Source organism: Mya arenaria, chromosome 3 (genome assembly GCF_026914265.1).
Source record: "Mya arenaria isolate MELC-2E11 chromosome 3, ASM2691426v1".
Lineage (NCBI taxonomy): Eukaryota > Metazoa > Mollusca > Bivalvia > Myida > Myidae > Mya > Mya arenaria.
Genome location: NC_069124.1, coordinates 50065894 through 50188962, shown reverse-complemented (window position 1 = coordinate 50188962; position 123069 = coordinate 50065894). Strand labels below are relative to the sequence as shown.

The 123069-nt window shown below is 35.0% G+C and overlaps 4 protein-coding genes across 9 annotated transcripts; 3 read left to right on the top strand and 1 right to left on the bottom strand.

Moving 5' to 3' along the window:
• Window positions 1–9000: 9000 nt before the first annotated feature.
• LOC128229066 (high mobility group protein B2-like) lies at window positions 9001–13906 on the bottom strand. The gene is made up of 5 exons (XM_052940716.1): window positions 13774–13906; window positions 11619–11784; window positions 11133–11293; window positions 10498–10666; window positions 9001–10189 (listed from the first exon to the last, which is right to left on the bottom strand). Exons 2-5 carry the CDS (start codon window positions 11763–11765, stop codon window positions 10058–10060), a joined length of 609 nt encoding a protein of 202 aa, XP_052796676.1. The 5' UTR covers window positions 11766–11784; window positions 13774–13906; the 3' UTR covers window positions 9001–10057.
• Window positions 13907–14167: 261 nt separating this feature from the next.
• LOC128229213 (histone deacetylase complex subunit SAP30L-like) lies at window positions 14168–21649 on the top strand. The gene is made up of 5 exons (XM_052940963.1): window positions 14168–14322; window positions 16638–16815; window positions 17312–17434; window positions 18678–18776; window positions 20483–21649. The coding sequence occupies exons 2-5, from the start codon at window positions 16645–16647 to the stop codon at window positions 20606–20608; spliced, it is 519 nt and encodes a 172-aa protein (XP_052796923.1). The 5' UTR covers window positions 14168–14322; window positions 16638–16644; the 3' UTR covers window positions 20609–21649.
• A 4104-nt stretch (window positions 21650–25753) lies between these two features.
• Window positions 25754–31447, top strand: LOC128226885 (protein adenylyltransferase SelO-like). 3 transcript variants are annotated; one of them, XM_052936988.1, is made up of 3 exons: window positions 25754–26207; window positions 29315–29526; window positions 30161–31447. In XM_052936988.1, exons 1-3 carry the CDS (start codon window positions 25762–25764, stop codon window positions 31261–31263), a joined length of 1761 nt encoding a protein of 586 aa, XP_052792948.1. In that variant the 5' UTR covers window positions 25754–25761; the 3' UTR covers window positions 31264–31447. The 3 variants fall into 3 exon arrangements, with proteins under 3 accessions (XP_052792948.1, XP_052792949.1, XP_052792950.1); XM_052936989.1 differs by having other exon boundaries at window positions 26050–26178; XM_052936990.1 differs by lacking the exon at window positions 25754–26207 and adding an exon at window positions 28266–28648.
• Window positions 31448–38853: 7406 nt separating this feature from the next.
• Window positions 38854–122238, top strand: LOC128227439 (protocadherin beta-2-like). 4 transcript variants are annotated; one of them, XM_052937981.1, is made up of 12 exons: window positions 38854–38958; window positions 43458–43506; window positions 46524–46579; window positions 47009–47114; window positions 51883–51985; window positions 61963–62041; window positions 94755–94860; window positions 97629–97718; window positions 106816–109657; window positions 115238–115372; window positions 117385–117499; window positions 118609–122238. In XM_052937981.1, the coding sequence occupies exons 9-12, from the start codon at window positions 106910–106912 to the stop codon at window positions 118938–118940; spliced, it is 3330 nt and encodes a 1109-aa protein (XP_052793941.1). In that variant the 5' UTR covers window positions 38854–38958; window positions 43458–43506; window positions 46524–46579; window positions 47009–47114; window positions 51883–51985; window positions 61963–62041; window positions 94755–94860; window positions 97629–97718; window positions 106816–106909; the 3' UTR covers window positions 118941–122238. The 4 variants fall into 4 exon arrangements, with proteins under 4 accessions (XP_052793941.1, XP_052793942.1, XP_052793943.1 ...); XM_052937982.1 differs by lacking the exons at window positions 38854–38958; window positions 43458–43506; window positions 46524–46579; window positions 47009–47114; window positions 51883–51985 and adding an exon at window positions 61152–61479; XM_052937983.1 differs by lacking the exons at window positions 38854–38958; window positions 43458–43506; window positions 46524–46579; ... (1 more) ...; window positions 51883–51985; window positions 61963–62041 and adding an exon at window positions 78269–78284.
• Window positions 122239–123069: the final 831 nt, after the last annotated feature.

The following is a 123069-nucleotide window of genomic DNA, read 5'->3' as shown; positions in this document are numbered from 1 at the left end:
ACAACAGAAGTGACCTGGTCCGCCCGGGAATCCAACCCGGGTTGTCCGAGTCACAGTCCAACGCTCTACCGACTGAGCTAACCGGGCGGACTAGCCAGTTATTGTAAACTTACGGGGACTTTTTATAGTACCCTACGATATATCCCTAAATGACATATGACGCGTGTATAGTGTATTGTGATCACATTCACACCTCTGGTATTATGGGACAATCGTTTTAAAAACAAGAACAACGAATTTAAAACACAACAACAGAGTTGTAGGCAAAATATTTATTCTTATATTTATTCAACAACAAAACATCGAATGTTCGAATACCGATTTTGACATTCGAATACCAAACGTTTGATCGAATATTCGAATATTCGAATATTCGTTTGCATCCCTAATAAAAACGCAAACTACATGATAAAAAATATGACGTCATTCTTGGTATGACAAATGGAGCTTTGTATTAAGTTTTGGAATGCCTTTACCCACCACCACCACCCCAAAAAAACCATACCTTGGACAATCATTATGCTTATAATGATGATGATGATGGTGTTGAAGATGATGGTGATGATGATGATGATGATGATGATGATGGTGTTGTTGTTGATGATGATGATGATGATGATGATGATGATGATGATGATGATGATGATATATTGTTGTGGTGGTGGTGGTTGTGGTGATGTTAATAATGATGGTGCTACTGAAACTACTGTTGTTGCTGCTTCTGTTGCTGATGATGATTATTGTAGTTATTGTTGTTGTTGTTGTATTGTTGTTGTTGTTGTTGTCATTAATACTGATTTTCATACAATGTACACATATCAACCTAGTTTTGGTAGTGAAATACCAAAATTCGAAGTAACAGGGCTTGAAACCCCATTTCTTTTAATTCGTATTATGGGTAACGCACATTAAGAAAGCTTTGCCCGAAAATGTAATGTTTCGGTTCAAGGGTAATAAAAATATTACGCGTAAGGGGAAGTAAGCCCTAGAGCAGTATAAATGTGCTGAATATTCTATAAATGCATTCACATATATAATATTTCTTGGCTTTAACGTTCAAGGAAATTCCCATCTACTAATGTTGGCATAGTGCAACAACAAAACTAGAATGACCCTTCATTCACTTTCATTCCTTAATCTCTTTTAAGATATCTAGCAGTAAGAATCGTAATAGACGTTTGAAATGCATGTCTTATAAAAAAGTATCTCACTTATATGTTGTTCAATTGATTATTGTAGTTATCTGTAGAGATACTTCTATGCTTTAAAGAAAATCTTATAATACATAACTTCAGATTATGAAACTACTGTATGTCTAGTACAATCAAATATTCAACCATATTGTTTAAGTATAACTTGAAACAAAATATATAATCAAACATTGCTATATATTCTAAATCAATTACTACTGGCTGTACTACTTAACTGCTTATTAAGTGGCCACCATGTCAAAATGGCTGCTTAAGACAGGTGGCCACTTATTGCAGGTTGGAAAGTGCTAATGTTTAGAACATACAGTTTTAAATGAAAAAAAAATTGCATAACGCCCTGTCACCGAAAAGTAACCATTATTCAGTTTCGAGTAAATTTTAACCTGGATTTCTAGAGCAAACACGCATGACAGTGTACGTCTAGTGGTGTACGTGTCCGCATCTCATACAAGAGGTTGTGGGTTCGATCCCATCTAGGACTTCTTTCTTATGGCCTTTCAAAATGAAAGCGCTGAAAGCATTGAAAAGCTGTATGCGCGACAACCGTGATTTTACTTTTTTTATTATTCTATTCACAGGCATGAACAATCAATTTCAAAATATATTTTGAGTGGCCTCAAACTGTAACCGATAAGTGCCTGTCATTACCTAAGAATAGGGAATGTAAACTGATGATTTTTTAATACAATAAGCAACTTTCATAACAGTATGTACAAGGATATATGAGCATTGCTTTCATCTCGCAAGTTTATTTCTATGGTAAAGTTAATTAAATGGAATCCGATATTGGCTGAGGACGTTTTGACTATTCGTAGTAACTAAAATAAGGTAGGGTCTTCTAGTCAACACATTTCCATGTACTGCTGAAGTATTTATAATTATCTATTGCCCTCCGTTCCTCACCAAAATTTATTGAATATTCTTGGCTTGCTTTTTCGTTTATTTACATTAACTATGCAATCTTAGTGAAAGTTATTAAATAAATTGGTATTTTAAGTTGCACTATTTTGAGTCGCATTACACAATACATACCATTTTGAAACCCCGGCGCAATGTTTTAACATGTCATGTCAAACATTAGGTTTGACGATACCTGATTCCGATTTGCGGTACTAAAGTCTGTATGTTTGTGACCTCAAACCGCCTGTACTGATTTCTGCCCAGGAAACTGACGCAAGCGATTATTTTATGAGCGATTGGATTTCGTCATAATCGAGTCCTAGCGGTGTTCATCCGGTACTGAAGGTGTGCACTCGGTAATGGTGGCGTGCGCTTAGTGCTAGGACCCACGTGCTGAAGCTGTTCGCGTGGAGCTGGAGATGTTCGCTCGTTGTTGAAGGTGTTCCCACTGTGATGTAAGCGGGCAGCCGTTACTAACGGTTTAAGAAAAATGTATAAAACATTTATTTTTGAATACAAAAATTTGCGATCTAATTTTTTGTCAGCAGTCTTATATAACTGGTTTCAAAGGATTTTCGCAAAAATTGGCTCGTTCCAAGACAAAAAATAAAAAAAAGTTGTCAAAACGTTCAATCTGTTAGAGCTTTAATTAATATATCTGTTATATGTCTTTATTGTACTTTCAACTACTTGTTCCTGTAAACAGAGTAACTGTTAAAATGTTAGATACTGGGCTTATACCTGCAGTCCCCATTGTATAATTGCAGTACACAATAGCGCTGCAGAGCTAACGCCAACGTATGGTTTTGTTCCATTCCAATGAGTTATGGGCCTTGCTAAACATATGCGTTTTATCTCTGGCAACATGTGTACTAAATTTGATTGAAGGCCGTAACAAGAGTCAATGAGAATATTTTTTTATAAAAGCGCACATATCCACACAGGGCGCACGCTTCCAACACAGGGCGCACACCTCCGGTACAGAGCGCACACCTCCAGCACAGGGCGCACACCTCCAGCACAGCGCGAACATCTCCAGCACAGGGCGCACACCTCCAGTACAGGGCGCACACCTCCAGTACAGAGCGCACACCTCCAGCACAGCGCGCACATCTCAAGCACAGGGCGCACACCTCCAGCACAGGGCGCACACCTCCAGTACAGAGCGCACACCTCCAGCACAGAGCGCACACCTCCAGCACAGGGCACACACCTCCAGTACAGAGCCCACACCTCCAGCACCGGGCGCACACCTCCATTACAGGGCGCTCATCTCCTGCACAGAGCGCACACCTCCAGCACAGTGCGCACATATCCAGCACAGTGCGCACATCTCCAGCACAGGGCGCACACCTCCAGCACAAGGTGCACACCTCCAGTACAGAGCGCACATCTCCAGCACAGGGCGCACACCTCCAGTACAGAGCGCACACCTCCAGCACCGGGCGCACACCTCCATTACAGGGCGCACATCTCCAGTACAGAGCGCACACCTCCAGCACAGAGCGCACACCTCCAGCACAGTGCGCACTACTCCAGCACGGTGCGCACACCTACAGCACAGGGCGCACACCTCCAGTACAGAGCGCACACCTCCAGCACAGGGCGCACACCTCCATTACAGAACGCATACCTCCAGCACCGGGCGCACACCTCCACTACAGGGCGCACATCTCCAGTACAGAGCGCACACATCCAGCACAGTGCGCACTACTCCAGCACAGTGCGCACATCTCCAGCACAGTGCGCATATATCCAGCACAGGGCGAACACCTCCAGCACAGGGCGCACACCTCCATTACAGGGCGCACATCTCCAGTACAGAGCGCACACCTCCAGCACAGAGCGCACACCTCCAGCACAGGGCGCACACCTCCAGCACAGGGCGAACACCTCCAGCACAGGGCGCACATCTCCAGCACAGGGCGCACACCTCCAGCGCAGTGCGCATATATCCAGCATGGCGAACACCTCCAGCACAGGGCGCACATCTCCAGTACAGAGCGCACACCTCCAGTACAGAGCGCACACCTCCAGCACAGTGCGCACACCTCCATTACAGGGCGCACATCTCCAGTATAGAGCGCACACCTCCAGCACAGGGCGCACATCTCCAGCACAGGGCGCACACCTCCAGCGCAGTGCGCATATATCCAGCACAGTGCGCATTATTCCAGCACAGGGCGCACACCTCCAGCACAGGGCGCACATCTCCAGCACAGGGCGAACACCTCCAGCACAGGGCGCACATCTCCAGCACAGGGCGAACACCTCCAGCACAGGGCGCACATCTCCAGCACAGGGCGCACATCTCCAGCACAGTGCGCATATATCCAGCACAGTGCGCATAATTCCAGCACAGGGCGCACACCTCCAGCACAGGGCGCACATCTCCAGTACAGGTCGCACATCTCCAGCACAGGGCGCACTTCTCCAGCACAGTGCGCACACCTCCAGCACAGGGCGCACACCTCTTACACAGGGCGCACACCTCCATTACAGGGCGCACATCTCCAGTATAGAGCGCATACCTCCAGCACAGTGCACACTACTCCAGCACAGTGCGCACATCTCCAGCACAGGGCGCACATATCCAGCACAGTGCGCATATATCCAGCACAGGGCGCACACCTCCAGCACAGGGCGCACATCTCCAGCACAGTGCGCACACCTACAGCACAGTGCGCACACCTCCAGCACAGGGCGCACACCTCTAACACAGGGCGCACATCTGCAGCACAGGGCGCACATATCCAGCACAGGGCGCACACCTCCACCACAGGCAGGACGCACACCTCTAGCACAGGGCGCACATCTGCAGCACAGGGCGCACATATCCAGCACAGGGCGCACACCTCCAGCACATGGCGCACATCTCCAGCACAGGGCGCACATATCCAGCACAGGGCGCACATCTCAAGCACATGGCGCACATCTCCAGCACAGGGAGCACATATCCAGCACAGGGCGCACACCTCCACCACAGGGCGCACATCTCCAGCACAGGGCGCACACCTCCAGCACAGGGCGCACATATCCAGCACAGGGCGCACACCTCCAGCACATGGCGCACATCTCCAGCACAGGGCGCACATATCCAGCACAGGGCGCACACCTCCACCACAGGGCGCACATCTCCAGCACAGGGCGCACATATCCAGCACAGGGCGCACACCTCCACCACAGGGCGCACATCTCCAGCACAGGGCGCACATATCCAGCACAGGGCGCACACCTCCAGCACAAGGCGCACATCTCCAGCACAGGGCGCACACCTACAGCATAGGGTGCACATCTCCAGCACAGGGCGCACACTCCCAGCACAGGGCGCACACCTTCAGTACATACCGCACACCTCCATTTCAAGGCGCACACCTCCAGCACAGGGCGCACACCTCCAGCACAGAGCGTACACCTCCAGCACAGGGCGCACACCTTCAGTACAGACCGCACACCTCCATTTCAAGGCGCACACCTCCAGCACAGAGCGCACGCTCCCAGCACAGGGCGCACGCTTTTAGCACAGAGCGTGAACCTTCAGCACTGGGCGCATGCTTCCAGCACAGGGCGCCCACCTCCATTACAGGGCGCACATTTCCAGCACAGGACGCACACCTCCAGCACAAGGCGTACACCTCCAGTACAGAGCGTACACCTCCAGTACAGGGCCCACACGTCAAGCACAGTGCGCACACGTCAAGCACAGGGCGCACACCTCCAGCACAGGGCGTACACCTCCAGCACAGGGCGCACATCTCCATTACAGGGCGCATACGTCCAGCAGCTGGCGGACAGGCAAATCGACCAAAAAATAATTCTTAGTACATAAGTAATAAGTATATAAATGCAAATGTTTACAATATAATGTATCTATTCAAACATGAGTTAGAAACGTTCCTTGATACAGATATCGTATACATTTGCAACATTTCTGAGCAATTCCAACACAAATCGAGCACAATTTATGGGAACAAGAGCTGTCCTTAAGCAGCGTGAACGACTAATCTTTGACGGAGACTGATGACTAATGAAATTAAACAAGAGGGCAAAGATAAATCGGTCTCCTGAGTATAACTTTTATATAACTACATGTATCACATTTTAGGAGAGGTCAATCTCTCATGAACATTTCTGTAAAGTTTCATGATTTTTGGCCAAACGGTTTCAGAGATATATTTTAGAGAAAAAAAACTTTTGGTGTAAGTCAATGTCAGGAAACTTCCATAATTTCATGGAAGAGTTACCGAACCTGCGTAATTCATTATGTTGAAGGTGACGCTTTATATTATGTTTCTCTCAAACGGATCTAGCGGTTAAGTCCAATCTAGGGTTGTCTTACTTAGTTATTTTAGTCGGTGTTAGATCCTATATAAAGTATCGATCCAATAATACAAATGGTTTCTCAGATATGGCTTTGATGGTAACTTTCCTGCAAAACTTCGTCGACGCCTGGCTGATTAGCTTTTTGTTTAAAGTGCCAAGATAAAAATGCAATATTCCTTTTACCCAAAATTATCATTTAGAAAATTTAGAAACCGATTTATCAATATTAACGATGATATTTGTTAACCATGTAGGCTTGAGGTCGAATTTTGCTTAATATTAAGTCTTATATTTATTACGCGCCTGAAATGACTCCTATTCAGGTGTATTCAATACGATTGATCCATATGTATTGATGTATTCATAAGTTATTAAACAAGAGCTGTCACAGAGACAGCGCGCTCGACTATTCCGCCGCTTTTCAGTGCAAGGATTGAAAAGTTTTGGCGAAACATGCATGGATCACTGTTAGATTAGATTTCAATGCAATACATGATGTGCTGAGATATTAACATAAATGTGGTTACATGCAAAATTTTAACCAGATTTTTTAAGTGTAATAATAGAGGGCCATTATATGCAAAATACAGTTATCTAACTTGGTTATTCAATTAGGTTGGGTGGTTGAATACCATTGTATAAAGTCTCAATGCAATACATCAAGTAGTTGCTGAGATATTATCGTATGTGTGCTAACATGCAAGACCTTAACCAGAATTTTAAGTCGCATAATAAAGGGGCAAAAATGATATCATATGAAAGATAAGAGTTATCTTACTTGATAAAATAAGATGGTTAAATGGTTGGGAGCCTGTGTGTAAAGTTTTAATGCAATACATGATGTATTCGCCGAGGTATTGACTTAAAATTGGTTACATGCAAAACCTTAACCAGAATTTCTAAGTCTAATAATAAAGGGCAATTATTTTGCATTAATGCAAACTAGAGTTATCTAACTGGATCAATTTAGTAGGTTGGATGGCTGAGTACCCGTTGTATAAAGTCTCAATGCAATACCTCAAGTAGTTGCTGAGATATTAACCTATGTGTGCTTACACACAAAACCTTAACCAGAATTTCTAAGTCGAATAATAAAGGGCAATTTTTTTGCATTAAATGCAAACTAGAGTTATCTAACTTGGTTGATTAAGTAGGTTGAATGGTTGAGTACCATTGTATCAAGTCTCAATGTAATACCTCAAGTAGTAACTGAGATACTAACCAATGTGTGCTTGCACGCAAAACTTTAACCAGAATTTCTAAGTCAAATAATAAAGGCCTATTATTTGCATTAAATGCAAACTAGAGTTATCTTACTTGGCTAATTAAGTAGGTTGGATGGTTGAGTACCATTGTATAAAGTCCCAAGGCAATACCTCAAGTAGTTGCTGAGATATTTACCTAAGTGTGCTTGCACGCAAAACCTTAACCAAGGGGTGACGCCGACGCTTGGGCAAGCAGTATAGCTCTCCTTATTCTTCGAATAGTCGAGCTAAAAATCAATTCTAATATCAGAAATCGGGAAAGTTTCCATTATTCAACGTCCATTTCATCGCATTAATTTGCGAAAATTATTCCCCCCCCCCCCGTCTTGTTTAGCGCCGCGTTCAAATATTAGCGCCTGCATTTTTAACTTCGCGCTTTCACAATTCATTATTTCAGTTTCAAATTTTAATTATAACCTTTCAACATTTATCGTGGAAACCTTCAGTAGAGTACATGTATATGCAAGTTGTGATTTTGTTACTGAGATCGCGCCTGCTAACAATAACGCAATTGTGAGCACTTACAACAAAGGGGCCGAAATGTCTCGATGATATTCGGGATAAGGAGGTCAAGTCGTGCCACTGCGCATGCCTGGAGCATTATCCCGATTCTGGATGTTACCGGGCGCAATACATATGTACCATTTCGTTTTTTGTTAGCATGTTAGCCACAAACACGGTCACAAAGTTTCATCAGATCTCGTTTCGGGAGTAATACATGTCCAGGATTCAGGCAACACAATCAACACAGATAATTTTAACAACTCTCATTTCTTTCTTTGAAAATGTTAACTATATCCCAATATACTAAAGTATACGAGCAACAAGTAACACTAGTTTGAATGTATTAACCCACCAGACCTGGTTGTTGAACAGAACATATTGGACCGATTGCTCATAACAGTTGTCTCAAATTATGTTAAGGAATACAGTAAATCAGAAGTGTATCCCTGCAACTTCCAGGGCAATACATATGATATCTGAAAGTTAACATCAATGAAGTCCAAAACGTTTGTAACTTAAACAAAGTTCTGTATAATCCCCCCAGTTTCTTATTCTCAAGGATGCAAATGCAAATTTGTAAAAGGAACCAATACAAAATAGGAGTATCCCTATCACACTTATAGAGAAAATGGCCGCTATTGAAATTTTAGTTATGTGGCAAAAAAGGAGAAAATCAGCTAAATAGAGGAAAATTGGCATCACTTCTAATTGTTGTTAACATTTGTGCAAAAATATATCAACATTGGAAGACAAGCTCATAACAATTGAAGAAATTTAAAGAAAGCTAATAACACAAATTTTAACTGTAAAATAGGTTTATTTCACAGACATTTATTTTTTTACAAGACATTATTACACATATTTTTTATGTATTTACAGTCATACAATTGAGCACTTATACTTTCTAACATCTTAAACAATAAACTGAGTTTGCGAAATATTTCAATAAATAAATACATAAATAGATCAGCAATCTTGCAGCATGAAGATAATCATTTCTAATTATTTAACTGTATCATCAGATGTACAGTCATATTCTCATTTATTGTACATTTCATTTGTGGCAATCACTTTAAACAGTTACATAAACCAATTAACCAATTTTGGGAATAATTGTACTCAGTTTAATGGTTAAAATAGACAAAACTAAGACGATGGATATTTACAGATGAAATATGAGATATGTCGAACATGCCACAAGTTTGATGAAAATATGAGAAATGTCAAACTTGCCACTAGCTTGAGATTTCAAGACAAAGCGTTTCCTTTATTCTACACTGGCTACAGTATAATCTTACGCCAGAAAACTAGTGTGTTGAAAACATCTACATTATTATTTAAAGCATTATTTCGTTACAGCTTTGTATTCATATAAACAAGTATAACTGCAGTAACAGATCTTTCAAACGATTAAACAGTAATTTGAACACATACCTCTCGACAGCTAAAATCAGTTCAACATTGAACAAAATCATTAATACATTATTGTAGAACTGGAGACACGTAACAATGATACACCTTAGAGGTTAGGCTTACGTTATGACAATTGCATTTGTACATGAAATGAATAACAACTAAATGTTGGGACATTTGTTCAAGAGTTAAAGAATGGCCACCAGTGGTCAGTTTGAGTACTTAAAACCTTCACAAATTTACTAACGGCCATTACAACTATCCTCATTCAATTCCTTATCATACCGGATTAAAACAACAATAATGCATTTTCATAACAAAGCCACCATACTTGTATTAGTGGTCAACTTTATCTTTAAAAGTCCGAATTGACAAAAGGGATAAGAGAAATCAGATCCGGTGACCAGTCTAAAAAATCTGGAGCGATGTGTGTGGACCAGTCTACTCATCATCATCTTCATCATCCTCATCTTCTTCCTCTTCCTCCTCCTCTTCCTCACTTTCAACTTTCTTAGGAGCAGGTTTGCTCTTCTTTGCTGGACTGGCTCCACCACCACGGTAAATTGCCATTTCCTGAACAAAATAACACAGGAACAATATTACTTTCAGCTCTCAGAGCAATTCATATCTTGTGATGTTGGAATGCCTTTATAACCATATACTGTTTTAACAAACTGAACTTTCAAACACTAGTAAAAGACCAAGGACGGGGATTTGTGACTGTCCTTTTGTTTCATTAAAAATGGTGAATAAATAGTAAAATTATATTTGTATTAAGTCTTCATTTGAAGCAAAATATTGCCTTCAGACGTAAAATTTATGACTTAATTTATCACGTTGTATTCACACACTGAACTATCACAATTAAAGTGCACCCTAACCTTCTCATATCTGGCCTTTTCCACAAGAGCGAGTTTGTCGAACTTGCTCCTGTCAGTAACACCCTCCCAGCGTTTCCCAAGCTCCTTCGCAACATCACCGACAGACAGCTCAGGGCTAACCGCCCTCACCTTCGGCCTTTCCTCAGCACAGAAGAGGAAGAAAGCTGACCTGTAACAATACAGAATGGACCAGGTCAGAATTATGAAACAGATTGTAGTGTAAGGGAAGGAACTCTTTTAAGATGTCAGAATTATGATACACAGATTGTAGTGTAAGGGAAGTAACTCTTACAAGATATCAATTTGCTTATGAATAATTTGAAATGGAAGGGAAGAAACTCTTTTAATGAATTTATATTGTGCAACAATGTGTTCAAGAATGAAATATATAAATACTGACTTTGACAGTAAATTTTAAAAAAGATCATAAAGGTGCGTTTGTCATTTAATAAACATAAAGGTATGATGGTAGAGAATATGAATACTTTGATGATACTATATGTTAGCCTTTATGGCATCAAAATTTCCTAGCTAACCCATAAAGATGTCAGACAAATGCTCATAAGGTTTCCCTGTATAATGTTAATTACTGGTATAACAGCATTCAATTAAATAAAATGATGAAAAAGTCATACAGGGCCCTCTTGGGAGCATTTGGGTCCTTCGTCCTCTTCTTGCCCCTCCCGACCGGGGCGGCTCCAGAAGTTGGCACATAGTTTGCCATTTCCTTCTCGTAGCGAGACTTGTCCTTGTCAGCCATATCCTCAAAACGCTTCTTCTCCTTGGGAGTCATTTCCTGAAAAATGGGTGAGAACTTGGAATATTAATCAGACGTAAGCATAAGGTCAATATTTGAATTCGTTTCTAAACACTCGTTGCATAAACGATTAACATTGCTGCTGAAATAGAGGTTTTGTAAAATAAAAAACTAAAGCTCTGCAAATGTAATGTCTCCTGTTAAGAGCTCCAAATTCTATCAATTATGTCGTTCAAAATTTATTCAACGGAAATAGAAGTGTAAAAAGGTCACTGCCGGTGCCAGATAAAATAATCCCATTGGCAATGATTGCATAAGCCAGCTTCTAAAAATCAACATTTTTAAACCAATAAGCTGGACAAACCTTCCATTTTGAAGCACATTTCTTGGTGAACTCTGCAAACACCACATTCTCTCCTGGGTGTTTCTTCTTGTGTTCTTCACGACAGCACTGTACAAAGAATGCATATGAGGACATGCGACCCTTTGGCTTCCCGTCCTTCTTCGGCATCTTGGATTCTTTACTGCACCTGAAACAATGAGAAGACTTAATGTTGTGGTTTTTCATGTTATATATTCAACAGTAAAGCTACAGACAAATAAGTCTGTGGTACGACCAGGAACTTACTTGTAAAATAGCTTAAATGTTTGGGACAGGTTATTTACACTTACAAGTACATTAGTACCTAGGGTTTGAGCTAAAGTTATGTGGGGATAATGCACCCTGCCCTAATGGAGACCATGCTGGACCATGCACCCTTCTGCCTTTTTTTAAAAATGTATAATTCAGATACTAGTAATCAAATTTACTTTCTTTGTTTTATTATAACTTATAATATTACAAAATGAAATACATACAAACTTAATACATCTGGCGGATGAAACTTATACCTATTTTAACTAGTAACATTTTTTGTCAAATTTAACTGAGTCCCACACAGCCTGATACAATGTCCCATTTCTACCCTGTCCCTGTTGTGCAGCACACTACACCATTTCAAGCCTGACTGAAACCCTTTAGTATCTCAATAAAACTTGTAGTTGAGTTAGTCATATCTGCCCCCTAATCCAATTAAGGATGTCCTTTAAGCATTTTATGAACCAATTATGTGGATTAGTCTTCTATGGTTAGCTGCAGGAGGCCATAAACTGTGCAATGCAGGTGACAAAATATGAACTGATGCCTTTATTGTAACCTGTAGCTACTAACTACCATATGGTGTCTTTGTAATCAACTTTGAGTATCAAGATAATGAGTTAATTGGATTGGTTGACTGTTTTAAGTAACCAGACTGTTAGACACAGGGACTGCCCTTCAAGAGCCTTTAATAATGTTACAGAAGTATAATTTGTTCCAAAATGTATTCTATGTTCAATTCTATGTTCTTCCTTTTTCCATATGAGAGTTGAGTGCAATATAACAGCACCTGAGGACTTTTTCAACATATATATACATACAAACATTATTTTATAACAATTATGTAGGTAAATATAATTATCATAATATAAAATTTATTTATAAAAAAATAGTTTCAAATGATTTTCACCAACAGTAAAACAGCATTAAGCATCACTCAAATGTGAAAACAAGCAAAAATTACATCAATCTACACATTCAATTCATGCTTTATATATCATTTTAGTTGATTTTTAAAAAACATGTACTTCGCATTAATGTACACAAAAACCGCCATTTTGTTCTTATTGACACATTGTCAGACAAAGAAAACTCTATTTTCACCCAATAAAACCAGATTCCAATTTCCATTGCTCCATTCAAATTACTTAACTTTTAGTACATGTCCCATATCACCGTTTACTATGTGTTTCATATAGCAGTATACAAGATATAGCAACAGTGAAGAAGAAATCCGCCATGAATTTTCAACAAGAAAGATTGACCTCAAAAAGCTTTTCAAAATGTCTGCAATGACAACTCATGAATGAAAGTCCCAATAAAAATCACCTTTCAACATAACTGGATACGATTTTTTACAAAATCCATACCAAATTTGGATATTTTTTCAATTTGTCACAACCATCATAGTTCAGTATGGTATATAGGGTTTGCATAGGACCCATAGCCTTCTACATTGAACCACATAGCAAGGCGTTCACAATGGCCGTCTATGGGGAATGAACGACGGAGAAGACGGTTTTTCAAAGATGAATTTCAATACAATAAAAAGACAGATCGCCTTTGAAAATATTCAATACACATGGTAGACATGTCAATATATATATTCAAAGTATTTCATAACAAAATCATAACTTTGTTATGTATAAAAATACGAACGCCATTTCGGTGTTATATCGCCGGGTTCGCAATACACAGTAATGGCTGACACTGCATTGCAATCGTATGCCGGCGCAATGAAAAAATGAAATTGCATCGTGAAAATGAGCATGATTCGTTATAAATACGATTCAAATCGATTGAATATTGAACCATTGAATGCAAAAATGATTTCCGTATGTTTTTTCTACTTTTAACATAAGGAAAATAAGAAATTACTTACGGCGTATGACAGCTGAATTATCTTCTACTCTGCAAACCAACGCTAGTACTCAAACGACTATCGGTGAGAATGTAAAAGAAATTACAGCATCTGATTGGTCAATCAACAGTAAGATAGATGTGCGCGATCCAATGATATTCAATTCTTTAGTCTGACGTCATTGAATAATTTAAACTGGGCATGCGCAGTTGTGTATCACGTGTATTTGTTGTCAGTGCCCGCGCGTTAATAAATCAATCATTCATTATTTAAAACATGCCCCCGTTTATGTAAATTAAACAAAATATCAATAAAATATTTCGTTTAACTGATGCTTCTTTGGCGACCATTATTGCTGTTTTTTCATAAAAAAATAATACACGTCATAGGTCAGATTGTTTACAGCCGGTTGTGGGCGGGACTTAATTTCCTTATTTGGAAACGGTGAACTTTGACCCTAACAGTCGCCATTTTTGAGATTTTCGTGTATGTTCAATTCTCAGTAGTTTTCGCCGATTATTGCATATTCCCGTCATAAGAACAGGGAAAGGTTACAGCCGGAAATAAGGGGTATGTTCCTTTAAATATGGTTACACCATTCAACGTGTCATATGCTTTCATTGTACCAGTTACACATTGACACATTTTCCTTGTTTTCTTTTCATCGTCGTGACATTTTTCTTGCTCTGTATTTCAAACTGTCACTAGCATATATTCGTTATGTGTAGATGTTCAAACCCTAACGCACAACTTAATGATAGAAATGATTTGCAAGGATTCTTCATAATTCTTGTTTTGAGGATAGGTGAGTAAATATTTAGCCTCCTAATAATGGACATCGTATCTGTACCACAGGTACTTGACACAAACTTTTTTAATGTTCTATATGGGCTATATTCTATAATAAGATCTTAATAAACATATATATAGGCCGATTTTTTATTATGTGACTTGCGCCTGTGATCTGTACTAGAAAATTTGTGTGCAGGTGCCAGTGCTGGAATTATAGTAGGTACAATGTTTGATAAAGACTCTATGAGATTACAACCCTGGTACCTGCACATGGTTTTCCAAAATATGCTTTTTAAAATGTGGAAAAAAAGAATTTTAAACAGGAGGGCTAGGGGGCATATCCTAGCCACAATAATGCACGTATAGTGAACTTTTTAACAATTGGATATTCATTTTGTTCCCTAAACGCCACAAGTCGACTGATTCATCCCAATGTAAAATATATTCTTCTACTGTAAATCCACAATATTTAACACTGCATTGTTAAATGGAACCACAAAAGTTAAACATGAATTCTTTTAACCTGATACCTTTCTCATAAATACACTTAAGTGTTTAATGAAACTCAAATTCAGATCGATCTGTCAACAAAGCATAGCCAATTTTTTATAGATATCTAGCAGGTCCCCATTATCTTTCCGCTCAATATACTTAGCGCTGGGATCTGTCATTCTTGGAAATCAACAAGTGGGATATGGACACATAGAGGCGCCAAAACAAAAGTCGTCAAAGATTCTGAAGCGGCTGTTTATATGGACTAGGGCATATCACAGCCAGCAATCCCATATCGGATAGATATCGGCATCTGATACTATAGTTCAGATAACTGCACATGAACTGATCTTTTAAGATTTTTTTTCAATATGGCAAATCCTTCATCAGGTATAAGAAAAATTCCGTATTCAACATCAATGATTTTAGACTTCTGATCTAAATTTCATCAGATCAGCCCAATTATGGCCTGATAATGTTCAGATGTTTATGTGAATATCTCCGAATATGATTGTATTGTTTTATTGTAGCTATGGTCTTAGTTATATATTGTGAATAACTAATATACTTTTAATATATATATTGAATTTTTATGTAATTTATAATAAACAAAGTTTCTTAAAACTTCAATTGTAAGCACTGTAAGTACACTGTAATAACAGTGAAGGGAAATGCGTTAAGGAAAAAAAGTAGATTTTAATTATACGTTTAAGTGAAGCCACAAGATATCTGAAAAAATTTCTAGCCAATGACGGACAGATGATTACAGCTTTATATAGGCCTGATATCGGCCCAATTGGTTACCAACAAGATATTGGTCTGACTTGTATCTGATGGGTCAAGGGATATAGGGATAAATATTGTTAACGATATATGTCTGATATATTAAAAAATATCAGTCCGATGTTTAAGATCTTAGGGTAGAGAAGCGTACATTTAAAATGTCCTAGGAAAAGGCCAAAATGATTATTACTTGCTACTTGACCAAGGTTGATGGATTTTTCAGCGGTGTTTAAAGTAATCCATTAATTATGTGAACATTTATTTATTGAATGAATAAAATCTGTTAATCTGTCAAAGTGAAGAGCTGAGTGACTACCAGCATCATGGTACATGTAATTATACTTATGTTTCAGCACAATGCATCTTGTTAACTGACTCTGATTTGATTTATTGAGTAGGTTTTGCTAGAGACCTCCTCATGATTATGAACCATTATTATCATGATGGTCACAACTTAAAGGACCAATTCCCCAAAATCTCAGTCTGGAAAATGTTATTTATTCAATATTTTGACTGATAATTGGCCTTGAAAGTTTTATGTTTGTGATAACAAATAAAGGTACATGAATACTGTATGATAATCCACATCAAAAAAGGCTCTTGAATTAACTGGTTCAGATAAGTATGATGATGTAATGTTAATTTTTTTCCCAAATTCCTTATATATTGTCTCTTTAATCATAGATTATCTGGTTTTGCTGGTCAATACTAGGCCATCAAACTTAACAACCCCAGGCATCAGGCTTGTAAATAGATAAAACATTTTGATTGTGTAATCATTAATACTAATACATCTTTGTTTGTTTACTTTCTTGCAGGTTTGATATGAATGGGGTTGGATCTCCTGAAGAAAGAAGAAGCTCTGGTCACTCGCAGATCTGTTGTTTAATTGACTGCTCCTATCGTTGTAATAGACCTGCTGGCAACGCTAGTTACAGCAAGCGGATACAGAAGACTGTCCAACAACGTAGACTTAAGCTTACCAGAGACGATAGTGTACATTTTCACCTTTTTCTTGCATAGTATCATTGTATAAGAACTTAAATATGTTTATCTAACTTTATTTATGGTGTTAGTCATGTTTTCATATTATCAATTAATTCTAGAAAAGGAAACAAAAATAATTCAGAATGAATCTTTCATTCTCATTCATCAGAGGTTTGAATTGATAAATTAACTGTTGTACACATAGCATCAATTCATTGATCTGGTGTACGAGCATGGAATCTGCATAAGTAACTATTCTCTTATACTTAAATTTTGAATTTGTGTTGGTCTTCGATGTTCATGTTTTTAAAAACACACTGTCAGTAAGTGACTTAAAGTTTGACTTAAGAAGTTATCAGGGCTTCTGTTAAAGGAAGTTAAAAAGTATATTGCTCCTTAAAAATAGGATAAAACTTTTTTTCCAAAATTGAGTCTGAAAACCTTAGTATACAACATGATCAATAAAATAGTCAGGGAGCTAAATTTAGATGTTGATTATTTAAAGGTGAACCACATCTACATTTGTGACTACCACAAGAACATGATACAGAACGCGAGAATGAAGAGGAAGAGGCGGGACAGCGATGATAATGATGGATCGCCAGATGCAGATGAGGATATTCCTGAGGTAGGGTGAGATAACGAGGAAATTTGGTTTACCGTTAATAATCAACTAGCATAATTGCACAACATTTTAAGCTCAGTGGCTGTATCAATAATGAGGGCTCTTGAGCCCTCATATCTTGGGAAAAGTTTTCCTTGCAAGCCTATTTCATATGTTCTCTTTAACTTAATTTTCAGTGATTTAACATAAAGTAAATTAAAGAAACAAGATATCTAATACAATAAATATTGTTTATTAATAGTAGGTACTGGTTCAAATATACATTACTAACATAAATGATATATGTGTATGATTATTGAAGATAAGATATACAGATTATTGATTATGAATTACAATACTCAAATCAAATCGTTCAAATTGTTGCCTACAATAATATACAAGCATGCACACTCGCTTTTTATCTGTAATATAACCAAGAGCCATATATATATATATATATATATATAATATCCACTTAAGTAATTAGTTAAACACCCGAGAGGCAGAGGTTCAGAAAATGTCTGCTTTTCAGTGTAAACTGCCTTAATGTATGTTTAAAGCTCTACTGCTGCTTTTCCAGAACTAAAGACTTCATCAGTGTTCTGAGAATCATTAGACAAACAGTTCCATTACACATGGTTATACATGATGATCATTTTAACTTCACTATTCAAAGGGTAAAACCATTATCACTTCCTTGGATGTGTTGGCAGCAGCATTGTTTGCATGCAAGCTACTGTCACCATAATTGACAATAACGCCTTGATTTTCTAAAATTTTACCAAAACTAGTATTACTTTTTGCTCAGACAAATTCAATAACCAGCAAAATCAACAGTCACTTTTAATTTATGGCATTTGAATACCGGTAGTCATATTTGACCAAAAATGACATCCTCTCTCCCGCCCTTGCCCTCTCTTACTCTCTTCAAAGTTGTGGCTTTTGAAATGCCACATAAACTATTTATACGGCTGAACTTGGCCAAGTCAGTGTTGAACAAAAAAATTGTATAATGACCTTTACTTATAAACCGTTGAACATATTTTCATAAAAGTGATTTAACTTGGCACACATGTTTAATACACTCGCACTTGTAGGGCTTGAGCATTGGTATTTATTTGTTGTGCTGTTATTTAGAAGAATTATGGTAACATAATAGATTTTGCTAGAAGTTATCTCACATATAATAACTCTGAAAAACTCCTTTTACTGTCTGCATATCCAGAGAAGTTAGGGCCTGATGTAAGAATTGTTGGCACTATTTCAGATTGACTTTTTCCAAATGCCGGTGAACACTTTGCGGAGATACAAGCGACATTACAAGTTGCCAGCAAGACCAGGAATGAATAAAGCACAATTGTCAGATGTAAGTCAACCTCAACTTACTTTCAGCCCATAATCATGTCTCCTAATCCAATGACCACATTATTCAATTTATTGTCGTAGAGTTATATGGGTCAATTACATTAGGAATATCATTTGGAACACATAGGCCATTTTCCATAAAAACAACCTCGTATGTATGCTGGTACATCAGAAGAAGTTGTTTGTTAAATTTTAAATAAAAGTGTAAATTAATTGTAGTGTTTTAACATGTTTTTTGTGTATATAAGTTTAAATTGATTGTCAGTAAAGCATAGTATTGCATAAATTATTAAGATTCCCAAGGGTAAAGTCATTAAGTTTCAATGCTAAATTGAAATTACTACACAATCTTCTTGAAGTGTAGTTAAATGTGAATATTTCTGACTAGGTAAACTCTCCAGGCTAGCTGCAGTGGGTTGGCATTGGGTTGGGGAGGGGAGGGTTTAGCATAGATATATTGCACTGTCTTGCATGCTAGCAGGCTACTGTATGCTTTAATGTTGAGGTGATTTGAAATACTTTTATAGTTGGTCATTGCGAAATAGTATTGGGTGTCTTGGTTTATTCGTATGTAGGGAAAATGCTTGCTCCTTTGGTAATCAATATAATTTTACTAAATCAATTTATACAAACTTGTCAAGCATCTATGAATAATTCATTTAAAGGATTAATTTACAAACTTTATAACTATACCGGTAATATGAAACCTTACCTTATAAAACTTGCAAGGATTGCAATGACAAAAAATCAGCACATCAAATTATAACTTTCCAGTTAACTTTCCAGTTGAAACAGGAATATACATGAATATTGACTTTCGTTAAAGGAAATGTAATTACCGTAAGAGAGATATCGGTGATGAATTTCATTATATAATGTCATGCCCAGAATTCATTAATACAAGAAAGTAATTCATCCCTATGTTCTACTAAAAACCCTTCAATGTTATTATGTATGAAGAGTTGATGCAGACAAACAATTTTGAACTTCTACAAAAACTTGCTATTTATGTTAAAATGTACTATATTTACGAGATGTTTATCTTTTGATAACCATTGAAAAACACACTGTTTAAACATGTATAGAAAACCCTCACAATCCATTTTGCGGTAATGTATGCTTTTTTGGCAATGTTTGACTATTTAAACTCCAATAAACCTGATGTTACTTGAATACCTTCATTATGTTGCAATAACCAAATAATCAAATATACACTGTGTTCTACAATTTCTAAAAGTAATAAATGCTATGTGCTTTTCCAACTACCTAAGCAAATGGAAATATGCTATGATTATTTAAACATAGTTGCAAACTTTTTGATTCTATAAAGTGTTCTTATACTTGTTTCTATACATGGTTAAATTGTCCATGGATTCTTTGTTGGATGTTAAAAATCATATGCATGAATGTATGACAGTTAAATAGGGCTTATTAATAAAAAAAATACATGTAATAAACATAATCAAAAGGCTAAAATATGCCAACCAGGCTCTAAAATATACAAGGCTGAGATATGCTCAGCAGTGATTTAACCACAGACCTATAAACTGGTTTATAGGTCCGTGATTTAACTAAACAATGCTGAAATATGCCAACCAGAGTTTGAAATAAAACAAAGATCTGCCATATATATCAACAGTTAAGAATTCTCATATTTTTCCAGTTATTATCACTTGCTAATCAATGCTTACCATTTGTGTATTTCAGACTGTTGCCCGGCACTTCAAGTCCATACCAGTGGTGGAAAAGGAGGCCCTTACATACTTTATTTATATGGCTAAGAACTTTAAAAGCAGATTTGACCAAAAATACAGCCTTGACATTAACAATTAGCAGGCCACTGACTCGTAAAATGCTTGATATCATTGCTTACTTCTTTCTTGTGCAATTGAAGGGAATCATGTGATGTAATTGTGAAGTTGAAAGTCCAGTGAATTTTATTGGATATTGAAGTGATATGTTTTGTAATGATATTTCTGTTGGTTCTTGATTGACCTTATTGAAGTAAGCATTATATTATTAATCAGAATCTTTGCATTCCTGTAAGAACAGTTGATTGAATGAACATGATTTTTGTTCAGCACAATTTGTAAATGTTTGGAATTGTTTGGGGTTTTTTAAACCGTGTAACGTGTATATTTTTATTTAATTTATTAAAACAACTTGACAATGAGGTATTAATATTTGATTTTTCAAGTCCTGATCCATCATCGTAAGTTGAACTTAATGATGATGATAATGATTTTTTAAATGGATTATAAAATTCTTCAGTATCACCAAACATTTTTTCAATAAATGTCAAGAACTGTATCGTTAAAATCACCTTAGGGGCCGACTCAAAGATTTTGTTAGGGAACATTATTTTAAATTTTTGTTCAAAGTGAGTAATATTTTTAACTTTTAGGAACGAAAACAAACAGCAACTGGCAAACACCCAGTCAAACAGAATTTTGTTAATCCGAGTTTTATCAATAGCGCTACATAGGCTTAAAAGCACATTTTTTTATAATAATTATTAACTAGAAAGTTTTCATTTGAACGTTTGGCGATGTAATACCATTGTAACGACCATTTTGTTACATTTTACAGAAATCATATGTTTTATGTCTAACCCTATCAAACTTGAAAAAGCTTTTTTAATATGCTTCATGTTTAAAACATTAACAAGCATGTTATGTATTGAATATACATGTAAGAAGGGGTTTTCAAAAGTTTGAAAGTGATCATTAGCCCAAAATGTTAAACATTTGCACAAACATTCATGTAAGACGTGTAGAATGGTTTAGAAGTTTTGTTGCAAGTATTGATATGGTTGCTTATATTGTAATTATGGTATTGTTTAATGCTGGCATAAAATAAAGTGTTTTTTCCATTGAGAGTGTTCCCATTATTATAGTAAGGCAGTTAATCCAAGATTGTACTTAGCCCAACTGTTGAAGCTCTTCAAGCCATTTATGAACTTGGAAACACTTTAAATTTTATTACGTCAAAGTTGGAAAAAAGGGTTAAGCTTGGCTGTTTTTTTTTTAAGATAAAGTTCAGATGGTTTCAATTTGGTTTTGTGTTGTCGACAGAGGCAGAGTTATGCAAAATCATTAAAGATGCACTTTTACTCCTAAATAACATCTAATATTTGATTTAACATTTAATACAATTGTGTTAATATACCAAAAAGGATGAACAAATGTTAAAAAAAAAAAATGGCGCTGATGAAGGTTACCAAGTTTAATTTGAGAGAAATGTGCAGAAAACACGGTATTGCTACCTTATGAGACGATAGTAGATCACAGTAAATCTTTTGGCATTCACCAATCATTTAATATTTTTGTGTTTTTAGCTATTAAAACACGGTTATAATATTGTTATCAGTAATTAATATTTTCCATAAATGCATTATTTAGTAAGGTGCTGAAGGTTTATCGCTCAAAATTCATGTTTGTTATACATGTGTATGTTTTGAATAAGAATGTCACTTTAACAAACATTGATGATATTCACATACAACTATATTCATTATGAATGTTAGACCACCACTCTTGGCTATAATGCTGGTTAACATTTGTCAGCTAAGAAAAATAGACAACCATTGACATCCATTTCAATGCTCTTATTTAGTTGTGTGTTCTTTTTATTTCAAAATTGTTATCAGTTATGCAACCTTCCACCAGTGTGTTTTGTTTGACACACTTCGCTAAGATCTAAGAAAAACATGGCTCGACTGTTCCATTGTGCAAATCCCATCACTCATTTGTAAAACTGTTAAGATGGGAGCGTGGTGTGCTTGTGGTGTTTTTACTTTGTGTGACTCGTTCAGATACGTTTTGGTTCATACATGGTTACAATAAACAGGGTTTATAGGCTGGGCTTGTCCCTGCAGTTTTCTTTATATTATTGATATGCATTTGCCAGAAGGTTAGGGTAAGTTCAAACTTCATTATTCAGTTCAATGAAATACATAAATAAATGCATGAAGTTCAAAACAAATGTCTAATTTTGGATTGAAAGACAAGCATTTTAAATAAATGCATACGTGAGTTCATTTCCATTTCTTCCATTTGTGAGTTTAATTGTTCAGGAAACATGTTCAATATCCATCTTAATATTAACTTAATTTCAAGGGTATAATTTGGGTGTGATTGGGCAGTAAATTTAGTTGACCAATAGACTGAATGAAATCACTGAGGCGTGTCTAAGGATAGTGATTGGTATTATATAAAATACGACCCATTGATTGTAAAAATAACTAAATAATATGGCTTATAACAGTAACAAGGATTTGGAATAGATTCAATTTAGGTTTATTTACTAGAAAAGGTGTAGCACATTTGGAACGAAATTGTAATTAGAATTTTAAAAACATAAAAAGTTGATAGAATAATATACTGAACTGAGAGAGCATTATCAAATGTCCAAATATGAAATAAAGGTGTCCAACAGATTGCCCAGCATTTGGTTTACAACTACTCATCCGATCGTGCTCTCAACACTAGGCTTCAAACCATTTACTTAGTATTTGAAGCAATGAAGTACACAACTCTTTGTCTTCGAAGATGTTCGTTGTTGCACAGGGCAGATTTAAAAAAGAGATGATGGATCAGGTAAACAGTGGTTGCCCCACGTAACGCAAGTGTGATGATACTTAAAGACTACAACGATGAAGCTAAAATGACAATGTGCTGCATCCTTTCGTTTCATATGTGCATTTGCATTCTTCTGCTTCTGAGTTTTAGGGGAGGAGCTGATCGTGGTTTCGGTCTGTTTGAAGATTTCTTTTAAATGTTAGAAGTGTGATTATATTTTCTACACTGAGAGCTTTCTATCTCGAATGGTAATGGGTAAAAATTGTTTTTAATGATTACACCTCAACTTACGAAAATCTTCATAGAGTTCAATTGCCAACATTACATTTGAGCAGGGTAAGATACATGTACAACGCTATTGAAACTTACAAATGTCTGTATGGTATCTCACCAGAATATGTTCAAAACCTTGTAACTTTAAAGACATGTAATTTTAATCTGAGATATGAAAACTGTGTAGACGTTCCATCGGTAAGAACTACTAAATATGGGAAAATCTCTCCGCTTTGAGACCAGTCAGGTATGGAAAAGCCTCCCAAAGGAAATAAGGGTCTCCCAAAACTACCTGGAATATAGAAGGCTGATCCGCACCTGGACAGGTCCCTCTTGTAAATGTTCAATGTGTTAATAATACCCTTTTGCTTTAAAAAATACAAGGAACTGAGAACTATAAGATGTTTCACTGAATTTCTTTTATCCTTTGTCTTAACGGAAAAGGAGTTTTGTTTTCAGTGGGATGGCTTACACCCACTGAACAATATATGACATTCAAATACCAGAAAAGATTTCAGCGGACTTCTTTGACTAAAATAACAACTTATTAAATTTAACTACATTGGCTAATATCTAATTATGATTGTTCAAATTTACATAACATCTGTCGAACACTTACAACTACTTGTGTTTTTCTTTCGGCATGTATTTTGTTTAGGTGTTACGACTTTACATTTTCAATTAACATTCTTTTATAGTGATAGGTGTAATATCAAAATAACATCATACATATCATACCTCCTCTAAGCAATACTTTCAAAGGATATGCATGTCTGTTATTCATGTCGGAAAATGGCTCATTGAGCTAATGTTTCTTGTTAACACATACCCGACTTTAAATAAAGATTCTTAATTGTATCTTGTATCTTGGTAAGAAAGAAGAACCGAAGGATTGGGTAAGAGCATGTTTGGGTGAGAGCATGATGTGTTGGAATGACAAAAGCAGTACGGAGCTAGCATGCTTGGTAGTTGTGAGCGGGAATAAAATCAGAGAGGTATGATGGATATGGTGGTGCCTTCTTTTAGCCATAGACATCCAGTTTAGTTTAGTCCAGCCTTGTTATAAAATGTGATATAGCCTTGTTTTGGACGGATTCGATTTTATTCTGAGGGATCGTACCAGCAGGTATCCCCTGTCACGTCACAATGATCAAGATGCGACCTGACGAAGGATATGTTCATGCATCCGATACTTGGGCGAGATAAACTTTCATGAACCGTAGGTTATATATTCGCTGCCAAGCTTTATTTACCGAACCTGTTCTATTTCAATCAAAGAATGTTTATAACACATTTTATGACAAGTTAAATAAATGCCCCCTTTTAATTCAAGGTAATGTTTGACATGGCCCATGACTTACCAACCTTGACCTTTGACAATACATGACGAGGATGGCTATCTTACGTCGTACGACATGAGTTGACTTACAGGTACTTGATCCATGATACTATCCGGGCGAGTATCCCGTTTTATTTTCGAAATGCATAGATTCTGTTTTGCGTTGTATTGAAGAAGACAGCCATGAATTTGAGCATCTTAGAAGTGATGCCACATCCTTGTTAGAAATGCGGCTATCTTCGACCGGGTCTTCCACGACAATGCATAAGCCTGTGTCATCAGCAAAAAGGTGGGCGCTACGGACCTGGATATCGGCGACAATGCCGTTGATGTAGGCAATAAACAACAGTGACATGTTGTACACCCACGTTGATAGATTTCCAGCTGAAAGAAAAAAAAATGAAATAACATGTTGTCTGCGATCTGACAGATAAGGGGAAACCTATTGGGAATTGGGTTACCGATACCCACTGTCAAGCGTATAACTTTGCACCCCCTCCCCCTCCCCTCACTTAAAATTATCTGTTCAGTTACAACGGTGTGATATAATCGGTTTATGGCAGTTCGGTCTGTTTATGACCCTAAATATATGTCCGGTGTGCACTTAGACTCCCAGCATGTGTTATGGTCAGTTACACAAATATCAGTGAATACACGAATATGAATAAGAGTAGTATCCCTTTCAAGCCCTTCCCAGTTTCGTATACCGTTTTATGTTGGGACGTTTTGTCTTTTTATTCTAGTAGTCTTTAACCTATATTAAAGGGAAGTAATTATGGAGAAAAATTGACAACATGGTGGATAAAAATTGCAGTCTGCTCTTTTTCTTGCTAACACACTTTTTGACAATAGTTTTATTGTTTGGTCATGAAAAAACGCATAATTATTGCATGAATTATTCTAATGCATCTGTGTTTATGACTGTCAACAATGTGTGCTTGAATAAACCTCAGTGGCATCTGTTTGACATTAGTCAATGGATATTTTCAACAAGCATTTTAAAAACACACTTTCCTATTGACACAGACAAAAAGAACTTTGTTCGTGAAGTCAGGAATGTCCTATTTTCAGAAATCAAACCAGAACCACTGAAAAGAAATCCCAAACTTGCAGCTGTCAGTGATCAAGTATTGTCGGACATTCTTAATTTGGACCCAGACAGGGCACTCGCACAAACTGACTTTCTTAAGTTTGCAAATGGAGATTTAAATGTACGCAACCAGATATTATTTGCACATAGGTATGTTTGATGATATGAAAATCATTAGCAAATTTTGATGCACTCTAATACAATAGGTTCAGTGCAAGTGGTTTGCAGTTGAGAGCCTTGAAAATTTTATTCTTTTAGACAAATCACTAAAACTATATTATCAGTGTTCGACACTAACGGGGTCCCGGGATCCCAAGGACACCAATTTTTCAGGAGGGACACCTGAACTTCGAAGTCCGGTATTCCGTCGGGACACTTAAATTTTTGACTGATAAACGCTAAATATCAATAAATAAGTAGCATTTAATTAATTAATTACCTAAATTCGGGCTCCCCTAAATTTCTTGACAGCACATGTCAAAACGATCTTATTAATTATCATTATCAGACTCATCAAAGCGAAAGTATACGTGACTATTTGACTATAGTTACGTCATGAATCTATAAATAAACAGGTCATTTCACAAGGTTAACGCTTCCGTTTTGTTGTTTCCATTTTAAACAAGGTCAGAGCTGACAGAGATTTATTATCGGTAAAATACTTATGTGGAATTGTTTTGCTCATGTGTCAGAACCGCCCAAAAAGATGCCAACTCTTGTGATACCTTTTATATAATAGGATACGACCTTTGAGTATTTACAGTAACATTTACGACACAAAAGAACAGCATCCTACATTCAGCATTCAACTTATCAATATTTTTTGTTAATGTTAAAGACATATATTTTACGCTTTGATAAAAAAAATAATGAAATAAAATTTGCAGGGTTTTATTCATTAATTTATAAAATTTTATGGCTTTTTGGCGCGAAAATTAACATGTATACACAATTTTTGGTCGTCTGCTCTTCCAGTATGCACTACGTCTGTTGGGCAGTCTGATTGATTTATCAACAGCTCTACTAAATATTGATTGGAGTTTTCACAAGCAAGATGTAATATTCCTACAGTTTCTTAATGAAAAGCACGGACATTTGACAAGACTCTGAACCATGATGTATTTTATGCGTATTTTCCAAAAATCTAAAAATAGTAACAACATCAAGTTTTTGTTTACATTGTATCCATCTCTGTTTTTGACTGAAAAAAAGGGACTTAGACATTCTCCCGCTTTTGAACCCAATCTACCAACTTAGAGACCAAAATATACCTCACTGCCATTCAGTGCTACTAACCTGTCATTACATGCTGCTGAAAACATGTATAATATGGTGGTGTATACTTGCATTACAAATCGAAAAGTAAAAGGATGTTGAATTTAATATTAAAACAGGCTCAACAATGAAAAAAATGTAAAAAGTGGAAGGGACTCCTAATTTCAGGAAGGGACACCTGATTTCAAATGTTGGTGTCCCTTCGGGATCCCTTGGAAAAATGGTTAGTGTCGACCCCTGATTATGTACCCTGACAATTAAATCGTAACTTAAATGCATTCTTTTTGACAAGGCATGTTATTTTCATAAGCATTAAATAACCAGTAACTAACATACCTATTTTTCTGTGATTTGGTATGTATTGTCAACGATAATGCAAAATTTGTAGGTTATATTTATGTGTCAGGAAATACAGAATGATAAATACAGAATTTTAGGCTCTACTGGTTGAGTTTGTAAATCCAAACTGTATTGACAGCTTTTTAACAATGTCTTAGCAAGTTTTGGTTGTAGTATCTTTAAACTCGGCATGAACCATGTTTGGTTAAAACCTCAGCATCTGCCAAAGTACATACAGTAAAATTGAGATTGCTCGGGGACGCTGGGGTCCGAGCTGAAACCTCTAGGTAACCGATGTTTTGAATGACCCGAGTTTAAATTTTCCTGTCTGTTATGAAATATCTTTCAGAGTATTAAAGTTTGAAGTCGTCTATATTTACTATGGTTCTATAGCCGGTTCTCGAACGACAGCCTGTTCGAACGAGCGCTGTTTTACTGTACTCACAAAATATTTTGATTTATGATTGACAAACCTTCATTTAATACACAGTAATTCATCCCTTACTTGGTGGCATTGTGTATGTAAATCTGGATAACTTTAAAAGTTATATTTATCTAAGAATAAATTGATATTCTGCAACTGTTTTACTGTGAATGGGAATCAACTCAATCAAAATTGGCAAGGAAATTGATAGAGTTGCGTCCCTTGCTTCAAAAAATCCAATAATATTCCTTACCCATGGCAATAATAACGATTAAAATTATATTGAGCAATTACATGATAATTAACCAAAACACTTCAGAAACCAAATAAAACAAATACATGATGTTTGCATAAGAGGGAAGAAAAATAACAATGAATACCGTACTTGGCAACATTGATGCGTCTACATGTATAACAGTTACAGTTATTTCTTTGTAACAAAAGACTGGCCTCAAAAATGTGCAAGTGGTGTGTGACGTCATTTTCCCGGGTGCTACATATTTACCTGTAAACTGCTTGGGACTTTGACAGGGATTTTTAAGGATTTACCTACGTAAATTTGACGAAACTTTGTTGTTGTTGCTAGTGGTATTTATAAACTGATTGGTTAGTACAACTCAACCAGTATGCATTGACTGGGAGTAGGATGTGTTATTTGTTTCAGGCATTGAGTACCATTAAGGACATAGGTGACTCACCTATCCCTAAACCATTGTGAATTGGTATTTCATTTCTTACAAAGAGGTCCAGGTTAACTTTACTTTTAAATTAGTATTTTGAATTAAGACACAAACTTGCTTAACGTTTTGATTTATTATTGGCCTGTCTCAACTGATTTACCATGTTAAAAATTAATAGCATGTCTGTGTAACAAATTCACATTTATTTGTTTGCCAAAATAAATGTACTGGTAACAAAAGTTTTAAATGCTTTATTTCTTATAATACCATATTTACATACAGACAGATATTTATGTGGCAGGCCATGTAAACCCTAGCCTGAACTTGGAAGAAAACTCCATGAAATGGTCTATGCATGGAACTTCAAGACTAAAATTATATGACTATTATGTGTTTTAAATTTATTTTCATGAAGTATTGATGATCATTAAAATTCGAAACAATGCTTCACGTTAACCAATAATGGGCTTTTCCAGATTTTCCCTGTGTTTATTCATGAAAAAGTAACAAAGATCAATATATATTTATGTCTTTTGCAGGTATGGTGGACACCAGTTTAGCCACTGGGCTGGTCAGCTTGGTGATGGACGAGCAATTATGCTGGGGGAGTATGTGAACCATCTAGGGGAGAGATGGGAGCTCCAGCTGAAAGGCTCAGGAAAAACACCATACTCACGGAGGGGGGATGGGAAGGCTGTGATACGTTCCTCTGTTCGGGAGTTCCTCTGCAGCGAAGCAATGTTTGCGCTGGGTTTGTTACATATTTATTGTTTTGTTCTTCATATTTTTGTGTCTATTTATATGGTATTGTTAATATCGATCTTTCAATACCTCCTCATCCTCCTTCTCTTCCTCATCATCATCATCCTCATCATCATCAACATCATCATCATTATCATCATAATCATCATCATCATTAACAACAACAACAGCAACAACAACAGTGATTGCCTCATCTATGAACTCTAAACTCAACTTGTGTTTTATTGTTGTTCAAAATGGAGGGGTTAATACTGGTTCTTGGTGTTTCTGTTCTATACTTTACATACATGCCCTATTTTTCAAAGGCTCCCCAGGGGATTTTGTACAGAATTTTAGGGGATTTGGGTCACATACCAGGGGATTTTCATGATCGCCATGTAGCGCTTTGGCGTGTGTGCCAATTCACTTTGTTTACCCCTTTTTCCAACACTTAATTTTGATTTAAATGAGACACTGTCATATTGCATAATAAAAGCACTCACTTGTCTTTAAGGGCCCTAATTACCAGAATGCCATTTTAATAAGAAATGAAAAATTTAAAAGTACAAAGTCATGAACTAATGCAATATAGTAATATGGTGTGTGTATAATCACTGTATCCCAATTAAATATGAATATTTCAGGAATTCCAACAACAAGAGCTGCCAGTCTTGTTGTCAGTGATGACCCAGTAATACGTGACCAGTTCTATAATGGCAACATAAAAAAGGAGCGGGCTGCTGTGGTTCTTCGACTGGCACCCTCCTGGTTCAGAATCGGCTCCTTGGAAATCCTGGCTACTCATAATGAGATAGACAACTTGCGCTCTCTTGTCGACTTTATCATTGTGAATTACTTCCCTTTCATTAATGCATCGGATCCTGATCGGGTGTTAGCCTTCTACCAAGAAATTGTAGAAAAAACTGCAAGGATGATAGCGCTCTGGCAGAGTGTGGGTTTTACTCATGGGGTGTGCAATACGGACAATTTTAGTATTTTGTCCCTGACAATTGACTATGGCCCTTTTGGTTTTATGGACAACTATGATCCACAGTTTGTGCCTAACACCTCAGATGATGAGGGCTTGTACAAGTATGAGAGACAGCCTGATGTTGGATGGTTTAATTTGAATAAATTAAGAATAGCACTGCTACCTTTAATGAACAAGAAGCAGAAGAAACAAGCGGACATTATACTAGATGGTTATTCGGGAATCTTTAAATCAAAATATATGGAAATATTCCTGAAAAAGTTAGGATTTGTTGGAATGACCACATATACAGAAGATGATGAACAGTTTTTGGCTGTTCTATTGAAGATAATGGAAGATACAAAAGCAGATTTCACAATGACATTCAGAGAATTGTCGGAGATTAGTTTAAAAGATCTGAACAAATATATCAAAGACACTTCACTCTTCCCGGAATATTGGACACTGCCAGACCTGGTAAACCATTCATGGTTTGAAAGTTGGCTGAATCTTTACAAACAGAAGCTTGAGGATGCAAACATCTCCGAGATACAGCGGCAGAGCATAATGAAGAAAACCAACCCTCGATATATCCTGAGAAACTGGATAGCACAGGCTGTCATAGAACAGACACAGAAAAACAATTTTGAAGATATCCATAGTGTGTTAAACATTCTTACTAACCCATTTACCTACAATAAGGTGGCTGAGCAAAGGGGTCTAGCAGGGCCTCCTCCTGATTGGGCAGGAAAATTAAGGGTCAGCTGCTCCTCATAGTTTGTTTAACATTCTAACTGACCCATTTATGTACAATTTGGATTCTTTGTGAAGGGGCCTCTGCCGGATTAGTCGAGAAATTTTAGGGTCAGCTGCTCTTCGTAGTGAATGTTGGAGGTAGAAGTAAGATATATTGTTTGTGCATGTCTTGTTTCTTGCATGATATTAAATTATTAAAACAGTTTATTATATTACTTTGTTTTCTTGTCACAAGACGAAGTTCTGCATTGTTCCCAGCAAATAATTTTATGTTATTTGATTTAATTTCCATTTTAAGTGAAAATTGCCACATATTTACAGTCATCGAAATTTTTCTTTTGGATGAACAAGCCTGAATTCATATATTAATGCTTGCCATTACATTTTTGAACAAGCCCTGCTGTATAAAACCCAGAATTTGAGCAAGCCCGAAAAGCATTTTACCAGTTAAGGGCTTGCAGGCTTGTGCTAATTTCGACCACTGTATTTAAAGGTTCCTTTAGAAAGCAAGGACTTTATAATTTTAACTTCCTGGTACAATTAAGTGCAATACACTAAGCAAATGTATAATTGTGAAGAGTTTTTACAGTTGCGTAAAAAGTTTCCTTTCAAAGAGTGTTAATAAAAATTGAATGAAAATGAATAAAGGAAAGAATGAAAAAAGCGCTTCTAAAAGACATGTTTTCTAATTACACCAAACAAAAAAATCATGGTATTTCAAAGCAGTGAAGCTGTATAAGTATCAATTTCCTAGCCTGTCCACTGCTGTCTTGGACTCGGAGTCTTGAGTGGACTACCACTATGAAAGGTAAGAGTGTTAACATAGGGGAATAACTCTTATAGGTCATTTTCTTCATTCTGTAATGGTTACTTCCCTTTAACTTTCTTTTTAACCGACTACGTTGAAATGTTATATTATCCTTAATTAAATAGCTTACTTTTTTAGATGTACAGAAACCATAAAGTATAGCAGAAATGCAGGGAATTACTGTATAACTACCATGATTAATTGGATGGTTCAGACGGTACTTGCCTGGCACTATAGAATCTTTATTTGTAATCATCTGAATGTATTTTTTATATGCTCTCAATTTAGTAAGCAGTTGTGCAATGTCGGGGATCTGAAGTGTGCTTGCAGTAACTGTTGTTTGCTTTCAATAAAGAATAAGCAACTGTTGGGTAACTATACCTACATTGTAATGTATCACATTCCTTTATTAAATATTAACTCATCAAAAGAAAGAAAAGTTCTTGTGTACTCTTTTGTGATGCATAATATTGATACTTCTGATAATACTTATGATGAACTTGTGCTTGTGAATGATACTGTTTATTGATAAAGATGAATCTTTCAATGATAGTTTGTCTGAAAACAGTAAACAATAGTTCACAATAGAGTTGGTCAATTTTGGCAGCACACAGACTTTTATTTATATATAAAACATAAACATATTTACAGCTTGTTGTACATGTATTAATATATATGTATTTGATAAGTCTATAGAGAAAAGGTCACAGTTTCAGTATCTAGTTCAGCTAATAAGGCAATAGAACAAGTGAATAAGGTATACCAGTATAATAAATGATGGTATATATTTTATAGAAATGTTTAAGAAATTTTAAAAACTCTACTTTTCAGTTGACAGCTGTGCTCTTTGCTGAAGAACTTGATCAAGAACAGCCACTCCTGTAGTAAGTAACATTAATATTTATCATTCAAGATGACCTTGATAATGTAAAAGTCCTTTAAAGTAATTATATTTTATTAGCAATATAATACTACACACATCTCCTGGGCAATGGCCATGCTCTTTATCATAATGAGACAAATGTAAGATGGCCTTCAGCATCTAGCTGTGTGCTCCATTGACCGTGTAACTCTTCTTTATAGCGTGTATTATTCCGCACATGCCTGACCGGACTTTATAAGCAACTTAAATTAATCACACTGCATCATATTTCCTTCAAATGTCATTTGTAATAACATTCGCGGTTGCATACATGTTGTATTGCAGCTTACCAATATGACCTTATGGAAACTTCTCAATAGTGAAACCTAGGTCAAATACAGCTCTTCTGTCAGAGCACATGTCTTGTTCTGTGCTCAAGATAGTGGAAGTAACAAAATATGTCATTTGGACGGTTTTGTATTAGGTTAGACAAACATGTAGTTAACAAAGTGGAAAGATTGTCTCAAGTCTTGTGTGAAATTTCCCTGTATTAAACTATGAACATTACTAAAAAAAAAATTCTTGTGGGCAAACCCATTTTATAAAAAGATGACATTTTCTTTTACTTTTCTTGCTCAAAACTCTTACACTTAGATATTGGAAATAAAAAGCTGGCGCTGTATTCATAAAGCATCTTAAGTCTTTTCCTAACTTAAATCTTATTTTTTTCAGTCAACTTAAGAGAATTGTAAAAAAATAAAATTATGATTTTTTCAACAAGGTCTATGAAAGTAATGTATTTAAGAAATTATTAAGTTATGACCAATGAGACTCTTAAAGTAGGAAAGTAAATTAAGTTAGGAAATGACTTAAGATGCATAATGAATACAAGCACAGAGGTATTTCCTTAGTCTTTATCATGTTTGTGTTTGTAGTCTGGGGAGTCGTGCAACAATTGTAAAGTTATACCTTTTGAGGAATGGCTCAAAATTCATTAAAAAAACCCACATGAAACTTAGTATATATGTTTCTAATGAAATAATGTATTGTCACTATTGTGTGCCTATGACAAAAATAATGGTGGAGTTTGCCTCATGGGCAATTGGGATCAATGAACGAAAATAATGGTGGGTTTTGCATAATGGGCACTTGGGAACAATAAACTATAAGAACGTGGTCTTTTTGTATATCTTTATATAAATCAACAATGAACACAGTCTGAATATACATGAATGAGACATACTCAGATATTTACCAAATAATATGTTGTCCCGATAATTAACATTGTAAACGATACTAAAGAATAATTGGCACAGTACATTAATGAATACAATAAGTAACATAATGAACTTAGTATCGATGATAACTGACAATAATAATATGCCAGAAACATGTTAGATTTGGTGTTTCCTAAATGACTCCTTTTAAATTACAAATGGTCATTTTACATCAAAGGGGAGTAACTCTGACATGTCTAAGTATCAGTCTCAATAAAAAGGGAAGTTACTATGCAAATACCAGTGTCAATAAACAATAATCATATATAAACAAATGCTGGGATTCCTTAAGCATTTATTTGATTCATTCTGATTTTGTTTTTCCATTTCAATACTTTTTTATTTGCAAAGAATATGACATCTTCTTTTGATGGGTGGCCTCGTAAAATAGCTTTATGACAAACACTGCATTAAAGAAAAGTCAAGTTTTATAATGTTCCGTGGTAAAATGAGTTATTGCCTGTTGTTTTATTGACAGGCGCATCATTGAGGAATTTATTTGATTGTCTTGGTGATAATGATAATAAAAGTAACATTATCTGGCCCCCTGGTGGTTGCATGTAGATAAATTATTTATTATGTGAGGGCTTTAAAAGAGTTTCAGTATGGTTGGCATGCATGTGGATTGCTAAATGACATGTTTTAAAGCTTCATAATCTGTCAGGAATTAAGCAGCTTGTTTTGGAAGTAGCCTGTTTTAACTGTCCAGAATATTGTGAATTTGTATTTTCTTAAATGTTCTGTTTCATTGCTTTTCCTGAAAAGTGTTTGTTTAATTGGTTTAACCAGTCTGCTGCTGAATTTGTTCTTTATCCAGGTTATTTGATTTGTCAGCAGGTAGGCAGTGTCAACATTTTGTGTTCAGGCTGTCCTTTTTGCCATGCAAAAAAGAATTAAAAAAAACACCAAATGTTCTACATGACAAGACTGTTTATCGAGAACAAGACCCAGGTCTGTACATCAAAAGTCAAGGTTACACTTAAAGGTCATTGGCTAAAATGCCTTTTAAGCATCTTTGCCATGCATAGAGGGATTTTGAAAGAACTATGTACAAATGTTCTCGATGACAAAACTGTTTGTCGCTTATCCAGGCCTGTACATTAAAGGTTAAGGTCGCACTTCAAGGTCATTTGTCACAATGGGTATTACAATTTGTTCTGGCTGTAACTTTACCATGGGTAAGAGGGACCTTAAAAAAACTTGGCAACTTTCTCCATGGTAAGGTGGTGTGTTGCAAACTAGAGCCAGGTCTCTGTGTCAAAGGTCGGGTCACACTTAAGTTATTGGTCAAAAGCGTATTTTGGCTTGTATAGGTTGTAACTTTTTCATGCAGTGTGGGATTTTAAAATATATAGTGAACAAACTCACACCATTATTAGACAAGGTGTCTTGCGCATGATCTGTATATGTAGGTCATAGGTCAAGGTTACATTTTTAGGGTCATTGTAGAGAATCTTGTCCATGCATAAGCAGATTTTGAAATAATTTTGCACAAATGTTCATCATGACTAGACAATGTGTCCTGCACTTATCTGTAGGTAAAAGGTTAAGGTTGTGAAATAACTTGGCAAACATTTCCACCATGACAAGGCAATATGTCACCAGCTACACTTATGTCTGTTGGTTTAAGAACAAGGTCACACTTAAGGGTCTTTGGTCAAAATGGGTGCTGGTGTATTAACTTACCGAAGCATATAAACCTTTTAGAGTTTCCTTTATCTTCATTATTATTGATCACTTACTTAATTTTGTTTACACCCTCTCTTCGCACAAATATTGGAAACCTGGTTTTTGTCACATTGTGGCATTTCTTGTTGACTCTCCTGTATTGACACTCTTAATGTTTTATTTGAAATATTTAGTTTATAATATCTGCTTGCTCTCTGCATTATTATGTGTCACGACCAGTTATGGAATTAAAATGTTGGAGCAACAGGATGGGATATAAAACACAGCTTTATTCTCTGATTATTTCACTGTTGCATTAAACTACCTGCTGCTACTGCTTCCTGTCTGGAGCCGGTTTGTGTCGATTCCAATCACTGTTCAATTAGAGTTAAGCAAATCAAGCATACCTGTGTGAAAGTGTAAAACCAGGCTCCTTTTGTCAACACCCCACCTCACTTACCATTTCCGATCCAACGTAATCGATTCAGTCGCGTATGACGACTTTTGTATGATGGTTGATAGAATGGAACTGAAAAAAAGGCCGGCATAGTGCACTTGGATGGCTCTATAGGTGACAATAAAATGGCAAGGCCTACATTATTTCTTCAATTAAACAACATTATCATCCATTGAATGCCCACTTGGGAGGCATATGATAAATTGACAACCCTGCTTTTATGTAACCAGGGCAAGAATAAATGAAACTGAGAGAATATGGGGGATACAAGGGAGGCATTTTTCAATACATGGTCTGCTGGAGACTGAGAGGATCCAAAACATGATATTTGCAGAACAATTGTCTTTTAGGATAAATATGGCTAATATTGTCATGATAATATGTATTGAATATTACTATCATGGTTTTTAAATAGGAACTCTGATTTTAAAATGAATATGGTTAATGTTATCATGAAAATATGTGAACTGTGATTTTAGGAGAAATATGGTAATTATCGAAAATATTCAATGAATATGACTTCCATGGTTTATAATATGAACTGTTATTGTTTAATGAGTGGCAATTCAGATTTCTTCATTAAATTTCTCAGTATACAGTCCATAGTTCTAGTAGAGTCACAAACCTATGAACTTTATATTCAAGTGTCACATTAACTGCTGCCTGACAATTATTTAAATCACTTGTCTCTTAAAAAAAGGCCAATTGTTCTCATTTATTCATTCCAGCATAAATCCAAGGCAATAACATTGGATCATAATATCATGAATTTTATGACAAAGAAATTGGTTGAAAGTTACTGATATCAATTATTTGAAGGCTTCTCTTCTCATTGATATTCATGATATTGCATTCCTGTAGACCGATTTCTTCTCCTCTATTTCTTCTATTTCCGCTATCACTTACGCCTAAAAAAATACATTTCATTCGAGTTACTCGACCCTACCTATGATATAGGTGCCGACCCTACCGTTTTTATAATCAGTTGGTAAAAAAAAAGTGTGTGTTTTATTATGTAGTTTCAAACCTTTAAAGCTTTATACAGAAAAATACTTGAACACTATTCTCCAATGATAACAATAACGCCTTATAAAAAAGCCTACCTACCCGACCTTAGACTACCTGTTTTCAAAAGGGATGTAACCCTAACCAAACCATTTTTATTTTGGCCTAAGGGCGTATTAAGTAATCTATTAAAATTTCAGAAAAAATGCTTAGTAAATTAGTTTTTTTACAAAACACATTTGATTTCATATTTTATCTTGCAACATGGAAAATATTGAAAGCATTGTTCTGCAATTTATGAACTGGTCCCTGAGTTGGAGCAATGCCCTTCTGGGCGCCGACTAATAAATTTGTGAATTCATTACCCAATTGACTCATGTAAAAAAAAAATAAAAAAAAATAAAAGAATATAAATATGAGTTTTTTTAGCCTCTTTTTTTGGTCATATATTTTTATCATTTTTCATAACAAAATATCGAGGATAGGAAGTAAATTAAAACAAATCTACCTATCTTTCTCTTCCCTTCCCTCAGAGATGGGTCATAGAAGGCCAAACAAACCCCTCTACTTCCCAATGCTCCAAATTTGGGTCGTATAGACCAAACAAAATATTTCTTAATTGTGGCCTAACAGTTTAGAGATGTAAGGGATGTTGTCATCCTTCTCATTTGTTCGTCCCACTCAAATTAAAAGACCAGCATGGATTAAGGACAATTAAAAGCAGGGATGCAGCCCTAACATGCAATGGTCTCATCAGTTTCTACAGTTATTGCTAGAAAGATGGATGGTAAAACCGTTAAATACTTAAAATAACTATATTAATGCTACATGAAGCATGATTTAAAACTCATTAGTGTTCGAAGCAGTGAGAAGAATTAGTGTTTGCACAAGGTACACTGTACTATTACATTTATTTTATAATAGATGACTTCCTAGAAAAAATTATAGCAAGAAGTCAGTTCATTGGGTATTACTATGCCGTGGACTCAGCTTGGCTTAGGCCATACCAAATTGTTTCTATGTTTAGACAGATAACTATTGGGCTTCTTGATAAATACCCCACTCCAACCAATTGGGGAACAACGGTTTTGACCAAATTTATATCGCTAATGGCGTGAGACCACATTTATTTTTATTATATGTTTCATATAGACACTAACCTGGCTTTTCACTTCAAACCAGTCCCAATTGAAAAACAAGTAACTTGCTGCTGTAGAACAATCCAAGACACAAAATTTAATCACAAGAAAACATAGGGTTGACCATTGCATTTTCTCACAAAATTGAGTAGTAATACATGACCCTGAGGTCAAGACGGAATAAGGTTACAAACAACCAATTTACATAGTTCCACAGGTAATGATTTTTCCAATTTTTACACTGAAAACTATCAGTTTTTGCCATACAGTGTCAAATTATGTTAAGCTCTATGCAAAAAGGCCACCTGTTTCTTCTCTTTCATTCAACTTTAATAAAATATTGATACTTGAACACAAGCACTCTTTTTTCTGTTTTCACATCCGGATCTTGGTCAACGGGGGGCAGATAACGGTCTTGAGCCTAATCGGTGTAGAATAACTTCAACTGCTACGGAGTGATGTCCCTTGACAAGTGTTCTGTTATATAATGCAAGGGAAAGGTATTTTTAATCAAGTTCTGCTTTTCAAGCCTATTGTGTATGTAAAATAAATGCTTGTTTGCACTTCAATGTCCAGTAGAACTTAATAATCACCATAACACTTTCTTGACTGAAACTAAGGTGAACGTTGCACTTTACAAAATTATATAAGGGCGTACAATGTACTTTAAGTAAAAAGTTATCTGTAGCTCTGGAAACATTTAGATTAATTGGTGATATTACTTTGTTTGTAGTCTCCTAATTGCAAAAGAAAAAAAACACTTACTTGAAGTATACCTGATCTTTATAAGTATAAGAAAAATAATCAACACCTTATTTCTAATTAAAATGTTGCCGGTTTCTAAGTAATTAAATACATCATGATATAAACTGGTTACTTCTATGACTAAGTAACACAAAATCCTGTTTGCAAACTAGTTACCATTGCTACCATAAGAAAACGTGCACATTGTAGGTAAGATGACTTGGTTAAAAAAATCTTCATTCTTAGCCTGACTTTGAAGGAATAACTTATATACATTGACTGACATGTCTTGTCATCCAATGGTCACCAAATGTTTTCATGAAGTTTGTCAGCAGATTCATGAATATTAAAAACTTCACAGTAAATAAAACCATGTTCTCCAGGTTGTTAATTTTATTGAAGGAAACCAGGCATGAAATGTCATGATTAAAAGTAAACAGTAATATGAGAGGTCAATGAGTATCTGTTACAAGCCACGCTGCTGGTCAGTTTGACAGTTTGATGAGAAGACAACAAAAATCTGTTACCACAGTAACAAATGTGAGCATTTCCTTGATTTGAATTTGTGTCACATTTAAATCGGTATATGGAGATAGAATCACTGTAAGGATAAATATCTGCAATTTGAATTATATCCAAAAAGTTTGAGGGAGATTGAAATGGTTTCTGTTTTTTTAAAGAAAAAATAGAAAAAAATGTCAAGGCTTGGTGTGTTTGTTGGCAGCATTTTTTTTACCTTTGCCATTCTTCATTTGAAGGCTTCAAAGCAATAATTCCATCCATATCTTTCGTCTCTATTTTCTATGTGAATGTAAAGTCATTGTTCTGCAGTGAAACTGTCTGGTTGTAATGGATGGTAGTGCTTGACTCTGGTGGACTTGTCACATCTCCGTCACCCAACAGCAGATTTACAACCCCACATTTATTGTTTTATGTCAAACTTCTGAAAAAGAGTGAATGTTTAAAATATAACGGTTTTGTAGTTCTTGATAACCATTTTGATGAAGTTGTTCCATTTTTCTAATAACAAATCTCTGGCTATATATGTCAAAATGCTTTTTGGAATGATGATGGAACACATCCGACACGGCTAACGGTACATAAGGTTGCCTCGTTGACATTAATAGGCAATATGACAGAAATGGCATTATGCTGTTAGAGAATATGTTTGGGGCTCAATGACCTGTACCATTTTAGCATGTCAGAACTTGAAGGATTTGTCAATTTCTTAAGGTGTTGACGTTGCTGTGAAAATATGTTAAACTTGGCCATGACTTTGAAAAAAGTTCAAGATATTCAAATGAAACTTGGTACACATGTTGCCAAAGACAATGAGCACATGTAGAGCAAGTCTCATAACTCTGACTAAAATCATTATTGAGTTATACCTCTTGTTGTGCATACAGCAATTTGAATTATATCCAAATAGTTTTAAGGAGATTGAAAAAAAAATCTGTTTTTTAAAGAAAAAAGTCCAGGCTTGGTGTATTGGTTGGTAGCGCTTTCCATTTTTTTTTTAACCTTTGCCAACTTTCATTTGAAGGCTGCAAAGCAATAATTCCATCCATATCTTTCGTCTCTATTTTCTATGTGAATGTAAAGTCATTGTTCTGCAGTGAAACTGTCTGGCAGTAATGGATGGTAGTGATTGACTCTGGTAGAATTGTCACATCTCCGTCACCCAACAGCAGATTTACAACCCCACATTTATTGTTTTATGTGAAGCTTCTGAAAAGGGTGTATGTTTAAAATGTACCGGTAACGGTTTTGTAGTTCTTGATGACCATTTTGATGAAGTTGTTTCATTTTTCTAATAACGAATCTCTGGCTATATATGTCAAAATGCTTTAGGGAATGCTGATCGAATACATCCGACACAACCACCGGTACTTTAGGCTGCCTTGTTGACATTAATAGGCAATATTATGACAAAAATTGCAAAATGTTGTTTAAAAAAATTTTGGGTACTAAATGCCCTGTACACTATTTAGTTTGTCCAAATTTGAAGGATTTTTCAATTTCTCAAGATGTTGATTTTGCTGTGAAAAAGCGTTAACCTTGGCCATAACTTAAAACCTGTTCAAGATATTCTAATGTTACTTGGTACACAGTCATGTTGCCAAAGACAATGCGCACATGTGGAGCAAGGCCCAATTATTAACTCTTAACTTAAATCATTTTTGAGTTATACCCGTTGTTGACTGAAACAAAAACAGACGATCATCGATGTTTGCTCCAAAGTGCGCATGTTGGCTTATAGTACACTCAAGCTAAGGTAACATTCATACTGTTCATTTCACACTTTATCCAAATGTTCAAGGAGGATTTCTTTTTTTTCTAGTAGTGAGTTTTGAATTAGAAAAATGAGTTTTGAGTTTGAAAAGCAAATTTCGAGTCAAAAAAGAGTTTCCAGCAAAATGTGAGTAATAAGTTTGATAAGCGAGTTTGGAGTTAAAAAAACTTAAAAGTGAGTTTTGATCAAAAAAGGAAATACGCGATACTCGCTTTATATAACTCAAAACTCACTCTTATCAACTTGAAACTCACTACTCGCCAATTAATGAATCTCTTGTTCTCTATGTTTTATGTTGTTTTTTGGTTCAAATTATGTATAATAAGATGACCTCTAACAATGCTAACCTGCAGCTCTCTTGTTCTGTTTGATGTGAAAATAACTCACTAAATATTCATGTTAAATGTCAACATAGAAAAGTCTGATATTGAACAGAGGTGCCATTGTGCATGCATGGGGCTTAATCACCTTCTAGGTGTAATTGCCCCATCTAGATACCCATCTTTTAATGAGCTTTAGGGCTACTAATCATGCCACTTTTGTTTTCTAATCTTGCTTAAGTGCAGGCAAATATACAAACAGTATTTTGTTTAATTCTTTTTTATGCTCTTTTTTTAAAAGCTGCTTTAATATGGACAGTGACATTTTTCAGTTGCTTGGTTAAAAACTCATTTCCTATTCTCAGAGTACAATTTTAAACTAAGTCCTCTTATAAGCTTTAAAAAAAACAATTTAAGATATTTAACAGAAATATCATGGTAAATATAGCAATTTGAAGAGGCTTTTCCAAGAATGTTTTGCAAAATAAAATGATTTGCCGATCCTTATTTGCGGCTGTTTGCAGGTCCCCTATCTCCTATTGGAGATTTTAATTGCTTGTGTTTACAGAGAATCTATAAATAGAATTAAACGTTTCCTACTTATTGGCAGTTCAGTAATGTCAGCAGTCACAGGTATAAGGGCTTGGATTGTCTGTTATTTTTTAGGTATCTGCTGAGCTGTGCAAGGTGGTTCTCTGTAAATAGACTCTTTTAATGGAATTAAATGTTGCACTCCCACATTTGGAACTCCACGAAAACAACCTTGGATGTATGTGGAGGGTTTGCAATGTCAGAAAACTTTACAATTTAGCTATGCTTCAAGTAGTAATTTCAATTCAGCTGTTAAACTTAATGACTTAGCTCTTGGGAATCTTAATTATGTTTGCAATAATACACTTCACTGGCAATCAATTTAAACTTAGATATACAAATACATGTTAAAACACCACATTTAATTCATAATATTATTCAAATTTTACGAAGTACTTCTATTGATGTACAGGCATACATCCGAGGTTGTTTTTGAAAGAAAATGGCCAAGGAGTTCCAAATGGCACTCTCTCAGCTGAAGCCTAATCATGTCAAGGAACGAGGGTGTGAGGCACGAAAGCTTGTGCACATTTTTGGGAGCAGCAATCTCATATCATTATGCTGTCATTCAACTTAATTACAAGAAATATTTCACTCCCTTGTTAACTATTAAGATTTCTTGTTCATCAGTCATTTGTAGAGATAAAATACCCAGATTTTGACACTATCTTAGTGAGATTTTAATTACTCCATTGTCTTGATATTGGGGGTTCTTTCAATGTCATGGTCCTGTGATAGCCAAGGATCTTGGCTTGACAGCTATACCATACACTGATAAGCCACAGTCTGGCTGGGCTCACATTTCAGGGCTTATTAATGGGAAATTTCAGTAAAACCACAGTTTAGTGTCAATTTCATGGCCGCTTATCTGTAATGGAACTGGTAACATGATTTCTTGGAGATATGGTATACTTAATAAAGATTACATTAAATTGAAAAATGGCAATGACTCTAATTGTTTGTTACAGATATTCATGAAATGACAAATAACCGATGTTTACCCTTTTTACCTGTGTCAAATGTAATGTTTGAAATATTCTGTTCATTTCAGGGTATGGGGAAATTATGACAGCATCATTGAGGATGACCAACCAGGGCTGGTATTCTGAAAACATTTTCTTAAAGCTGCACTCTAACAGATTGAGCGGTTTGAGAAATTCTCTTTATCTTTTTTTGTCTGAGAATGAACTGATTTTTGCATCAATGCTGGCAATTCAGTCATTTAAGTAAACTTACAATGGAGTGGCTTTCAATTGTTTGGAAAATTGCTGTAACGTTGTTTTACAGTGTTTGTAATGCTTTTAGCCATTAATTTTCAAACATTATTATTAAAAAACTGTGATCTGGTCTTTTATTAACATTATTATATAACTGGTTTTCAGACGTTTTATGCAAAATTTGGCCCATTCCTTAATTTTTTTTTGTCAATACAGTCAATGTTATAGAGTGAAGCAATTACCATATGGTATAATCACTCCATAACATCTAAAAAAAAATTTCATTGATTTGATTCCAAATACATACTTATATGTTAAAAAAAACCTGTTAAACTTCTCTTTTAATTAATTTGACTACATTTTTTTTAGAAATTGACTTCCAATTAATGTACTGCCTCAGAGCCATTAAGGTAAACAAACATGATTTAAGTAGGTGTTTGGTTGTTTGTCCTTTAAAGTTCCACCCTCAGAAATTGACTGTTTGGACATTATTTATTTTTTTGTCTCAAAATCAGCTGAAGGCATCTATGCCTTCAATTCAGTTATATATATAAGATATATCAAAATAGAACAGGTGCCAATTTATTTACAAAACTGCTGAAATTTCAGCAATACAACATCAATTTTGGAAGGTAAATATGAAAAACTGTAATGTGATCTTTTGTCAGCAGTTTTATATTGCTGGTTTCCAGACATATGCGCAAAAATTTGCTCATTTCAAGACAAAAAATAGATAATTTGTCAAAATGGTCAATCTGTGAGAATGCAGCTTTAATTGGTAACTTTCCATGGAAAGAACAACCTTTAATTCAAGGGGACAAATGGACCCAGTCATTTCCTTCCTTGGTAAAATAAGTAATGGTATTAGCACCATATGCATCATTTCAGACAGTCTTTTTGCTGATTGATAATCAAACATAAAAATTCCTTGCAGTGTTTATTGAGCTCTGATGGACATCGCAGCACCCCACCCAGCGGGCAGTCTGTGAGGTGGACATGAAATTGTCAGTGTTGTTTTTATGATGTTAGCCTTGCTGTGTCCGGCTAATCTGGCCGCCATCTGTCACTTGGTATGGGGAGGTGGCAAGTTTGCTTTGTGAGGCCAAATAAAAACATTTTGTGTCGGGTAACAATATCGTCTGCAGTGAATAATTTTTTAGACAAATCTGAATTATACGGTTTGATCAAAAGATTTACCATACTTGGAGCTAATTAAGATCTTGTACAATGTAAAATGTAAAACATTGTTTCTATGCTACCATTTATAGAAACAATTTTGTCAGGCAATGCAGTGCAGCTGAGACTGAGTACATGTATAGTTATATAAATTGCTTGGCCTTTTTCTTGTAGTGTTTCAGTGCTGGTCACTTGGTGTTGCTTGTCATGTTTTGATGCACTCTTCATATTCATTATGATTAATTGGCATGAAGAAATACAAATTACATGAGATCACTCTAATGCCTTGTCCTGCATTAGTCCTTTTGTCATTTGCACATAGGGTGTGATTCATCATTTGGATATTGTTTTTATTGTGTTTTGACATTGAAAATAAAAAGAACATGTTACTGAAAGGTTGTGAATCCTTATTGCCGAATATAGCACAAAGGACTGGGTATATCTTTGAATTGGTCACATTCATACATATAACTGAGGTTTTAATCTTGATTGATGTTGCTTTGCTGTTTTTGTTCAGCTAACATTTGCACATAACTCTTATCTGTCTTGTCTCATTCTTCAATATGATTGAATTTTTGAATTCTGAAGTTTTTATGTTGTGTGTATTCTGAAGGAAGTCCCATAACTCTAAAATAGTTGTCTAGTTATTTCCCTTGACTGAGAGTAACAGACAAGCCTGCAGTGTTTATAATTAAGGCAAGTTCTTTGTCAATGTTTCTTGACTTTGTATTAAAATTGGAAAAATAACCAGGCGTTAAATGTCCATATAATGTTTGGCCTAAATTGAAGCATAAATTTTTAATAACGTGATAGCCAAATAAGGATTCTGCACCAATAAAATGTTCTCAATTTGATGTTCAGACTCTTTGTTTGTAATACTTGCATCTGGTGTTTCTGGGATGAGCAGATAAATGAAGTCATAAACCATGGTGCCCAACTGGCCGTACATTTCTGTGGTCAATTCCTGAAAGGTCAGTCTGTCCCCTAGGTCAACTGACCACTACTGACTGCAGTTACCATGACAAATTGCTTGTCCTTGCCCAGAGCATGTTCACACTGGTAAATGTCAGAGCCCCAGTGTTTTATGGGCTCCTGGGCTTCCTGTAATGGTTCCAGTGCTGATATAAGTGGTGTGGGTCTGACCCTAGGGTCAACAGAAAGAGGAAGTAAGCCCATAACTGGTATCTGGAAAATGGGGCAATAAGCCTTTGATGTAGGCTCTGGGTGGTAAAGGTTACACAAGCCCAATATTTTTATGAGCTAAAACACATGCTTTGGCATTAAATTGGTGATTTTGCTGGAATTTCTTATTACTGGTTCAAATAATGTTACTGTACTTTAATGATCAGAAACTTCAAAGTATCTAACAAAACACCACCCAAAAGTCAAGAAAATAAGAAGAATAAATAAGAAAAAATAATTGAAATTCTAAGCTGTCCTGAAACTGATATTTTAATATGGTGCAAAAGTAAAAAACAACAAAAAACAACAATAACAAGACAGTCATAGCTTAAAAGAAGAAATAGTCTTCAGATGCCGTGCTACAAATATAATTGCTTTCTCTATGGTTGTTGAAAAGTATTTTGTTAAAAAGGATACTTTTTGTAGAAATAATTAGCAGAGACATGTTATGTTAAATAGAGCTATCAGGAGTTGCCAGGCATCTCAAAGCGCTAATCTCCACAGGTGAAATCGGATTTTTATGAAAGTTTTTGCTTTCCAAGGAATGGGAGCTGTCAAAGGATGATTCCGCAACCCATCAGCCCCTGACAGTGATATGGTAAGTATTGAAACACCGGGAATATTTTGGCGTCAGTGGCTTATTAGTCTAATTAATAGCTGATTTATAGCGAAGTTTCTGTTTTCTGATGGTTCCCATAACTTCATGATGCAACCCATGGTTTTACTCCTATATAATTATGTATCCTGGTTTTATATTGTGTTGAGGGATGTTTTCATTTCTTCCCATTCTTCTTTCTCCAAATCAGTAAAGTTGAAACCCGTTAGCTCGATATTACTTGGCTTGATTTCCTGGTTGGTTTAAACTTGATGTAAAGGACAAAGTATTTTTGTAATTAATGTAAGCATTCCAGCTTGGCTCAATATTTGCGAGGCTCTCAATATTTTGGCCAGTCCCCGGAATAACGAGCCAACGGGTTTCAACTGTATTCTGAAATTGTTTTTTTATTTAACACCCCATACGTTTCAGGCCCCACCAACCACTAACAGTGCAGCTGAATGCAGAAACATGTAGAGTGTGTAAGATGTTAACCGGAGGCAGATGGTTAGCGCCAAGGTACACCTTACCCAAAATGGTACGACTTTGACCCAGAAATCAACATTTTTAGCTTTTCTGTGTTTTGAAGGAAACAAGTTGAGGTATTATGATAACTTTGGTATTGTTTAGTTTATAGGGTTTTAAAGGTAGTTTGTTTATCTTGATTGTGATGAAAGCTGACTGATTATAGAATCACTCTCTTGTCCATTTCCTAGGAAGAAACCAGTACTGGTTGTCATTTTGAGAGGTAATGAGAAAGTACCCCTGGTGGGGATCCAACACACAACCTCTTTGATGAGAGGGGAACACCTATACCACTAGACAACTTTCACTCTTCTTTGGTGTTGTTGTCGGCATCATTGGCGTAGTTGTACAAAACCGTTAACTCTTCTTCATTATTTTTTTCAAGATATTAAAATGAAACTTTTAATGCCTTTGCTCGAGGAAACATGTAAAGCAAAGCCCATCACTCTTGCATTAATAATTGTTGAGTTATTCCCCTTGTTTGGCTAAATAATATACAAGAGCATTGGCATTTGCTCCACATGTATGAAATCGAACCTGAAATCATGAATCAGATATGCAAACATCTCAACCATCATTTATCATTCTTTGCTGAATTTTATATTGCCCTCAATAGCTTGACAGACATTTTGGGAACACTTTCAGGAGTCTATCCAGGATTTGACTTTAGAATGGGCGCACTTTAGGGGCACCACCATTCTAAGGAATCCTCAAAATGGCACTAAACATGGAAAGTCCTTACGAAAAAAAGACTAAAACGGTGCGTTTTTTGTAACTTCTGTACAATAGATCTTCGATATTGACATAAAATGTTCACTTGGATTGAAGGGGGGCGAATGTGTGCCTGTGTGATTCATTGTGAGCCCTTATACATCACCTTATGCAAGTTATACAAGTTTATGGTGTCCCTCGGAATACCTTTCTTGGCAAGTTAAGGTAAGAATATTCATGATGCTTTGTTACAACTATTTCTTCAAGTCAGTATTCATTCAGGTCAAAGTATTATGAAGATTCTGCCAATTTTACACACAATAATAGTAATAATAATGGTCCTATTCAGACATATTGTGGTTTGTTTACATTTTGTCTTCAGAAAAAAATCAGGCCTGGAATTAAATCTGTGATTTATCTATTTCATTCTCTGTGATGGATTCAGGACAATTATTTTCTCCCCTGTCAGACATAATCAGATTTGTGACTCTTCAAAACCCAGCCAAGTGTTATGTTTCCAGTGAGTATGGGAGACCAAGTGTCGCAGAAGCCTACCAAATATGTCTCAAAGCCACTAGTTTATAGACTTTCAAAGAACATTTTCCTTTCAATATACTGTATGTGTTTGTATGTGGCCCACTGTAGCATTGTCTGAGCTTAGGGGTACACTTTATAGGTAATGACATTAACTTCTACATGTAGCTGTCTCATCAATTCTTGTGATGATTTATGTATATAATGTGTGTTGTTTCAAAGAACTTTCATTAAGTGATAAAGTTAAATTAATTGATCTAAAATCATTTATATTTGGTCTATATTCAATAAATGGATTATTTTTCTTTGATAGAAAAATGCAATTCTTGGAAATCTTTTTTAATTTTTGTACACACAAGATTATGTTTAAGGTTGACTATTTGAAGAATGAGGAGAGCTATACTACTCACCCGCACTTTTAAGTCAGTATCTCAGCAAATACTTCATCTATTGCAAAGAAACTTAACACAAGTGTTCCAACCCTTCCAACCTACTTAATTTATCATGTGACATAACTCTTTCTTTAATATAATGCAAATTATGGACCTTCATCATTTATCTTGTAAATTCTGTTTGAGGTTTTGCCGGTATGAAAGCACAGAAAAGTTAGTTTTATCTCAGCAAGATACAAGATACAAGAAACATTAGCGCAATGGGCTATTTACAGACAACTACTTGATGTATTGTATTGAGACATTATACAACTGAACTAAACCATCCATGCATTAAGGCCAGAGTTTTTTTATTTTTCGTTTAAGGGGAAAATTTTAAAAAATAAGCGCCAGGAGGAGGGAATAAAATTAAGAAAAAGATGTCCAAAAATGAGCGTCGAGAAAAAAAAAGAAGATGGATTCTCCGTATTTTTTTATTTCTTTCGGAAAAAATTATAGAATGTATGTATTGAAGTTGTGCACACTTGTTTTGTACTCCATACTGCCTGTTATATAATAGATCTGTATAATAAAGTCAAAACAAGATGTCATTTTCACAAGTAGCCACAATAATGCACCAGTCAATTGTAACCACGCGCCCTCCTCCCAGGTCCGGAGAATAGCGGGGACTTTGACTTTCAGTCCAGCCAATCCTTGGTAAAATCCCCGCCCTGCGAAGAGAAAGTACTGGTCAAATCCCAGCCAAATTCCCCCGTACCTTGAGGTAAGGCTCTTTCCCCACTATTTTCGGCGCAAAAACAAAACCACCGCATTCACTAGGCACTGCGGGGCCACCTGGAAGGTAAAAACACGTCCCATTTCTCTCATTATCCCCTATATACCCAAGGACCTCGGGGCCATGGTTACAATTGACTGGTGCATAATCTGGTGCATAATGCACATTTAAGGAACTTTTTTTAACATTTGGATATTCATTTTACTCCCTAAACGCCACAAGTCAACTGATTCACCATTAATGAAAATATATTCTTCAACTGTAACTCCACAGTATTTAACACTGCACGGTTAAATAAAAATTACACATACATTATTATATATGAATGATTTTAATATGAGCATCTATACTTTTGTAGTGCTTTTGATAGTCACTGAAACTCTCACTAGCAAAACATAAAGCATCTGGCATATTGTTTGTGTCTAAAATGTTGATTTATATCATTTTTGGTTCATATATTGAGATAAACACACATATGAAGAAATTTAATGTCTTTGAGATACAAGAAAAGAAACAAGGTATGTAACTCAAACTTACCAGATTTCACAGTAGAGTCCATTTTTTATAGATTCTTAATGACAAACGCACTTATTTTATGAACAACAGTGTATCAGTCTTTAAACTAAATCCACTTTCGTAAAAGGCGGCCATTTTCCTTACAAGCGCTTAGATGATGATAATAAGCAAGTTTCAAGTTTTGTTTTCATCATGGCATATAATATGCATGTGATATCACAAAACAATGTAACATATTTCAGTTGACATCATAAGCACGAACCACCGGCTCCGCCATCTTGGAAATTGTGCGCGATAATTTTTGTTGTTGTGAAATTAGCATTAGGTTAAATAACACTAAATTTTATTTTCGTTCAAAATAAAGTTAGGAATTTAAATCTTTTTCTTATTTGGGTTTTGCAATATTCAGGTACGGCGCTCCCGTAAAACGAAAAATAAAAAAACTCTGGCCTAAATGAAAATTATGGCCCTTTATTATTCCAAATTTTGAGTAAGGTTTTACAGCCATATTTAAGTCAATATCTCAGCGCAAACAATATTGCATTGCATTGAAACTTAGGACCTATGTTCTTAACTATTTTAAATTAATAAAGTGTAAAAACTGTATCGTTTATAGAATTATGGCCTGTGATTATTCAGGTTTTGCATGTATAAGTCAATACCTAAGCAACTACTTGATGTATTGCATTGAAACTAAATACAAGAGCTCCCAATCATCCAACCTACTTAACTTAGCATGGCAGATAATTGTCTTTCATATGCCCCTTTACTAGTTGATTTGGGAATTATTTGACTAGGGAATTTTTAGCTCTACTGGCCAAAGGCCAGAAGAGCTTATGCGATGGTAATGTGTACGTAATATGTGCATCCGTGCGGTCGTGCGTCCATGCGGTTGTGCGTCTGTAAACAATTGGTTGTAAACACGATACAGTCTTTAGTTTTGATTGTATCTCTATGAAACTTGTACAGTATCTAGATATCCATTAGAGCTCGGTTCCTTTCGAAAACCTAGATAAATGCCTAGATTATGGGCCATGAAAGTTTTAAAGAAATGCTTTCTATTTTTAGCCAGGTCTGCATGAGCGAATTCTATTTTTAGCCAAGTTTACATGTACATGTAAATTCAAGTCTAGAGTTAAGGGAGACAATTTGCAAGTCTAGGATTTTGAGAGACAATTTGCTTTTTGCTTCTGCAGTTGATTTTGTGAATTACTCTGCCTTGTTCTTGTTGAAAGCCCAAAGGCCATTTTTTAGCTTTAAGTTCTGTAGTTTGCGCATTCATCTTAACAAAATTGGTTGTGAATGTTTAAGTTATGCACCTGGTGTCATTACCGGCCACACCCAGGGTTCACAGGTTTGGTAAACATAAATCTGGAAAGGTTTGAAAATCTTTTTGTGTGTTCGTGCATCCATCTCAGCACAATTGATTGTGAATGTTTGTTCAAATTGATCAATGTTGTCTTAGGATGCCATTGACTTTGACCAACTTTTTTTAACTTTTAAAACTACAGAAATTTTTACTATGAGTATGAGTACAGTTTTGAAAGCATTTTTTTTTGTCAGATGACTTTTACTTGGCACATATTAAAATAGTTCATGCAACTAATCTGCTTACAATACTTTCTGGGCTCAGATGTTGAACGTGCTACGTTTTCAGGTAACCCAAACACAAAACATAAACTATATGTCTGTTGCCTTTTACCCATACATACATGCTGTAGATTGATATGACCACAAAAGCCATGCCAGTAGAGCATAGGCCCTTTTGGGCCTCTTGTTGTTAAAAGCGGGGAAATAGTCGAGCATACTTTTTCTGTGCTAATTGTTGTCACCAGCAATCTTTCTATTATCAGAGATGGTTGAGGGAACATTTGCAGTCAGTAAAGAGCAGATTGAGGAGGAAATTGAGGACACACTAGCCACAGTCCTGGAAAGGGCCTAGGACAATGTGAGGAGGTATTCTTTCTTGGGTAATGAATGAGGCAATCAAAAACATTAAAACCATGAATGGAAACTTCCTTCCATGTCTATATGGATGATTATGAATGATCGCAAGCAGCGGGATTTCATCTGAGATCATATCTGTGATAATAAGTGGTGAATTTCTTCGGTACTTACCCTACGTTTTTTTATGAGGCAAATGAGCAGGACGGATGCGTAATGGATTAAGATTATATTCATTTACTTAAGCTGGATTGTGAATACAACCGTAAATTGATATGAATCACTGTGTAGACCACCTTCCTGGCAGAAACTAGTACCAGACAAATTATAGTTTCCTTTTTGTGAGACCAGGAGAACATGCTCCTGGTCACTGGTGGGGTTCAAGCAGATGAGTTCTTTGGTTAGAAGCGGACACCTTCGATTCTTTTTTTTGCAACCGGTTGTATGGCGAATAGAATCTCAACTATACTGTTTTTGTTGATGATATGTGGTTGTGGGCCGATTATCGGCGGTTGTTGATTAATCGTTACTGGCGGCTGAAGGTCGACAATTAGCGACAACATTTGGCAGAAATCAATTAATCGAATGATGTTGTTTGTAATTGTTTTGTTGACATTCTTGTGCGCGTTGTTTGTTCGAACAAGTTACAAAAGCTACAAACTACATAAATAATTCACTTTTTTGTTTTATTTCATTCTTGAGCCATGCAACAAGTGTGGTTTAATTTATCAGTACTTAATCACTGGATGTGAAATCTCACAAAATGTGTTCTTTTAAATTATCTGATAATTATCGGTTTATCCGATTGATTAGTCGGTCTGTCTATCTGCATAATTGATAATGCAAATCCAGCTTATTGCCAATCACTAATGATATGTCTGTCATAATGTGGGTAAATATATTTCAGAAAAAGAAGGCAATTATATTACGGCATAAATATGCTACAAGGAATAATTTAACTTTTCAAAAGTGCAAACAAACTTGCCTCTGTAAATGTTGCGGAATCATTGTTTGCATTTTCTAATTAAGTTCATTAATTTGATGCACGAGGTTAAAATAATTATCTATTGCAAACAAAGTGCAGCTGCCTTCATGTTTTACTGTATAAAAACCTCAAATGTGTGAATTTTAAAGCATAATCGCGAGTACTTGCATTATTTTCTAAGCTTAATGATAACAATAGCAGTTGTGAAATGAAGAGTTTACTTAGATGAAATGCTATTAGTATTATTTTAATTGAGATCAAAGACCATTCCAACCTTTAGCTCCTTATTAAACGATCTTCATTTTAACATGGAATTTGAGGCCATAAGTGTGGGGTTGAAGATAAACACCAATTGTACCCCTTTAAACATAATAGACAGACAGAATTATATGCATTCAGTTCACACAAAATTGATTCCTTTTTGAAAACATTCTTCAAATTAAGAATAACAGGTTCAATGTTACAAGATAAACATTCTACTATTTACAAATCTGTGAAGAACAAATTTCTGACAATTTTATTGTAAAGATACACAGATGTTGGGCTTTCACTGCAGTTAATAGTTTGCTTAAGATCCATTAAGATGTTTTCAATTTTATTGAAATCACTTGCTTCCATTGTAATTTAAAGAGTTTCCAAATTTAGGTAAGTGTTTTGTAAACTTGAAATTTATTTGATGCAGTATTGACGTAAAAAATGTAATAGTTACCCACACCTGAACCATCAGTTTACAAAGTTCAGAAACAACCTATTCCGTAATTGTCATTTTTTGTTGTTCAAACATTTATAACAAAATTTGTAACAACAACACTTGATCTGAGTTAAGAATAAATCAATCAATCAATCAACAAAAAAATGAACGATTTATTCAACCATCAAAGAAACAAGTAACAAATCATACAAAATGATAAATGGATGAATGAACAAATAAGTAAACGATTAAATGGAAAAATAGATAAGTACCAATAAATAAATTAATAGATAATTAAAAACAAAAAAGGTAAGATAATGAACAACATGATCGAAAACCATTGGGGTTTTTCTTTTAATTGTTCTTGTTGATACTCTTTCAAATTTTCTTTATTTAAATGACATTCATTTAAAGTAACTCCTATTTTTGTAATTGTATAAGTGAATAAGTGAACATAACCTGATCGAATACCATTTATGTTATGATATGTATGTAGTGGTTTTATCCAATACCAGTATATCTTTGAAAAAAGATTATATTTAAATAAAAAATAAAAAATCACAATTGTTAATAAATCTTAAAAAAGAAAAAAAATGGAAATAATCTATCTTTTCTTGTTTTTTCCATAATTTTGTTTTTGATACTTCAAGCTTTGAAGTGACTGATCAGTGTTAACATTCTCCATGTTTTGAAACCTGACGACATACCTTATGTCAGGTGGATGTCACAAACGTTCTCTGTAATAGCCATTATCTTGTCATCTCGATGTTTTCCGTCCACGGCACAATACCATGCTTTGATTGGTCAACACCACAGTTGTAATGATTTAATTTAATTTAATAATGACTTCTTTGTTGATAAAAAAAAAAACACTCGATGAAATGTTAAGCTATGGTGGTGGTTTGTAAGGTCATTTATACTCGCAATCGGGCCTTGCACATTCTGCAAGTGCTCCCACAAGATTTTTAGTCATTTTAGGTTTTTGGAGCAAAGTGCAAAGCCAGAATATGTAATCCTGGTTTGAGCTACCCTCACAGGTTCTTTAACGTGCACCAGCTTATAGCACTCTGACACGGGACCCCCATTTAATATCCCTCCCGGAAGACGATTATCGGAGCATGTTTTTTAGTGGTTCTGCGGGAATCTTATGTGCGACTCCTTGATTGACAGTCAAATGTGTTACCATCAGACCAGGGATCTGCCACGAAGAGCTATATCATGGCCCTATATACTTATATGTATAGTTTATACGTTGTAGGTCTGTGCCTATATATTGTTAAAAACGGATACCCGTTGTTTATGCTTGAAATAACTAATTACTTATAATGTTTGAAACAGTGTTGAATATCTATTTTCTTTCACTGAAAATAGCTATAAACCACCAGAAAGCATGTAATATATATATTAATTTAGATGATGTGGGAGTAAGAAAAATAATATAACGACTTAATAATTGTGGAAAAATTTTAGAATAACAAACTATTATGTTAAGGGCTGTACGAAACTAATATACGTGGGCATCTCTAGATTGATTTAAGGAGGGATTTATTTGTTGGCCATTAAATTCCTAAAAGCATATATAAATCTTTATATGGAAATATAATGATACTGCAGCATGTTTATTGTTTTATAATGATCATGAACATCTCATGCTCATCAAAGGTATCATGACATTTACTCTGGAGATAACAAGTTGACATTTTAAAAGCATGACTATTTTCTAAACACTGATCAACTTTATCTGCTGTTAAGGCTTGAAATTGTTATCATCATTTGATGGAACAGAAGAAAAAAAATTTACTAGATTTTCATCCCCGCCCGCCCCCACTTTTTTTCCGCAGCCCCTTAAATTTTATTGACTCCAATAAAATGTCTGGGAATTGGGTTTATTCATAACTACGGTGTCTATGTATAACATTCACATGTAAGAACGGAGAATTGTTACGTTTGTGGTTTGTCTAGAAACACACTTATAACTATGGTCCCTCATGCAATAAAAAAGAGCATGAACACATATTAAAAGGTGAAACAGTCATCTAAATAATAAAATGTCTCTCCCCTTCCCCATTTAAAAATAAAGATGAAAATTTAGCAATTAATTTAAATTGGCTTAAATCATTATCAATTATACCTTTGTCATTTATAGTTTGCAATAATATGCGGTATATACGGTAGTTTTCTGTGTAGTGGCAATTTAAGTGCATTGAGAGTATTCTCTTTGGCTAATGCAATATATGGGAAAATCTTAGCTTAGAAATTCCATTTTTAAATTCTAAAATGTCTCTGACCCTGTCTGACCTTGATAAAAGAAGTTATATCTATGCTTGTCGCATGGTCCCTTTCTTGTCTGAACAATTCCCTCTTTACATGGAAATCTTCTGCATTTAAACTTGCAGGTTACAACCCCCCACCCCCTGTGGAATTCTTTTTCTGATCTAAGAAAGTATGTGTGTCAAGAAATTCGCAATCAATTTGGTTGAATATGGAATGAACTGTGAAACATTTACTGGGGGTGTTTCTTTCAATGTCAGACATTGTCTTTAGGTCTCTGAATAAGGGATTCAGGAGAAGTGATTATTTAATCCAAAGATGTAGATTGAACAAGTTGAGTTCTGTTTAATTGCTTTGTCTGAGAAAATTAATTAAACTTTGTAACTTGCAGATTTGCTAAGTACATTTAGCAGTAATGAAATGAAAGAGAACTTCATTTGTGCTCAAGATATCTCTTATTTATTGAAAGATCTCCTTACATTAAATTCATAACAATTCAATAACCTGTATGTATTACTTGTAATAGGTATATAAAGCAAGATCTACTACTGCCATAAATGTCCTCTAATACCATTTTGCCATACTAAACGACTGAACAGTATGGATATGAATGACAGCTGCTGCGTTCATCCATCCCATGTTTCAACGTGTTTGAACGCGGTCCAGTGGAAAGTCACAGGGTTGAGTGCCCAGGGACAGGCTGTTTTCTGCCACTGGCTCTCGTAAAACATGACAATGACAATGTTTTCTGACAGTTTTAAACATGAGTTCCTTTGTAACTTATGATCAGCTCCAGGTTTATTTGTCCTCATAGTAGTTTTTGTAGTAACACAGTGTCCTCCCTCAGTTTTTGTTTGACCTGCCGCTGACAAAATGTTTTTTCTATAAATTTATGATGCTGTTTTGACAGTACACACTTTTGCTGCGATTGCAACGGTGCAACCGTTGACTGTCATTTAAAAAGCATGTCGGGACTATTGCAACAGTTGACTGTCAGTCAGAAAGCTTGTCAGGACTATTATGGCATTTGTATAAGTCTTATTATATGCGTGAATGTTCTCAAAATGTCAAGACTTATATCATTGTAGTGTACGCTAAATTACCGAAATACGACGATAATTATCGAAATTCACAAGACAGTTATCGAAATATGCCTTATATACAATTTTTTGTTTGTTTTTTACTTCAATATATGTTATAAATACTTTACCAACCTCAATTTTTCGGCTCTGATTTTGAAATTCTACCGCTGCGTGCTATCTTATATATTAAGGGTTTTTACCCCCGTTTTTCCAACTATTTTTTGCCTGCGTCCTATCTATGCTAGCATCCTATACATGATATAATACGGTATTTGTTTGGTAGGAAAGAACAAAAAGTTAAGGTGGGAGTTTTTACCCCCTTTCATTATGTAAAAATATGTATTTTTCTGGCATAACCATTCATTTGATTTAACGTTGTATTGGGTTGAGAGTGACCTAATGGTATGTCAGCCTTTCACCCACAGGTTGTGAGTTCAATCTATAATCAATCAATAACTTTTCATAGCCTCTTAAAAAGGACATAGTACTGGTTTCTGCCAAGGAAATGGATTGGAGTGGGATGATATAAGCTATGGGCTTTCTTTACAATCAAGCTAAAATAATTTAGTATATAGTAAAGTTTTCTTGCATCAATTCACCTTATTTCCTGGCAATACCATTCATTCGATTTGATATGTTTTCTTGTCCAACTTTATAATGGCCAATAGTCTCAACTAACATAACCAATACAGATTTATATCAATAAGGCTCACAATTTCCTCGTCAAGACTGTCTTGCAGATTTTTTTTGGACATGGCGTAGTGACCGCAAACGCAATATACTCACACCTACGTCCGTATTTGGCGGGGCAGGATTTGTCACCATCCTGTAATGAGATAAAAGAGACGAGCATGGGATCCTAGGCGTTAAAACTTATGAGAAACCCAGCCACTGAAACTTATTCCTAGGACACAATTTAATAAGCTGGCCACTTGATATGTTTTGTGAGACAGCAAATCATTTGAGCATGATCTGTTTTGAGATTTTTTCAACAATCTATCAAAACATTGGTTGTATACATTTCAATGGACTCAATGAAGTGGCATGTTTCAGGTATCAAAATGTTATTATTTTCTGTGTTTTCACTATTTTGTTTCCCAGTTTTGCACTAAAATGTGATTATCAGAAAATAATATAGAGAACTATGTCAAAACATGGTGTCGGAGTTATCTTGGTATTATTGTAAGAAGTGATATGATAAAGACTGAATTGTGAATTTTAATTGTATAATTAAGGGTTTCAGGAACACCCACATTCAAGCTGAACAGATTAAGCAAACCTCAATAGCCAACGCCAATAGCGACATTTGACCATTTGGGTTTTGTATAACTCTCGCCTGGTATTTACCTATTTATCTTCTGGCCCATTAGTAAACCATTTATCATTTTGTGAAATATCACATTGAGAAAGAGTTAATAATTGATGAAAATTAAGACAAATTTGCCCCATAAGTCATAATATTGGCCATAAACTGCATATGAGTAGTAGCTCAAAGTACAATAATAGCCCATGAAATGATGGATATATATCATTACAGTATATAGTGTAGGCATTTTCCAGCTTTTTAAAAAAATGGTAAATAAACTCCATAATATTATCAAACTTACTAGAGTGACATGTATTTGACATTGCAGTTTGAACCTTTTGTAAAAATACAACGAAAACTACAGGGACAAGTCCAGTAATTGAAAATCCAAGAAGAAGCCCTGTTCTGAGGTACAAGACACTGGCATAAATCAACAATGAACTAGAGAAAAGCCTTGATACTGTTGTCTTCATTGACCATTTATCAGCTTTTACTAGGGAATTCATGTTTAAGTTACTTACACATGTTTACAATGGTGACAGGCATAAATGTAATTTTGTAGTTAGTCCTATTACTCTGACTGAAATTTATTGAAGTTATCCCCCTTGATTTGTGGGGATCAGCATAATTTGTACAGTTTGGATCAAAAGAAATGCTTCTACTAGTTGTTATGTATAAAATAGAGGTGCACCTCTATCTAAGTTTGAGGTGCACCACTGTCCAATTGACATGCCCCTTCATCTATATTATTTAGCCATGCACCAATATCTATATAATTTAAAGGTGCACCTCTATCTAATTTAGACATGCATGTCAAATTATGGCGGTGCATATATATTTTCAAATAATAAAATAGAGGCTGCATCTCTTTTTTTAAACCTACACCTCTATCTCATAAAAAGAGGTGCATCTTTATATTTACACTTTCACTTTTGTTTTATAGAAAGAGGTGCACCTGTTGAATTAAACCTGCAACTCTTTCTCATAATGAAGGTGCATCTATATAGTTTAACCTTCTACTCTATCTCATAAATAAAGGTGCATCTCTATATTTAAACCTGCAGCCCTTTCCCACAAATAAAGGTGCACCTCTATGTATAAACCTGCACCTCTATCTCATAAAAAGAGATGCACCTTTATATTTACGTCTTCACTTTTATCCCATAGAAAGAGGTGCACCTGTTAAATTAAACCTTCACCTCTATCTCATAATAAAAGTGCATTTCTGAATTTAAGCCTTCTGCTCTATCTCATAAATAAAGGTGCATCTCTATATTTAAACCTTCTGCTCTATCTCATAAATAAAGGTGCATCTCTATATTTAAACCTGCAGCTCTATCTCATAAATAAAGGTGCATATCTATATTTAAACTTGCACTACTATCTCATAAATAACATGAGGTGCATCTTTATGTTTAAACCTGCAGCTTTATCTCATAAATAAAGGTGCATCTCTATATTTAAACCTGCAGCTCTATCTCATAAATAAAGGTGCATCTCTATATTTAAACCTGTAGCTCTATCTCATAAATAAAGGTGCATATCTATATTTAAACCTGCAGCTCTACCTCATAAATAAAGGTGCATCTCTATATTTAAACCTGCAGCTCTACCTCATAAATAAAGGTGCATCTCTATATTTAAACCTGCAGCTCTACCTCATAAATAAAGGTGCATATCTATATTTAAACCTGCAGCTCTACCTCATAAATAAAGGTGCATATCTATATTTAAACCTGCAGCTCTACCTCATAAATAAAGGTGCACCTCTATATTTAAACCTGCAGCTCTATCTCATAAATAAAGGTGCATATCTATATTTAAACTTGCACCTCTATCTCATAAATAACATGAGGTGCATCTTTATGTTTAAAAGTGCACCTCTATCTCATAAATAAAGGTGCATATCTATATTTAAACGTGCACCTCTATCTCATAAATAAAGGTGCATCTCTATCTCTAAACCTGCAGCTCTCATAATCTCATTAATAGGTTGCACCTATAAATTTAGACCTGCACCTCTATTATTTTCTCCTCTTTTGTTGACTTTAATCAACTTTGGACCCAAATGATATGCCATTACTGTGCTCTTGACTCTGAAAAGTTTCACTGCAAAGGAAAGTAATGGCAACATTAAGTCTTAGTTGTTATTCAGCAAACCTCAAAGGTTTACATAGTTCCCGGAGAGGGACTGCATTGAAAGTTTCAGATAAAAGACAAGAATTGAATGTCAGGCTCTTTGGAACCTATTAACTGCCTATGGGGGTATATGGAAGAATGGAGGCATTAACAGTCTGATTACTCGGGAAGTACTGTCACAGTTCATAGTTATTATAGACAGCTATAAGGCACGAGATTACAATTAAATGTGTTTGTGTTCAGATCCTTTTTTTTTTGCAAGCAAATCATATTTCTTAGTTTGTTATATTTTTATATGTTCATGCACAATCTTAAAATTTATTTCGATTGATCTCATAACTTTTATATCTGTATTCTGAGGCATATAAAAACTGTTTTTTACAAGATGGAGATATTCCAAGCCTTATTTTAACAATTGACAGAAGAGCTGAACATCTTTACTAGAATTTTTAATAATTATTCAGCGGGTTATACTTCATGTATAACATGGATTGAAATTAGCTCAGTCCTCAGTGAATCTGAGCATTGTAATAGCTGAAGAGCATACAGTTGTGGAGCGTAGCTAAACGTGAGCTGTAATTGTATTGGTGAGCCAAGTGTCCCGTCCAGTTTACGATTATTGGACTGGATGGTATTTAATACAGGTGTCAGAAGGAGGTGTAGTAAAAGTAGAAATACACTGGAAGAAGTGAGGGCTGTTCCTAGGTGCTGGGACTTTTGCAAAAATTCAATATTTCGTCATTTTGGATGTACTCTTTACTGAAGTTTATTGCTGCTGTAATAAATTGTTAAGAAATGTACAAGACAAGAGATTGAATGTTTGTGTTTTGTCTGATAGAGTGTTAGAATTGATTAAACGTTGGTGACACTCTCCTGCGTGCTGTTTTCGATATAATTATTTTTGTGATTTAAACTTAGTTGGTAATGTGACTATTGTTTCTGATTCTGATGTCAGTTTCGGATGCGTTGAAGGCTGTGAATAGGATGGTTGGATATAATTAAAATATTAATTGAAAAGAATCTGCGAGGAAGGTAGGTCTCCCATCACACATGATATATATGTAGTTAATTAATCATTATATCATATCATTTTTATTTGCATTTATTCTTTAATTATGTTTGTTAAGTGGTTATTTAAAAAATAAATTGAAAAAAGAGATAAAATTTTAGAAAAGTACTAAGTTACTTAAATATTGCATAAAGAAAATTAGTTAAAGACATGAAATTTTAATATAAAAAAAATAAATTTTAGGATAGACGTGACTCATTTGATACTGAAATAATTAATAGATATTGTCTTAAACAAAATGTATACTAATTACATAGTGACAGGGATTGTTTTAAGTAATCATTCGTTAAGACATTCTTCATTTAACATGAATTATAAATTATCCTTACATTTATGTAATAATGAACCAGCCCGGTGGACAGCCACTTACTTTGTAAGTCACCATTGACAAATTGCCATTGTTATAAGCCATATTTGATATGTATTTACATTTGATATTTTTTCAGGTGTGTTTAGTATTTAAAAGTTACAACTCTTGCAGTCCAAATTTGGGTGTCGCAGCAGAACAACAGACCATCATACAAGGTATGCTTGTAGTTGGTATGCTTGTAGTTGGTATGCTTGTAGTTGGTATGCTTGTAGTTGGTATGCTTGTAGTTGGTATGCTTGTAGTTGGTATGCTTTAGTTGGTATGCTTGTAGTTGGTATGCTTGTAGTTGGTATGCTTGTAGTTGGTATGCTTGTAGTTGGTATGCTTGTAGTTGGTATGCTTGTAGTTGGTATGCTTGTAGTTGGTATGCTTTAGTTGGTATGCTTGTAGTTGGTATGCTTGTAGTTGGTATGCTTGTAGTTGGTATGCTTTAGTTGGTATGCTTTAGTTGGTATGCTTTAGTTGGTATGCTTGTAGTTGGTATGCTTGTAGTTGGTATGCTTGTAGTTGGTATGCTTTAGTTGGTATGATTGTAGTTGGTATGCTTGTAGTTGGTATGCTTTAGTTGGTATGCTTGTAGTTGGTATGCTTTAGTTGGTATGCTTGTAGTTGGTATGCTTTAGTTGGTATGCTTGTAGTTGGTATGCTTGTAGTTGGTATGCTTGTAGTTGGTATGCTTTAGTTGGTATGCTTGTAGTTGGTATGCTTGTAGTTGGTATGCTTTAGTTGGTATGCTTGTAATTGGTATGCTTGTAGTTGGTATGCTTGTAGTTGGTATGCTTGTAGTTGGTATGCTTTAGTTGGTATGCTTGTAGTTGGTATGCTTGTAGTTGGTATGCTTGTAGTTGGTATGCTTGTAGTTGGTATGCTTTAGTTGGTATGCTTGTAGTTGGTATGCTTGTAGTTGGTATGCTTGTTGTTGGTATGCTTGTTGTTGGTATGCTTGTAGTTTGTATGCTTGAAACTTGGTTTTATCATGTATGTTCATGCTTCCAAAATTGCAAGCATGCATTTAGTTACCTCATCGTTTGTCTGTCCGTCCAAATTTATTCGTAAAGTTTTCTGATGTTGGGGGACCCTGTAGATACCAGGATGATAGTGTTCAGTCTTGTGCCTCCACCAATGGGATTGATGGACAGCTTCACGTATAATCATCATTCAGAAGAGCTCTGACAACCAAAATCCAGTTAGGAATGTTACAAAAGACGCCAATTTTTTATTAAGTTAAGAAAACAGCTGCCAAGTTTTGATTTAGTCATTTATTGGTTTAATTAAGTGAGTTGCATGTTCACTGCATGGATTATATAAAGGCATTCGCAGGGCATTTAACATTGAACACTAAGGAGTTTGCATTTATTTTGATCAAATAAGCAATAAGAAGTTACACGACCCCAGAGTCTGCTCAGGAACCTAACCCTTCTTGCAGAAATCTTGAAATAATTATAATAAAGGCTTTTTTTTAGAGTTTCCTTCAATCATTTTTCACAAATGGATGATAGTTGCTAAAATAGAATGGAATATTAATTATGATACCTTAAAAAGTGATGAAGTGCATCAAAGTCAGTGTAACATGGAAAACTTCATGATCTTACATTGGGCCAATAATATTGTTCAGAAATTTGTTAAAGTTAACAACTTGATTAATGACATCATTGTTAACTTTGAACCATGTCACATTTTAAAATACAAACAAGTTAAGCTGAAATAATTGTCTCCAATATTGTTAGAAATACAGCAGATCACAAGTGTATCCATTAAAATTCCTGAGCAGTTAGATTTGAAAGTTGACAACGATGAAGCTGCACTCTCACAGATTGACCATTTTAACAATTTTTTTTATCTTTTGTCTTGGAAAGAGCAATTTTTTGCGTAAATATCTGCAAACCAATGATAATTATAAGATTGCTGACAAAAAATCAGATCGAAGATTTTCATATTTCCATTCGAAAAATAATGTTTTATGGCTTAAACCGTTACTGACGGTTTAAGAAAAATGCATAAAACATCAATTTTTGTACTTAAATATAAAAATATCTGATTTTTTGTCAGCAGTCTTATTTTATAACTGGTTTCAATGGATTTTCGCAAAAATTGGCTCGTTCCAAGACAAAAAATAAAAAAGTTGTCAAAACGTTCAATTTGTGAGAGTGCGGCTTTAACGAGTTTGTTAACGTTAACAACATTCTGAACCATCTGCCCATTGTCTCTTCACCTCCACATCCCTTACATCGTCTTTGTAACATCTTAAGTGGAAAGTCTTCTCTTGATCCTTAAGAACTTCAATAAAACATACTGAGATGGTTGTGCATTATTGATGCATAAATCCATTGCAAAGGCAATTTGGAAAGTCATGCATCCAACACACACAATAACAACAAACTTGTAAGGGCCTTCATGTCTGTCTTTGAAATCCAGAAGTGCTGACATATTGTCTGTGATCTGTGTGGCGCATGGTTCATTCATACTTTGCTTTGTAGATGACTGGGTTTTTTTTGGTTTCAGGTTTTATTTTTTGATGATGAAAAGGTAATTTTATCCAATGTTTTTTTCAATTCGAAAACATGCAAGTTTCTGTGAAATAAAATAATAACTCTTTCAACCATACATGCCATATCCCCCGGCGTGGGGAAAAATCCCCCGGAATTTCGATCCATCCCCCGATCTCCCGGCGGGAGATAAAAATCCCCTGGATTTTTTTTTTTTTTTTTAATTTTACATCAGGCAATAATGACAAAGTGAAACCACAGTATGTGAGTGAAACTCTCCAAAAGGAAACTTTTACAACAAGTGATCAATTAATTTGTAGTAATTATCAAAGGCAAAGAAATATTACTCTTTTGGAAGGAAGAAATTAATAATATATATTCTATTCTCTTATTGTCTGAAAGGCATCAAAGCTGATAGAATTAAGCACAATTTTTTTAAAGACTTTGGAGGAAGGTAAATTTAATTTAATTGTCTCGAAAACATATTTTTCCAATGACGTATTTTGTTCTGCAAGTGCATTACAGTATGACATGCCAGTGTATCATAAAAATATGATAAATCATGACATAAAATAATTCTGTATAATGAAAAAGTTAAGAGGTTTTCAAAGCAAACTATATGTGAATACATTTTTTCATACTTGCGTCTAAAAATACTTTAAAATTTCGCCAACTTAGACCTGCTAAAAAAATCCCCCTGAATACAACCAAAATCCCCCTGAATTTTCAGCCTTTTGAACAAATCCCACTGAATGGTCTCCAGAAAATATGGCATGTATGTTCAACCAGAAAGTGGGGTAATTTGAATAATACCAAATAATTAAAATGATTTATCGCACCAGGCATTTTTCCATTATTATAATATTCAAAGGGTTAAAATAAGACTTACACATGTATCAAATATGGTAAAAAAGCCCTCAGTGGGTCTTTAAAATAATAATTCTTACCATCAAATTTCTGAGTCCAAGTTTTCTTGATTATTGTCAATCTCTCTATAGAAGTCGCTGGCAGCTGTTAATTTATCGGGATCTGTTTCCAAGTAAAACAATTATTTGTTGGGATGTGTTCTCTATCTTTCTGTTTACACTTGTCTTTCGGTATCAATTGTCTTCATTTTTTCCCTGCCTTTTATGGATAAAAGTGACGTTTCCTCGAAATAATAGAATTACTGGAACATATACCGCCATACGATGGGAGAAAAAAAGTCGGAAGCCATAGATAGTGACCCTATATCACAATAAATCTCCTATTAAGATCAAGAACATGTTTCCAGGGGTTAAAAGATTTGTAGATGTGAGTTTTCCTCTGATCAAGAGAACATTGACAAAAAAATGTCTCCAGTAATGTAAGATATAGACCCTGTTCACTGTTAGACAGAACAGCAGTTTCCAAAGACATTATAGCCACAAGAAGGTTCCTTCATTATTCACGAAGGTTAAATTACAGTTTTGCACTGAACTATTTCAGGCAATTTGCCTTTGGAGACCTTCATTTTTTTGTCTCTTTATTGCAACTTTCCAATGTTTTCTCAGCCTGTTCAAATTAATTTAAAGTTTCAGTGCACTATTGTTTGGCATGCTTGCTAAGCCACTTTCTGTATTTGGAGTTTTCTTAGAAAAAAAGCAGAGGTATTTTCCTGTCGCTTGGTGTTTTCAGCCTTGGAGCAATGAAAAGACTAACATTTGGGCATAAATAAAGAAAAATATTCAGATACCGTAAATGTTGTATTAAAAGCACATGGTAAACCATACATACTTAAAAAGAACCATTTTCCCTATTCAGGAACTTTTTGAAATCCTTTAAATTTAACTAAAAAAAATATGAAACACTGATTAGTATAACCGCTGTATTGTGTCAGTATGCACCCCTTGATGAGGCACACCTTGATGAGAAATCAATACAATAGTCCACTGAACACACAGCTTCAATATATCAGTTTTTCAGCAAGAATAGGGTATGGTTTTTCTGTATATGCATCACATAAGCAGGTGCTCTAAAATGGCAGCTTATGGTATAATTTTCATCGGAATAAATTGCTTTTTTTTTTGTTTAGAGTTAATGTAATCATTATAAATGTTCATGTCGCAGAATTGCAAAATAGACTCACAAAAAAAATCCTGGTGCATTTATTAGGACATATGTGTGTAATAGGACATTTACGGTATTTACTTTAAATTAAGTGTACATGTTATAACTGACAATTTGCATGCAATGCGCATAACTCTGGATATTATTATGGTAAAGTTATGATGGCATCAACTTGCATTACTCTCATTTAAGTTGATAATAATCGTTATGCAATGCATCATGGGATATCATGGGAGTTTTAAAGAACTGCTGAAGGAAATAGCAATAGTTCACATAGCAACTTTCAAGGATTTATCGATGCTGGACTATTTCCCAGTAATGACCACTGGCACCAAAACAATTACTGTCAGCCACATTCACAGACAAATCTTTTCTTTTTTCCGGCAAAGTTATGACCTGTTTTTTCAACACCTAAATCAGCCAGCTAGTGTGCTCTCTGACCAAAACAAGCGACCAAATTATTCCTAATGGTCTTATAAAAGTCTAGACAGTTTGGCCAGTGAGAGAAATTCTTAGTAACAGTGTAACAATGTGATAGACATATAAACAGTCTATGTGTTAAGTGTCTTTGAAACTTATAGAATATTCATACAATCATTTTATGACCGTCTACATTTGTTACAATTAATTTCGTTGGTCTCTTAGGTTCTGCAATACATGGAATTTCTTGCTTTAATATTTTTCTGTTCATCTTCCATTATATGTCAGAAATACTTCTGCAGAAAAAACATTTGCGGAGAGGTTATTATTATATTGCATGCATCTTGGCAGTATATAGTGTTTCTAGGCTAATTTACTGTCTTCTAAACACTGTTTCCACTTGCCAAAAAGTGTTCATTTTTCCAAAAATTCAAACAATATTTGCCAAATTTGATAAAAAATAGATTCTGCTAGTGAATAAATAAACAATGTTGTTGTTTTTTCACACATAAACACAATCTTGACAAAACTAGCTCTTTTTGACCATACTAAATGAATGCATTAAAACAATAATATATGTATATTTGGTATTATATAAGCTTTTTTGGCACAATTTTGTGTCTTTCTCAAATACAATTTTTTTAGGTGATGAAAATAATAATAATAAAAAAGCATATCCGAATAGAGAGGGGGATTTTTGTTATCCTGACACACTGTACTATAATACAATCCCCACTCACTAAAGTGGTGGTATTTAGATAATGTACTACAAACAGCAATGTACAATTAACAATAAAACACAGAAAACTGCAGCCCATTTTACTAATCACCAGATAATTGGCTAATAAAGCTCATAGAAACTATCTTCCTGCAACGATGATGAGAGAAGCTGCTCTTGAGTTGCACGAAACATCAGAATTTGCAGGAATCTTCCGGGAACTTGGCCATCAACTAATGTAACGTTAATGGGCGTGATTGGTTGTTAAACATGTTTTTCCAGTCTCCGATTATTGGCAGTAAGTGGTCAGTAATTACTGATGTCCATTATGATTGTGATCAGATTGCTCCATGTGTCTGTTTGAGCTCATTCCCGCCAATAATAATAAGTTGCCAATTAATAAAGACCCACAGAGTTTCGTAGATCTTCCTGCATTCTTCCTGCATTCTTCCTCTCATTCTTTGTGCACTTGTGCATTCCCCATGGAATTTTACAGACTCTTAAATAAATTCTTTGTGCATGCCAACTTTCTGTTATGTTTTCAAACAGTTTAAATTGCTGTTTATTTTTTGTGTTGAAAATAAAGCTTCAGAAAATGCCAGACTGGTATTTTCACTAACACGTTCATTTGAGCATGATTGTGACAAAATGTGTCTGCAGTAAGGGTACATTCTGCAGTAAGGGTACAGTCTGCAGTTAGGGTACAGTCTGCAGTTAGGGTACCGTCTGCAGTTTGGGTACCATCTGCAGTTAAGGCACAGTCTGCAGTTAGGGTACAGTCTGCAGTTGAGTACAGTCTGCAGTTTGGGTACATTCTGCAGTTAGGATACAGTCTGCAGTTAGGGTACAGTCTGCAGGTAGAGTACAGTCTGAAATTAGGGTACATTTGGCAGTAAGGGTACAGTCTGCAGTTAGAGTACAGTCTGCAGTTAGAGTACAGTCTGCAGTTAGGGTACATTCTGCAGTAAGGGTACTAAATAAATAGTCTGCAGTAAGGGTACATTCTGCAGTAAGGGTACATTCTGCAGTAAGGGTACAGTCTGCAGTAAGGGTACATTCTGCAGTAAGGGTACAGTCTGCAGTTAGGGTACAGTCTTCAGTTAGGGTACCGTCTGCAGTTAGGGTACCATCTGCAGTTAAGGTACAGTCTGCAGTTAGGGTACAGTCTGCAGTTGAGTACAGTCCGCAGTTTGGGTACATTCTGCAGTTAGGGTACAGTCTGCAGTTAGGGTACAGTCTGCAGGTAGAGTACAGTCTGAAATTAGGGTACATTTGGCAGTAAGGGTACAGTCTGCAGTTAGAGTACAGTATGCAGTTAGAGTACAGTCTGCAGTTAGGGTACATTCTGCAGTTAGGGTACAGTCTGCAGTAAGGGTACAGTCTGCAGGTAGAGTACAGACTGAAGTTAGGGTACAGTCTGCAGTTAGGGTACAGTTTGTAGGTAGAGTACATTCTGCAGTAAGGGTACAGTCTGCAGTTAGTTAGGGTACAGTCTGCAGTTAGGGTACATTCTGCAGTTAGGTCACAGTTTGCAGTTAGGGTACAGTCGATTTGCAGTTATTTTCCTTTCTGCAGTAAGGGAACATTCTGCAATTAGGGTACAGTCTGCAGTTAGGGTACAGTCAATCTGCAGTTTGGGTACAGTCTGCAGTTAGGGTACAGTCTGCAGTAAGGGTTCAGTCTGTAGTTAAAGTACAGTCTACAGTTAGGGTACAGTCTGCAGTTAGAGTCTGCAGTTAGGGTACAGTCTGCAGTAATAGTCTGCAGTTAGGGTACAGTCTGAGGAATTTTTTTTTGAAGCAGATGGCATTTGGGCCTGACTGTAATAATATTGAGAACTCTAATGGCCCATACTGTTTTGAACTGTAAAGTGCAAAACAAATAATCAGACCTCTGCTCTGGGAGAGGCAGGACTCTGATCTGAGCCTGAGCGAAGGCAGACACCAGTGTTTCTCAAATAGCTATTGACTCTGATCTGGGCTAGGCAGACACATTGACTGCTAGACCATCCTACCAACTCTGATCTGATTGAAGCAGACACCTGTACTGTAAGACCATCCTACTGACTCTGATCTGGTTGAGGCAGACATGTGTACTGTAATACCACCCTACCGACTCTGATCTAGTTAAGGAAGACACCTGTACTGTAAGACTAACCTACTGACCCTCATCTGGTTGAGCAGACACCTGTACTGTAAGACCATCCTACTGACTCTGATCTGGTTGAGGCAGACACCTGTACTGTAAGACCAACCTACCATCTCTGATCTGGTTGAAGCAGACACCTGCACTGTAAGACCAACCTACTGACTCTTATCCATGTCAGGCAGATAGTGTTTCAATGCTTTTTCTGTTCTTTGCACTTATAACTAAAAAAGACTGTCATTGCAAGTTGAAAAGTATGCTATTACTCTCCCAGAAAAATGTGTCCACTTTTATAGCTAGTAAAGTTTCTCAATGGTTGTAATAAAATGGGTATCTTGTCTGAACATCTCCACATGAAGGACATCTCATCTGGCCTTAATGTACAAGGGATTTTGTCTCATTAGATACTGTATGTCCACTTAGGATAACAGGAACAGAGATACATATCTTAATTGAAGAAAAACAACCTCTTGTAGAAGAGTACAGTACAAGTTTTCAGTAATTTATATAGATTTGGCTTTTTAAAGTAAGCAGACTAACTTGTGCATAATTAATGTCTCAAAGAAATGTGCTTGAATTGGTATTCTTTTCTGGATTATTTCAGGTAATGGCCTGGGGGTTTTTAAACTCTGTATTGGAGAAGTATTTACTTGAAGTAATTCCAGATATGTTTTTCATATACGACTATAGCGATATCATATACAACATTTCTTCCAAATGAAGGTGTCTGATGTTTTCATGGTGATTTTCATAGTATATATTCGAGAAACAGACTTGGTATTGCATCAGCTTTGGTGTTATTGTCAGCGCAGCCTGGAGAAGTCTCTGTCGTCATCATACAATTTTTTTAACTTTGGCCAACAAATGTTCTAAAACCAGCCAAGGAATCATGGACTTCAAATGAAATTTGGAACATTTGTTGTATTAAGAGACAATATGCACATATATAGCAAACCCAATAACTCTTTATCCAATAAATGACTGGCTTCAATAAATGCAGAGTTATGTGTCCTGTTTGACTTAAAAAAATACCTGATAAGAATAACATTCACTTTGTAGCACTCATCTTTTTGTTAGTTAATTAAAACTTTATTTACTTTACAACCATTGTAAAGAAAGTTAATTATAATCAGTCACTCTTGTTTGCATGATATTGTGCAAGAGTGTGATCTTGTAATGAGGGGAAATCCGGAGAAAAAGCACATGTCTAGTTTGGTGACCACCAACCAAACTCACATGCATCCTGGCCTGATATCATACCGGGGTCACCTTGGTGAGAAGCGAGCGCGCTAACCACAGAGCTAACTGGACTTTGTTAGTTATTTCCAAATGCTAATACTTTCTCTTACTGCTCTCCCATGATAAGACACCTTTTATCGTAAGTACATTTTCCCTTTGACATTACTTATTCTGATGTCTGTATTTAACAAGTTTCTCCTGTGACAGCCAGCCTTGGGTTATCTGACAGTCTCCTGGGTGTCCAGTAGTTTCCAGGGAAATTCAAGACGCTCCTTGACAATAACATAGACAGTCTGCCATTCATTTCCATACATAGATATGTGCATAGGTGCTGTCACTTGACAGGGAGCTAATGCTTGTAACAAATTAACTTCTCAGAGTGCCTTTATTGTCCTGATCATCAAGACTCTCTGTAGGGTTGCCTTCGCCTGCACCATTATAAGATTCTTCAGTGGCTCCCATTATCCAATCTCATTTGAAAACCCTTATCTTTAATGAGATATTCAGACATGCAGAAGGTTAGCTCTCTAGGGAACGCTGCTATTATGTTCACATGTAATTTTGTTTGTGACTATTTCTTTAAGTGATGATGTAGTTGTCTGTCACTTTGATTTTATTACGCAAACTCTTCTCCCTTAGTGGAGTTTGTGCCAGTGTTTTTAGCTTTATCATTCAAACAGTATGTTCGACTCTTCAGGTTGGATGGGCACTTTAAGATGAATGGAGAAAATTGGAGTGGTTATTAATATTTAGTGAGTACATATGCCCTGGGAAGAGTTATTACCCTTCTTTTTGTCTAAGCACGAACAATCTAGGATCCATTTGGAAACACTTGAGAGTTGGCTTCATTATGTCATTTGCATGTTCTAGTAAGTAAGTTTCCTTGTGCTTCTGTGCTTTTATGTATGTGAACTAATTAGACTGAGGTATCATGGTTTGTTAGATCCTAGTAAGGCCAAAAAAAATAATGTAAGGTAAGGGTTATATTGGAATCGTATGAAGGAACAGGTAACTTATTTTTTAGGCCAAATTAAGATTAATTGGATGTTGACTTTTTTGTTCTAGCTTATATTTGAACCTGTATGAAGCTATTAAAAAAGTCAGTGTATAAATTGTTTGAGTCTTGGTCATAATCTGTCTATAATGTCTGCGAGTTACTCATTGCGCAGGATTTTCCAATTATACTATAATGCAACTTGTACATTAAAGTATTTAGCATTACATGATCTCTATGATCATAATGACTAAACACATTTTGGGACTTTGCCAAATAAATTTAGTTAGTAACTAAATTCAAAAAAATGTGTTTAGCCGTTATGATGTGCTAAATGTTATAATCATAATTTGGGCACCTTGTTGGATTCTCATACATTTTGGAAACACAACCACCATAACAACTTCGCCAGTTTTTATTTGCTTTACTCATTTATGAATCATTTATAATATATTTGAACATATATTTACTACATGATTCCACGGATGCTGACGTTAATACATTTTTGTCAGAATTCTATTGTGCCATACACAACTTTTATGTGATTTTCAGTGCTTTCCGGAATTGGCCGTGGCGTAAAACATTTTGTGAGATTATAATAGGATGGCTTTGTCGGTGGCGTGGGCTGGTAATTATAACAAGAATGAAATAATAATAGAGTTCTTTTTTGCCACTTATGACCATTATAAGAACTTATGAAAATTCTAATGTTCACTTAAATTAATATTGGTAATCAATTTCATTTTGTCTCTGGTATATGGTATTAAGCTCAAATTTAAAAGTATTGCACTGCAATATTTGATGCACCTCTAGAAAAAACTTATTTGCATTTTTTTTTTCCATTTTTGCTAAGGGCGTCATCATGCAGAAACAGTTTGGCCGTAATACAAAAACCAGATGTTCTCATAAAACTTGGTACATATGTTGCAAGAGACAATGTGCCCATGTGTAGCAAGTCCCATAACTCTGGTGAGTTATGCCCCTTTTTGACTGAACATTTGCTGACATTTTGCTCTGCTATATGCCCATTATGGTCACATTCACTGATTTCTGACTGGTTTCTTGTAACCCATGAAACATAATTTTCAAAAGGCATGGTTATACATGTAATTTAATTGCCCTGTGTTTTTGCTTTCCTAAGATCAGTAATATATGGTATTAACAATGTATTTTAAATTTCTAGAGCTAAATTCATCATTTGGAGCTAGCCATACAAAATCTGCCTAAAAGTTGACAACCTTACACTCGGTCCATGCACGCAAGCTAAGCACAGGGTAGAGAAAGTAAAAAATCAGCTCTCTATATGCTTATCAAATATTGCTCTCCCTATTAAGTGAGCCAATTTCTGACCACTGTGCACTAGAGTGTACTATAATAGTATGTGAAAAATCAGTAAAAACCGGATCATTTTCCACTAGGGAACCCTAAAATTGATATGACGAAGATGGAATAGTCCCTGATAGAAATTACTCTCATACTCGTTGAGAATAGGTTTGGGTGTAAATCAGTTAAAATTAATTGAGTTAATTGAAATAATTTAATTAGTTGGTAAAGCTATACCATTAGCAAATTTAGAGAAAAATGGACAGACATGGATTATGTTTCGGCATTGAAATTTTATTCATAAATACTCAAGGTTAAAATATTATATTGTATTTCTGTCAATACTTTAATAGCTATATTAAATTTTGACACAAATTTACTTTCTATTTTATTGAAAAAGTTCTATTGCGCCTTATTAATATGAAAATTATAAATGTAATTTAATTGGAAGATTTCTTTCTGATTAACTTGGGGACATTTTATAACAATGCATAATTTTTTGGCATATGACCTTCGCTATTGACCTATGACTTTTGATGAAATATTAATTTGATATCAATTATGACTTTTCTATTGCAGTTTAACTAATAAACCAAAACTGCTCTGTCATTAAAAACTGACTTATTTGGCTATAAATTGTTATTATGATAGTTAAGATATATATCATATTCCTTGAAATTGTAATCAATTTAAATATTGTGGTCATTTTTGTGTAGAAAATTCAATGAAAAGTTAGTGAAAAACTAAATAATGAGAGCTTTATCATTTCAGCTTATATGTGGTCAACATATTGTTTGTCTAATGAGAAGCTAGTATACTTCATATTTGCCAATACAATTATTTTAGTAAATCAGCAGTCAGCTGTTATTCATTATAATCAGGTGAAGCGGTATAAAAACAGTGGCTGGTCCACTTAGTGGGTAGTTTACACAATACCGTAGTATGTAGACCACTAAAATGTTATTAGCATATACTTACAAAAAAATAAATGGTTATGCGACTGCATACATAACATCAAAGAATCTTGAAGATTTACTTAGAAGCAAGTACAATAATCTTTAAAAGAATTTCATTTCTTGTATAATGTTCATAGGTTGCATTCGCATTAATCAACAAATATCTTTAATGTGCTGCAATTTGAGACCCATTCTGTAAAAACTCAAATTTGATGATGTAATTTAGAAGACCATGTTAAGATTAAGTCCTAATCCGAGTGAAAAATATAGTGATCCATTACATCCCGCCAGTCATAATGACCAATATGATATCCCAGTGTGAATAAATATTGACTCTGAAGGAAACAATTAGTCATTTCTAATTATTCAAGGTAGTCTAAATATTTTGTCATCTCTCTCCGATTTCAGAAACTTTCTTGATGCCGCCTTGTGATAAACTGGGAGACTATTTTCATGAAAGAAATATTAATTACGATTTAAACCCATCATTGATCTTTAATCCAGGGGAAAAAGATTAAGAATTCTGTTATTCATTGGTACTACATAATGAAAATTGGCATTTCATAATTGATAAATTACCGTTTTCTTTCCAAAAAATGTCTATTTAAGATTCGATGATAATGAAAATATAATCCTTGTAAAAGATAGCCCCATGATATGATTTTGTTTTTTAGCCTATTGGGATGAAAATTGATAGTTTTGACAAGACGTCCTTTACACGGTATAATGCACCGAGTGCGTAAAGTTGCAATTCGTTCTTTTCTGTCTTTGAAGTGACTTCTAATTATGAAATATTAATATAAAAAAAAAACGATTGCATTTTAATTGTATCCTTCATAATTGCAGTGCTGGGGATTGAACGATGAAGGTTTTCAAATTATGTGAATGTAAAGATTAAATTTGCAGATTTTCGCTCCAATTATAAATGAAAAAGCAATGAGTAATTACAAAATAATTACACTGGTAATTTAATTATTCTAGTTGGCTTATCAGCTAGCTTACAATGACTGTGACATGAGAACTTATAAGGACTTATAACATTCAGTGAGTTGGCAGTTTAAATATTTGTAAGTATAATGTAATATATAAAAAAAAAAATTCAGTAATATATAAAAAAAATCATATGTAATTACATGTATTGTATGTAATAACATGTATTACATATTAATTTTGTATATATATATATATATATATATATATATATATATATATATATATATATATATATATATATATATATATATATACTACTGAAAAATCGTATAACTGAGCTTTAAACATTGACTTTGGTAGAAAATTATAGTTTTTCATCATCAATTTGTATTAACATTTTTTAACTTTTGTGAATTTTGTATTCTTTTTGATACAGCAATATAGTTGCTCCAGGATGTATTGCCAATGATTTCTATCTAAGCAATTCTAATAAACATTTCATTTGATGCATTTATAAATATTGTATGTCTTAAAAAGAAAAAGAGTGATTAAATCGGTAAATCCTTTATCATCGGTTGATTCAGTATTCATGAGAGTAAATAACTAGGTAGCCCTCGGCAAGTCATCCACTTTCATAGCGGTTTTTATTGTCACTAGTTTAATAGTTCATTTCCATGACTGTAATTTTGTGTAACGAAAGTTATAAAGTCCAGTTCATTACCGTATAACATGACCTCAAATACATCATAAAGGGTGTATTTTTCTACATTTATACTTTTGCCCTCTGTGAAGGTCCACTGTCGGTCATCTTGACCATTAGTGACACAAGGCCATCGCAGCATCAATGAATTTCAACTAGAGCCAAGTCTTTCAGCTTTAGGATAAATTCCGATTTTTGGACATTTATGTTGGTAAAAACTGTATTTTATTGCAAACCCGGAGCGATCCAGCTCTGGGTGGCTAATGTTTTTGCTAAAATAATGAAATAGCAATAACTTTCATTGTCAATTTTGTGAACGGTTGACAATTTTGGTTTGGTTTTGCAAAAAAAATACATCACTTTAGTGGTAGGTTAGAGTGTTCATATAATTTTGAGGGTCAAATGGATAAGATATTATACCGGTAATATATTTAAATACTATTATAGTTGCGCAATTATAATCGATGTACATTTTGTCACATATAGACCTCAAAATTAAATATTTGAACATTACTTGTATTCATATTCATATTGCTTAAAACATTGTAATTTGTTATATTGTAATTTATGTATAAAGCAATTGTTTGTTCACTATGATGTGCCAAGGAAGAAAATGATATAGTTACGCTAACAAGAATGCATATGTAGTACTTGCTGCCCTTACAGTAAGGGATTTACATTCTTGAAGAGTTTTGATTCTGTATTTTGTCTTGAGTGAAATCGAAAACGCATAACGAAACTTCTTTATATGGATATTGAACCAAGTCTGAGTTTTGGCAGTAAAAAATCCATTACCTGATTAAGTTCGTTCCTATCTTACTGAGAGTGCAAATCTCTGTTTTCCCTAGCTCTCATGTTATTACACAGTAAAATGATTGCCGAGGCGAAATAGGTATAAAACTGCACACTATTGTCAAAAATTTATTGGGCTACTGTTTCAATTCTCGCGCTAGAATTTATGGCGGCTTTGATGAGGCCGTTGGGTCTTGTGCAACAGTTATATTAATTCTGAATGTGAAAACCGTGTTGATTGTGCAGCTCACATTGAATACCGTTATAGTAAATGCATCACGCTACTGGGTCGTTAATTGAAGCTTAACTCTTTACCACACAAGGCGCTGGAAAAAGTACTTTTATAGGCGAGCTGTTGACAAAAACTCTTGAAATGGCCTTCAGATTGCAACGTCACCCAGTTTCAAAGTACTCATTTACTATCGTTGAGACTGTTTGATTATTCATAATAACTGTTTTCCAAGAAATGCTTGTCATATTTTGTTTTCTTGGAAGGTGTTGTTGATTCCAAATTGCGTGTCTTTCGTCCTTATTTCTTGTTATTTTTCACCATTTGGAAGAATAATGAGGGCTATTACCGGACTCACTGTTTTGCTACAGGTTTGCTATAGCAATAATTGTACAAATTGATCAGCGCTATTAAGGGTTCCATGGCAATTGTTTGAATCTTTGAGCTTGTGTGGGTTTGTTTTTTTTAGAAAAAAGTCAAGGTACATGTATAATAAAAGGTTTGTTGGGGGCATCTTGCAAAACTTTAAATTTATAGTTATCTTTTTAAGCTCTATTGTGAAGATCTAGAATGTGAGAACTTACAGGAATACTCTCGGGTATCCATCTGGGTAGAAACCAGTGCTGATGTCCATTTGAGAGGCCATTAGAGAGTATCCCTGATGGGGATCGAACCCACCACCTCTTACGTGAGAGGCTGACACCTATGCCACTAGACCACTCATCACTCTACCCACTACATCTTATGTGAGAGGCTGACGCCTATACCACTAGACCACTCTCACTCTAGCCACCACCTCTTATGTGAGAGGCGACACCTACATGTATACTAGTTGACCAATCTTAATCTCTACAAAAACTTGAACCTTGGCCATATCTCAAAACCTTTTCAAAATATTCAAATGTATACACATGTTGCAAGAGATAATACTGACTTAAGTAATTGCCCAGTTATTCCCCTTTTCTGACAAATTAAAACAGACAAGCATTTGTGTTTTGCTCCTCAGCGCTCTTGTTATTATAATATATTAAAGAAGGAAAATATATGTTTGGTCAATTTGAAAATACAATTTCTTATGATCTCTATGCACTTACCTTCATATCATTCAAAATCAGACACCCGCAATATCAGTTACATAGTTACAATGAGGTAGGTGGTTAGAAGCTAAATGAGATGATATGAAGGTTCCATATAGCACTGTCTAATCGATAACAAGGGGGATATCTTGGAAATCGTGTTCCTCACTTGTGTTTTATGTTGTTTAATAATTCTTTGACTGAAACCATCATGGTTTTATAGCAAAATGGATTAATTATCTGTGAAATATTGCTGGAATTTTGCAAATATGCGGGGAAATATATTGTTTATATAATAGGTATTATGATTACAATATTTTTTATCATTTGTGGTGTTATTTTTATTATGTTGTTGTATTGTTCTGTAACTTTTGTAATTTCAGGGAGACTTTTATAGACTCAGATCAGTTTTCTGCTGGTTACGTAAGCTTTCAAATTCTGATTGAAGTTAAGTGATCGTGTCTGTTTATTCTCTTGGAGATAAGATAGATGTTTTTTGGTATATGTTCTGTATAATAAAAGCAGCATAAATATTCAGACAGAAAAAAATGATAATAATTTCTTCCATTTTCTTCCATTTACACACGATCGTATGTTACAGGACTAAGGGGCAACATTTCAGACTGTCACATAGGGCTTTCAAGCTGGTTGGTTTAAAAGGACTTGACACGTGATCAGGTATAACTGCAAGATAAAAAGAAAATTGTCAAAAACTTTAATAAAATTGATATCATTGTGTACTAGGCATTGAGTCTTAATACTGATTTTCACATCGGTATACAACACATGTATCTTTCAAAGTTTTTGCGTTTTTTTCCAATACGAAAATTTATGGGGTTTGTACCACGTAAATCCCAGTTAATCTAAGAATAGCATTGGTATATGTATCTGTACTAATCACATGACTTTCACATGCTAAATATACACACTATAAACTGGGAAACCATTATGAGCTATTTTTAAACCAGTCAACTCAGCTGAGACAGTGACAAAATATTATTTTAAACATGAAAGTGATGTATTATCAGCCTCATACTAGCTCATATCGACAATTCTATTCTTGTTTTGAGGAAATTAAATACCGTATGTGCCGATTTTGAAACTTTCTGGTGTCTAGTCCTTTTAAATATATTTTTCACTACTGAAAGAAACATACAAAGTAGTGCAGGGTTATTACAATATCAAAACATAGGATTGAGCTGAAAGATGGTAAATAACTTATAAAAGCCCTCTCCCACCTGATTCACTGTATTGTTACTATGTTTTTCTGCCAAACTGTGTTGAGTTTGATATGGATATAAAGCTTTGTCCTTTAAAAATTCTTAATACACATTAAGTCATTTTGTCCCAGGACATGATGGGGTCATTCTGTAATGTAGCCAAAGGATGAGGGAAGAATATTATAATACCTACCTTAACAACAGGAAGTTCTCCGAAGAATTTTGCTAATATTTTACGCTTTCCCACATATATAGACGCTTTCTGAGGCCTTCGCAGCAGATGCCTTATGAACATTAGCATTTTCTTTTACCACAATATTTCTAGCTCTATTCTGAAATGTTGTCAATTTCATCTGCTGCAGATTTGTTGTATGTGGGAAACAGGGGTTCGATTGTGTCTGCTTCTGTTTGGCTTGTGGTCAAGCTTCTACAGGTGTTTGGTCCATGCATTGTCCAGCCTGTCAGATATGTTATGATGTATTCTGATCATCATCCCAATTACATTTTACTGCTTCCCCCACCCCCAGCCTGATATTTCAGCCATTAAACTGCCACCCATGAATTCAGCAGTAGCAATTTTTTTTGATATCTTGTCTGTTTGATTGACTGCTGGCAATGTTTTATTGCTGCTCAGCTAATTATAGTCATAAAGGGCCACAGGTACCCCTATTGTTTTGCGCTGATTAGATTTTGAGTTAATGTCCTTGCCTGAGGGGGTGAGTGAAATGAAAGTGGGATGATTACTAAAAAATGACATGACAATTGATTGCGTTTGGAAATTGCATTTTAACTTCAAAGCTGATGCAAATTATTTAACTTTGTTGGAAAATTACATTGTATTATGCATTCATTCTGTCTGCTTTGCTTTGCAATATTGTCTTTTTGTTTATATGATATTCAAGACGCTATATAATTGTATCCGCCTTATTTTCTCTATATTTAGGATGAGTGGCACATTCAATTGAGCTGTGTTGTCTTTCAAAATGATTCCAAAGCTATCCTATTGCATTATTATTTTCTTAAAAGTTTCCTGACATTTGCCTACGCATATATTTCTTGTGTTTCATTCTTCAAAAATGTAGGCCCCGTTTATAAATGACACACCCCTTAGGCCTAGAAAAAAATTTGTTTGGTTAGGGTAACATCCTTTTCAAAAATAGGTAGGGTAGGTAGGCTTTTTTTTTCTTTTTTTTATAAGGTTTATATAAGAATGTCATTTTTTATCCTAGCGGAATGGTGTAAAAGTTATCTTCTGTACAAGCATTTAAGGTTTAAAACTACATATTGAAAAAGAATTAAAAAAAAAGAAAATATATATATATTTTTTTTAGTTGTTCATTTTCTTTTCAAACTGACTATAAAAACGGTAGGGCCGGCGCCTATTCCGTAGGTAGGGTCGGGTTACCCGAACCAAATGTATTTTTTTATTAGGCCTTACCCTTTCTATCTACGTCGTGTGTACCCTAAATCTGTACCCGAGAATTTTGATTGACTGTTGACAGGCCATTTATTGCCTCAGCACTGAGTTTAATGGTGAGAAATGTCACCTGTATGTGTGCACCTTCCTTTTCCATGACACCCCTGGTATGTGCAGTTTAATGGCCAACTCCACATTTTAACTGTCTCAAAGTGTTGGTTTTCATTTCAAGGTGGCATTTTGTCATTTCACTGGTCATAAACATCATTTTCATCAATTTGTATGACATAATTGTGCATTCATAATATTTTGGGGATTTTCTAAGCTTTCTGGCAAAAAATACTGAAAACAGAGAAATTTCGGTTCTTTAAGAACTGTTTTCTTGGTCTTGTTGATAGCTACCCAATAAATGTGCCATAGAAGTATTTACCAATGTTTGGAAATGTCAAGTTTTAGTGCTTTTTCATGTCTTATAATACATTTGTTTTATTTCTGGGTATCATTTCTATGTGTAGACTTTACAGCAAGATCAGTAGGTAAAAGGTTACATTTATGATGAAACTCTGGGCAATAGTTGTTGTTTTTCTGTAATGTTACTGTTAAAAATCTCTTCCAAGTACTGGAATCACCCTTAGGATTTATGATAACAACCCTGGGCAATAGTGTGATTTCTGCAGTTTTACTGTTTAATTTGAATATCTCCTATTTATACTGAAATCACTTCTAGGAATTTTGATGAAACCCCTAGGCAATAGTTGTGTATTTTCTGTAGAATGTCTGTTGAAAATCTCTCTGAAGTATTGAAAAAACTCTAGCGATTCATGATGAAACCCCTGGGCAATAGTTGTGTATTTTCTGTAGAACTTCTGTTGAAAATCCCTATTAAGTACTGAAATCAATCCTTGAATTCATGATGAACCCGCTGGACAATGGCAATAGTTGTGTGTTTTCTGTAGTATTACTGTTGCAAATCACTTTTAAGTACTAAAAATCAATCCTTGAATTCATGATGAACCCGCTGGACAATGGCAATAGTTGTGTGTTTTCTGTAGTATTACTGTTGCAAATCACTATTAAGTACTAAAAATCAATCCTTGAATTCATGATGAACCTGCTGGGCAATGGCAATAGTTGTGTGTTTTCTGTAGTATTACTGTTGCAAATCACTATTAAGTACTAAAAATCAATCCTTGAATTCATGATGAACCCGCTGGGCAATGGCAATAGTTGTGTGTTTTCTGTAGTATTACTGTTGCAAATCACTATTAAGTACTAAAAATCAATCCTTGAATTCATGATGAACCCGCTGGGCAATGGCAATAGTTGTGTGTTTTCTGTAGTATTACTGTTGCAAATCACTATTAAGTACTAAAAATCAATCCTTGAATTCATGATGAACCCGCTGGGCAATGGCAATAGTTGTGTGTTTTCTGTAGTATTACTGTTGCAAATCACTATTAAGTACTAAAAATCAATCCTAGAATTCATGATGAACCCGCTGGGCAATGGCAATAGTTGTGTGTTTTCTGTAGTATTACTCTTGCAAATCCCTATTAAGTACTAAAAATCAATTCTTGAATTCATGATGAACCTGCTGGGCAATGGCAATAGTTGTGTGTTTTCTGTAGTATTACTCTTGCAAATCCCTATTAGTACTAAAAATCAATCCTAGAATTCATGATGAACACGCTGGGCAATGGCAATAGTTGTGTGTTTTCTGTAGTATTACTCTTGCAAATCCCTATTAAGTACTAAAAATCAATCCTAGAATTCATGATGAACCCCCTGGGCAATGGCAATAGCTGTGTGTTTTCTGTAGTACTTTAATTTTACTGTTAAAAATCTCTCCAAAGTAGTATTACTGTTGAAAGCTCTCCTAAGTACTGAAATCTGTCTAACTATTCATGGTCAGAAATTCGTGCGCAATATAGTTGTGTGTTTTCTGTAGTACTACTGTTGAAAATCTCTCAGAGTACTGAAACCACTCCTACTTTACATGGTCAGTAACCTCTGATCAGTACTTTTGTGTTTCTGTTGTACTAATGTTGAACATTTCTTCTAAGTACTGAAATCACTCCTACTATTCATAATGAAACCCCTTGGCAATAGTTGTGTGTTCTCTGTAGTACTACTGTTGAAAATCCCTCCTAAGTACTGAAATCACTCCTACTATTCATGAAACCCCTGGGCAATAGTTGTGTGTTCTCTGTAGTACTACTGTTGAAAATCCCTCCTAAGTACTGAAATCACTCCTACTATTCATAATGAAACCCCTTGGCAATAGTTTTGTGTTCTCTGTAGTACTACTGTTGAAAATCCCTCCTAAGTACTGAAATCACTCCTACTATTCATGAAACCCCTTGGCAATAGTTGTGTGTTCTCTGTAGTACTACTGTTGAAAATCCCTCCTAAGTACTGAAATCACTCCTACTATTCATGAAACCCCTGGGCAATAGTTGTGTGTTCTCTGTAGTACTACTGTTGAAAATCCCTCCTAAGTACTGAAATCACTCCTACTATTCATAATGAAACCCCTGGGCAATAGTTGTGTGTTCTCTGTAGTACTACTGTTGAAAATCCCTCCTAAGTACTGAAATCACTCCTACTATTCATAATGAAACCCCTGGGCAATAGTTGTGTGTTCTCTGTAGTACTACTGTTGAAAATCCCTCCTAAGTACTGAAATCACTCCTACTATTTATGAAACCCCTGGGCAATAGTTTTGTGTTCTCTGTAGTACTTCTGTTGAAAATCCCTCCTAAGTACTGAAATCACTCCTACTATTCATGAAACCCCTGGGCAATAGTTGTGTGTTCTCTGTAGTACTACTGTTGAAAATCCCTCCTAAGTACTGAAATCACTCCTACTATTCATGAAACCCCTGGGCAATAGTTGTGTGTTCTCTGTAGTACTACTGTTGAAAATCCCTCCTAAGTACTGAAATCACTCCTACTATTCATGAAACCCCTTGGCAATAGTTGTGTGTTCTCTGTAGTACTACTGTTGAAAATCCCTCCTAAGTACTGAAATCACTCCTACTATTCATGAAACCCCTGGGCAATAGTTGTGTGTTCTCTGTAGTACTACTGTTGAAAATCCCTCCTAAGTACTGAAATCACTCCTACTATTCATGAAACCCCTGGGCAATAGTTGTGTGTTTTCTGTAGTACTTCTGTTGAAATTCCCTCCTAAGTACTGAAATCACTCCTACTATTCATAATGAAACCCCTTGGCAATAGTTGTGTGTTCTCTGTAGTACTTCTGTTGAAAATCCCTCCTAAGTACTGAAATCACTCCTACTATTCATGAAACCCCTGGGCAATAGTTGTGTGTTCTCTGTAGTACTACTGTTGAAAATCCCTCCTAAGTACTGAAATCACTCCTACTATTCATGAAACCCCTTGGCAATAGTTTTGTGTTCTCTGTAGTACTACTGTTGAAAATCCCTCCTAAGTACTGAAATCACTCCTACTATTTATGAAACCCCTTGGCAATAGTTGTGTGTTCTCTGTAGTACTACTGTTGAAAATCCCTCCTAAGTACTGAAATCACTCCTACTATTCATAATGAAACCCCTGGTCAATAGTTGTGTGTTCTCTGTAGTACTACTGTTCAAAATCCCTCCTAAGTACTGAAATCACTCCTACTATTTATGAAACCCCTGGGCAATAGTTTTGTGTTCTCTGTAGTACTACTGTTCAAAATCCCTCCTAAGTACTGAAATCACTCCTACTATTTATGAAACCCCTGGGCAATAGTTTTGTGTTCTCTGTAGTACTACTGTTCAAAATCCCTCCTAAGTACTGAAATCACTCCTACTATTTATGAAACCCCTTGGCAATAGTTGTGTGTTCTCTGTAGTACTACTGTTGAAAATCCCTCCTAAGTACTGAAATCACTCCTACTATTCATGAAACCCCTTGGCAATAGTTGTGTGTTCTCTGTAGTACTACTGTTGAAAATCCCTCCTAAGTACTAAAATCACTCCTACTATTCATGAAACCCCTGGGCAATAGTTGTGTGTTCTCTGTAATACTACTGTTGAAAATCCCTCCTAAGTACTGAAATCACTCCTACTATTCATGAAACCCCTGGGCAATAGTTTTGTGTTCTCTGTAGTACTACTGTTGAAAATCCCTCCTAAGTACTGAAATCACTCCTACTATTCATGAAACCCCTTGGCAATAGTTGTGTGTTCTCTGTAGTACTTCTGTTGAAAATCCCTCCTAAGTACTGAAATCACTCCTACTATTCATGAAACCCCTGGGCAATAGTTTTGTGTTCTCTGTAGTACTACTGTTGAAAATCCCTCCTAAGTACTGAAATCACTCCTACTATTCATGAAACCCCTGGTCAATAGTTGTGTGTTCTCTGTAGTACTTCTGTTGAAAATCCATCCTAAGTACTGAAATCACTCCTACTATTCATGAAACCCCTTGGCAATAGTTTTGTGTTCTCTGTAGTACTACTGTTGAAAATCCCTCCTAAGTACTGAAATCACTCCTACTATTCATAATGAAACCCCTTGGCAATAGTTTTGTGTTCTCTGTAGTACTACTGTTGAAAATCCCTCCTAAGTACTGAAATCACTCCTACTATTCATAATGAAACCCCTTGGCAATAGTTGTGTGTTCTCTGTAGTACTACTGTTGAAAATCCCTCCTAAGTACTGAAATCACTCCTACTATTCATGAAACCCCTTGGCAATAGTTGTGTGTTCTCTGTAGTACTTCTGTTGAAAATCCCTCCTAAGTACTGAAATCACTCCTACTATTCATGAAACCCCTTGGCAATAGTTTTGTGTTCTCTGTAGTACTACTGTTGAAAATCCCTCCTAAGTACTGAAATCACTCCTACTATTCATGAAACCCCTTGGCAATAGTTGTGTGTTCTCTGTAGTACTACTGTTGAAAATCCCTCCTAAGTACTGAAATCACTCCTACTATTCATGAAACCCCTGGGCAATAGTTGTGTGTTCTCTGTAGTACTTCTGTTGAAAATCCCTCCTAAGTACTGAAATCACTCCTACTATTCATGAAACCCCTGGGCAATAGTTTTGTGTTCTCTGTAGTACTTCTGTTGAAAATCCCTCCTAAGTTCTGAAATCACTCCTACTATTCATGAAACCCCTTGGCAATAGTTGTGTGTTCTCTGTAGTACTTCTGTTGAAAATCCCTCCTAAGTACTGAAATCACTCCTACTATTCATGAAACCCCTGGGCAATAGTTGTGTGTTCTCTGTAGTACTACTGTTGAAATTCCTTACTCTCCTAAGGATTCATGTTGAAAATCCTGGACATTAGTTGTGTTTTTTGTGAAGTGATTGATGATATTGTAAGAATCAGACATCTCATATGATTACTACCTTAGCTCACGTTCAGTCCATCAATTGAGTTGGTTTGAAAGATTTGTTTCAAAGGCTAATGTATACCACAGACCTATTTGGAATGGTATAATTTGTTTGGATATTATGGTAAAACACTTCATTTGCCGGATTTAAAGCACTGTGAATTGAGCCTGATTTGTGTTTAACTTCATGAAGACAGTGTTTAAGGTACTAGACACCATATGGTTTCAAAATCACTTGATACAGCATTTCCTCAAAACAAGCCGAGAATCGTCAATACAAGCTAGTACTAAGTCGATAATACATCATTTTACATGATATAAAGAATATTTTGTTGCGTTTACCTGTTTTAAAATCGCTCATAGATTTTTACAGGTTTCCCAGTTAATTGTGCGTATATTTATCATATGAAAGTCAAGTGATACAGATGCGTAGGAGCTGGGGCCGCAGGGGCGGCAACCGCGGCCCCAATATTCTGGATAGTAACGGCAATAGGCCGCGAATATTTGATACCGATTTTCTTAATAATCATATTTTAAATAAAGCTACGCGTATATAGATATATACCAGTCTGACACAATATTGAATAAACAGGTCACCATGTCATAATCAAACCTATGACCATCTAGCTAATTGGCATGTGCATGGCGTGACAACAGTCGGCGGATTATAAAAGATGGGTAAGTGGAAGAAGAGGCCATTATTGGTCTTAAGAGTCAGATGTCCTCATTTGACTTTCTCTTATTATAATGGTGTGACGCTTGGGTATGAACTGTTAAAGCACAGCGACAACCTAAGCAGGCTCTTCAACACAAAGACAGCTTCTGAAGGTCACGATCTTGCCCATGTGACAGTGTCTGCATTAAGCAAACTACGCACCGATGACGCATTTGATCAGTTCTGATCAACGAACTAACTCTACCCAGGAGATGTAAAATGCCAAAACGTTACGAAACGGGCGACGCCGACTACGAGTATCCGAAATCAACAAAGGACCTATATCACCAGCAGTACGTTGAGGTGTTGGACTTGGCGATTAACTGCATCCAAGATAGGTTTAACCAACCAGGATTCCGGCTTTATAGATGTCTACAGGACTCACTTCTGCGTTGTAGAGGACCCTACAGCAGCTGACGACATCCAGCATGTCATGGACGTATACAAGGGCGACATCAATAAATTTGTCAGTGGTATGGAACACCGAGTTTCCATTTTCGGCAAGTTCTGAATGATAGTGCTTTGATTATTCGACAGACTGTGCATATTCATGTATTAAATGTGTTTGAATTACTGTGGCAATTTATAATTGTATTTGGTACATAAATAGAAAGTATGAAATAAATGTAATAGTGAATAAATGTTTCTAAACGATAATATTTTTATATCAACTATTTAACCGAAAAAGGTTTAGATAAAACATGAAAATAAAAACTGAACTTAATCACCCCTTCCGAGGCCACCCCCATATGCGGCCCCAATGTCAATTTCCTTCCTACGCGCCTGTGATAAGTACAGATACATATACGGACACTGTTTTTAAATTTACATAATAGAATTATTTTTAAAAAATACGCAAAAACTGTAAAAGACACATGTGTCATTAGCAATGTGATACATCAGTAAAGTAAAATTCAATTTGCTGTACACAAAGATATCAATTTTATGTAAGTTTTTGACAATTTTCTTTTTTTCTTGTAATTGTATCATCTGGTGTCAGGTCCTATAAATTTTCATGATCTTGTATAGGATTTTCCAGAACATGATGACTTTTGGTTCTGACGTATACTGTTTGAAATGCTAAAACTATGCATACCAGATTAATAAAATACAGACTTCCTCATCTTCTTATGTATTTTTTTCTAGCTTTCCCCATGGTAACACCTGTGACCAGTGATAAGCAAATAAGTGGACTCTGTGCCTGATATCCTTGTTATAAAATGTAATGAAACAACCCTATTGGAGGCACCATAAAGCTAGTATGACACACTATATATGTATATAAAAACCCACATTTAAATAACTTTGAATTTAATTGTATATATAGCTGTTACAGGGATTGGTTAAATGGTGGCTGGTTGGTATAGTTCTAGGATTAACAATCCCAGGAAAATCATGATCTATAAACATTGAATGTCACTTTAATGGAGACAATTTATTTGCCACCTTTGAAACAGTTCTGATGATTACCTGAAATACAATCTGATTTCGTTTTTTTTTTTATATAAAACTTTATATAAAGACTTTTCAATTCCTTGAATCATGTTTATGTATTAGTTAGATGACTTGAAGTAATAGTTCTAGGAAAAAGAATGGTGGGAATTTACCTGCTCCTCAGTGAGGCAACTGCCCCATCCTGTTAGTATATATATATACAGGTGATTCCATACACCTGGGTCTCACCTCAGACTAACACAGCCCCGGGGTGGGGATTTGTACCCCACTAATGGCTCTATCACTCACCAATTGTGCTCCTGTACATTCCCAGTTTTCCTCAACCTGAAATTGTAATCATGACTATGGAAAACATGGTCTGTGGTATTCAGTTTCTTGTGTTTGAAAATATCAGAGAGATCAATTAAGGCTAGACATGGCTGGTTTATTGCCTTCTTGGGAATCAAAGATGACACTGTTGTGTCATTAAGTTTGAAATCTTTGTAGAATTTTACTTACTATACCAGATTTAGACGTTCAAAATCATGAAGATTTGTGCTTTAATGATCTGGTGTGTAGGTTTAGCTTGCTGTAGTAAGAAGTCTTTATTTTGGTTGGTGTTCTGCTTCCAAGAATGGGTCACAATTTCTGCTGATGACAGGGTGGCCATTGGCATTGTGCAAAAGCCTAATGTTTGCAAAATCTGTCTTAGATATTAATAATATGAAACTTGGGTAAAAATGTTCAATGGTCCTCTTATACCTGGGAATATGATGAGCATAAGGATAAAATATTGATGAAGAATTTTGGTTAAATATTGAGTGAACACCACAGATTCAATTTAATTTTTTCCTTGTAAATTGTAACAAACATTGCATCAACTAATAAATTACTAAAAAAACATTACGTTTTAAATATATTATAATGACTGATAGATATTGATATGAGAAAGCAATCATAGGCATGTGTATTGACAAGATGGTCAATCTATGTGGAACAAGTCCATCCACTGTGGCAACAATGTTTCTTGTGTTGTCCCCCTTGATCATTTGAGAAAAACAATCAACCAATGACATTGCGTACTGCGTTCTTATTATATATGAAATGTAGAACAAAATTGTTGGAAATATAAGTTAACACAGGTTTGCCCGAACTCTGATCATATTTCATACACGTACATGTGGGGTAGGGGGAATAAACAACAGAAAAGGGAGACTCCCTGTATTTGCTTCTGTTTCACAGTTGCCAGACACACGCCAGCTATATTAGATAATTCCCCCCTTCCTTTCTCCTAATTATCTGAATATTATCCATAATTTCTTCCCCAGCATCTGTTTGAGTTTTTTCTGGCCTCCTTGCTATTCGTATGCGGGGTGACTTTCGATTATGCCTCTAAATGCTTTGGTGTTGTGTTTTGAGCATGCTGAGTTATGGGTTAAATGTGGATGCAGTTTTATGTATTCTGTCTCAGTTTAATCCAGTGTTTGAAAGTTTGCGTAATTACCTATTTAAAAATATGTAATAAGTTTCTGGAATTATGATTTTATGTCAAGAGCTAATGAAGAAAAATGTCAGTTTTATTCATTAATATTCCTTTATATAAAACTCGTCTGGGTTTTCTTTGATGGAAGTCAGGGTATTGTGATAGCAATGGTGTTTGGCGTCGCAGTCATAGTACAATTTGTTTTACAGTTTCCTTGATTAAAAATGTATTCAAGATTTTAATCAAACTTGGTACACATGTTGCCTGAGACAATTCAACATGTGTAGCAAGACTCGTAACTCAGGCTTAATAAATACTGAATTATCCCCCTTGTTTGAAAAAACAACTGACCAGCGTTGACCCCCCAATCCCCCCCCCCCCCTCGGCGGACCTTTTGTTTCTATTGGATTATTTTAAGCCAATTGAGTGATCACTAGAATATATAAATAAACATATTTTTATCATCTAGTGAGGAAATGACAGTAAATTAAATTTATTTCATTCACCAAGATAACTTCGATGTACTGCATCCCCAACCTTAAACAGCTGCATTAAATCTATTGTCTGGAACTTTTATTGCTAAACTCAAAGAGCATTCCCAGGGACAAATTCACATGTTCCTTATCTTTCTGATGTCAACAAAACCATGCCTGAAATAAAGATAAATTGTGTTTTTAGCATTGTCGGTGAATTATTCATTCTGGGGGCCCTGAAATCAGTGAAAATGAAAAAAGTAAATTGCTGTTTAAGTCCGTGATGTCTATTTGAGATAACAGAATAGAGAATGGTCTGAACAGTCTGGGGAGATTAAATCCATGGCAAATCAAAAAACAGTTTTTCTCGGACAATTTTAATTATTTAATTGAAATTGAGATATTACACAGTGTCTAAGAGTTCTGGATTTAATTCTTCGTTTAAATCGAATCTGGAAATATTTCACTTTGTGCTGTTTTCTTGACCAAAAAAATGCACCACAGATTAAAGCAATCAAAAACATTTTTTTCAGAATGGAAACAGAATAAAAGCATGCCAAAGATACTTCAAATCATTTTATTTTAGTTAATGATACTTTATTTCCATGTTTGGTGCACTTGATTTGAGCATTGCCACATTTACTGGTTCGCTTGATTAACTTGGGAACAGAAATTTGTATACAACAATGTTCGCAACATGTTTGATAGGGTTGAAATGTGGGAATTTACTGTCCACTTAAACTGGACACACTGCTTTTATGACCATCAGTTGGAATTAAATGTTTTCAGATTATTTTAAGATGCACAGAAGCAAAAAAAAACTGGATATATATTTTCAATATTTTTGGATCTCTTGTTCTCACTTCTTTTGTAAGTATTGTTCAGCTGCTCTATATATATTTCTAATCTGTAATGTAATTACTTGCAAGAATATTTTATAGAATGTTATATATAATATTAATACAGGTATAATAATTGGTGTTCTAAAGATGCTATTTATTATCTTAAAGAAAATTGACCATAATTTTCTTGTAAAAAACATATTCATCATTTCATGATTTACATCTTCAATTATTCAATTACATAATTAACATGCAATAAAATGCTATTCTTCTGTGTTCATTGTATGCTTTTCAATACATTGTAAATCAATCAAACCTTACTAATTAGCACAATGTTTTCTTTTAATGTGATGTTATCTTCCAAGAATCTCGACATGGTCAAGACAAGTCTAATGTTGTAAAAATATTTGTATTTGACAATATTTGATTTACAAATCAGATATTTTCACATTTGATTTTATCTGATGGCCAGATCTAGTACTGTAAAATATTTATTCTTATATACAATGTTGGATAAAATACTTATTCATATATTTATCTTTACTGCACAAATATAGTTATCTGAAGTTTTGCATCTTAAAAGAGCATATATCCCAAAGGAAATAATTTTTATTATTCAGTAAGTTGCTTGAAAGCTCACAGCGAAAACAGTGGACTTAGTCAGGTAAAAATCTAACAATATTCACGCTAGAAGGCACAGAAATACTAAAATATCAATGTTTAATGTTCTTTAGCAAAGGAAAAGTAGCTTTTTTCTGGATGCGATCTCCAATAATTAAGATAATTGATAAAAATATTGATGAATTATTCAATAAAAAGGTACTCGACCAACACATTTACCAGTAGTGAGCAGCTATAGTGAAACATAGCCTAGGTGAATGGTGCTCTTTGATTGGTCAGTTTGGAGGGACACTGCAGCCTAATGGTTGTTTTTTATGACTTTTATGGCCCTTAATCATGTATGAGGGGTTTCAAATGTCAATTCAGTGAAGGTTGTTCAGGCTTCAGTAGGCTTTGTTCATTTGATGTGGAAATAATCAGCATTACATGTGGAGGAGTTACTTGAGAGTTCGCCAGTGTTGTTTTTATTCTGCAAATGTGTTTTATTGCTTTGTGGAAATAACATCCTTGGAATATTTATTTGGACACTTTTAAAAGGTTGGTGGTCTTATGAGATTTAAACATCCTTGAAATATTAGCATAGATAAAAACATATTCGATGAAGAATATCCTATTCTCAGCTATTAAATTTATTTCTGTGACAAATGCATTAAGAATATAAAAAATCCTTTCTAAAAGACAACTTACAGCTGCTTTGAGTATAGCAATTCCTTTTAACTCTTTAAGCTGTTTGTCATTATGTAATGGTTTTAAAATTAACAACTTCTCTTTCTTAAAAAAACATCTGGCAGTGCTAATTTGAAGGTACATATTTCACTTATTTAATTGTTTTTACACTTCAAACTTTTGTTGGCACTGCCTATTAATTACAGCGCATATTTAGACACATCAATAACCAGTTTGACAGTTTTCGGATTTTTCCAAGACACGTTTAGATAACCAAGTAGGTTTTGTTGGCTCTAAGTAATCATCGTTTTTGCTCCAGTTAAGTCGGCATTCGTCAAATTGGCTTTTCTCAGAAAGTTATGATAGCGTTGCAGTGATCCATGTATTCATGATGATTGAATTTGGAAATTTGGTCAGCTTTTGGTCAGCCAGAAAAGATGTATTGGTCTCGCTGGCAGGGAAAAAAGACAGATCCTAAATTGATTTCTTTTTTTGCCATTTATATTATTGTTCACAATAAAAGGGAGCTCAGGTCTTATGTAAAGAATTCAATTTTTGTTTTTTATTCCAAAGTATCTGCTATGTGTGATATTAAGCCGATTGAAGGAAATTATGTCAATAAATTGGTACAGAATAATGATGCTGGAACACTTGAATTTATTGACTTTCAATTAATTTCTCAGATTTTTTTTTTTGTTCTTTAAAGTCTATGGCAGTCAATTGTGGTCTTAAAGTGGGAATTAAAGTGGGAGAAATTGAGGTTTGTTAAATTTCATGTGTGGCATTTACTGCCTCTCTCGGTGTATTGGAGAGTTTTGTCGGTGGCATGTCTTGTGGCACAGCATGTGTTGACTGCTCCCTGGAAACGTGCTTATGACAGTCTGAAATTCTATGGCATACTGTAGCTCGCTTTCGTGACAATTTGCGACATGAATGTTAAAAACCAAGATCAGCATTATCGCAGAAGCTCGCTTTCAAACTAACAATTTGCCGAATGAACTTTGAACTGCGATCATCTACACAACTAGTGTGGTTTCTTTCCCTGCCTCTGGCAAAGAGTAACCTAAAACAGGAGCCGTATATGCTACTTGGAACCTATCATCATATAGCGCATACATAATTCATTACAGTACGGAAAACATTTTCTATCCCCGGCAGCTGTTTTCCCCTATGTCGGAATGGATTCGTGATTTCCGTCCAGGATTAAAAGACCTAGTGCCACCTTCACACGCTAGTTCGATTAAATATTAATTGCTACTTTTTTCCATTGGTTTTTCCAGCACTATATCAGTAGGGAAATATATAGCGTGGTTTATTTGTGTTAAGGTTTTCTGATCATGTTTTGTTGATATCTCATAATCTGTCAATATATTTGATGTTGGCTTCCTCCATTTTGAAAACTGAAGCTTTCTTTAATTAATCATAAGCCAGCTGATAAGTATCAAAAAAGCAATTTTAGATATTTGCTTTTTCAGTTGATTGTTATTGGATATTCTAGGGTTAAACATTTAATCATTTCTAGGCAGAAAAGGCTTGCAGACTGTAATACCTTGCGTTAAAAAAGTTGAGGTAATGTCATAGTAATTAAACCTTAAAGATGCACTCTTACTCCCAAATAAGATTTACATCAATTAATAATATTGTTTTATTATTCCAAAAAGGATGAATAAATGTCAAAAACAATGGTTCTTATGAAGAATATCGAGTTTAATTTGAAAGAAATGAGCATAAAACACAGTATTTCTACCTTATGAGACTATAGTGGACTACCGTAAATCTATTAGCATTCACCAATCATTTAATATTTTTGCGCTTTCTGCTTTTAAATTCACGGTTACTCTAAATCAGTAGTTAATATTTTCCATAAATGCATTATTTAGTTAGTAGTTTAAGGTTGATCAGTCAAACTCTATGTTTGTTATACGTGTGTATGTATTGATTTTGAATAAGAGTGTCACTTTAATTTAACCTCCTCAACCCTATTGTTGTCGTTGTTGTTGATTAATTGTGCTTGCAATATCTCTTGCTCCATGATACTAAAAAATGGTTAATATAAAAGTTTTTTTACTCTCCTTTGCAAAATAGCAGGAGTAAAAATATTTTATCTGTAGCAGGTCTGAAAAAACATTTCTGAGTTGTACCCCTTGATGATCTGAGTGAGGACAGCAATAACTTGTATTTCTCTTCTCATACTACTTTTTCAAAATTTTAAGTAAAAAATATGGAAACCTTTGGGTGGAATTCATATACCATCCTAAGTTTTTTCCTGACTTCAGTCACTTACCTAATTTAATATCTCATTGGCATTATTATATAAAACTTATTAATTTTTGAAATACATAATTTTCATTTACTTTATTGAACAAAGCATAATTAAATGTTAAAATAGTGACTTTTTATACATTTTTTTAATTTGTCCATGGAAATTTAATGAACTTGACTTAAGTTAGGAAATGATAATAAATAAGATTATTTATGAATGCGGGCCCTGTGTGTCAGTTGCATGTCAAACATTTCTATGTTCTGTATCAATTCCCATCTGTTTTTCAGACTAAGGTGTGGCAGTTTCCATCCCTTGACCACACAGCCACCACTGTGGTTCATCATAACCAATAGGGATTGTCCTCTCACCCCACAATGCTGATCAGACATAAAGGTATATATTGTCATTATTTTCCCAGTTTGTCTGACTGCCCCGTGTCTGACTTCATTCATTCTCTCCAACTTCTTGCACTGATGGGCATTTATAGAGCTTTACTGTTTTAATTATCTCCTTTATTACATCACTTCCAATAAAACGCTGACTTAATGATGCACCAAATAGATGTTTGGGGTATAAAGTCAAATGATATTTTGTAAAACCTGAGTGCTGGTTCTTAAATCAAGCCAGAATCAATACCCGCTTCTCATTCCTCAATATATATTTATCACGAACATTTTGCAAAAATACCGTTTAGATATAATCTGATTACATGTAGCTGTTTTTTAATCAGATGAAATTTCCGTTAAACATTGTTTTTGTTTGGTTCACTTGTTCTGTTTGCACGTCATTTTCATTACTCATTTCATGACATTTAATTTCTTTCGTTTCATCATGAAAGGACATCATTTACCAAGTTTGATATCACATTTTATGTTTGATGATGTCACCAGTTCAGTGAGTTTTAAGATAAATGTACAAATGATAATGTCTTATTGAAAACAAAATAATTCAGTATCTACATAAAGCCCAGTTATTACAGCCGCCTCTAATAATTTTGCTTTTATCAAATTTAAACACTATCGTTGGCAGTTGCGTTTCACACTTAAAATGTCTCTTTCATCCAGATTTGAAGACCAAATTGTTATATTATTAAGCACATCTCTGATTTATGTCTGATGTTGAAAGTATCATGTTTTATCGATATAGCGGGGTGTTTTATAGCGTTGTATGTTAAATCTGCTATCAAAAGCCGTCTACCACTGAAATTTTATAGCAATTAAGTTGTGACAAACACAGGAAAAGAAAAATGTTGGAAGTGTTCCGACCAGCCTGATGCGAAAATCAATTTTCATTACAGAAACATTGGAGAGGCAGGATAGATAATGCCAACCTGTTTGATGAAAGTATTGTCAACGCTTTAATGTTTCAGGTGACTTCAAAAGCTTGATTTCTCTCCTTTTGGAAAATTATTCAATTGACCAGTTAAAAGTCACAGAAGCAATTCTCTGATCATATTAACACTGCTTTTTTTTTACTTTTAAATTGAACGCATTGTTACGTAATTATTTACCTTAGCATTTATGAAGAAGTTTTGCAAAATACTAAAGGTTGATGGAATAAGTTTCAAAAACACTGGCTTTACGTGTGTTTGGCTTTCGAGTATGGTGTTAGGCTCTTGACTTCGGCTGGGTCAACACAGAGCGGTACACTGGCATCTTGGGTAACTTAAATGTGCTTTACGTCCTTATTTATTCAGTGAAGACGAGTCACCCTGGGATTAGGACGTCTGCTTTAAGATGACATTGTAATTCTTCGGTTGGTAGAGGGCTTGATAAAATTTTGATGTTTAACATTGTTTTAGCGAATTTACTCTAGCGTTTTGAATTTCCGCTGTGCCATTAGCGCAAAGATGACTAAAAAACAGATTTTCGGCTTAACTGTTTTGGGCAAATGTATCAGCCAGTATTTGAAATGAGATAGAACATGTCAATGTATTTCATGGGAGATTGCCTTGTTTAAAACAAATTGTTTGCTAATTGAGTTCAACCCAGACTCGGACCACACTTAAGGCATAGAACAAACATTAGATTGTTTCAAGTGTGTTTGATTTTTACGAAGATACAGAGGGAATGAATGTTCCACATTCTTTATTCAGTCATTTTAATCTTAGAAAAAACAAAAGTGAATTATCCATTGTTCTGCTAAAGTTTAAAGAGTTTTCAAACAGGTTTAACGATTTATTGTTTGCTATTTGCATTTTTATTAAGGCAAATTGTTTTTGTACGAGCATGTCGATTATCTTTAATTATGTTTGGAATAACTAAATATTTGGTGATAAGAATTTCAATCTATGTTTAAGTGTTACTTTAGTGCTCTCTTAAATTTGGGTGGAAAATTGACGCAAACTTTATTGGATTAAATGGTAAACAACTTTAGTTAAATTAATGGAAATTATTGCTTGCAATTTCTGGTATATTGCCTAAATTTTTTATCTATTTTATGGAACATAAATTAATCATTATTGAAACATAAATCTTACTAACATATTTAAAGCCAAAAGGTTTATCAAAGTCGGAAGTTTTTTTGGCACAAGGCAGTGATTAACTAACTTGAAGACAGTTTGTCAATTAATTATATAAAGTGGCTTTAATTCTATCAGCAAGGCAAAGACCTCTGTCTTCCCTATGTCTGGTAGGTTGAACTAGGTTCTCCTATCATCGATATCTGTGTAGCAAAGGTATCGAATATGTCAGAGATATAAATCTACAAGATATACAGTGTATCGCTGATCAGTGATACTAATAAAATACAAATTATTCAATGATTACCCCTGCTGATAATGTGCTGTGCCGCTATGATCAGGGATCATGCCTGCCTATGGAGCTAAGGCTCACAAAAGCTCAATTTGACAGCGGGGAAGCTACAATGAAAAGTAGATAGTTTGTGATTTCATTTCCATCTTTCCGCTTTTACAGACTTTTCTATTGCTACCTGTGGGATTGTTGCCGCTTTATTTGCCATGGCAAGATTGATGGTGGTTATCTGTAGATGAAAACTCGGAATTACAATTTGATATCAGATTTGTTTGTGTGATAAAAATGTGAATGCAGCAAAGACTACAGAGAGCCAGGATTTTAGAGAAAATATTGACAGTAGGAACAAGTCATTTGCTGATAAATGGAGGAGGTATTAAAACGAGATGGGTTTTCTTGTTTCCACAGATTGATGATTGCCGACAGTACAGCGGACATATTCTGGGAGTTTTGTGTCAGATTTCTTCAATGAAGATATGATGGAGTGACAATTTAAAGGTAACATTTTTCACTGATTAATGTAGTGCACTTATTTAATTGATTTTTACGATTGAAATTAAATACAGAAGCATATATATAAATAAATAAAATGGCCACCTGTTTATTTGCCGATAAATGAATAAATAAAGTTTAAAAAAATCGAGAAGATTACAAATGATCAAAAGAAATAAGTTTTTATAATTAATATTGTAATATTGTTTTTAAATTGGTCGTTATAAAAATAGTTTGTAACAGTGTTTATATGGGGGAGCATTGAGTTTGGATAACAAAAGGGTCATGGTTATTGTGACAATTTGATAATAGGGGGTTAAAAACAGTTTGATACCTTTTATCAGGTTGCCGCCATAATGTTCTGATACGCCGTTGATTTCGGAAGCTATCTTGTTGTTTCTTCAGACAAGATCTGTCTGATAACTGTATTGTGACGGAAGATCGTGTTGTAACATTTTGATAGGCGATACACCTGCATAAAACACAAGTTGAGAAGTCTTTGTTCAGCGGCTAGATTTGTAGATATCTCATTTGCATATCAGGGGGAAGGTGGCCGTAATTGAGATGCAATCGTTAATGAGGATAATTTAATGTCACAGTCGATGAGTTCTCCAATCTCAATTGCAGATAATTTAATTGTTTCGGGAATTATAGCGCGGCTGCTGTATTAGATATATCAGAATTGACGGATTAGATTTCAGAGAGGTAACAAGATTACTTTACAATGGATTTCAAAAAATATTTAAACAGATCAACAGTCTAAATGTTGAATTCGTCACCCTTTAAAGTGGATAAATTAATGCAGCCACTGGAAAGATTTTAATTGGCTCTTCATAGCATGGTGGCATTGCTTGAGTTAGGTTCGTATTGCAAGGTAGCCAGTGAAATGTTCCCGCAATTGTTCTGCCACTCTCGCTATAATTGTGACAAACATCTACCTTATTATTATTATTGCTATATTCACTAATGGATTTGTGGATCATTAAACTGTGAACAGGAGAATAGCAATAATTGTAGAAGTAAAATTATTATCGGAATGTTAATAGTAAATCAAGTGTTTGTGACGTTCAGTTCTGGATTATCTGCCAAGAATTAAGGTACTTGAAATGTCTTTTTTTCCCTTTTATATTAATTGTATTAAAGGATTTTATCAGAGGAATAGGAAATGATGGTTTACATGTTCAGTAAATCAGAGAAAAACACCCCCTGCTAAGAATATTGGCTGCAAAAAAGTAATTATATGTATTTAGAGTCATTAATTGAATACGCAGTTTTCCCTTGTTTCTGTGATGTATGGTTCTTTTGTATTAATTGTCTTAGCAAATATGCATATTGCTTAGAATTGCCAACAACACTCTTTTCTTTTGTTTTGGGCGTTCAAATTTTCTTTCAGAAGTATTCAGAATGGTCACTTATCTTAGGCCAGTATTTGTTTATGCAAAACAAAGTCTGAAAAACTAATTACCGCTAGCCATTAGCGGGATGAACCAGCTTACTAACAGCCATCAAAGAATTTGTAGCATGCAGTTTATGGTGCATCTTTCATTGTTTCTTAATTCTGCAGCTTCCTCAAAGTTGTGAAGTCAAGATGCCACATGACTCGGGGATGACTCTGGGAGGGTCACCTATTGTGACAGGGGCCTTGATTAGGGGCTGAGTGAAGGGCCGGGCTTTTATTAGTGGGGACAGCGGGCTTGACCAAGTGATGGAACAAAGGTTAGCGGGGATAATGGAAAATACAGCCCGCTCTAATTTGTCCTGCAAGTTTACATGCAAGGGGTCAGTTTAGTGATTAAAACACGAACTAGTCATAGGATCATGGTGTTCCCTTGGGACTGGTGACGGGAATCGTAAAATTATTATGGAAATGAGAATGGAATGAGACTGAGAAATAGGATTAGTTCGTAGAAAAATTATCTTGTACAATTATGTTTGCTTAATACATATCATGCATTGCCACATGGCGTCCATTTCTAATCATATTTGAGGCTGTACTCTGCCGTCAGCAACAGGCTCTATTTTTTTGTCATCTCCCTGTTATAGAGGAGCAGCTCAATTTCTGATTTGGTCCAGAGTAAATTACATTAATTGGAAGTAAATGGAAACATGCATTTTGATGGTCAGTTAAAGTGTAAAAGCATGCTTTTTGCTCTCTTTTGATGCCGGCATTCTGTTACTACATGAAGGCTTTATTGCCAAGCTGTTGGATTTTATGGCGATTTATGGCGGTGCTTTTAAAATTGTAGTTTTACTTTTCCCACAGGAACGGACACTGGCTCCACTGGCTCGGTGGTTACTGGTCTCTACGTTGTACGATTTAAATAATTTACATTTAGCATTTCGAAATATAGAAATTTATTCGTCTTTTATGTTTCAATTGAATTTAAATTTTGAAATGAATATTATTTGAATAATTTATTGACAATTTATTTAAGTGTTTTTATTGCAATGATTTTGAAACAAAGGAATCAAAAGCAATAATTTACAAAAAATGAAACAATCAATTCTATGTGCTACCATTTACACACATATGTCTATGACAGATCGGCATTTTATGACAATTCTTTGATGGAGTTTTATCAAGTGGAAGTATTTGTTGATTAAACACATCTTATCCCTGTTTATACAAGCAGGTAGGTGTGAAGAAGTATGTATCTTTATTCACATTATCACCTGGTAGGGGATTTAGTGCTGACGGTGATAGAGCAAGTCTGGCAATCATTGGTCAGTCAATGGGTATACACTATACTGAGATATTCAAGAGTGAAGACAATGGTATATACCACAATGCTCTAGCAAGACTCAGCATCCAGCAAATATTCAAGGTCTAACAGTGTTAACAATGGTACTTAATTAGATGGGCATGGGCACTTCTGAACATTATGTACTGGGCTTAAGTTTCAAGCAAATGGTATTCATAAAACCCAACCAGCATGGGTAGGTATGACACTATGAGGCTATCCAGTTTTGGCTTGAAAACAAAACCAAGATGCAGCCAGGGAAATCATTCTTATACAACTAGTCTCTGACCATTGTGTTCGGGCTCTAGAAGAATACTGAATGCCATGGGCTCCAGGGAAAGGATGCTTATAGACCATTGTGTTTGGGCTCACGGTCAAAGACTCAGGCCATGGGCTCTATCCAGGGAATTGATGCTTATACCACTAAGCTCTGACCATTGTGATTCAGTTCTGTACAAAGATTCAGACCATGGGCTAGTGAATTGTGTGTGGGCTCTCAGACAAAGGCTAGTCATGGGCTCTAGCCAGAGAATGAACCTAAATATTTGGAAATCTAAAAAACTTATTGCCTTGAATGATTCAAACTTGGTGCTATGGTATCATATCAGGGATTGAACTGAGAAATATGAGACAGGGAAGTTGGCCACATTTGGTGTCTGTACATGATTCAAGCTACATATTAATAAGTCCATAATTGGCTTTTTGTCTGTATTGCAGAAAAACATAGTATCTGTTTCTATGCTTGCTATGACAGGGAATAATATTGTATTTGACAGCTGAAAAGACTTCAAAAGAGATAAAATTATTTCCTGCCAAGCATTAATGTAATTGGTTAAAACGTTTTCATGAAATAAACTACGAGTAATATCTGTGATGATTTTCCCTATTTAGAACATCTTAGAGACAAGATAATACAGAAATTATGATCTTGAATGATTATAAAGGCTGTTAAGTTCTGAGATTTATGTTCTTTAATCAGATGTCTTATGATCTGACTATTCTTATAATGTTACAACGTTTTCCTAGTGCAGTAACAGTTGTTGGAACTTATGAACTCCATTTAACATGGACCAGGCATGACTTTATGAATGGACCACGGCTTGCTGATTGTCTAACAAGATTATGCATAATCTCATCAATTGCTGCGGATAATCTGCCCAATTATGGGCTCTGATAAGCAAGTTTGCACCTAGGATTTCCCCAGCTCTGATAAAATACTGGGTTCCAACTGGTCATTTGTATCAATACAGGGCTTACTTTGATGTATTTGTGGGTTCTATAGGCTCTATGGCTTAGAATCATGCTCTATTAGCGGTATTACCAAGTTGGAGTGAAATAGTTTAAATAGATGTCAAAAGGCATAGGTATGTGATTAAGTAATTAATTAAGTATTTTATTATGTTTTCTTCTTGGATTTTGGTGAGGTCGATACAGTTAGGATTTATAAAAAATTATTTGAGGTTTTTTTTGGGTGTTTTTTTTTCTTTAAATGAAGTTAAAAGAAGTTAAAGCTGAACTTTTTGAAGTTGACATTAATAAAGATTCTTAACAGCTTTCAGGAAATCTCAACTGTTAAGATTTTACTTTGTTACTCAATTACAGGGGGTGTAAAAGTTAATTTGAGCAGGAAATCTCCCCTTAAACTATTTTTAATCCAATTTTAGCTTCCCTGGCATTTTAGATTTGGATTCAGACAATGAGACTAGGCATGTGATTAAATGCTGCTGGTAATTTCAGGAAGATTTTGAAATCTGTGAAAACCTGCTGTTGATTTGCCGAACATTTACATAACTGCATTAAAATGTGGTCTAAAGATTCTCTTTTATTCGTATTAAGTTCATGTTTAGCACACGTCTACCCTCAGCAAAAGTTAAATTTAAAAATCTTGTTGCTGAAATTAAAAGAACAGTATCGCTGTATGTGAGAATATTTTTTATTTTTCAAAAGCATTTTTTTTTTTTTTTTTTGCATGTCATTTTATCTTGGGCAAAAAGTCAAGTTTGATAATTTCTCATTATTTAACATAAAAGGTTTGTACCAAAAGCAAGGTTTTAGCTATTTCGCTGTTTACTCTTTGAAATTCAAAATGACGATCTCACACAATGTTTTCCGTGCAAAATTTTTAAGGGCAAATAAGATACATTGAAAGACCAACATGCCAAATATTTTTGGCCAGGTATTTACTTATGGAAATATTGTTGACTAATATTTGCTTGCAGCGGGCACTTTTTATGGGCTAACAACCCCCTGTGTGCGTCAGGAAGTGTGCATACAACTGGTTTAAAAGGCTTTGAAATGTATATATTTTCTTTGCAAATATTTCACATGGTCATTTGGGGCAATTAGAAGCTTCGATTATTGTGGAAACATTGGTGTATAAAGATTCAGCATTTCCTCTGCAAAAGTAAGCTTTCGTCTGTTGGAGGAGGAGGATCTTTGTTACACTCAGCATCTGCAGGATTTTGGATATTATTATTATCTAAGGTGGATTAATGGTAAGACTAGAACTGATAATTTGCATCCTGAATTACAGTAAAGATTTCACGTTATATATCATATTAGAGGTATAGTGTAATTTTGGGGGGCTTTTTTTTCTAAAATGTTATTTTGAATAAAATGGAATTAAGCCATGAATGTGACACTTTGGACAGAAAATTGAAAGAGCTTGGACGATTATATTACCAACAGTGGAAATTATGGTGAAGGGATAATATCAAGGAGGGTTAACTTTTAGGGATTTTCTTGAAATCAGATGATAATAATTATTGAATTAGAATTTAGTGGGATTTAAGCATGATATATAATCGATTGGCTTTCATGAGATTTTTTTTTGCGTTGTTTTAAAAGCTGGCATGAGCTTTCATGTTTAAGCAGCAAAATGCATGTGCACAAACATTTAAGCCCTATAAAACAGGCCGCAGTTAATTGAAATTAAAAAGTAGATCTATAATGAAACACTCTTCACCTTTAAATAATTGAAACATCAAATTTTTACACTTTAGAATTTCATGGAAAGTTGGAATGATAGTTGACAATAATAACATCTTAATTTGGGTATTCATGATATGTTCTTTTCATTGTTTAAAAGCTGAGCTCTCATGTTTAATCAGTAAAATGCATGTGCACAAACACTTGAGCCCTAAACAGGCCACTGTTAATTGAAATGAAATAGTAGATCTAATGATTGAACACTCTTCACCTTTGAATAATTGAAATGTCAATTTTTACACTTTAGAATTTCATGGAAAGTTGAAATGATAGTTGCATGACAATAATAGCATCACAATTATCGAACATTTTTCAGCGTTTCTGGAGCGCAAGGTCTCATTACGAGATCAATATAAGGATCACTTTTTGACGGACAGCTGAGGACACTATTACTCAGCTGCGACCAGCACTTATTAAATCTTCTGACTGTCTGCTGACAACGTCTTGCAAGGCATCAATTCTTTAATTTGCTCGAACAGCCCAGTTTTCAATATTGACTGTTTCCTTCAAGTGCATAAAAGTTCATCTTTTCCTCCGGCTGTATTTTGTCTTAGAAATTTGATCACAGCAATGTCCTATTTTATTTGCACATGGCGCTTAGCATTGCCTGCATGACTGTTGGCAGTTACTAAGTAATCTCTTTAATGCAAGCTGTATGTACTTTCGCTAAGAATCTTTTGATCAAATATGTAAAGCCGGGAGGACTGCACGGTGGTTTTGAAAATTTAATGTACTCCCCCACTAATATAAGTAGATTGGTTTCTGCGTTTTATTGCTGCATTTGCAGGTTAAATAAGGACTTAACAGTGATACAGTCTGTCTGCTTGATTGATTATTTTTCTGTACAAGATTATGTTTTATGGTTGGAACAATGCTCTGAGATTTTATTTAACTGGGAAAGGATTGTTCAAGGATTCCTAGGGAGAGCCCACAGTTGTTTTTGGTATTACTAAAGGTTAAAGTTTCTTTATTTTGCGGTCTGAATTTTTTCTCGGAAAGTTTTTTTCTAGGAAAGTAGAATGTCAGCAATGATGTCTTTCTTTGATGCTATTAAAGTGCTGTTTTATGTTACAGATAGAAAGGGTAACCATTTAAATTTTAATTCATTATATAATTATCATAGAACTTGGATAAAGATAGTCAAACGATATATTTTACCATGTACCGGTAGTAAAAGCTAAGCGAAAAAGAGCAGAAAGTGAAAGATACAATTATTATCTTGAAATTATGCGACTCAGCAATTTTCTTGGCACAGTAAGTGTTTAAAGTACACGTAGCTTGGTTGAGTCCAAAAATAGCTAAACGATACAATTACGAATATATATTGAAGGAAAGCGTTAAAGAAAAGTGTGCGGAGAAATTGTCTGCGAGTTCTTCCATTTGTTGGGCCCTGTAATTACGTGCCAGATAGGATATGGCCTGTGACACTAATTGTCCAATTGTTTCTGAGAAATGGGGTCTTGCAGTCCGTGCAATGGTGATGTACGTTTGTGCGTTTGCTGTGAAATTGATTGAACTGCTCTTGCAAATAGAGGCTTCCGGGGGAACATAATTGAAACGTTTTTCTACATTTCGCATTAATCAGATTCGTGTATGTCTGGAAAAACAAGAAAATCAAGTTTCATTCACCTGACTGATGATTAAACTGTTACCCTCGGGTAACAATATTGTTCGGTAATATTATTGTTCGGGGCCTGCAACTTCCATAGATGTCTAAAAAGTCAGACAAATTGCTTGCAAAATTACTTATGAGCGTTGAGTCACTTCAAACTTTCTTCAAATTTGGTTTTATTTAAAATCAATATGTTCACTTCAAATTTACTTAAAATCAGTTTTTACTTAAAATCATTGTGCTCAGTGGTTTATTTTAAACTTTCGGTCTGGCCTAAAAAAAAAAAACTGTTTGGTTAGGGTTACATCCTTTTCAAAAATAGGTAGGGTAGGTAGGCTTTTTTTTTTTTTTTTTTTTATTAGGCTTAACATAAGAATGTCATTTTCATCATTGGAGAATGGTGTTAAAGTTATCTTCTATATAAGCAATTAAGGTTTTAAACTACATATTAAATGCAAAAAAAAAAAGAACAACTGACTATAAAAACGTTAGGGTCGGCGCCTATTCCGTAGGTAGGGTCGGGTAACCCGAACCAAAAGTATTTTTTTTTTAGGCCTCTTCATATGAAACCTTCTTATGACAGAATCAGACAGTTAGGGGACAAGGGGTCACAGGCTTAAGGTATCAGGTGAAAAGTGGGATTAACATGGCTTACTCAGGATCACCTTAGTATTAACTAATCAGGCTTTCGCTTTTGATGTTGAAATATAAATATATTTCCGCTTAAACCTATTTACCCACTTTACTGGACAAGCGATATTTGGGTATTTATGAGATCCTATGTCAACTAGGCGAGATGCAATGTTTGTTGACCATTCTTACGTGTTTTTCTAAGGTTTAGATACAACGGTATTGTGATGGGTAAATATTTATGGCTGTAACAAAGACAGTTTGTCACCTTTTTTGATGGAGGGGGATAATGGGTAACTTTGCAAATTTTACGATGTGAGAAATTTTACACAATCTCTGTCTCGTCTGTTCATTAGATACATTTGATGCATCCAGCACAATCTATTTGATAGGACATTTAATTGGTTCACTTTTACTGAAATTTAATTTTGATGGTTTAATTTATTTTCTCTATCATTTCATGTATTATTATTGTAATATGGAGTTATACGGTAATTAAATACATGTGCACTTTTTTTAAATTCCAGGATATTGTGAAAAATGGATATTTCTGTATAAAAAGAGCAAAAAGAATTTTATTAATAAAAAATATTTATTGTGTGCTTAGGAAGATTTAGCCTCAACATAATTATTAGAAATTCTATTTTTGAAATTCTCCTTTAATAAAACAACTCATACAGGAATAAAAAGTAATTTTAAGATAAATCAAAGTGTCTGGTGTTGGATAGGGAGCCCAACGGTTAAGGAAGTAAATCACAGCTTGGCTTCCCTGGGGATTTCAAGAAACATGGATTCCAATTGGTCACAAATTGGTTATAAATGCCTTCTCTTGTGTCTGTGCCTTTAGGAATAAAAGCGGGGGACAGTGTGATGATGTGATTTATACTTAAGTAGCGAGGGGAAATTACAAAAAAAAAACTTGTCATCGTATCGTAGGCTGTCAGCTGCTTTTTTAGAGTAATGTCTTAATATGGAAACCATTTTCCCGAAGTTGTGAGAAATGATCGGGCAATATCGATATGGTTTCCATCATGGCTTATGACAGCGTGTCATGTCTTCGTTATAATCGTGCCAGTTTTGATTAAGGTATGTGAAAAGGAATATTACAAAAAATGATGTTTTATATTTTCAGGTTCTGACAAGAAATGACACAGTTGGATGTACAATGTAGATACCGTTGCTGACATTAATTGAAACATAAGGCAGAAAAAGAACAAATCAGAAAAATGTCTTCCAGCCAGATTGTTGTCCATTTCCTGCTATCCATTAGTATTTTTCTCTCTGTATTAATTTCGTCATCAGCTGAGGACTTTGCGGTAACATTTTCGAAAGAAGAACAATTACCGAAGTGGACGTTTATAGGCAATGTTTCAGACGCACCAGGATTTATGGAGGCTATACCCATTGAGGATCGTGATCACCTGTTATTTAGCTTCCTGCAGCAGACTAATATAAAGTCAATGATAACAATTCATGATGAGACCGGTTCCCTGTACACAACTGTGGTAATTGACCGAGAATCCATCATGGAATGCAGGGTACCAGCACCTTGTACTCTGAAGTTTAATATCGCAGCGCGTTCAAGCCGTCCAAATAGCCCATTGTTTGAAATTATTTCCGTGACTGTTATTTTCGAAGACATAAATGACAATGCACCCACTTTTCCAAAAGAAAAACAAACTATTGAGATATCAGAGTCAGTGGTTAATGGGTCAACGTTTGTCATTGAAAATGCAGTTGATGATGATGCTGGAATTAATTCAATACAGTCTTACCGGCTTGAAGGGTACACTAATATATTTGCTCTTGAAGTGGAACGAAAACTGGACAACAGTCTTTCAGTCAAGCTGGTTGTCATAGGAAAACTAAATCGTGAAAATCGTGACTGGTATGAGAGTAAAGTAACAGCAACGGATGGCGGTAATCCTCCCAAGACAGGCTCAATGATTCTGGACATTCGAATACTTGATGAAAATGATAACGCACCAGTTTTTATGAACACTTCATACAATGTTACTATCCAAGAGGATGCAAGGTACGGAGCAAGCGTTGCTCAGATAACTGCCACTGACAAAGACATTGGCCAGAATGGAAATCTTCTATACCGCTTTAGTCCTCACCAATCCGATTTCCAGGCTATAAGCTCCCTGTTCCATATTAATGAACACACTGGCATGCTCACCGTGATCGGCACACTGGTCTACCAACCTGGCAAAGTTCATCAGATCATCATTGAAGCCACGGACCAGGGTGTTCCCCCTCTCTTGTCCACAAATCAGGCAATTGTCACTGTCAATATTATGGACACCGGTAACAATCCTCCAGAAGTGCGTATAAACTTGGTCAATTTTGGAACTGGTAAAGTGAAGAATATATCTGAGCAGGCTGTTAAAGAGACTTTTGTAGCTCATGTGGAAGTGAAAGACGATGACACTGGAGAAAATGGCAATGTTACATGCAGAATCAAAGAGAATCCATTGTTTGCAATAGAACCAATGTCAAGAATAGGATTTAAAGTTGTGGTAAATGGAAATTTAGATAGAGAGAAGCAGGATATGCATAATGTTGAGGTGATATGTAATGACTTTGGACGCCCTGTTCTTAGTGCCTCCGCAAGTTTCATTGTTCGTGTTACCGATGAAAACGACAATGCGCCTGTGTTTACCCATGAGAATTACTACGAAGATATGTATGAGAATAACAATAGAGGTGATGTAGTGCTTAGTGTGTCGGCAAATGACGAAGATCTTGGAAACAATTCTGTAATTGAATATTATGTTGATAAAACAGTGGACAATGTGTTTACTATTGGACCAAGTACCGGAATAATTAAAGCTCTTGACAGATTTGACCATGAAAGAGAAACATCATACACATTCAAAGTTTATGCCAAAGATAAGGGAAGTCCATCATTAACCGGGTCTTCTACTGTGACCATAAGGATTAATGATTTGAATGACAATGCTCCTAAGTTTGATAAATCTGTATTCTATTTTTCTGTAAGTGAAAGAAGACCAAATGGAACATTGGTTAACAGGCTAACAGCCACTGATGCAGATTCTGGTCAGAATGCCGAGTTCTCCTTTGTCATTTCCAACACCCCAGAACCCAACCTGCCTTTTGAACTGTTCCCTGATGGTGTTATCAAAACTAAAGGTGTTCTGGACAGAGAGGTCAAGAGCCAGTATAGGTTTTCTGTTATTGCAATAGATAAAGGAACACCTAGACAAACAAGCAGTTCTAATGTTGTGATTCAAGTTGATGATGTGAATGACCACTCTCCAAAAATCTGGTTCCCAAAGCCAACCAATGATACTGTTACTCTTGATCACTTGAAACCAAGTGGGACATACATCACACAAGTCGAAGCAACTGATGCTGATGTTGGGGATAATGGTAAACTGTCCTATGTAATAGAGGAAGGCAATGGAGATAGACTCTTCTTGCTTAACTTAAACACAGGGGTTCTTACAATGGCTCAAGTCCATGAAGTAGAGAATGAGTCGGATGAAGAGTACAGACTGGTTATTGCTGTGCATGATAGTGGGGTACCGCAAAGGTCTGAAAGATGTGAACTTAAAGTATTTATAAAATACAGTAACGAGACTCTGCCCCTTACAAGGCATGCAGGGGAAGAGAAGGGGTCAAGTTCCAATATGGTCATAGTGATTGTGGTCATTGTTTTGACACTTTGCTTATCAGTTGGAATTATTATTGTGATCTGTGTCATTAGACGCATGGATCAAAATCGGATGAAGGGGCAAGACATTCAGATAAACAAGCTTCCAAATAATATGACTGAAGTGAGAGACAATAATTTGAACGGGACAATTATGTCGCGGCATTACGACAAAATGGACACATTACGAAAGAAGAAGGAGGTCAGTTTTTCGTTCGAAGATGACTTGGATGGGCTCCGAGACCATGAAATCAGTTTCTCTAACAACTCTGTCTTCATGGAGAATGGAAACGAGGTAATTGTTTCTTTATTGTAAGATTTCTGCTATAATTGCATGGTTTTGTAGCCCTGTGTGCTTCAGACTAAAATGTCAAGTATGACAAAGTGTTGAATATATTATTGCCATTAATCAAACTATTTGCTTCATAATGTTAGACATTAGCCTTACATGTTTTGTAGAAGGCTCAGGATTCCAAAAAAGAACTGTCACATCAATAAATACAGCTGAATTACCTTATGATTAATGGAGTTACATAATAAAAGCCAAACAATGATTGGATTTGCTGAAAATGTGGTTATATTGTAATTATATTAAAATAATGTTAGTTGTTGACAAGAATGCTGGTCCAATTATTTTCAAAACACGTAACATCTTGTATCATTGAATGATGCGACGCATCATTAGTTTCACATAACTCTGTTTGTTTCCCATGCGCTGTGTATCATTTTAATTACAGAAATGGTAAATTGGCATAAAACTAGAAATGCTTCATTTAAACAGTTACAAGATAACACTTGTTTTTATTTTGTTACTTTCCTTCCAACCATGAAATTACAACATGGAAATTTATTACTTTAAAGTAAAACTCATGTTTTTAGCTTGGTTTGAGAGTACACTTTACGGCCAGGGAACATTTGCTAACTCATTACCGCCTAGGAAAACTGTTTGTCTAAAGTGCCGCTCAGTGTTTTTTTGCAAGAAAAATGATACTAAAAAAATGCTGGTGCACATATTCACTTTGTAATACTCACTAAATAAACTAAGACTGGTTCATTAATTTTCTGACTGACTGGCATGTAATTGGATTTTCGGATTTGTTCCATGTTAAACAAAAAAGCAGGCTTGGGAATGCCAAATGGTGAGGGTAATGGCTTGAAAGTAAGTTTTGAAAATATTTCTTTTACAAAATAAATCCCGGTTTCTATTAATCTTTAGTTTCAACCTTTATCATGCTTATATAGCGAAATTCATTGGATCATGTATAATTTATAAAAACATTTTTGTATGGTCAAGCCGCCCATTGAAATGTTTTCATTTCGTATAAATGGTATTTTTAACAATATGACCACCCTGCTAAACTAAACATAAAATCTTTAGCAACATTTTGTTAACATAAACACACCGCTTTATAATTATCCTTACCATGAAAGCAAACAAAATGAAAAAGCAAATTATAGGCTTCATTTACGGCTAAGTGACATCTTTTCGACCAAAAAAACCATAGGTGCTGACCTCAAATCTGGCTTAACCTGAAAAAGTGATGCATGATTTTTTTTTAAAGTAAAGTACTGGTGGATTTAAGATGTTAGCAGTAGATGTCTATAGCGAGGACTATCATAGATCACAGGATAATGAGTAAATGACAGGTGCTCTTTATACACAATTAGCGTCCACAATAGTAGCTTATTTCACTTCTTCATGCCTCCTCAAACCCACTAATATCTCATCATTAGTCTGGTTAACCTTACTTTTAAGGGTGTTCCTTTTCTCTATTGAATTTACAATCCTCCAGAGTGGTAAGTTTGACCCTCTTTTCAGATCTTTATTTTGTAACCAAACTTGTTCATATAAGTGTTTTCCCATGACCCCAATGTTGTCAACGTTATAATTATTACATAGAAACTTTTTAGTCAGAATATTTTAATAGGCATTTTCATTCGTTTATTTCTCTCTCTTTTTCTGTCGATGACAAATAGTCTAAACCTTCTATATTTTCATCTTGTGCAAATTGTAGTTTATTCAAATTCTTAAATTTCTTAAAGTGAATTTAACAGATTTGAAAGTGAAAACAGGATTGAAAATCATTTAGCAATTAAATGTAATGCACTGTTTTGAAGTTCGTATTTATTTTTAATGGATTTGAAGTTGTTCTCATGAATAACTTGAAGTGGTCTGAACTTGCCCAGTATTGAACACCTTAAGTTTTTGATTGTTTAAAATTTTATTTTAATCACAGAGTTCCACTGAAAACTCAGTTTTGTGCATGTTAAAATGGCTATTAGAATGATCATGGGCTATTTTAGGCTTCAATTACAAATGTTGATTTAAATATGGCATTATTTGCGTATTCATTGTTACCATTAAAATGTTGCAGTGACCAGTCTTATTTAGAGTTATTTACATTTAGCCAGTAATTAAGGGTATGAAACATTGCCATTTTTATTGACCATTATGTGTTTAACCAACAATTTTGAAGTCTAATGGCCAAACAGTGGACAAAAACTACTGTTGACTCGCGAACTTGGGACGCTATGGTATAACAATGCCGGCACACTTTACGATAATGTGTCATATACTTGGTCATTAGGAAACATTAGGGTTGTGTGATTTTTAATGTATTTGTTAATTGCTGTTAAAAACACAATAAATGTCAATTTAATATTTGATGAAAGTCAGTAGTCTGCCTTTACAGTTAGCTTTCACAATATTATTTGTTTGCAAACACAGTATGTAATCTTTGTTTAGTTTTGCGTTTCCCGCTATCTGCCATTTAAGTGACCATTCTGTTTCATTTCAAGAGTAGCACTTCACAAGTTATTATTAGAATTCTAGTATTTGGTCAACAAAAAATATCAGCTGAATAAGCTTTTAATCAAACTTTCTTCAATTCTACGCAAGCACTTAGCTGTTAACTCATTATTTCTTCCATTCCTGAATAAACTGAAGTATTTCATATAATCTGTATTTGGCGTAAAATCATTCAAATGATGTTGAATAAATGTCCAATTGGAGGTAAAAGCATTATACATTTGTTGTAAAGTGCAATAAATAAAATTTGACTAGGAGCATTTAGTAGCATGAACATTGATTAGTGGTCAGCATAATATTTTGTCAATTGAGAAGGAAGTGTTTCAAATACATTTATTGCAGTAAATCAACATTATTGATTTTAATCAGGTGAAGTGGCATAAATTAACAGTGGCTGGCCCAGTTAGTGGGTAGTTTACAAAATAGTATGTAGACCACTAAAAACTAATTACAATGACTCATTGTATATAATTAAATTCATTTAATTATTCTTTGGAATCTATCAAATAACCAAAGTCCAATCTCCTTCTTTCTGAAAGTTGTGAAATATTATTTCTAATCAGAGCAAATCTTGTGTTATGAATAATTAAGGTGGGGACGTGGAATTACCGATGATTTAAGTGATAATGACTTCAGGCCAGTTCCCGAAGGCCTTTTTGACTGGAAAACCTCGTAAAACAATGGGTAATCATATGTAAACTGTATTAGTTGGCTGATCTTGGGTTTGATATAAGCATTAAGTGTGCTTTATCACACAAAAGGTGATGATCCTCACGTCCGGTTTTTTTTTTTTTTTCCATTTAACATCTTGGAAGTTACTTTGTAGATGATTGTCACAGGTTAATATAGGGGTGTAATTGAGTAAAGTGGCTGTGGATTGCCGGACCAGGGGCCATGATTTCGTATAGTATCAAGTCCAATCTAGACACCGACTCAGAAAAGTACTTTTATTAAATTACAAAAAAACTTCTTTTTTTGCATTTTACCAAAATAAATGTGGACACTGTTGTAAAATTTCGAATAGTTGAAAAACAGGCGAATTTCATCAAAACTCAACTTGAAGGAAAGTTACTATGAAATAAGTTTTTCAGTTTTGCCACTTCAGTCTGAACTCAGACTTGAGGCTGCTCATAATAATGGCCCTTGGTCAAGGGTTTGGTACTATGCCTTACCTTATTTTACTGACCAGCCTGTGACATTAAAGTGCGTAGAGTGCAGCCAATTTGGGACCGAACAATATTGTCCTTGGATTTAACATTTAAATTTAAGTGAAATTCCCTCTCTAGGTTTCTTGACAAGTCTGAAATATAACAGTACCTTTGTTCTAACATTATTCAATTATTTTTTTCTCTTTGGGGATTGTTCGCTGATTAAGTAATGTCTTATTACATTGGCATTGTGACTAAAGCTTGGCTTGTCCTCATGAGAAGTGGTATATGTTATCTGAGAAATTCTTAACTGACTGTCAAAAAGAAATTTCATTAATTATTAAGAAAACATTACATAGATTTTTTCAATATATTCCTGAGGAGTTGAAAAAAAGTTGCAAATATTTCTGGCCCATAATCTTGGAGGTCTGTTCATTGCATCGCGTCATGTTTCTTCACAAGAATATTGTGTCATATGTTCCCTTCTCCTTAAGTATTGCACATACACAGATGAAACTTCTTAGGTCTGTTGGTCAGCATGGTCTGTTACATCTCGCTACTTTATTCAGATTTCACTTGGAAAACAATAGTTATGGCCCTGATTTAGAAAAAAACAAGATATTAAAAATCTTGTGTTTCATGACTTTAAGCAACTAGAGTATTTCATCTACACTCATGAAACTTCATAGGAATGTTTGTCAGCACCTGTCATTCTGTCTCATTTCACTTGGTCATACAAGAGTTATGGCCCTTGTGTCACATGCATCTTCTCTGATGCACTCCTACGCACAGGGTACAAAAGGTAGAAAATTTAGCTCTCTGTATGCTTATCAAATATTGCTCTCCCTGAGCCAATTTCTGACCACTGTGCGCAAGAGTGGATGAAACTTCATCGGTATGTTGATCACCATGGGCTATGGTGCTTGTGCTATTTCAGTCTCATTTAACTTGGGCTAACAGGAGTTATGGCCCTTTTCATAGTTAAAAATAGTCTGAATAAGTTTTGTTAAATACATCACAAATCACAATGATAATCATGTAAAGGCTAACTTTTTTATTCCAAAAATATGACATAAACCCATTCCCGTTTCAGGGATTTTTTGGGGCGTATTTACGACAATTTAGTACTGTAATTTACGCACAAGTTCTGAAACCTACAATAGACAACAATCTGTATAAACCTGTTACCTATAAAATAACTCAAAGTGCTTAAAAGTGTGTACCCAGGTTTAGCACCAAAAATATTTTATCTAGGTCTGTATTGTGAAAACCATCAAGCCTTTATTACGGAATTAATATTTTTGGCCAATGTAGGATAGGCAGGCGTGAAATGTACAAAGGTTCCTGACAGCCCCACAATACAAGGGTTGATCTTATTGGGATGAAAGATAATTAAAGATAAAAATTGAAAGACCAATATCCCTTCATTGGCTTCTATAGATAAACCACTATTTATTTCTGCTATTTGCTTTCCCAATTTCATTTAATCTGGTTAGGGTTTCTTATCTGGTGTGCATGCCAGAGAGATGGCATATTGTTTCATTTTCATATTAAAAAAATGCCAAAAGCTTGACTTTGATAAATATATTAAATTTTGATATTTGTCATATATTGTCAGGCAGTGAATATAGCACGGCAGCACGGCAAACATTTATATTTACACAGATGTGCACATTTTCGAAGATTTCGGTTACTTTCCTTGCATAAACTTCCTCCTTATTGTTACAAGTTCTCAAGTTATTGTATATAATAATTTGGTATGTTACAAGTACCATCACAAATGTCATAATTTAAGAAATAAAGCTATCTTTAAGTTAAGATTATTTTTATTTTATTTTTGTCTTAATATGTACTCAACTTTATACGTGATTAAAAGCAATCTATTTATCTCACGACAATAACTCTTGTTCCATTTCAGGTAGGTCACTGCGGGGACAGACAGACGGGCGGACAATTGAAGACATTCCACTTGCATCACTCCCCCGCAGGCTTCCAAGCACCAACACAGGGAAAGCTTTGGGTAAACCCCCCAACTGGCCAGAAATCTATAGAGGTAGGTTTCAATGCTTCTATTCAAAACCTCATTACTCCAAATTGTTTAAAAATTGATGTACATCTAGCCAGACGTTCAAAACTTTGTTAAGAGTTAACAACGTTGTTAACTGGAATATTGTTAACATTCTAATCATTAATACTCTCGAAGTTTCATGGATGCACAATTGCAATCTGCGGTACTAATCACTCAAATATTAAGACAACTAATTCTGACAGCTATGCATGCTTAACTTAAATAATTATCAGCACATCATGAAATATTCAACCTTTAAAAGTCAACTACGCTGCTGTTACTGCGTCATTAACTATAACAATGTTCCGAATAATTGGCCCAATATTAGTTTAGTTAAAATTTCTGCAGAAATGAGATAGTAGAAATACCAGGAAGCATAAATTTTATTAATGGCACCGTGTGCAATTATTTAAAAGAAGAATATTTATAAAAAATTATTATACAGTTAGAAAAGATTTCTGATGCTTACTAAGGTTTCAAGCTAAAAACTAAAAATTGGGCATCAAACTATTAAATGACAATTTTAGAATTCAAACCTTTTACTAGAAATCTATAAAAAATTTGTCATAAATTTTAGTAGCTAAATGAGCACTACTATTTAGTCGTTAATTCAGGTCCGAGGTGTCAGTTTCAAAGTTCACGAAACTAACGCAGCTCATATGGCTGTGTCTCTTTATTCCGTGTTTGAAACTTCCCATAAACAACGAGTAATTGTGGACTGCCGACTGGACAATGTTTCTTATTATTGTCAAGATTTGATGAAATTATTGTTGAGCTTTTGAAAAATGAGAATTTTTATTGAGTGAAGCTAATGGCTTAAATATCTAACAATGGACCGCAGTTTGGGTGACATGAGTTTGTCACAGACTATGTGTGAAATTTACGCATTTTACGAACGTTGGCCGAAACATGTTTTACATTACAATGGACGGGCATTGCAGCGTTTCTTTAAACTTGGAGTGTTAAAGGAATTCGGCGCAAAGTGGGATGTCCCAAAATCCTTTAATCAGTAATGATAGAGTTAGCAAATCTTGCTGCAAACAGTGTTTAATCGAGGCTAGGACAATGCATTGTTTAATGAATGCATTCTAAAGATAGAAGTGTGCAAGTGTTGCCGACGAAAGGGCGTGTTGAGGTTTTGTTATTCAAGCTGGCCCGTTGCTTTGTATCATCATAAATTTCCGATTTGTCATTCTAAAAAGGTTTTTACACCACATAATGGCCCTCACTGTGATTGAAAGTCTGACCTTATGCATCAGCCTTTTTGGCATTTGACAGAATTATTTCTTCTGATATTGCTGTTGCTGTGGTAATCAACTGCTTTATGGAAATAGGGCCCTAAAGCCCCAACTTCAAATTTCAATTAAGCCTCTGCAAATGCTTTACGGCAAATGCTATATGTAATAAATGTTTCACAAATATCACTGCACTTGCTGATTTCTCCATTAGTTTGATTTTCATTCCAGACTGCAGTATTTCTTTATTTGTCAATATGGGTAATGGCTTAAAGGTGCACACTATATAAATTAATGCCAAAAATATTTTTAATTTTAAGGCATTATATTTAACTGATTTGACTTTAATGATCAAAACAGAAAAAAGTGTATGCTTTGAGTACAGATAACAAAATATTAGCCATATTTTGCTGCTTTTTTTAACTGGGGAATTTGTGGCCACAGAGCTAATGATAAAAAAATTAAAAAATCAGGTATAAAGGCTTATATTTTTTTAAATGAGTTAAACAAAATACTGCATTATAATTAAAAAAAAATTTTTTGGCATTAACCTTTATTGTGTCCCTTTAAACTATTAAAACTTCACAACGATGTTAAATGTTAGCATTATCCAACATTCTTATCTAAAAAATATTTTTGCAAATCATATAGTTTCCAGAACCAGACCTTCCAAGGGACTGACAACTTTAGATGATAAAGTAACTGAAGGAACATCTCGATTATATATTTCTTTAAATCATATGTTTTTGTCATCTGTTTTAGGGCAAGTCTAGTCGGGAAGATAACAACAGTGACACATCGCGGGAGACGGTGACGAGCGACAGCGGGCGTGGGGCGAGTGATGAGGAGTTTCCACTCGCACACAACACCAGCAGAGGTACAACCTGGAACATGGCAGTGTAATAATGCTGTATTAGTATAACATTATAGTGCAGATAAACTGGAATGTCCACCTGACCCTTGATGTAATGAATATGTTTATAATGGCAAAAAAGCCAAAAAGTTTATATTTGTTTAATGTACTCATACATGATGCTCCGAAGATACATAACTATGTGCTGTTTTGAAATCAGCTTGTTTTATGTGAGTAATTTCAAGAACGATATGATCCGAGCCGGAATCAAACCTTGGACCTTTTGATCCAGAGTCAAATTATGTTTTATGTTAAACATTTTGCTATCACTCATCTACATAGAACTGCTATTCCTAAACGTTAAAGTTATATTAGGTTAGGGTGCACTTTAAAAGCGAATAACCTTTAGCTGATGGACAATTCCCTTTAATGTTCCATTATGATCTGAAAAAAAATGTTTCTCTTGTAGATTTGGTTTAGAATTTCAATTAACAGAAGTGACTTTGTGAATTGATGCAAATCTTTCCAATCAGATAAGCAATTGCAATTGGAAATTAAGGATGTTGCACTTCTAATATTGATTAAGCCATTTAATACAGAGGGTTTGATGTTCTGAAAGCTCAGAAATATACCAGCAATTTAAATTTCCAACTTAATGTAATTGTCTCTGGCTAAGAGAACCCTTGCGTTGCAATATTTAGTGGCTGGGCTGTAGTGGTGATATTGGTCCTGCATAGGAATATTGGCACTGGTATTGTCCAAGAGAAGACATGCTGCGAGATTCTGCCCACACTCGCTTCAGATGTCTACTCTCCCCTGTCGCACAGTCTTCCAATACCATCACAGCCTTATAAGGCATTGAAACTTCAGTGTGAAAATGTTTCGAGTGCACTGTTTCTAAATGCATGAAATTTAATGTGGGTTGCAAAATTAAGAAACACTCATTTATAATGAAGGTTGTTCAGTGGCGAATCTGATGCAATATTATTTATATTTTATTGACCATCGACTGAGAAAGTCTGCTTAAAACCTTTTTGGTCTTGACCCTTTTTCGAGTAATGTATTTCAGTATTAAAAAATGTAATTGCATGGAATCTATTCAGTTATAAACTTTCCATTGTTCTCAATTTCAGAAGACCCCAATATTTCCGGTAGTGGTGGAAACTCGCATCTGCTAAAGTGTTCAATGCCACCCAGACACAACCACAGTTCTTCAGTACCTCTAAAAATGGGGCAAAAACAAACTTATCCACTACCTCCTGCACTGTTCCAAAATGGCCGCCAACATGGCCGCCCAAACTCCACAGATCTCACTGACAGAATTCCAAATAACAAAGAAAATGTTGACAGATCCTTATCAAATTTGGTAGGGAATGAAAAACCAAAGTTCACAGTGCGTAAACCGTACACAGATCGTGAAATCCGCGATAAGAAGTCAGAAAGTTGGGTGCCCTCATATGTGTAGCACTAAGTGTGACAAAGTGACAGTACTTGGGCTACAGTATCAAACATGAACTAGAATAATCAAAAGGGATATTTGAGATTTGAAATTTGACTGACCCTCTCAATGCTTTATATAAGTTTTACCTTTGTTTTGTTTTTCTTGAACTTTTTTTTTACCTTGAAAACAGGCCACTCTGAAAAAACAACAACAACCGTTCTCAATTTCATACAAATCGTAAAAGCCAACTTTTTAACCTTTTCTTCACTAATTGCCATCATTGTTTTTTGAGAAAATAGTATTATTCATACTAGCATCATTTAAAGTTTATATTTTATTTTATTTTTCGAAGTCCACCATGGTATTTATTTTTTGGAGAATAAGCGGGGTAAAAAATGAGCCTTGTTAACTTACCCTTAGGTTTTGTTAATGATGATTTATTGGAAAGTTAAGGATTTAATTAATATTTTAATTAAACGATTCTTGAAAATTTAGCTTTGTGAGGGTCATCCAAATTCATCTATGCAAGAATTTGTCTGTGATAATTATATATACTTTGCTGTAAATAGAAAATCCCTTTGTGTTTGAGACCTTTTAGTAATGAACAAAGGTTTCGTCAGTGCTATGATTTTCACACAATGTTTTTCACATCTCACTATTTCAAAATATTCAAAATAAATTGCTAGTCTGTTTGACATCAAAGGTATAATTTGTGAGAGCACGGATATCATATCCTTAAATTATACTATTGTGTATTCTATAAGTGCAATGAATATATGTATGTCTGTGGTGTACGCTTTATCATTATGTCTAAAAACATGTCTTGTATGATTTTAGAAGAAATAGCCTGAATCTGATTCAAAACTGTTAAACAAACCAATGAAATAAGCATCATCTGTTATTGTATTTATTTTATCTAGAAATTTCATTGTTATTCTTTTTCTGACTACCAACAAAATAGTACCAAAGATATAACGAGAAAAGCCAGATAAATAATCATTAAACGCCTCATAAACAGCATATGTATGAATATTCTAAAGGTTTTACTTCTCTTGAACGCTTAATCATTCTAGCAGATTTCATTGTTCGTCTGTATATGTATAGCTGTTTATCAGGAAAAGTTTCAATTTGTCAAGCACTATATTGCAATCTTTGACAGTGTCCCGTTAATCCCACCATTAGTTCTCATTAAGGCAGATATTAAGAAAAGCTCATGATGCATTATTCATTAGCTACTGCAGCGCCGAGTAAATACCTCCGCGGAGTCCTTGATTAGTAGGAGCATGGGATGTCACAAATATGGTAACAACAATTATGTAGTCAAGGGCTGCACTCGATTTTTTCCCTTCTAAAACACATAGTTTTAATCAATGAATTAAGGGGCTTCTTGATTCTCCTCCATTGTCATCTATCTTTGAATGACACTATCCGCTGTTTTTACTAGGAGTTCCATTAATATTTTCACCATTACGGTCAGTGTATCCATTATTAAAGCCTTGATGTTTCCGACAGCACATGAAATAACTACAGTAGAAAATGAGAACCAGGGTCTTCGACTGTTTTGCATTCTTGGACGCCCTTTGTTACCCAAATGAATAAAGACATCTTAGCAGGGATCTGTAGGAATTTCAAAATGATCATTATATCTCCGGGAACTATGTAGTTAAGATGTAGCCGGACATGTGCTTTGTGTCAGCTGCCAGTATGACCATACAAGCTATGAGAGGTTACATGCTTTTTGGTGATCAGTTATGTCCAGGACGGGGCAATGACGTGTTGAGTCACCCTCGATGGCCTTGTTTACTCATACTGACCAGCAACTGTATGCACATTTCAAAGTATAGCTATTTAACACTGTCAATGCCGTGATGTTGTTAGTCATCATAATTATCATGTTCAAACTTAATTTTACTTGCAAATCGATCACTGTTTAAGTTAAGTCATCAAACATTATGATACAAAGCTGTATTAGTGCATTTTCAATATTAACATTGAGTATATATTTATGTTTAATTTATATTTATTAACCATGATATAATTTTTGCATCGATATTGTTTTTGTCCAAACACCATTATGTCTATCATACAACTATTATGATATTATATAATAAGGGAGGTAATTACTCAAAATCTTACTATGATTATATAGCAATAATGTATTAATTTGTTTCATAATAATGCGTATGACAAAAAAAAGATGTCAGTGAAAACTTTAAAAATATTCAAACTTAACCTTTTGTAACTTTAACATAAATTTTACAAGTAGCAATTTTGTGTAATGATTATAATGTTGGATGGTTTACCTTGAAGATGAAACTTTGTATGCAATTAGAACAAAGCTTGTATATATTTGAATAAAATTACAACACATTATCAAGATTATGTGGCAGCAGGTCCCATAACTCTGGCTATTTTTTGTGAAATTAACCCTCTTTGTTCAATGATAAAAAAGAATCAGCATTTGGCATCCCCTTTCTGTGCAGTTGTATCTTGTTTGTACCATTCTTTGATTATGGTCCTGGCCGGACATTAATGGCCCTGATCTGTTCTGTATGTGGCAAAATTCAGTGTGACATTAATGTCTTCAGCTAACACTGAACTGATACACCTGTCGTGTTAGCACGTTGATTAATTACTGATCAGGTATTAATTGATTACTCCTCTCTACTTTTACGATGTGTTCAATGACTCTTTGTGGTCTTTCTATATCTACCTCCTTGCTTCCGGTTTTCGTTCTTGTTTTCGCATTACCTTTGCACAGGGGTTCTTAAGTTGAGGGTTTATTCTGAATTAAGATTTATAGATTTTAACTTGAGACTATTGCATAGTTGTTAAGATTGTTTTTTATTCGGATATTTGCATCAAAAATAGTATGAAGTACCTTGAAATGAATATAAATGAATATGTTTAAAATCTTTATAGGGTTCTAAGCCCATTTTCCCTGCTTTGGCATAAATCTCATATACTCAGACAGAGCCCTCTGGCTATTTTTCAGGATAGACAATTCTCAGCTGTAAGAACCCCTGCTCTTACGCAAATTCAGACATTTTTTACACATTTTGTTGATGAAATGCACACGTTTATTGATGTTAACCATTTCAAAAAATGGAGAAGTAATTTATAACATTTCTCATGTTTTATGTTAAGAAACGTGAGTCTCCTCAAAGTGTTCAAGTCGTTGTTGCTATGTGTATTAGTTGATGTGAATGTATGTATATTTATGTTTGTATACATTATTTTCCAGTCATAAAGTATTGATACCCATGTTTTTATATTATTTAATTGTAAGTTCAAATGAACAAAAATAAATTATGAAATGACATAGCCTTCTTGCGCCTTATTTTCCCACATCTGCTATAACTTATGAGAACAGTTCATGAATATTTACAGGAAAACGCTATGGTATTAAATACTCACAAAATTTATTCCCAGCATTCTTGTTAAATTTTACTGTATCTTTTAATTCATCTTAATAAGTTATATAAATCATACTTAATCACTTTTATTTCGTAAATAATTTCCCCCTCCTATGTAATATATCCATTAATTGGAAATGATGGGATAATGGAGGCTTGGATAGATTCAAATCCAGTACCTATGTTTCGTTACCAGTATCTGGAAACGATCAGATTTGTTAATTCGCTTTCATCGTTCCTGATTTATTCTCATAATAAAATTTATACCTATGGATTGAAAGAATATCTGGTTTGGGTTTTCGATTATGCAACTAAAAACATTTTAATGAAGTTCTGTCATCCATAAATTTACAGATTTCAAGAGCAGGGGGGTGTTAAATTGATTGCAGGAAACATATGGCAGCAAATGCTGGATGTGTGTGAAGTGATGGCTCATTGTCTGAAAGTAATGCCAGACTTTCATACCCTCATTTATAATATAAGTATTCAAATTAAAAGGTACCCACAGCCTAAGTTTTTGAGATTATATATGAACGTGAATGTATTTATTCAATATCAAGGGTAGTGGGTGACATTTTGTTCTGTGTTGTCGATGACAATGTTCGATATAATTATATCATGTGGTTTAAGTGAATTGTATTGTGATTTATATGCACTGTAGTTTTAGAACGGGTACATCCATTCTACCGGTACTTGTAACCGTGCCAATACTAGTAATAATATGTAGACCTAATGAT

Excerpts from the sequence above, each read along its gene's own strand:
- LOC128229066 (XM_052940716.1), bottom strand. The coding sequence starts at position 11,765 with ATGCCGAAGAAGGACGGGAAGCCAAAGGGTCGCATGTCCTCATATGCA. Across the intron at positions 11,294-11,618 it reads AATGTGCTTCAAAATGGAAG|GAAATGACTCCCAAGGAGAA; the intron begins GTTTGTCCAGCT and ends CCCATTTTTCAG. Across the intron at positions 10,667-11,132 it reads AATGCTCCCAAGAGGGCCCT|GTCAGCTTTCTTCCTCTTCT; the intron begins GTATGACTTTTT and ends GTATTGTTACAG.
- LOC128229213 (XM_052940963.1), top strand. The coding sequence starts at position 16,645 with ATGAATGGGGTTGGATCTCCTGAAGAAAGAAGAAGCTCTGGTCACTCG. Across the intron at positions 16,816-17,311 it reads AGCTTACCAGAGACGATAGT|GTGAACCACATCTACATTTG; the intron begins GTACATTTTCAC and ends GATTATTTAAAG. Across the intron at positions 18,777-20,482 it reads ATAAAGCACAATTGTCAGAT|ACTGTTGCCCGGCACTTCAA; the intron begins GTAAGTCAACCT and ends TGTGTATTTCAG.
- LOC128226885 (XM_052936988.1), top strand. The coding sequence starts at position 25,762 with ATGGTGGATAAAAATTGCAGTCTGCTCTTTTTCTTGCTAACACACTTT. Across the intron at positions 26,208-29,314 it reads CAGATATTATTTGCACATAG|GTATGGTGGACACCAGTTTA; the intron begins GTATGTTTGATG and ends TGTCTTTTGCAG. Across the intron at positions 29,527-30,160 it reads CGAAGCAATGTTTGCGCTGG|GAATTCCAACAACAAGAGCT; the intron begins GTTTGTTACATA and ends TGAATATTTCAG.
- LOC128227439 (XM_052937981.1), top strand. The coding sequence starts at position 106,910 with ATGTCTTCCAGCCAGATTGTTGTCCATTTCCTGCTATCCATTAGTATT. Across the intron at positions 109,658-115,237 it reads TCATGGAGAATGGAAACGAG|GTAGGTCACTGCGGGGACAG; the intron begins GTAATTGTTTCT and ends GTTCCATTTCAG. Across the intron at positions 115,373-117,384 it reads CTGGCCAGAAATCTATAGAG|GGCAAGTCTAGTCGGGAAGA; the intron begins GTAGGTTTCAAT and ends CATCTGTTTTAG.